Genomic DNA, 144,179 nt, shown 5'->3' with positions numbered 1-144,179 from the left:
TAAGATCATTTAGAAAGTGTAAGTTAATGATTGACAAACTATTTAGATATACATTTATGCATGCATTTATCCATATAATGATTTAGACATGCACTAATGGTTAGTGAGTGTGTTAATAGATGTTTTATAAACACTTATTAATACTGAAATTCATGATTAATTCAGGTAGTTAGAAAGCATTTACTAGTTGTTAGTTAAGTACTTTTCACAAATAGCCTATGTTACATTTTGGTAGATGTGGCTGTTCCTCACTTTACCTCTTTTTTCTCCGACATCTTCTTCTTGATGATTCTGCCGCCAAAAAAGGGGTCAGAGACGCATTATTTTTTTCCTACCCCATTTTCTGGAAGACCCGCCCCTACTCTGCCTCTGATTGGTTAGGTTTAGGCAAAGGAGATAGATGTTATCCCCGCCTCCAAAGTCTCAAAAGTCAACTTGACGAGCGAGCGAGTGTTGAGCAGTTGCGAGCGCGTAGAGCGGGTCGAGCGAGCGCTCGTCACAGCCCCATGCTCGCGGGACCGCACACCCTCGTGAGGATGCTTTTCCACTCGCGGATACTGTTCTATGCGCTTGCAGAGCAGAAATGCTCCCTCGCAAGGATGGTTTTCCGCTCGCGGATACTGTTCTGTGCGCTCGTATCACGTGCGCGAGCCTGGTTTTTATGTGCGCAGGTTGTGAGACTAATTAAACGCCATAACTTTCTAACTACAGTTACAGCAAAAGGTTGAAGACTGGGGGTGTGAGGCTGTTTCAGGGTCATCTCCAGGTTTTGACTGAACTGAATGACCATCCCATGGTGTTGCATAGTGAATGGCCGGTTCGAAGGATTTCCGGGCTCATCATAGCTCAGGCGAACTACTGGCTTCACAGTTCGTCTGGACGTGCATCTCTATGACGCCCATGTCTATAATGCATTATAAACATACTTAATGATAATAATAATGCACCTTGTGAAGTATGATGATACTTGACCTTATAAGTCATTATAAAATGCTGTTTGTTATAAAGCATTATGAATATTTATGAGTGCTTATAACTATAATTATACAGTGCTATAAGCAGATTATAACGCATTATAAGTATGTTTATAATGCATTATAGACATGGGCATCATAGAAAGTGTTACCAATATGTATATTTTCTATATCACTTTGTGTTGTGTCTGTTTCCTTTTTCTGTTGAGAAAATAATTTTGAGACTTTTGTGAGTCTTGAGGTACTGCTGGAATGGTCCTTCAGGTATTGCCAGCCTTTCAATCTCATTTGTAAATGCTTTGTAAGGCATAAATAGTCCTCACTTTAGATGAGGTCACACAAAATACTTAACTAACAACTAGTAAATGCTTTCTAACTACCTGAATTAATCATGAATTGCAGTATTAATAAGTGTTTATAAAACATCTATTAACACACTCACTAACCATGTCTAAATCATTATATGGATAAATGCATGCATAAATGTATATCTAAATAGTTTGTCAATCATTAACTTACACTTTCTAAATGATCTTATGAACCATTAACAACTCCTAAATAACTGGTTTGTAATTGATATAATACTTAATTTAGAAATGGTGAATCCATCATTTATAAAGTATGAAAATACAATCATTAAATACATTATAGATTAGCTTATTAATCAAGAATAAAACTTACTAATGTGTATTAATGTAGGAACAATGCTTTATAAATGATGAATTAAGTATACTTAAATAATGCTTCATAGCGTGCAGTTATTATAAAGTGTTACCAAGTTTTCTCAACTCCCGACAGCGAGCTGTGGTTTCAGCAGATTTTGTGATCTCAAACTCATCAGGACATTCACGTCTGAGCCGCATGTAGTTTGAAGCCCATGTGGTGCCATCAGTTCCAACGTAAGCCTTGGGGTGGATTACTGCCATGCTGGAATCCTCTGTAGAGATAAGGGCATTGCTACCGTCCACACCAACGGGCTGCTTCTTCAGTAGACGGAAAGCTGATGGAGTTAGGTACATCGAAGGCTCAGGGAAGTCATGAGTTGAAAGTCTTCTGGCTTTGCTGTCATCGGTTGGCTGCAGAATGGACTGTCTCTTGGACCCAGCAAATCCCTCTGAAGGTGTGCAAAAATGTAGGTTAGACCATATCTTGCAACTTCTTGTTTTTTCTTACTCACCTCCATCACACCAGTTGCCTTACTCACCTCCATCACAACTTTTGTTCATGACCACCTCCCACACCCTTGTTACCTTTGAACTTTTTATGCAACAGTCCATTACATTATGAAATTAGTACTGAAACAAACCTGAAGTTCCAGGACGAAGGTAGGCTTTATCGTCCATGCTGATAGCCACAGCAAAACATCTCCTCTCTCCAGCCTCAGGTCCAAAAACATATTGTTTTGCAAGAGCCACATGTTTCCTTTGATGGTGTGTACATTCACTGTCACGCTCTTCTGTTTTAGGTGGCTTCTTGGAACACCAAAGTCCCAAACCCTTCTGTGGAACACATTCATATGAACATGCTTTAAAAGGGGAACTACGCCCAATTTCAGAATTCATACATGTTATTCCTATGGTCTAAGACAGTCCAAAAATATTAGTGAACATGAACAACTCTCTCCCAAATCCAAAAACTAGAGTACTAAAACTCAAACTTGTGATGTCATCAGGTATAAAGTCTGAAGCTGCTCCAGCATAGACAATGAATTGGGTAAGATGTTATAGGTGACACTGAGAACACCCAGGGGAATGTTCTGAGTATACGGGTACATCTTCTGTTTCAGAACTGAGGACACTACTATAGAATAAAGCTCATTTGGGTGTAAAAACTCAAACAGACATTCTGTGGGTCCGCAAAATCAGTCTACCATTCATTGTCAATGGAGCAGCTCCAGACTTTATATATACCTGATGACATCACAAGTTTGATTCTTACTTCTCTGGTTTCTGGCTTTGGGAGAGAATAGCTCATGTTCACAAATATTGATTCAACTTTCCTAGGCCATGGAAATAACAGGTTGGAATTCTTAATTTGGGTGTTGTTCCTCTTTAAGAATCCATTCAGAGCAACACAGTGCTAAAGCTACTGCTGTCTACATAGACTACAACATGAATGTAGGCTAGTATTTATTTTCTACATTATTTCTAAAGATGTTTTTAATACTTACATGTCTTCTAGACTGTACTGACTTTAGGCGTGTTGGTCTTGCTCTAGACACAACAGTAGATATGGAGCGAATCAAGGGCAGTCCTCGCGTCTGCCTTTTGTAATTGGCAAGCTTTACCAGGTCCCTGCTCTTCACTCTATGATGAGTGTAGAGTACAGTCTCGTGTCTCCTGCTGTGGACTGTTGTTTTATCCTCTGAAACAGAGAAGGCATTTTTTAAAATTGGGGCTATGAAAGGATACTCTAAAGTTTCAGGGAAGAGGTTATCCAGTTCTCCTGAAAAGCAAAATCTAGCATGTTTCAAGGGAAGAAACAGGTGCTGGAAAATAAATAATTAAAATTAGATTTAGACTAGTTTCTTTGCAAAAAAACTTACCAAAAATGGTCCACAGATTCAAGGAAGTCGTATAAAATTGTTGAAAAGATACATATGTCCATTAAACATTTTGGAAAATGGGTGTGGTTCCCCTTTAACAAGAGGTGGCATTTGAACAAATAAGAATACATCTCATAACAATTTTAACATACCTATACACTTGGCCAACCACCTCTCATCCTCCTCGTCCATCATGGGTTTGGGACCTGCACCCAAAGCCCTTTTCTTCACCCTTTGCTCATCTGCAAGCTCATTTGAAGGCATTGCTTGAAGTATGGGGTATCTGCAGCCTAAAAAAAGAAAAGAATAGTATTATGGACACTAACTTTTAATGTTGCATATATCTACTCCACCAGACATCGGATGCACCTAAAAAATAATCTGCAGGGCTGTGTAGTGTAGAGAGTTTGGGTAGCATATGTTGTTAAAAATTATATATAAATACTGTGCTAAAATATTTTGGTATTCATAGTATTCTCATGACGTTTTTTGCCATACAATATGGCGCAGTGCCACAGCTCATTGGCCATGGTTGTCATTTAATGATAATCACCAACTATTTGATTAAAATCACCTGTGGTTTGCGACCATGATGTCTGTGATCGAATACTATGAATAGTGGCACTTCAAACTACCTTCAAAAGTAAAGTGTAACATTACAGCCATGATCTGTGTTCAATCTGTGTGGAAATAAGTTATATTTTAACTTTGTGTTATCCTCGACATTTTCAACAAATATGTATTTGTCGCAGTGTATGACTTTTGATATGTCAAATAAATCAAATCAAATCAAAACTATGACCCATGAACATAAAGAGTCTGTGCCTACCTTCAACTTCTTCACGTGCTCCAGGGACTCCATGAGAACGTTCTTCTTATTTTCTAAATCCCCAACTCGTTTCCAGCAACACGAATGAGTTGTTCTGTTGCTTCAGTGATCCGGGCCTCCAAACTTTCATGGCGCTCTGTTAGCCGCTGGTTCACTAGGTCTTTGGCTGCATTTTTAGTATTCTCCCATGCCAGTAGCCTCTCTTCCAAGCAGGTCAGCAGCTTTTTAGCTCTATCAGGGGCCATACCAAGCTGGTATTGTTCTGAACGTGATTTTCCACAGCAAAGCAGCATCGTTGCTACCGATCTATCATACTCATTCACCATAGAATCGAGGGCGCGATGAACAAGGTCTATGTTGATGTTTTGCTCCTCTGTTTGGTCATGGGTCTCGTCGTCCCGTTGGACAATATGGAGCAGGACACTTTGCATGGAAGCTGTGCCATCATTCAGCACTAGAAGTTGCTCACCTGTATGCCGCTTGAACAGCACCACGGGTATGCCGTATTCTTTGTCCAACAAAACATCCCGGAACCATATTCTTGGTGGAAGCACGATGAAAAAGGACGAGAATAGTTCAAAGGCATATTCATAGTCCAGCCATCCACTCGGATTCCTCTCGCCCTCTGGCCCACAGTCTGGGAGCAACAGCTCCTCTAACAATCGACTCAGAGCTAATATTTTTTGACTTATTGTCTTTTGTCGACTGCAATACAATAGCGAATTTATCTTGTGTGTCATTCGCTGATAAATGCTGCAAGGACACTCTTAAATTCTGGTGAAGCACGCTCTCTATCCTAGTTTTAGATCGTCTCTCAGAAAATGCCATGATACTTCAAAATAGATGGAGTTCAGGGGTCACCATACGGGACTCACTACTGTCATGCATGCACCGCGTCCAATGGGCGGTTAAGGTGGGGCGTGAGGTCCAATGAGGTTAAGGTAGGGGTGGGAGATACCAAGTTTAGTGAGTCCCGTCACCATACAGCGGTAAAACACGTATTTTGAAAAGAAAAAACGTATTTAAATTATATACAAAATACAACCATTTAAAGTTGTATGTCCCTCCCTTAAAGCCAAAATAAAAACATAAGTCCCTCCCCAGTCCCTCCCCTCCAAATTATTTGACGTCCCTCCCCCGTTTTGCACCCCCCCCCCCCCCCCCCCCCATAAATAACAAACAGTCCCTAAGCAAACCTGGCACCATACAATGGTATGATTATACTGTGAGCGTCGTTTTTTGCTAAATGTTTATCATAGTTTTCAAAGACTGTCGCGTGTGCCCCTAGTTTCTATTGCAGTAGAGTAGGAGGGGGCAGCCAGTTGTTACCGGACGGATGGAGCAGGTGGCTAGCGAAGTTATGGTTTCTACCAATAGGGATCATGACTGAAAACATGTTATTTGGCCCAGGGTTTTATAATACGGAACTATTCCTTTAAGGTGGTACCTTGGTTAAGTTAAGGTGGGCCAGGAATGTTTTTTTTTTATTTATTTTTTTTTATCGATGATTGTTACCCTGTAAAAAGTTATTTCATTTATGTTGTATATTTTAGCTACAAGAGCAAATTACATGTCACAGTTGATTTTCATCATAGAATTTGATGAAGTAGCTTCAATGTAGTAAGCTACTTTTAGTAGCTTGTAGTTTAGCTTGCTAGTTTCATCAAAAGGGTAGCTTGGCTGTAGCTTAACTACTTTAAATCATGAGTAGCTTAGCTTGGCAAGCTACAATTTCAAAGTAGCTTCCCCAGCACTGGTTGTTATATTGAATGAGCAGTATAGGTACCCTACCCTCAGCCGTCCTGAAAACTACAGTTCCCTATGTAAAGAACTGTTGTTGACTCCCCTGAGCACCCAAAGTGCCCTGGCTGCCAATCACTTCATCATCTACAAGAAAACCAAGTGCAGCCGTTGGTGTTAGCTAGCTAACTTTAGCTAGCTACCCACCAAGACATATTCATATCTCAGACCTCAAACTTTTACATGAGCTAAATGTTATTTTGTGGTAGACTGTCCCTTTAACAACATGGCATTTTCAAGTCCATCGATGATGTGCAATCCATCCTCCTATTTTCCTTGTTAGGTTGATATGTTGTCCAAACTAATTTACCTACTTATTGTAGGCTATAGGCCACAACCAAGGGCGTAGAATTGGGTAGGGACGGTAGGGACGTGTCCCTACCAATATCAAGCGACTCTGAAATGTCCCTAGCAATTATTTTGATTGACAATAAAGGTTGTTTTGTCCGTCAGTGTCTAGTCAATGTTAACAGATAGTGTTCTCTACTACGAGTCCCGCTGCATTGGTGTAGTGCATTGGTGTCCCGTGTCGGCATAGCAACAGACGCTGTAACGAAACTTTAGTATAACAGCTGTTTTGCGTCACCCAGATAAAAATTGGCGTGACACCGCCTCCCTAACCCCCCAAAAAAATCGCTGATTGGCTTTGCCATTTCTTGCTAACGTATGAAATGCTGTGGGCTGTGTACAAGAAGAGCCAAAACTCCGCCTACCGGCGAGCATGCGAGTGAAGACTCCATCCTATTTTATATTAGTAACAGTTGTGTTTAGCCATTAAAGTTAGTTTATTTAAGTACCGTGTCGCGTGCGTCTGTGACGGGTGACGACCGTAAGTAGCCTACATGTCACAAGTGAGATTGAACAATGCTGATGTGTGCCACACTGGACAACACTGATGTAAAACAAATATGCCAACAGTTCATTTCTGTTAATGACAGGCGTAGGCATGTGTTTGGCTCCTTCAAATAGGAGCAAGGCAGTGAACACTCAGCTGTTTGTATGTAGGGTTTGGATATAGTTTACAATATCTTATTATTATTATTATTATTATTATTTTAAATGTAAATACAGATCGTTGGTTTGAATAGGCAACAGTACTACAGTACCTGCCTTAAAACAAAATGTGCTCTTCAAAGTCCCATTCAGCTGGCAAATTTGAGTAAAGGATTCATTAATGTGCTACACCCCTGTGTCTGTGTGTCTGTTAATGAGTGTATTGGCTACCATAACTATCTAGATCAGTGGTTCTCAACGTGGGGTCCGGGGACCACCAGCGGTCCTTGAGGGGGTTCCAGGGGGTCCCCAGCAAATTGATGAATTGTTAAACTTCAGCATTATTTAATTTACAAATAGTTAACACAATTACAGAATGTAGAAGAATGACTGTTTTGATCATAGTTTCACTGTTATCTCTCTACCTGCAATACAGACAGTCATGGGATTCTGGATCAAAATCATATCTAACAATAAAAGTATTCTCAGATTTGGGTCCGAGAGACAAAATCTCATCAAATGGGGGTCCATGGCTCTAATGTGGACTAAACTAGGGGTCCTCGATATGAAAAAGGTTGAGAATCACTGATCTAGATGATATGAAATGGCGGTCAGAAGTCTATCATAAATGCAAAACGCCTCAGCTTCCAGTGGGGGTTACATCCCCTCCGGACCTCCCCCATTTGTGTCCCTACCAATGTCAAAATCAAACCTACGCCCTTGGCCACAACTAAGCAATGTGTATGTGTTCTGTAGCGTACCTTGGGGTTAAGCCATGAGGTTTACCCACCAGTTCCTTTAAGAGTGTAGCTGTGATGTCCTGTTCTTTGGTCATTCGTGGTGTCTTCTCTTGTTACATTCTGTCGGCCTCTCTGGTGCTTGGGAATGTTGCATCTCTGAGATGACTCACATACGGCTTTTAGCTGCATCCTCCGGGGGGTTATAAATGTGAGGGCCATTTTTTCCAAACACCTTGAGCTTGGCAGGATAAACTATAGCCCCTTTCACACATGCGGCCTGTTCCATAACTTTAACGGCACTAGTCGTGTGAAGAGGAGCCGGTGTCGAAATGCCAGAAAATCAGCTCTGCCAAGTTCACTCCTCAAGACCTAACATTTCTGGTTCTCGTATTGACCAAACGTGTGAACAATGCCATAACACACAGGCACGCACAATGTTAAGAGGCTCTGATGTAGGAAACTGTTGTCGAACTGTGTGAGCCAAACACAAAGTTCTCAAGGAGTTGACAAGTTTATTCCATGCTGGCTGTGCCATGTAAAGACATGTAGGAGGGAAATACAAACCACTAAACAATGGGCTGTAGCTTTTTTGATGAAGGATTGGCAAAAATTCAAATTGGACAGACGTGGAAATAAGAGAGCTCCTCAGCCTATGGGTGGACGAAGAGATGAGCCTATTCATTAGCTAATTCACCGGCCATGTTTTCAAACTGCAGTGACTCAGGTGCAAAGGTTAAACGTAATTTCTGGGAAAAGACAACAGCGGAATTGAATGGTATTGTGTTTACATTAGTTTCATAGGTCAGGTCGCCTCCTTGTGGAAGGGGCCAGTCCTATCAGTGGAATGTTCTGGCATTTTGATTGGATTATTCTTGGATGATGGCGTAATCAGTCAGCGCTAGCTCTGAAGTCCAAAGTAAGCAATGGCAGATGAAAATGTAAAAGCTTGCAAGCTTGGAATAGCTGCACTGCAGCTCGGGGTCAGTCGAGAGGACGATATTTTGAATGGACATTGTTCACTCCTGTGTGGCAGCCCTGAAGCATGCTTTTTATATAAATGGTAAATACATATTTTCTTGTTTGTGCAGTGATATTAATGACAGAAATAACTAAAAAATGTCCACAGAGACAATCATTTTGATTTGTGGTGACCATCATGTTTTGAAATACATACAGCAAGCGGCGCTTTGCAATAACATCGTCACCTTCCTTGCTTTGATTGGTCAGGAGTTACATTGGGGCAATCCAATCACTACTCATGTACTTGCCTCTATACTGATCTCAGAGAAAGCCCCTAGATGGATGATTACACCAGATATACTGGCCGCCAAAAGATTCAAATGAACAAAAACAAACAAGCGAAACCAAGAAATGACAAATGGCTGGGGCCAGGCTAATCCATTATAGGTTTATCCAATGAGTTAAAGCCCTGCCTCCTATTATGAAGGGGCCTTTGAAGTGTTGAAGTGTTGTGGGATTACAGCACAACTATCAGAAATGAAATTTGCCTGTAATGCATCGGGGGCGTACAAGCCCCCTAATATTAGCTTCTCATTTAGTATCATACCTGTGACTGTGGATATATCTTCCTGCCTGGTCCATGTGAACACCACAAGGTTTAAAGAAAAATACCTGTCCCATCTGTTCAAGTATGTCTCCTTTAATATTGCTATATCACACTGCAGATATTTCAAGTACATGAGCATAGCTTTTCACCTCATTTTGTATCCCATTTATATTCCAGCTAATTGCATTTATTTTGTTCATTTCCATAGCCATACAGTATATAACAATCAACCATTTATTTTCCTGTATTTTAAAGGATAAGTTAGGTGATTTTGGACCAATAATTGTATCTTGCATACCTGTTGATAGTCTCTTGCTGCTAACAATGAGTCCAAATGGGGTATGTCAAAATATCTCCAAAAAAGCCACTGTGAAAACTATATGGCGACCAACAGACGTATTTATATCCACAGCCCGGAAAGCAGCAGCACCGCACCATTTCCACTCAGTAGATAGTCTTCTACCAAACTAGATCACGCCGCCAGTAACTCACTTTCACCCCACAGCAATCTGTGCTGCAGCAGAGGAAAAATGTTCTGTGATTTTGTGATTAGTTAAAGTGTGCATAATGGCGAATTGTGCCATGTTTACTCTCAACTCCCCTGGGGAGCCTGCAAATGGCTTTTTCAGAAATATTTCGCAGCAAGAGGCTTAGCAACGGAGCTCGTCGTTTCAACCAACAGCACAATATTTTCTATGGGTCCAAGTACTACAGGTATGTAAGAGACAAATTATATAGAGGTCCAAAAGCCAAACATATCCTTTAAGGAGAACGTAAAAGGGAGAGTACAAGCAATTTGCTTGTTTCATGCAACTCTGTGTGGGGAAATGGGGATTCAGAAGTTCACCAAAAAACAGACATTTCACAAATAAACAAAATGCCACTTGGCGTATTAACATACTAAACTCAGTCAGATAGAAAACAAAAGTCTATCTCCTATCTGTGGGCATGTGGAGCAGCTATCCAAGTTTCCTCAGAGCACTTAAGTGAGATTAGTGTCCCTCCATTCCATTACTGTTACCACAGAGGTAGGTGGAGAGGGGCACAAATATTAAATCAACCCCAGAACATCACAGTATCCCCCACCTCTCTGAATTGGTCTAAATCATATATGCAAGGCACTTCACCATGTATAGACTATCTTCACATACACACACAGATAGACACAGACATGCATACACACACACACACACACACATTATGTCAATGAAATGCACACACGCACACACAACATTTGACTTATCTATTTGTTTCTTGAAACTATTGTAGCGTGTAGAGTCGCAATTATCAAATCTAGAATTTAGTAAAGGCATGAAAATATGAAACTTTGATAAAGATATCAATTTACACTCGTAGGGGGCACCACCTTCGTAGATGAAGGACCTTTACTTGTACTAATCAGTCATCAGTCTAAAGATCGTGAAATCTTTTCAATACAGGGATTACTTTACTCTGCAAGTAAGGAAACACATAACAACTTCTCTGTAATAAATGGGAATATTTATTTAACTATACAAGCATAACAATTTCAATGAGATAAGCAATATAGGGCACGTATATTGATCACCAGAATGAAGCACGGAAACTATAGACTAAAAATAGACATGAAATGCAATGAAACAAAATAAGAGTGAAAGGGAAATGATAATGAAATACGGGAATAAGAATTGGCAGCAGTAAATGGAGGTATGTATGGATCAATCAACCAGAGAAACGAGGCGGAAAGCTACGGGGCAACTAGACTATAAAAGCCTAACTTTTCCTGATCTATTTAAGTAATTTGAATCTAAACTTTTGCATCAACTCTCAGCAGTAAAGATGTGGATAATCAGAGCCTACTTTGTTCAGTTGAGAAGTCCTGCCGGGTCGGGTTGTCTGGTCCAGCTGAGCTCGGAGAGACGGGCTTGGCTTGGCCGGTTACCTGGCAACGGCAGACGCTGGAACAGCTGGTCTCTGAGGTATTATCGTCACGTCGAGGCAAGCAGCGCTACCGGCTTTTCACAGCTGTAGACAACAGGCCTCTCTGGATGTGGAACACTGCGGCGATGTTGCATCAGTGTTTGACTGCTGGTCTTGGAAGAGTTGACGTTTCTAGCTCTTCTAACTGTTATAAAACTAAATTATCTCGTTCCTAAATAGCTTCGAAAATGATCTTCGCCTGGCCGAGCGTTGATAACTTCTTGACTATTAGACGCGAGGTTCAAACTTCTTGTAAGAGATTCTTAAGTTCATCTGGAGAAGACGTCTCTAACTCTAGGTTCAAACTCTAAGTTTCAGCTAAGGTCGAATTGTAGCTAAATTGTTGGTCTTGGCTTCAGCAGGTTTCTTGGTGAGGGCGGAATGTTGAACTGTCTGAAAATCCAGATAAGAACATTTTATAGCTCTTTGAATTCTCAGGCGTGGTTTGCCATGCAAATCACGCTTCGCGCTCTTTTTCTGTTTACTAATTAATTTCTTTGTTTGAGAAGATTTCACCCCGAACCGAGAGGGAGGGGGGAAAGGAATGCAAGAGGAATCATTCCTCTAGTCTATTTTATTTTGGGATCTATTACTAAGTGATCTTAATAAAGATTCCTTTTAAAATAATATGTCGGTATTTTACATCTCCACCAATTACTGTTGTCAATTGATCGAAATAATAAAAACCTGTCAACTTACATTCAAACTTCTATAGCTAGCACATCAACACAAGGACATCAAATAAACCTTCCTGGTACAATCTGTGGCTATAAAGTCTTCATCAAGTTAACTCGTATATGTGACTTGGGTCTCTAACTTCGTGATCAATATGAGAAAGACAATTTAAACATTTAAGACATTTGGACGCACTGACATTTTATACGGACATGTCGTTGCTATAAATGACCACAAGGCGGCAGTGTAGGACCATGGAAATAGGAGAGTGTCTCTGGATGAATATCTGAAACAATTCAATCATTTAACCTATCATGGTCTATGCATGTAACTTCAGCTATTGAACATCTTCAACATATATATATGGGCCTATAGTTAACACATCTAGTATACTTCAAACTACAAAATAGATCCATTAAAAACATTAGGAAAATATAGTTGAGGGTAGGTTTTAAAGGAATGTGAAAAGGGAAGAGATTTATGACTGTCCTGATTTAGAGAGGGGGTAGTGATGAGGCTCTGGAAAGTGTCAATAACCGTCTTTGTTCCTTTGTATTGACACGGTGTGTATTCCGTTCTCACCCAATGGTGACTGTCCCTTTTGATTAATCAGAACAGTCTGGTACTCCAAATGAAGAAAGGAGGGTGATTCCTTATATTCAGATGTGTGAAAGGTACGGGTGTGTGATTGTAAAGTTCACTAGTATTCCTGAGTTCTTGAGTCCTTCTCCTCCTGATGGCTGAAAGATAAAGGTCGTTAATTGTGGAATGTGTGATGGCGTTTCAAACCTCTTTGCCGGGTTGGTATCCTGTCGTTAATTACCGAGCTGTCCTGTGGAGACACTCTGGCTGGCATAGACTCAACTCCTTGAGCCATGGACTGTATCAATTCGACACCTTTACAGCCCATAGGTGGGAGGCCATTTGTGCTGGCCCAAAAGGCCAAAAGAAAGGTTGTAGGGTTTCTGCAAAGTGGTGTCCTGTGTCTCGCTACACTATTATATGCTTTTTGTAACAATGAATGTCTGTAAGATCCAAAGCCTAACCAGACGAGTGTTGCAAATTAGCTTTAGCTAGAAGCAGAAACACATGATCATTCTAACAATGATTGTTCTGTCTTTTTTGTCCCTGACAAATAAACCAATGAATAAAAAAAATAAATAAATTGGGAAATCAAATGTACACGGCAACACTTGATTGCTTTAATTGATTCATCCACAACAAATCTTTGTTGGAGCCAGCCAACTCCAAAATAAGTTTCTTAGCCCAGTGGCAACTCCTCATAGAAATACTGTAAGTTTCTTAGCGCAGGTTTCAGCTTGTCATAGTCTTCATTCAAATTCTTCATTCTCTATTTGTTTGGAGGATTTTTAAAACTTTCTTGGCCATCTGAAAATATGCTGCTTTACAATGTTATATATAATGTTAATGTTAATATTAATGTTATTATATAATGTTAACAACTTTATTTAACAATATTTTTGTTATTTAACAATAACAAAAACATAAAAGCATAGAAGTTTCAAATGTATCTTTTAAGTTAATACGGTCACTTTCAAAAGTTAACAATTAGAGATCACTGATAACCTGATAGTTGTAATCATTATCATTATTATTGTAATCAATGCTTATTAACATGAAGTAATTGCTTTCAATTTCACGTTCTGTTTTCTCAATGCTTCTGCATTGAGAAACCAGTGCATTACAACGAACGTTTACGTATGTAAACACGGTTTTATGAATGAAGTGAACCTGTAACCATTGATTATCTACCCTTGGGTCAGGAGCATTATGCCAAATTAATCACACCTGTGTGGGTGCGTGCCACACACTCACTCTCTTTTTAGCCGACTCAGAAGGGAGAGCCCAGAGCCCACCTTCCACTGCCAATGAATGGTTCCAGGTTCACTTCATTCATAAAACCGTGTTTACATACGTAAACGTTCGTTTTATTTCATGTCAGTGAACCTGTAACCATTGACTACCGTATACCAAATTAGTCATGAGGAGAGTGAAGTGGCGAACACTAACCGGCCAACAGAACCATCTGCAGAATGAACGGATTAAGGAAGTGAATGACACTCAGTCTTCAGCGACCATAACAGAAAAACACAGAACCCAGTACTGGTGCATTCAATCAATTTATTGCAACCATAAGGACATGTATACAACATCAATCCTGCCTTAACAAAAAAAGGTTCTCCAAACCTGCAACATAAAAACAGTGTCTCAACACAGACATGTTCGTGCAGTATAAACAGAAGATACGGGGCTAGAACTTGAAACAGAATCAAAGGTCAAAAAAACAGCAGCCCCAGCTGCCATGAAAACATGCGCCCCACCACCATGGGTGCTACACTCTTAGGGCATAGAAAAAACTGAAATAGCCATCGCAGACGATGACATCAACCATCCCCTGCCACCCCGAGAACTGAGGATGAAACAGATGAGGAAGCCACATTAAGCCGATAGAACCTGGTAAAGGTCAAAGGGGAGGCCCAACTTGCTGCACTGCAGATGTCCTCCAACGACGCCCCCCTTAACAGGGCCCACGAAGTGGACACCCCCCTAGTTGAGTGGGCCAACAGACCAGATGGCGGAGCTAGACCGGACTGCCCGTAGGCCAAGGAGATCAGGTCAACTATCCAGTGAGCCAGCCGCTGCTTTGACACAGCCTGGCCCAATAGCCTTCCCCCATGAGAGAGGGGAGCGTCGGTGGTTATGGTCACCCTGGAGGAGCCCTGGCCCAGGGGAACCCCTTCTTTGACAGCCAAGGACCGGCTCTACCACCTGAGGACCCCTTGGCCCTTCTGAGGCAAAACCAGCAACTTGGATTTGTCCTTCCTTGGACACACCTTCTGACATATGAACCACCGCTGAAGGGGGCGGGTGTGCAACAGGCCCAACGGCACGACCTGGGCGGCTGCCGCAAAGAGGCCCAACATCCTCTGGCACCTTGCCACTGACACCAGCCTGCCGGAAACACACCCAACAATGCACTCCATAATTGCTCTCCTTCTCTCCTGCGTCAGACACGCCCTCATTGCCACAGAGTCCAGCATAAGCCCCAGATACCTGATCCTTCTTGTTGGGTTGAGGTGGCTCTTCTCTGGGTTCAGATGCAACCCAAGGGAGAGGAGATGAGCCAGCACAGCCTCTGTGTGAGCTCGAGCCTGGCTCTCTGACTGAGCACAAACCAGCCAGTCGTCCAGGTAGTTGCAGACCTGTATGCCTGCTTGACGCAGGGGGACCAGTACTGCATCCATACACTTTGTGAAGGTGCGTGGAGACAGATACAGGCCAAACGGAAGGACTATGTACTCGTAGGCTCTTCCTTGAAAGGCGAACCTGAGGAACTGCCTGTGATCTGGACAAATAGGGATGTGGAAGTATGCGTCGCAAAGGTCCACTGCTGTGAACCAGTCGCCTGTCCTGATGGACTGAAAGAGTGCTTTCAACCTGAGCATCTGAAAGGGAGGTACCTTGAGGTACTTGTTTAGCCGCTTCAAATTTAGGATGGGGCGGAACCCCCCGTCCCGTTTCGGCACCAGAAAATAACCCGAATAAAACCCCTGCCCCACCTCCCCTTGGGACAGGGGCCTTATCGCACCTTTTCTCAGTAAGGCAGAAATCTCATTGGCCAAAACAGGAGAACGAGATTTGTCTCTCACCTTGGTCTCCAGAATGCCTCGAAAACGAGGCATTCTGGAGCGCGGTATCCGCGCTCCAGGGTGCTGATCACCCACGGGCATGAAGTGCACTGACGCCAGGCAGAGAGGTGAGTAGCCGAAAAAGCCGATGCCAGAGGCTGCGCACCGTCAGGTACGCTGCTGCGGCTTGGAGGATGAACGGGTGGTTTGCTCTCTAAAGCGCGGGCGGGGGCGCTGACGGCCCTGCCCCTGCCGTGGGACAAAACTACAGAGAAATTGCCAGAACCCCGGGAAGGGCCCTGGTCTGCAAAGCTAGACTGCTGCAGGCCAGCACGCCTCCCCTGGGATCAGACGGGGGTCTGGACTGTGCCAGTTGATGGATAGACTGTGTCCTCACCCTAACCTTCTGGGCCTCATCCAACGCGGCCTCCGCTGCAGGCCCAAACACCTCACTGCGGGTTACACCAGCCTCCAACACAGCAGCCCGGTCCGCCTCTGCCAGACCAGACTGGCTCATCCAGACATGTCTCCGAGCTAGGGTCAGCTGGGCTAGAGTGTTGCCCAAGACCCTAGCCTGAGCACTCGCACCCTGTATCACCACATCAATGACCTTTGCCATCTCCGACATCAGGTCCGCTGGGTCTTTGGACTCCAAGTCTCTTATCAGACCCTCCAAGTACACCAAGAGGAGAGCATTAGTTTTAGCCAGCCTAGAGGCCATGGCCGTTGACTGAAAAGCCTTCACCACCAACCCGTCAGTGGCACGGCACCTCTTATTAGGGTGACGAGCATCCCTACTGCCAGAGGCTGTGGCCCCAGCCAACATTGCAAAGGTCGAGCCAACCCTTGTGGTTCCGTCCAAACCATACTCTGCAGCCCCACCGAGAATGGCAAGCGCAGAGCGGGGAGCTGTCACCTCCCTAGGTTTTGCCCAAGACATCTGCAGATGCTTGACAAAATCTGGAAACACCGGCAATGGAGGCTGTCTCAGCCCCCGCAGGTCTCAGTCCAGCGCAGAAGCCCTAGGAGGGGATGGTGGAGGGGGAACACCAGCAGCTACTGCAGCACGCGAGACCAAAGTCTCGACTGACAACTCACCAGCCCCCGAGGAGGAGGTCTGACCTACCCGGGAATTGGCATCGGCATCATCCATTCCATCATAATCATCCTCACCCTCAGAGGAGCCGTGGTCAGAGCCATCGGTCTTATCCAGGTTATCTGAGGCTGTAAGGGACAGGCGCGCTTAGGGGGGGAACCCCGACCCCACCCACTCTGCAGCACAAGCAATTGGTGCTGACTTGCAGCCATATTTTCTATGGTCTTACGCATTTCCTCCAACTGCCTCTGCATGAGGTCCACCCGTGGATCACAGACTGGGACGGATTCTGTCCACTTCCTCTTCCTGGAGCACTTCCTCCCCTTTGCTGAGCCACCTGCAGCAGGAGGAACTTGAACCTGGCCTGGCGGCATTACCTCGTCCGGACCACTGTCTCTTGCATCACCCTCCTGGGATGCCATCCTCCAACTGTTAATTAGCAAAACACAATTACCGCAAATATGCATATATGTGTGGGTTTTTTTTTTACTATGACTTAATATGCAGGGCAAAAATATAAACGTGAGGCAATCCCCCTTTAAATTAGATCGCCACTGGGGAAACACACACACACACGGTTGAAGAGAGAAGAGAAGAGAAGAGAAAAGAACCCTCCTCTCTCACTCACCAGCGTCGAATCCCCGCTTGAGTCAAACCCCACGCCGTTTCTTCCCTCTAAGAAGAAATCACAGCAGCAAAACAGGTAATAACAAACAATATAATTGCTCGTACAATATCCGCGCTCTTAGCGCAATCACGGGACGCCGCCGGGGTGCCCAAAGCAGCCCGAAAAAAAGCTAAACAAACCGTGAAGTAACAATTTTGTGACGACTTCTCAGCATATGCTCTTACCGACCAGGAGGATAAAAAGAGAGTGAGTGTGCGGTGTGATTAATTTGGCATAATGCTCCTGACCCAAGGGTAGATAATCAATGGTTACAGGTTCACTGACATGAAATAAAACTTCCTTTTGCCAGCTATGGCCTTCACTAAATCGCTCAACAACCTGCCCAAAATTTTTAATTTGTTACATCATGTATCTAGTGCTTGTAACCATTACAATTATGTTGTTTTTGTTGGATTGGTTTGTCAATAAGTCGCTAAAAGAAACTTGCCACAGGAAGCTGTAATGCACCAGTGTAGCTGTTACCATGACGATGTGAAAAGGGCCTATAGTATTATTAACGTAATCTACAACCACCAATCCAAAAGTGATTTATCTGTGATGTATCTGCAGTGTGTTTTTGTAATGTGTTTCATAATGAGATTACTGTTATTCTGTTGCATGTATTCTGTTCATCCGCAGCTGTTTATGTTGATGATAGCCCCATTATGCCTCTCCCCTTCACAGCAGCAGGGAACATGTAAACTATCATATAGGGAAAGGGAGTTGGAAAATGTAAATGCCACTGTGGAAAGATCAAAAACGAATTATGAGGAATTTTTAGATAAATAAATTCCGTAAATTCCATTCCCCAGTCATTGCTGTTCCAAAACAAGAAACAAAAGTTAATGAACAAACCCACTGAACATCTGTTGATGAAGAAACTAAACACACACCTAAGGTTGTGCTCTAAGGGTTACGGTTTGCTTTATGAGCAAAAAAAAAAACAGATCGATAGCAGAGAGAGTGCTGAATCACCTTAGTGATTAGTATAAGAGCAATATATACGTATTTGTCTATAGCGCACTCTTAAGACTTTTAGAAGTTTATTTTATATGGATTAAGGACCACACCATTACAGTTTGCAGTGGGATGGCAGTAATCTAAAGGTTAGAGAAGCAGCCTTGGGACCCAAACACTTCTGTTTTGAATTGCCATGCTGGTGAGAAATAACTGGGTGGGGAAAGTATAGCAGAAGCTCCTTCCTCACCCTCGATAACTAGTATCAAAATGCCTTTGAGCAAGCCATTGCACCCCCAATACGGTAATGGCTTAGGGGCCAACAATACAAGACTGGTAGGTCTAGGAAGCTGTGTGAACCCCTCTCTCCCACTGCCACTACTACCAAGGCTGTTGCTGTAAATAAGAATGGGTTCTTAGGCAACTTGCCTACTTAAGTGCTGTTCTTCGAAGTTGATAGCTTGTTTATAATCAAGGTGTAGTTGACAGTTCACAATGACATTCTTGTCCTTAGCCTATAGTAATTCAAAGTAATGTGAATACTTTCAAGATTTTAAGGCTAATGACTTGGCCATTTTGCTACATTAACTAGTTCCTAACCACCCCTTTACCTGCTAGACACCAACAGAGCTTGTGCTTCACACATTTTGCTCAACACTCCCACTTCCTTTTTTTTTTTTTTTTTTTGACTTTTTACCTGATGAGCACTGCTGTAATCATTTCTCAAATTAATCTGAATATGAACCCAGTTCAGGAAATTCTCACTGATCATTAATAGTGTCTTTGCAGCAGTGGTTTGGACAAGCAACACATTGCATGACACATTATTTTTCGGTGTTAAAACACAAAGAGTGATGTGGGCTAACAATATGAAAGAAGTATTCTCTTTCTCTTTTGATAGTTTAGGCCGGGGACATGCTTAAAAAAACAAACAAAACACAATAACAAAAAGGTTATCTAACCCAGTGGAACTCTGTGTGGGCAGGTATGGACTGGTGGGAACCCTATTCTATTGCTCCTCCCACTCAGCTTGTCTGTCTCCCTCAGTTATCAATTGTATTGCCCTAATGCACACACACACAGTGGGTAGTGCAAAAACATGATATGGAAAAACCTTAGGAAAGGATGACATTCTCAGACATATTTTGTTACAAGTGTTATGGCCACTCAGAGTACAAAGAAATTTAAGACTCCATGGCTCCATTTAAACCCTACAATTCCCACTATGTGCATTTTAATACATGCTGTTATGGGGTATTTTAGGACATGGTGTGTTACTCATCCTATTTGATTTACCCCTCATCCTGGCCACACATCCCTTATGGTCTTTTCTTACCTTGGAGGTAGGACCCTATGTGGGCTCCCATGATATTCAAATGAGATTCCTAGAGAAAATGTCAACACACATACAAAAAATTACAGAAAATACCATATTGTTATTTTGTAATACTACTACTATTAATATACTGTAAATAATAACTTCTTCTGTTTTTGGAAACCACTATGAAATGCATACTGTTTGCTTATCAGTGGACATTAATCAGTTATGAGAAAGAGCTTGATTTCTGTCACCTTGAGTAACATCGTGTTAACTAGGGGTGGAGCGACTCTTAATGCACAAAACTCAGCAAAACCCTGGTAGCAGATCTGTAGGCGTGTGTTTGCTTTTTTTTTTTTTTTTTTATTGTTTATATGATTTTTATGATCTGAACCATGTCAGATTAAGTCCTGGATGATGTGCAGTGTCTCTGTTTGAAATCAAGATATTAGAAAAAGTAGCAAATATCAGGACTATTAAATTCATTATGAAATTCATTGTGCTGAAAAGTAGATTTTGAGTCAACAGGTATGGGGTAAGTGTTATTAACACTTAAGATATTAACCTGTCATGTAGCCTACTGTTTTTGACATGCAGATTTCGTGTCAAGAGTTGTGGCGCTGGAGTTCAGGATGACCTAAAGTGTTGAAATGGAGTGTGCCTCTAGACTAACATTTATGCTGCCCAAAAGCAGCATTCAGATGCACTGTTGCCTGTGTCAATGTACCCATGTTTTGATAGTATGAGAATCAGACTCTGTACTCGACTCAGTACTTGATGTAGATGTGTCATCTGGATAGTAGCTTGCATCTAAGAGGTCGTAGGGCAAAATGCTGAAGCTGAAGCTCTCACCTTGACCATTTTTAGACACTGTTTAAAGGTCCCATATTATGCTCTTTTTAGCTGTTTAAAACATTTCTCAGTGCTCTTTAAAATAAGGTTATGAATTCTGTTGCAAAAAAACATACAAATCCAGGCTCTGTGGAGCCTCTCCATCCTCTCTGTTTCTCCCCTCATTAACTATGCGCTGTTCTGAGTGGGCGGGGATGCTCTGATAATGAGGCGCTGCTCTGATTGGCCGCCTGATCGGCTGGGTGAGGGGGGAGGGTGCAGACGCGGAAAAAACCCAACACCAACATGGCAGCTCCTTGTAGAAGAAAACTCCGTGACAGAACATGTAAAACCGTACATTTTTGAGGCGGAATCTGTCAACCGAACAAGAGGAGGCAGGTGCCGAAGTTACAGACATGGTTACAGCAGGATGTCTCTGACTGGTAGGTTGAAAGTTCAGTGTGTTGTTCGTACTTTCTCACCGTGCGTGTGTATGTGGTTGCGTCAGCTATGTCGTATTTCTGGATAGCCATAGCGGACAAATTTGTATCCCATAAAAACGATATCTAACGTTACCTGCGTCTCGCACGGTAACTATACCGTATGGTTTGCTTGATTCATTTTTAGCCTGACGTTCACCGGTGCAGGTGGTTTGAGGCTGTCTAGTAAGCTCGTCAACACAGTAGGTGTCAGTAGCTTTTAGCTGGCTACTTGAATAGCTGCTGTAATGTTATTCCATGAAGTGTCTTACAATTGCTGTTGTACTGGCTAGCGATAGGAAACAAATCTACACCAGACATTATGTAGTTATTACGCTTAAATACATCAAATTGATGTGAAGACACAAAAGAAGAACTCATCTTCAGGGGATACAAATATAGTCACGAGTCGACACCGGCAAACATATGGTTATGTCCCATGCTATCTACCATTTGGACATGTGACTGTCGTAATTTATGCCAGTGTTATTCAGCTATAACGCTAGCTCAACAGTTTTAGAACTATAGCTGAAATATTCAAATATTGCATCTCATGGAGGCCTGCTGGTCATTCCCACTGTACATAACATCTTACCTCTTTTAGAGTTGACACCTTTGTTTGTCCTGTACATTAGTTTGTACAGTACTCACATCTACTCTAAATTGTCTGTGCTAAATAATAAACATATAATATAGATAAACGTAATTGTCAGTGTAATGTTCCTATAAAGCTTGCAAAATATAATAACAGTTGATATAATAATAGTATAATAATAACAGAAGAATGAAGCAGCTTCAGGATCCACCTACATGCATGTTGATCATCCTGGTCTGGAGCCTGTATGTTTGAATGTGTTCTCACTACAGAATACAATGAACATTTATAAAGCAGACTATGGGCCCTTACAGCTTAGAGGTATAGAGCAGTAAGTTTCTTTTATGCATTCTGTGCATGAATTGATTTGAACATGTGACTTTGGATAATACTTTACATGACAATAAATTTGAGTAAAATAACTGTGTTGTTATACTTTATTACACATCCATATAGAAAAAACTTTAGCACACCTAAAAGTCTTTTAGTGACAGGGGCATAGGACAAAAGTTACTGAATAAGTAATATAATCCCACACACTGTCTACACTTGCATGGTGCTTTATTACATTTCAGTCATTGAAATGTAATAAAGCACCATATAAGTGTAGACAATGTGTGTGGGATTATATACTTTTTCCCTTTATACACCCATGTAAATTAAATGTGAAACCAATAAGTAACCACAACACTGACTGTTCATACAGAATAAAATTATTTTATTTTAGAAAAGGCATAAAAAAGGCACATGTAGAAACATAACACTGCTTATGCAGGACCATAATGGGGTGCTATTATGTTACAAAATCTACATCTGTGAGTTTACACAGGGGAGTGTTCCACTGAAGCAGCTACTGCAGTGTAGTAAAGTAGTGCAGTATCAATCACCAAAATGATTTATAATTTGATGTTTTTAGTTATCTGTTATGTATGCGTGGAACACACCCAACTACAACCTGACCTCATGCCAGATAACCAAAACAACAAAAGAAGAGACTAAGTATTCAAATGAAATATATTGACAGTATGTGTACCCTCTTCTCAGTGTCTAGCCTACAGATCCTTTGTCAGCTAGTGCTGGGGCTTTCTAGGTCACAGGGTCAGTGTAGTGATACCAGTGTGTGGTGCTGTGCAAATGCTGTGAGCTCCCTGATGCTGCCAGCTACATCGGGTTCAGACTGCCTCTTGATTGAACCGAGACACGTGGCTGCAATGACGGCCTCCTTGGCTGGCCTGTCAGACTGGGCGCACGGGTCTTCTGGGATGGGGATCTTCAAAACCTGGCTCACATAAGGTGCAGGGTCCTGGAACACGTGATCAAAGATGAGGTCCATCAACTGATCGACGTAATCTGCGGAGTAACAGAAACACAGAAGTCATCAGTTGTTCCATTACAAAAGAATATACATTGCATACTAGTGTGGCCTGACACTGGCAAGTAGCAAAATGTGCAATTTTGATTCATAAATTATTTTATACTATAGTTTATACTTTGTTATAACATTTGTATATTTATTTAATGACTGTCTGAGATGTGCTGGCCTCATAGCAGGGAATAGTAATGTTTAATGCAACCAATTATCTCAAATATTTTTTAGGATATTGCATCTTGAGTAACACCTACGCCCAGGGGCGGAAATTACGGGGGGGACAGGGGGGTCCAGACCCCCCCTTCCTGGGACTAACAGAGAGTTGTCCCCCTCAATATATCATTGTAAACATAACTATATAATTTTAAATAATATAATAATATGCATTGAAAGCACTTGTGCTAATTATAGACACAAAACAATGCGTTTTTAAGTTTCGAAAGAATGTGCCCCCCCCCTTCTCATATGCCTCACAGTGGTTTGGTCCACTGCCTACCTGCCTCCCCGAACCCTCACACACACACACACATTAGCCCTCGGTATGAGTGTCTGTGGAGGATCTCTGGAAGTGTGTCAGTGGTGGCAGACCTCCAGTAAGTAGCTGCTTCGCAAAGGTTAACTTAAAACAAAGGATGTGTCAGACATTTTTCTTTACTTCTACCACTCAATAGAATAAAACACATTCACAATTGTAACCAGACTACATTTTGTTCGCTCCATTACCTCACGGTTGAATCTTGTGCGTCAACGTGTTGGTACGGAGCAGCCGCGTCTCCTAATGCATGTATGTCTATGGAGGCAGGAGGTCTATCCACAATTAAAATCGTCATAACTCACTGAATTTTCGACCGATTTTCAAGCGGTTTGGTTTGTTATAAATGCCAGACATGTATTTATGATACAGGATACTTGGTTAAATTAAAATGCGGGTTTTCATATCAAAATTATCTTTTGTAGATGGTAACAGTAATATTTCTATAATATAATATTTAAGATTAACTTACCCTACGTAATTAGGTTCTAAGTATATTATTTTTTTCTTACTGCATAATGCTTAATTTTGTTTATAATTTTGGAAATAAATAAAGACTTAATTCATAAAAAAGACATAATTACAACAAACACTATGTTAAAATATTAAGTACGTTTCTGGCAGGCTTCATAACGTTCTGGACTTTTATACATTGACAGCAAAACAGAGATCTGCTTTTTCGGGAAAACTAAATCTAATTAGGCATATATTAGCTTTAGTTCAGTTAATGGGTGTTGCTTCTCACCTACTACTGTAAATAACCTGCATGCTGTGTGTGTGTGTGTCTATTTGTCAGCCAGCCAGGTCAGTTAAAATGGCAGAGAAAAGAAAAACAGACATCCGATCATTTTTCAGTGCACCGAAACGCCAAGTAGAAAGACCCCAGTAATATCAAAGGCAATTTGATAAAATCTTCATAAGAAAGGAATGAAGTGCTTATGGAAATGTTTCATAATGGACCTCTATATACATTTAATACAACAGTACTTTTGGCGGCACCTTTGATGTCCCCTTCAGGAATTGCTCTTGAGAATTTTTTCTGTTTATTGTCCCCCCCAACAGTGAAATGAAATATCCGCCCTTGCCTACGCCTTACAATATACTGCAATCCAGTAACATTACCACAAACTACAGCCTCAATAATTACTATGTAGAAAAATAGGACATTACAACCTCGAGAAAGGTAGCATTTATTGTAGTCTCGTTGTTCAGGTTTTCTAGTTATTTTTTGCCACAACCCCAGCTGATTACAAGACTAGAGTTACCAGACTAGATGCAAAGACAGAATGTGAAATGTTACATCTCATCTGCCAGTAACTTCCTTCCATTCATTTGACATTAGAAGTTAAATGTTTGCGGTGACCAGAGTCCCCAATAAACAAAGTACTGTTCGAGTTTTGCCACGTTACAGGTGCGGCTGTCTAGTAAGGAGATGTGTCCACAAAGTGAGCCAGAGGTGCTGGAGCTAACGCTAACGCTAGATTAGCACGCCGCTAACGGCACTGGCCCCTAACCTCGATCATAGCAGGTTTGTCCTTTCGGGACCGTTAACTACACGACTGTTAACTGTTGTCGTTGTGGCCAACAGGCTTCCTCGTATTCACAGGCCCGCATCAAACACTTTCTCATTGGGACTGGAGCTAAATCACTACCCGATGCTAATCGGACTGAAATACCATAAACTACCGTATCCATTTCACATTCTCAAGCTACGTTAGTGGACACATCTCTCCAGACAAGGCAACTGATTTAGCAACAAAGCACCATAGACTGTATTAAAAAATAAACATGAAAACAATGTCGCAAACAAGTAAATGGAACATAACTTTACACACGTTAGCAAAGCGGGACATGTTGTCAAGCCCAGCTGACTGTACCCAACTGTAATATCACAAAGTGGCGACACTTACCGATTGCACATTTGCTGTTGGGCCACATCCAGTTGGGGTAAATCCATCTTTCAGGAGCAGTTTTGATGTAAATCCTGCTTTGTATTGACACTCGTTTACGAAGCAGTCAGAGGTAAAGCGGTTAGCACAAACATGCAAATTTGGACTAAGTTTACTGTAGTCAGAACGTTATTGTAAAAACAATCTTTTTATCTTCCGATGCTGGGAGGCAATGTAGAGCTTCGTGTTCAGCCTTGAAGCCAACAACGGAACATTTAGCATGTTTTGCTCTTGCTTTTGATATCTTCTAAGCTGTAGTAGTGAAGTAAAACAATGGCGGCAGAAAGCGCACAGAGGAGCAGAGGGGAGTGGGAGTGGTTATCCACCTTGGAGGACGGCGTATGCAAATTGCTCCCCTTGGGACGTCACAAGGGGAGCCAAATCAAAACGGCTTGTAGAAGCACATGTTTTCCCAGGAAGGAGGCTGGGGCAACAATGCAGAGGCATTCACTTCTCACATTCTGTGGGTTGTTAGGTTGAAGGATGACTAAAGTATATGTGTATGGGCAAGGAAAAACATGTTTTTTCATAATATGGGACCTTTAAGGTCCTGGTCGTGGTTCTGTCAATCATCAGGTCACCAGTGACCATACAGACACCAAAATTGAATTTTGACAAACAGGGTGAATCTACAGCATCTCAATTAGGAGGGATAGGATGCTCTTCTCTGTTGCAGTATCACTTAATGCTAATAAGACAACTGTATTTTTACATGAAAATCTTACATTACACACTTAAGCCCTCTCTGGACAGCAATATTATTACTAGAGGAGGTCTGGTAATGTAGTTTTACAGTGATTCAATGATTTAAATTATATTGGAACAAAGTTGCTTGTGATTATTACAGAGTGCGTGTTCCCACGGAATAGTTACCAGGCAAAAAACCTAGTTTTTCAGCAAACTCCCACACCCTCTGTCAATTCTAGTCCTGTCCGGATTGATAGTATGTGAATCATAAATTACAAATACTACACATATTCCAGAAGCTGACAAGACATTTAATTTAAAGTGAGTTTTATCATTTAATTTATTTTATCATTTAGTTCATTTATATTTAAGATGAAAACATGTAAACACAATGCTCCTTTCTTTTGGATGCAGAGAGGCAGCCAGCTGCTTGTAGGAACAGAAAGAATCTAATTCTAAAGTTCATGACTGTCATGTGGATCAAAACCTCATGTTGGGATAGGGTGGTGGTGGAGGACTGGATAGTTGCAATATTCAAAAGAACGCATAAAAAGTCAATTTCAAACGAAAGAATCTCAATCTGATTTTACATGGGGAAGAAACAATTCCTCAGATGATCTGATCCCTTGCCATATTTGAAATGTTACAGTCATGGTCATATAAATATGGCACTAAACTGGAATTGAATGTTTGTTTCGATTTGTACAATATATCAGTCTAGACCCAATGAGTGCTGAAGAGGGCTGAAATCAAATTTATTGATAACTCTGGCAACACACCCACACTAACACACATATACACAGTCTTGGGGTACCACTTAATTTGTAGATGTGTGACTTTTGATAAATTGACCTGTGGTGCAACACCTTTGTTAAAAGTACAATATGCAACTTGTTTGTCATTAAATTAACAATAAATAAATACTATATACTATACATTTTCAGTCTGTGTCTGTCTGTCATCCTGTGTGTTCATGCCTAAATCTCTGTTTGCCTGAAATTGGCCTTTCAATGATGTTGGGGACATTTTGGGGGTGTATATGATTTGCTGTGGGTGTGTTGTATAGCTGTGGCCAGTGGTGAGCAGGGTTGTGGCTTTGGCTTTGCTAGCTCAATCTAGTTGTAACTAAAATATTCGCTGGCAAAAAAATATTTTTTTGTGACATAAATAGCCACCGCAGTTGCGAACACACATTATGATAAGGGAACTGGACGAGCGAGCATCACTCAATAAAAGGTGAGAGTGCACCGTTTCCTTGGCATTGGGCAAACAATAAATTTCACACATCCGCAAAAAACAGCATTGCCAACTCAATCTAGTTGTAACTAAAATAATCACTGGCTAAAATAGTTTTTTCATTCACAGATTAGCTATATGAGCTATGTCATATTAGATATGATGTGAGAGAGTAGTGTTTGACTGATCTACTGACTGACCTGAATTTAGCTCCTGATGAACAGGTCTTGTGCCCTGGGAAAAATAACGCCTTCTTACACAAGTTTGTCCCAGTTCCATTATTCAGTTTGCATTATGACAGTTTCACGTCATCTCTTCTGTATACATATCTGTCTTCTCTCTGAAGTCTGCAGAGTGGGGAACAAATGATGTTGTCTTTTTGCCCATACCACTAAGGGAATAAAGGGTTTGCCAACATTTCTCATTCTCCTGGTAGCAGCCTTAAAATACAGGAACACATGCACTGGACGGCACTGGAGGGATGCGTTTACTTAACTTATAGATGTGGAAAATTAGGTTGGTGAAAGATTCATAGTTGTCGGTTTTGGTAAATTTAGATATCCCGCCCAGCCCTAATTAAGAGCACAAATCAAGTCAATTGCAATGTTGCAATTAGAATACCTGAGGTACAACTGAGTGCACGTCTACCAGGTGAAATATGTGTGGCAAGCGGTTAAAACATTGCACAGGGGAGAAAGCAGACTGGTATTCCCAATTGTAGCTGAGCCAGAGGTCAGCAGATGAAGAGTTGTCACAAATTTTGTCAATGTGGGTATGGCAGGACTCTTGGCATGAACCAAGTTCCAGTTCATCAAGCAGTGATAAAATAATATGGTTATTATTATACTGTATTTTGGTGGTCTGTTCCCGGCATCAGTGCTTGAGTTCTTAGCTGAAGCTGGGAGCCACGTCAAACTGTTTTGAATCGCCACTTAACACATCTAATTTGCCTGCAGCCATTGAGAACAATAGGTGTCTTTGTTGACACTAGTGTCTGATGCTTTCTATCTGTTTTGGAATTAAGACTCTGGGAAACATATTTTCATGTTATATTTTACTAAATAAATGTTGCTCTCTAATGAATATGCTTGTTGTAATGGGTTGAGAAAAAGGACATTAAGAGAGATTCAAAAGTAAATGAAAAAAAGAACCCCCTTTTTTTTTTTTTTCATGGTTATTTTGTTAATTAAATAGTTTGTATAGTTGCATTCATTTTTATTCACGGTGCAAGTCTTACACATCCAGGTCACTAGAGGGCGTTTTGCGCCTGAGGAATGATAGCGTGACAGAGGCAAGCAGCATTGCCAGATGTACGATAATTATTGTATTTGTACGATAATTTTGCCCTCTGTACGATGTACGATCAATAATGCCAAAAGTCCCATAATGTACGATAATTTGATCATTTTGTGACACTTACTATTAGTAGTCTATGTTATCGGATAGTAAAATATGGATCCTACGTCTGTGTAATGTTTACACGTCTCTTCTCACGTGACGTCTTTCCAGCCAATCATGCTTGTTGCGATGATGAATGTGAGTCACATGATGTGAACATGAGTCACGTCACGTTCATCATCACAACAAGCATGATTGGCTGGCTCGCTCATTTGAAGAGAGTTTGCACGAGTCGAGAAAGTAACCGCCGTTAAAACAAAACAGAAGAAGAAGAAGAGTCGAGATAGCTTACTGCTGCATCCATGTGAATTGTGAAAAAAAAGTAAAGAAAATAAGTGCTGAACAGGAAGGTGAGGACAGGGGAGAGGCGAAGAGGAGGGCAGAGTCGTTGTTGGAACAGCCAAAAAGTAAGCAAACTTGCTATGTCTACTCCCTAAAAGTAGGTGGCAGCATGAGACTGGCTCATACTTTGCCTAAGGACAAAGTCATTTTAGTTCCCACCTGTCATTGTTTGATTGTTTACGGGGGGACACATTTGTGTAATGGTAACAGAGTAACATGTGATGTGCCGATGAGTAGAGGTCCGCTGTGAATCCGTACTGATGCCACAGCCCAGAGTGACTGGAGAACGCTACCCACCAAGAAATCAGAGTTACAGACACATAGAGTAGCCTATTTGAAGATTGCACAACGGTAGGCTCTTGTTCTCTTGGTTATGACTCACGTACGATAATTTTCCTCAAAATACGATAATTTTAAGCCTCTGGTACGATACTTTAACATTTCCCATCTGGCAACGCTGGAGGCAAGCACTGAAGAACAATAAAGCCTGCGGTGAAGGTGAAAAGAAGCTGATCTTCTCTGCCTCTTTATTTCAAACCACAGGTTCGTAAATATTCTTCAAAATAACAGACAAATGTGATATTCTAAGAGTTAAACATGTACTTTGACAGTGAGAAGTGGTTGTATTGGTTAAAGCAGTCCCGGTTTTGAGATATTCGGTTAGTTAGAGATCAAAGCTACATGCCGCTCTGTTAAGCTAGCGAACTGGTAATGTGTAAGTTAGCATCATGGTGACTGCCTTGTGTCCGCATCAGTTAATTCCATAAATGATAACTGGTTTAGTTCACTACATTGTTCAGCATCAGTGAAAATATATATTTTTTTACATTTGAATTCAGAACTGAGGCTTGAACTGGGTTAGCCTTATGCCTATGTTTTAAATGAAAGGCAGAACAATAAAGCCTGCGGTGAAGGTGAAAAGAAGCTGATCTTCTCTGCCTCTTTATTTCAAACCATAGGACATTACATTGCCCACCCTGACCCTCCAAGTTAGGGAGGCAACATTGTCATAGATACAACAGCTCATACAGCCAATAGAAAACCTCCAATTGTAGCCATCAGCCTAGCGAATGCAATTTGCCTGCATTATAGGTAGTAGTATTAGTATTAGTACCCCTAAACCTAGAAAACTCTCGGCTGAATGGAGAAGAGTCGCACTGCAAATGAAAGCTGGCTACTCCCCATAGACTCCAACACCTCACTGGAACAACACTTACCCCAGAACTACACAGCATGCATTCCGTTTGCGTATCCGAACTTGTTTCGGCCCAGTTGCAGCACGGCATTTTAAGCTGCTACACCAGCTCCGTTATTGTTCCGTCCACAGTCTGCCCGTTCTGTATCTAGGATTTTACCTATGGGTAAGTGAACACAGTTATCTAGTTAGTGTGCTTGCTGCAAGCGAAGCACACTATTGTTATCCTGCATACTTACTATACAGTTTTGCTGTTACATAGACATATCATACATCAAACTGTGCGTTCTACGTCGGGTGAGTGCGCGCGGATGATGGTAAACGCCCATCCAGCCTGTGACCACACCGCCGTGCGCCTTTACGCACAGGTGAGGCAGAGGCACACAGTCTGATCCACGTTCACTCATACAGTGGACTAGGAAGGCTAATATAGATATAGGCACAAATTAAATTATCGTCTGCCAAACTGAGAGTATGGTAGCGCTTCACAGGCAACATATGTAAACTATGATTTTCTCCACAGCTGTAGCCAGAACGGCAGCTGGTCTCACCTCATACATACTGCAAGTCGTTGCTCAGGGTCGATTGGCACCGCGCCATGTAAAATCCATTGCATAGGCTTTTTAACCATTGTAATATCAGTATTTTGGTGTATTTTTTTCTATTAACACTAGAAAGACCCGGGGCTGATGTTGAGATTTTAAATTAAAATTTCTGAAACACTGGAAATACTATGGTCTTATCCTTCCATGACCTTTTGAAAGATTCATTGCGCAGCACTGCACTTCTGTATTTCCATGGAATATCCACACATGAATATCAACAGCTACTCATCAGAAACACCTTTTTATACAAAGCATGCCAAGGAACCACTTCAGAGAAATCCAGTGAGAGAGTGTTGACTGTGGGTCGGAGGAATATGAGAGGAGACGAAGAGATGAAGATAACATTGTTGTGACTGCTACTTTCTATGTCCATTTTCTCTCAGATAATAAACGCGATTTTTTTTTCTGTTGGTGCGAAATTGAAACACTAGAATGCGAAAATGTCGCACCGGACTCAGTGTATTAGCTTCCCGCATGAATATTCCGCAAATCAGTCCCGCATTTTCGTATCGCACTGGTGTGAAACCAACCCGTTCTCATTCCCAACTCGTCCAATGTTGACTCTTTGTCAAATCCCTTGGCGTCGCTATAACGACGGTAAAGGTACCCTTCTGCGTCTGTATAGGACGCACCGGGTGTTCCATGGTAAAGCCTCTCGTGGCAGTACTGGACACCTGCAACTTTCTCTCCTGGACCACGGAACACACAGTCTGGCATACAATTTCTGCCCAAATAAGGCATTCCGCTTTGATGCATTTCTTTGCTTGAGCTCTTTGGTGCTAATATTAATTTAAAAAAAATGGTTAGTATGGTTGTAGATTAATTTCGAGGCCAAATGAAAAAAAAAATCACTTGCATTTACCATTTGATGTCACCTGCTAGATAAATAAATAAATTTGGCTCATAACCTATATAACAAGTTATTTCAGTGGCATCTCAATAAACTCCATAAAATATAGCACTTTATAACGACTGTATCATTACATCTACTTTACAATAAGCACAATTTAAATAGAAGAACGCAGTTGGGAGTTAACGTTTCTAAACGTTGCATAATCCGTTTCGTCATTGAACATACCTCTTTCTGCCCATGATAACATGACAATCTGACCCTGTTGGTTCAGATTGTATTGCATCTTTCTAATATTGAGCAGTTTGCCTTTTCACAACCGCAACTTTCCACCCGGAAAAACTACAGCTTGCACTGTTCAGCACTTCCTATGAGCACTTCACAATAAAAGCCCTGCTCCATTTTGTTATTTTGTTGTTGTTTTTCCCATAGTTGACGTTGTAAACATGGAATTGACATTGTTACTGGGGTATTTTAGGGTGGAAAAGAACAAATCTTTTGTCAGATTTCAGCCATCTTAATGGGAAGCAGGAGAATTTCAGAAAACATTGCATTTCAACCCAACTCAGTGCCGCCTGCCATCAGTAACCCCACTCCCATGAAAGTACAGCTCAATAGCTTTCTAGAGAAGTTGACCCCATGTCTCTAGCCCCTTGTGTTGCTGCATAATAAGCCTTCAGAAGTAGCCCGGGGTCAGAGTTCAAAGGGCAATATTGCAGTACAGGAACCACCTTCATATTGACATATGTTACTCTCCAGGTCAAGGCTTTTCCAAAAATGTCTTTAATTTTGTCCTACGACAAAGTAAAATTTTCACCTCTGTCCCGCCCCAGCCTCTTTCAGGCGTAGTTTCTGAGACCCTTTGAGAGTCCAGCCTGGATAAAATCAAGTGATAGTGTAAAACTGCATGCACTGATATTAATACAGTCAAGTCCCTGTTAACCATAACTGAGAAATCAGACTATCTGGACTACAATTTTCTCTTAGGTGCGAACAAAATGTACGAGTGGTCCAGACCTGTCGTACGAGTCACGTACAATCAACCTGCCGTTCTCCAAAGCAAAAAAAAAACTTTGTTGTTGACTAATAGATTGTATCTCTGTCACTTTGAAGAAATTTGAATATATAAATGACACTGTAAAGTAATGTATAATCATGTTGAGATTAACCAGTACAGTGGTTACAGTAATAGGAAAAATAGCAAGGGAGCACTGATGGCTTTTTCAAAAGAAGGTAGTGCGTAATTTATTTTACCAGAGCCGCATAAAATCTCATAAGTATCCATGTGGGTTAGTAGCCTATAAGTGCGCTCAATTTAAGACACAAAAAAAACCCACTAATAATTGCCAGGTTATTTGACAAACACTCAGATGAGACAAAGGCAAAGTTAGATTGTATTGGGGGAAATACATTATAGAGGGAGATAAATCTGATTTATAGGCTATTTTACTCCAGTTGATAACTTTAATGTGGGTAAGTGCAAGTGAATCTAAATTTAGGTCTTACCAGGTTGATGTGCAAGTCGCTGTCCAGGGCGACATCGCTGGACACCTGACACTGCTATATCGCCAATTATGGCAGGTATAGGCCTATTCTTTCATCTGTCTGTGTAACGGAGAATTCCTCCTGGCCCCCTCCTGTTGCAGTCATGGATCGCCTTGCTTTTTGCATCTAATTTCATGTCAAGCCATTTCTTTTTTTTATTTCTGTGACAGTGCCCTAACGACAAATCACTACAGTCCTATAATATTCCTATAATACTCGGATAGGGACTTAGAGTGTCTGTAGTACTCAATAGTGAGTTTATAGTGACCTTATCATGGTATTTTTGTCTTCTGTAGTATCACAATAATATTCCTATAGGGAATTATAGCTTTGTTGTGATATTTATTTAGTGTACATCTAAAATGTATAGAAATACTATAGTTGTTTATCGCAAGGGAACGCACAGAGTTATTTTTCCCCATTCCTTGGCTTTAGCAGGGCCTTTGATTCCACTATTGAATTACACTCACCGGCCACTTCATTAGGTACACCTTACTAATAATGGGTAGGTATCAGCTTTCAGCTCAGTGTCAACCGGCTACCAAAGTGACATCTGCCTCAAGGTTCGACGTGTTGCATTCTGAGATGCTTTTCTGCTCACCACAGTTGTAAAGAGGTTATCTGAGTTACTGTTGCCTTTCTGTCAGCTCCAACCAGTCTGGCCATTCTCCTCTGACCTCTGCCATCAACAAGGCATTTTCGCCCAGAGAACTGCCACTCACTGAATATTTTCTCTTTTTCGGACCATTCTCTGTAAACCCTAGAGATGGTTGTGCGTGAAAATCCCAGGAGATCAGCAGTTTCTGAATTACTCTGGCACCAACAACCACGCCACGTTCAAAGTCACTTAAATCACCTTTCTTCCCCATTCTGATGCTTGGTTTGAACTTCAGCAGATCGTCTTGACCATGTCTACATGCCTAAATGCATTGAGTTGCTGCCACGTGATTGGCTAATTAGATATTTGTGTTAACAAGCAGTTGAACAGATGTACCTAATGAAGTGGCCGGTGAGTGTATATTAAATATTATATGCTTTGGTTGACTTATTTCTAATAGTAACAGTCGGAGAACGACGCCTCGGAAGCTAGCAACTTTAACGAAGTCATCGAGCTAGCATTAGCTAAGCAACAAGCTAGTCTAGAGTTAGCAGTCACACGGGCCGTACAAGGCGCTATCGATGGGGTGAAAATCTCTGTTGACAACCTACAGAAGAATATGGATGCTCACATGGAAACAGTCAAGGGACTTGTCGAAAAAGTAGACTGCGTCCAGACTGATACAAGAGCCCTGAAACGTGAAGTGACCAATAACACCTCTGAACTGGATAAGATGCGGTTAAAGGTGGCCTCGCTGGAGGATCAAGACCAGAGGAACAAGGTGAGAATTACAGGGATTGCCGTCGGCAGAGAGGGGGGCGATGCAATCGCCTTTTTGCAAGACATGCTACCTAAATGGATCCCATCGCTTGGCACTGTAAAGATCCAGATGGAACGTGCTCACAGGATTTACAGCCCTAAGAACGACAGCCAGACCACCATGATCTTCAAGGTGCTCAGGTACCGGGACCGCAACGCCATCCTACAAGGGGCTCGCGAGGCAAGGAAGAAGACACCCATACAGGACGCAGGGAGGACCATTCGGTTCTACGCGGACTACAGTGCATTCACAAATGACAGAAGAAAAGTTTATGGGGACGTGATGAAGGAGCTGCACGAGAGAGGCATCCCTGCTTTCCTGATCTACCCGGCCACTTTGAAGATGACGTTTAACGGCGAGCAACACACATTCACTTCAGCACGAGAGGCTGCGCGGTACTTGAGCAGAGAGACAGGCGAGAGGTCAACACAGGCAACGCGCCGCAAACTGTTCTCTCTGGCCCCGGAGGATATGACTCACCGGGAGGATGATGACATGGATCAGAACGATGTATCAGGCCGACGTTAACAAACATTGAACTGACGAGTTGTATTTATCTAGACATTCTGAGAAAGGAGGACTTATTTTGTTCGTTTACAGACTGGATGGAAACGCAATGAGGTAAAGTTATGATGCCTAGTTGGACGGCTACATAGCGGAGTTATAGGTTATTGCTGAGTGTGTGTTTGTTTATTTGTATCCAACAGTCTGCATGTTTAATTTATCTCACGACCAACATTGGAATGTTCGACATAATGGGGTATATTTTATTTCCTGATCGGTTATATGGTTGTGAAACTCCTTTCCACTTGAATGTTTTATTATTTTGGGATAACCTGACTTAGGGAAGTTAACTATTGTATGGGAGGGATGGGCATGAGCTTGAGAGGTCTTGTAGAACTGCGTTATGTGGATGTCACGCATCGCAGAAACACTGCTCAGGCGGAGGGGGGGCGGCGGGGGGAGGAGGGAGGAACATGATCTCAGTTGTGCTTCTCATGTCATGGATAGACCTTTTGCATTTACACTTGGAATGACCAGGACCATTTTTGATATGGTTAAGCTATCCATTTTGAGCTATAATGTCCGGGGTTTGAATGCTAAAGTCAAAAGGGTGAAATGTCTAGACTTATTACGTCATAAAAAGGTGGATATTGCATTCATTCAAGAAACTCATTTACGAGTAGAGGATGTTCCCCGCTTCCAGGATAGGCTGTACAAGGTAGCTGCTTCAACTAGTGGTGGTTCTAACTCTAGAGGGACTGCCATTTTGATCAGAAGGAACTCAGCTTTAATGGTTGAGAAGATGAGTAATGACACCTCTGGTCGCATGGCATATATATGCACATCCATATATGGTAAGAAAGTAGCTTTTGTGTCAATATATGCACCGACAGTCTTTGATTCCAGCTTTTTCCCTGAGCTTACCAAGGAATTGCTATCCCTGTCGGAATATGAGTTGATTATAGGAGGGGATATGAATGCAGTTTGCGACCGCAACCTGGACAGATCCACCCTATCAGTCTCTTATGCTCAACAATCAGCATCAGTTGCTTTGAACACCATGATAGAAAACCTAAATCTTCTTGATATGTGGCGCATTCAGAACCCGGGCATTAAGGACTATACATGTTTTTATGCTTATCATAAATCCCATTCCAGAATTGATTACTTTTTGCTCTCTCGTAGTTTGAAAGAATGCACAGACCCTATTCAGGCACTACCAGCAACGCTATCCGATCATAACCCATTGATAATGAAAGTAGATTTAAGCTATAAGCTTAACAAAACCCCTAGGTGGTGCTTTAATACAACGCTGCTACAGGACCAAGTATTTGTAGCACAATTTAGAGAAAAGGCTATTGAATTCATAGATAACAATGCAGATTCAGCGGAGGATACCATGTTTACATGGATGGCCACCAAGGGGTTTATTAGGGATTTTACATCCTCCTATGCATCTCACCTTAAGAAGACGAGGAATCAAAGGATCTGTGTGTTGGAGGGAAAATGTCATTCTCTTGAGAAGCTGCTAAAGAATAAGTACTCAGAATCAGTGAACAGGGAGCTAAAAGTGACTAAGGTGGAGCTTAATGATTTGTTAAGGAGACGAGCGGAGTTCATCATGCATAGAGTCAGGCAGAATTACTACTTTAATGGAAGCAAACCAAGCAGGTTATTAGCTTTGAAACTAAAACAGAGTGAATCTCGAGCGTTGATAGATACGATCCGATCGCCCACTAAAGGACTTGTATCTGATCCAAAGGAGATAAATGCCACATTTCACTCTTTTTATCAGGATTTATATAAATCAACTCTTAATTTTGAACCAGAGAAATGTAACCATTTCTTAAATAATCTGGACTTGCCCACTCTGGACGAACAGGAAGCAGCAGACTTGGGTCGCCCTATATCCTTAAAGGAACTGGAGGCTGCCTTGAAACTAACTAAAAAAGGTAAATCGCCAGGCCTAGATGGCATTCCACCAGAGTTCTTGTTGCATTTCTGGGATCTCCTGGGACCAGTTTTACTTGCCTCAATTCTTGCCTTCAATCTGCTATTGAAAAGGGCTTTTTTCATGAACACACCAACACTGCTCTAATCTCTTTGATCCCCAAAAAAGGGAAAGACCACACTGACTCTGCCAATTTCAGACCTGTGTCCTTGATTGATTCAGACAAAAAGTTGTACTCTAAAGTGCTAGCATTACGCCTAGAGAGATACATGGGCAAATTGATACATAACGATCAGACTGGTTTCATGAAGGAGCGTCTTGCTGCAGACAACATCCGGCGACTAATGCATGTAATACATGAAACAACTAGACACCCCATGCGCTATCCTGTCACTCGATGCTGAGAAGGCCTTCGACAGGCTTGATTGGCAGTATCTGTGGGCGGTTCTGGAGAGATTTGGACTGGGGAAAGACTTGATACGTGTTTTATACGTGAACCCCACAGCCATGGTCTCTACTAATGGCCTACATTCTAGTCCTTTCCCCATTTTCCGCGGGTCTCGGCAGGGGTGTGGCCTCTCGCCGAGCCTCTTCATTCTCTCTCTAGAACCCCTAGCTCAACATCTAAGGCAGAACCGGATTGTTGCTCCTATTCAGATTAAGTCCTCGTCGCATACTATATCGGCCTTCACTGATGATGTACTTATTTACTTGACGGATATTAAAAACTCAATAATATCCCTGCTGTCTACTTTTGAGGAGTTCAGGATGTTGTCCGGCTATAAGATCAACTGGACAAAGTCAGCACTGATGCTATTGAATGAAGCTGCGAAAAAGGTGTCACTACCTTACGATATTCCTATTAAAACTGAGATCACATATCTGGGTATTCAGATTCAAACTTCCCTACACAATATAGTAAAGTCTAACTATGAAAACACTTTCAAAGAGGTTGAACGTGACATAGCCATATGGACAAAATTACCTGCTTCTTTGCAAACAAGGGTTGCTTCCATTAAAATGAATGTGCTCCCACGTATCAATTTTGTGAGCATGATGATTCCGCTTCCTCCTCCGGTGGGATATTGGAAAAAGGTTGACACATTATTACGTAAATATATTTGGAATGGCAAGCATCCAAAAATCAGGTTTTCTACCTTACAGCGACCAAAATGTGAGGGGGGGCTGGCCTTTCCAAATTTCCTGGTATATCATCTGTCTTTCCAGTTACGCCCGCTCAGGACCTGGTTTGACCAATCTCCTCCAGTTGCTTGGAAAGCCATTGAGGATACACTAATATCTCCATTTAAACTTGAAGATGTTTTATTTTCTGGTATAACCACCAATCCGTGCATGTTACGTTTTGGACCTATTATTTCAAACACAATCCAAAACTTCAGGATGGTTGAAAAATATCTGGGTGGTAACTGGAAATGGAACCTGAACACCCCCTTGTGGTGAAACAGAAATATTATGTCAGGGAATAAGCCATTTGAATCGGTAGCATGGTCCTCTAAAGGGGTAAATCATTTTGGGGATATATTCGACTCAAGGGGTCTTATCAGCTTTCAAGAATTGTGTTTCCTTTTTGATCTACCAAGGACGTCTTTCTTTTTGTACCTTCAATTACGGACAGCACTTTGTGCTTATGGAGTTCCATGGGATACAGAATTGCAAATGCATCCAGTCGTGAGTTGGGTAGCCACACTACCCACCAGAGGACTTGTGTCAGCCATATACTCACAGCTTCAGTACCGAACACAGAATTAAGGCTTGGATTAAGGACCTGGCTGTTGAGGATGAGGACATAAACTGGGAAAATGTTTGGGAGAACATATTCCATTTGTCAAAGAACCCCAATCATCAGTTGATTCATTTCAAGCTGTGTCAGAGGGCCTACCATACACCACTCGTAAGATTCCATATGAAACGTGTAGCTAGCCCTAACTGTGACTTGTGCTCCCACAATGCATCCGGAACATTTAAACACATAATATGGGAATGCCCAGAGGTCTACGACTTTTGGAGGAAAGTGGCATTAACCCTGTCTGATATGATTGGCAAGCCTGTACCCCTGGAACCAATTCCTCTTTTACTCAATGACGATTCACGCATGGAATTGAGTGAGAGACAACGCAAGTTATGGCTCGCTGGTCTAACTGCAGCCAAAAAACTTATAGTGCAGCGTTGGCTGCCACCACACAAATTGTATACTAGAAAATGGTTGGAATACTTTCAAGATGTGGTCATGCTAGAACTGTCCACGGCCCGGGTAAACAAAGCCAAGGCCACCACGTTGGAAATGTGGAAGGGGGCTGCCTCTGTAATAACAGACCTACTTAAGAAATAGACCATAAATTTGTATTAACAGTGTGATTCTAAACCGAGATGGGGGGGGGGTTTAGGCCGGGGGGGGGGGGTATGTGTATTGTGTTGTGTTTTGTTGGTTTCAATAAAAAACAGTTGTTCACAAAAAAAAAAAAGAACAGGTGGAATTCATCATGTTTACGCAGGTCATTTACTACAGTTTTCTGAAGATACAAGCGTTTGATGAATCTGACGTGGCACACTCGTACGAGTCCACCTCACGAAAAAAGTAAGATAAATTTAAGATAAGAATACGAACATGTTCTTGCATGAGGCCCAATGTTGTGTTTGATGGTATAAACACAACATGAGAGCTGGAAGGAAACAGAAGACAAAGTCAGAAGTGTGATAGCTGAGAAGCTTCATCTGGATAGTGGGAAGATGGAGATTGAGCGTGCACATAGAACTGGAAATTCATCTGCTTACTCTGGCAAGAGGCCCAGGTCAATTGTGGTTAAGTTCCTCAGACATAAAGATAAAATGTCTGTAATGAGGAATGCCAAGGAATTAAAGGGCACCAATATCTATGTTAACGAAGATTATTCTGATGCTGTGAGGCAAAAGCGCAAGGAACTCATCCCTGCCATGAAAGTTGCCAGAGAGCGTGGTGACATAGCCTACATTCGTTATGATAGGCTGATTGTCCATCCCTCCTCCCAAAAGCACAGGAATGGAGTAACCTCCTAGCTCTCTGATTACTACTTCAGCTTGATTTAGGACATAGAAATTTGAACTATTGACAGTTAACTGATATCACTTACACATTAACACATTAATTTTACTTAAAGGTCTTTATACATCATGAACCTATAGGGTTTGATACTCGCTCATTTAAATATTTGCACCTTGAGGAACAAAACACATGAACTTGCTGCACAATTAAAGGACAAAGAAATTCATATCATGGCTATAACTGAAACACATCTGGACTGTACATTTGAGGATTCAGTAATATCAATTGAATGTTCTTCCATATTTAGAAGAGACAGAAACAGATTTGGTGGGGGATAGCAATTTACATACAAGATCACATACCAGTAAAACTACGAACAGATTTGATGAATGACAGCATTGAGGCTCTGTGGTTGCAAGTGCACTTATCTCATACTAGCCCTATATTGGTTGGCTGTTGCTATAAACCACCTAATACAGAAATTGAATACCTTAATGACATTTGTACAATGATTGACAGAGTGGCTGATGAAAACTTGCTTGGTGATCTTAATGTAAATTGGTTTGCAGATAACTGCTCTATGAAGAAAAGATTACTTTTTATGACAAGCACTTGCAATTTGACTCAAATAGTGACTATGCCTACAAGGGTGGTTGTAAGTAAGGATGGTGCTGTATCCTCTTCCTGTGTAGATCATATATATACTAATGTGCCAGATATTTGTTCTGAGGCAGTGTCCTTGTCAGTAGGATTCAGTGACCATAACCTTATTGCTGTGTCCAGATATGAGGGGTGGAAGTAACAAAAATCAAATGATAAAACTAGATGTGATGAAAATGCTTGTGAACTGAAAACAAGAGTGATGGAAATGCATGTGAATTGAAAAAACGAGGGATGTATTAAGTGATTTGATGAAAATGCATGTGAATTGAAAAAATGAGTGATAAACTGGCAAGTGATTTGATTAAAATGGTGGTGATTTGATCACTTTCTATCATTCAACATTGCCATTTATCATTTAAGGCGAGCCCCAGTAGGGTGGAAGTAACAAAAATTAACTGATAAATTTAGAGGTGATGAAAATGAATGTGAATTGAAAAACACTGTGATGAAATTGCATGTGAACTCAAAAAGACAGCGATAAATTGTCAAGTGACTTGACAAATTCAGAGGAGATTGGATTAAATAGCTCAGTGATTTATCATTTACCTGAGTAATTTTTGTTACTTCCTCCCTTTTATCATTTACCTGAGTAATTTTTGTTACTTCCGCCCCAAGTAAGTAATTTTTGTTAACAATACATCACTCAGTTTTTCAATTCACATGCAATTTCATCACTCTTGTTTTCAATTCACAAGCATTTTCATCACATCTAGTTTTATCATTTAATTTTTGTTACTTCCACCTCTCATATTCTTACAGCATACTCCAAGTCTCTTGAAGCCAACAGATCCAAAAGTGACTTGAAAAGACTGACATATACACCATTATTTAGCTGAAATCTCCACTCTAGCTGTTGATTTCAAAATACGTCACGTTTGCGCACCCCGGCCTCAATAGGTAAGACTAGCTCAAAAAAAAAAAAAGGTAAGACTAGCTCGAATTAACAGAAACAAGACTTCCGGTTTGGCCGTTTAGCCTTCAAAATAAAAGAGCAAGATTTAAAAATAGGTAGAAATTCTGTTTTAAACCAATTACTTTGTATTTAATCGTCAAATTCAATAAGTGAGCACCCATATTAATGTTTGATGTCCACTTTAGTCTCCGTTCTGTATGTTTTCTGCACAGTGTAATACATGCAGCGTTTATATGACATTTTATGGCATTTGGATCAAATCCTAGTAGCTGAATCCCTTTGCAAAAACGTCAGCCCCACCTGTCCACCTAAGAATTCCTCCCTTAAAGTTCATCTCAACAGCTTTGCAATTTCCTAGCTCAACTTTACATATAGAAGTACTTATATATACTTGCTATATAATAGCAAAGTTGAGTGATATTGGAGATGATGTGTTTCTCATGGCTTTATGCTTTTATTGATTGAAGGCATGTTGCAAAACAAAAATGGCAATTCCCATCAACAGCTGATTAGATCTAACTGGCTTTTCACTGTGAAATAGTAGATTAAAAGAAATTTAGAGTTAGACTTAACTTGGCTGGAGGATAAAAGGCAGAAAGAATGAAAGAAATGTCTTAGGACGTAGTTTCTACTGTAATACAGACCCTTGCAAATGCACATCACATTTTCAGTGCTAACACTAATCTAGCATGTATCCTGTGTAGGAAGTGATAAGCTGGGCAATTTGTCACACTCAGTAGCTGAGAGACAAAAGTACAGAACATTAGCTTGAAAATGCACTTATCTGCCGAAGCTGGAAAACTCAGCATGACATGAAGAGTTCTGCTGTGGAACTCTGTGCCTTTCCCTGCATGCTGTCTCTTTTCAAGTTCAGTTTATTGTCATTCCTCTCCTTACAGGTTATGCAAAAAGCAGGAACGAAATATAGTGCCCCCGGGGCCATAGTGCAAATTTCCATGTGGACACTGCACCTTCTGTCTGGTGCTTTAACAGCTGCTGTCTTTCTGAAACACACTGTGCATCAAAGGCATTGAACTGCTAACCCTCTCACTGCTTTAATTTACAGTAACACCCATAAAAGGTGGCAAGGTGCAACACAACGCTTGATAACAGCATCCAACAAAATATATGGTCCTCCAGAGATTCTTGATTCAAGATATGGAGGCATGCAGATAATATATGATGTGGTTAATGTAGATATATTTAATGAGGAAAAGATGGTATTAAATGTTTCTTTTTTTTTCAATGTTTCAATCAAAGATTACGTTTGAAAAAATAATATATATTCGGTAACTATCCTAATAAAGGAATGGTTATGTGACATCAAAACAACATCAATCAAGACAAGTTATTGAGTAAAAACACTTCAGAAGTGCATGACCTCTGAGTGGGAGCAAATCCCACAGGATTCAGCCAAATATCAAAACAAATGTAATTCAATGTCAAAAAGTTTTTAATCATTTTACTTCCCTCACACACATATGAGCGTTACAGCACATATTCACATTGCGGAATGTATTTACATTATAATAAATGGGGAGTCAGAGCAGAGTGCAGGCACACTCACACAAAACAGATTGATTTAAATTGATTTAGGTGCACACTGAGTAGTTTGAGTGTGGCTTTCTTGTCTCTTTATGCACCTCAGCGCACATGTATGTGCATTTGTATAAGATATGCGCATATGTTTATTGCAAAAGCTCAGGTATATCTGTTATATCTGAGATAGAGAGGGAGAAAAAAACATATTTTTGTCTCAGAATTTAATTCATTGAGTCCTATGAGATGTCCTGCTAGCTCAGAGAAAAGGCCCAGAGAGAAAACATTTCTCCCATAGCTGACAGTCCTACCTTCCGCTCAACAAAGACCTCTTGATATACGATCATTTGAATCCCATGCACATTCCAGGAATTTATAAATGAAGCCTGCAAAAACAGTCACTCCCTGTGAACAACTAAAAAATAACTCATGGTGTTCCCACTGATGTTATGTTGTCTTGAAATGTTTACAGATTAGTGCTATATAGACTCAACTATTTCTCTTAGTGTACCAAAGAAAAATTTAGAAATTTTTAGAAAATTCTTTTTGGGTTTTTTTCTGAAATCTTTTTTTTCAATCTCTGTTTTAATGTTGATTGATGTAGCCACTGACGTTGAAAGTTGCAGCTGGACAAACTCTCACCATTTGTCCATATGACATGTCTGATGCTCTGAAGCTCGTAAATAGCTACAGAATCTTCCCAGAAAACCCATTTCTTCCCTTTTTGTTTCCTTTTAACAGGAAAGGGGTATACATAGGTCACAGAGGTAGCTTACACTTAGTTTGTGGAAAGGACATGAAACACACTACATTTTTAGATGGTTTTAATTTGTGGCTTGAGGTCAGTAAATTAGATAATCCCTTTTATATATTTATCTATGAACAGACTGGAAAATGGTATGTCACAACGTTTGTGACAACATTTGTGACAACAACGAGAGTGAATAAAGAGAGAACGAGTTAGCTGTACCCTGTGTATAGATACTTACTTATAGATGTACTTCCATTTGCACTGACAAGGACTAGGACAAAACCTGACATACTGTATGTTAAAGTCAGTGAAAAGCCTTGATCAAGGACAAAGTGTATCCACGGGACTGTACAAATTCTCAAAAGGTCTTAAAATAAATTATCTAAATATATAGCCGTAGGGTCCTAAAAGGTTTTCTATTAGAGGTCCTATTTTTTCACCATGTAATGACTCTGCACAGTCTGTCCACTCTTAGATTAATACAGAACAGGGTTAGTAGTACAATATGCATCCTATCTGCTTTACTAAACACAACTGGCCTTTATGTCCCTTCACTATTAATTTCCTGGTGTGCTTTTTCTTATTCTACCCATAATAATAATTTCACAACTTTCATTAGCAAAGTTTAATCAGAAATAGGCTGAGTCTTAAAACTCTTGTTGCAACAAATGATGATGGCATCAGGGCTTTAAGAGAAAAACAAAACTACTAGGCTACATATATCAAACCTTTGTTCTATTAATTAATTAGGCTAGACCTAGATTCCCATGCAGCAAAATAATCAGAAGAAGAAACTTCACAAAAAAAACAAGTGACCACTTGCTGACCACTTTTTGCTGGCAAGATGGGAATATGTGTCCCATACAGTGCACCATATAGTTGGGGTAATCCCTATTCCAAGGTGTTGTGATATGGGTGTGATTTGTGAAGTTTTATGCCTATCAGCCTGCCAGTATGTTTAGATCCTTGTCTTACAATCTGAAAAATATTAGCTATGACATGAAGTAAACAAAGGAAGCAGGTATGCTGTCTGTTACCAATTTATTATAATACCTAAGGAAACCACAACAAAATGTTAATTCAACATTCTCGGTAATTAGTACGCCAATATTGTTTTTTTTTTGTATGTTTGATGGCATTATTTCTAGCTGTTTTTATCAACTCATGCGCATTCAAGGTAACACATCTGGGGAAGCATTCATTGCACAAATAATAGGGTTAATAGGAACATTCCTGTCAGATAAGTCCATTAAGCCAATGGAAACCTGGCTGGTTGATGATAGTTTGACTCTATGATCGTTTGAGCTTTAACATCCAAATGAGCTGTGTTTTGTGGTAGTGCTGTCAGTTCTAAGCCAAACCATTCCTCTATAAATCACATGCAACACATACTATTTAGCTCCATAATTTGTACTAAGTAACAGCAGTGACTAACTGTTCAGAATGACTTGATTTGATTTGAAGAAAAATGTAGATTGCCGCTCTTTTGATGTGCACTTACACTGCTAATGTAATGAATGTTGCTATTAGTCTCGCAAATGCTGCATCCTTTGTGAAAACTCCGTCCTGATAAGCCCCCAACAGCACAACCCCCGATGCTGTAACAACTGTGGCACATTTGGTGATGTGTTGAACAGCCTGATTGTTAGTTTAAGAACACTGGTCTAGACCCCAAGCACAGGGCCCCAGAGCTCTAAGAATACCCATTAGTGTCACTAATCTTCTACCCTCCCAGCACAACTTTAAATCTGTCCTCAGGTCTTTTAACACTATAGAAAGGCCACTGAATTTGGGGTCAATGCCAACAAGCTGTCAATTGAAGGGGGTAAATACAATTACAGCTACTATTTCCTTGTGTGATTTAGATAATTAAACACTGGTTGGTAGATAAAGTGGGTATAGGAAAAGTTAAGGGACATTCTGAAAATCCAAAACAGCAGTTAAGTAACTGTGGCTTGTTCTTTCTAGTGTTTTGTTGAACTCTCACAGTCTTTCACCTTTACACCCCAGATTCTCTCCTGTACAAGCCTTTTGTTCATTTTTCTTTCCTGACAGTGTAGTGGTATGTACTAGCTGCTGACACTCATTCTATAGTTCTCTTTATTGAAACAAAGGAATCTGAGAGGCTCCAGGCATAGAGAGACCACAACAGAGAGCTGGAGCCATGAATCCAAGCCAAGCCCACGTGTCGAGATAAATTAATGGCTTTGAAGTCAACAATCTTTACCTCCCTTGCCCCTACACATCTAATTTAATCACTTCCATAGTATACAGTGCACACTGGACTTTGCGGTCATGGAAAATGCACAGAAAATTAGGAAATTGGCCTGATGACCTTATCATCACTTGTCATCATCCATCACATATTTCACTGTGTGTTAAATGCTACAGACACTGAAGTTCTCTTTAAAGGGTTTACAAACCACATTCGTAATTGACTGATTAAATTACATACATGATACACTGTCATATATCAACAATGTGTGATGTCCAATGTTCAATGTTCAGTGCATTCCAGGAGTTATCTTGTGACAAAATATTATTATTAAAAGACTGATTCTTTTTAATGATTGATTAATGAATGATTGATTTGCTTCACTTCACCTATGCGGCTGAATTGTTTGTTCAGTCCAATTCATACAGTGGCATCTGAACTGCTGAACCTACTGAACAAACTAATTACTCATGTCTGTTTCTTTCGCTTAGTCCCTTGTGCCATGAAGTAGCATGTTGTTTGGGTGCCGTTTGGTCGTAAAGATGATGACGTATGAATGAACAAGGAAGCTTGAGAATTTGTGAGTTTGATGCGACTATGGTTGATTAAGCCCATTGTGGAGAGTAGCCAGCAGGGAGTGAAGTTATTGCCAAGGTAGGCAGATAAAAATTGTCTTTGTCCTGAATGCTGGTTTTGTGTTTAAAAGCATGCTGTCTCGCTTACAACTGTTGATATTTCAATTCAGTTCTGTTGGGGAACCGATTTGACACATTCACTTTAAAGTATCCTTCAAATGAACGGTTGACTTGTGAATCGACCCATCACAAGTTGTAATTTACTTTTTTGTTGTATCCACTTTCCCTGGGCCTGCCTCGTCTTCTTCTACTTCTTATCAACACACAGACGATATACAGCAGAGGACAGCAAAGACTACACCTTCTAGGAAAACTACGCAAATTCAATGTCAACACAGTTCCACGTTACTCCTCTTTTACCAAACCTACATGGAAAACATTCTCACCTTTGGATTCCTCACCTTGTTCAGTTCCCTAACACTCGTCAATAAAAACAAGATAACAAAAATCATCAATATCTCAAGCAAAATCTGCGGAATCAAATGCCGGGACATTACATCACTGTTCAAATCACGTGTAATACACAGGCAAACCGGATCACAGGAAACGCTACTCATCCACTCAACAGCCAATATGAACTACTCCGCAGGCTTCAGACCCCACTTCACAACAAGAACAAATAAAACATTCATCACCACATCCATAGGACTAATCAACAACGAACTCTGATCACTGTTCCCCATTTCCAATCATGTATGTTTTGTGTCCTGTCATGACATTAATGTGATGTCCTGTTTGTCTTGTGATGTTTTTTTGTCGTTTGTACAAAACAAATTTCCTAACGGTATGAAGGAGAAATTGGTATCTCTGCCTCTTCTACAATGGATTTCTTCCTGTGTGATTGTTGAACATCGGTGCAAAATGGCGGCTCTAAAAAGAAGCACTTGCTCTTTGATTCTGAGGGCCTGACCCAAGGAGGTTCTATATTGCCTGACCAAGCCCCCAGGAACAGCTCTGGGTTGTGTGGCGATTTTGGTGTAGTGGCCAAGCTTGATATTGCAAGTCACGTGACGCCATGGGGCCCAAAAAGACATTTTCCCATAGAGATACATGGGAAAAGAAACGCCTGTAAAACGGCAGTAAAATTTTTCTGGGTATCACACAAAGTCAAAATGGAGTCTTTGAATTATCAATTTTTAAATAATTGGGTCCATTTTTCTTTGGAAGCCACCAAGAGCCGTATAAGGCTGTATTTTCTGGAGCTCCGTGAACGTGCCTCTAGGCCACGGGAACGCTCTGTGCGCATTCACCGCTTCTACTTCCACTGTTGACAAGCTATACAGCTAGCTGATTGTTAGCGGAGGCTTTTAGCTGTATGTGATCAAACTAGATCACATTACTTGGGCAGTGGTGGCCTAAAGGTTAGAGAAGCGAGCTTGTGACCGGAAGGTCGTCGGTTCAATCCCCCCCGGACTGGCAGGATAAATCTGGGTGGGGAAAGTGAAAAGCAGCGCTTGCCCCTCCCTCATTACCACCACTGAGGTGCCCTTGAGCAAGGCCCTTAACCCCAACCGCTCCAGTGGAGCTGCTCAGTGGCCAGCAGATCAGACTGTGGTTGTACTGATCAGCTTCCAGGTGTGAATGTGTGTGAATGTGATCAGGGCGTTCCTGAAAAATAGAGCATTGCTCTCAGTGAAACTCCCCTGAATAAATAAAGGTGAAAAAAAAAAAATTAAACTCAACCTACACGTCCGCTGACACTAACAGGCAAGACCTAAGAACAATAACGGATGGTTTCTAATTTGTTTTTGTTTCTCTCTTGATTAAATAGGTCGCTTGCAAGCTAGCTAACGTTATAACATTGCTGTAGTTAACCAGCTACATGTAGCATATGCAGTTCTATGCACCTACTTACTATTGTATATTTATTTACATCTCAAAATTCTCAGTTTATAGACTATGCCTATGTGCTTTTCTTTATCCTATTAAAGTTATGAATATATTTGGGCTTTGATTTTTCTAATTTCTTTTACTGTCTGTAAATTTATATTTAGATGTCCAATTTGAGTTAACCTGCTTGAGTTACTGATAATGTCTATTATGTAAATGGAACTGAGTCTTCTTCCAAAGGTGTGTTTCTGGGCACTGCATAGGGAGATCAAGCTTATAGAAATTTTGCTATGACAGAGTCTAGATACCGTAAATCCTCTAATAGTGGCCTGTAGTCAATTAAAAGCCGGGTCTCCGATAATGGCCGGGGGCGTGGTCGACACGAACAAATAAAGGCCGGCCTCAAATACAGGCCGGGGAAAAAAACAAAGGAAACAAGACTAGGTCAACACCTAGTATATGGCTGGACCGTGTCCGTCTCCTCTCTCCGCCGCTGTCCTCTCCACTGCGCCCACGGCCCGCATTGATCCTCCCGATCCAAGCCCCGGACCCCTGCCGAAATCTCTGCCGGATCACCGGGAACACATCGGCGCCCAGCTATCGGCACTGGCCGGAACCGTGCCCCCGGGAAACTCCGGGGGCACGCCGAAACCTCCATGCTTGTCTGTGTCTCTCTCTCCGCCGACAGAACAGAGGGCTGTCAGGTGGACTGAGCTCACGCATATGCATCGAAATAAACGCTGATATGATATAACTGTATAGATTCTATTCTTAGGTTCAGTTAGCTTCAGTTAGCTTCAGCTTACATGCAAACAACGGTGGATACCGGTAAACTCCTGGTGCCTGTTTGTAACTGTAGTTTGTAGTAACGTACAAGTGCCACAAGATGGCTCGGCCGGCGGAAGTCTCTGGAGCATGCCGTCGTCGATTACCGTAATTATCATAATGCATTGCAGCAACAAAAAAACGGCTACCTAACGTACCCCAACAGAAGCAGATCACTAAAATATGAGCAAATATACTTATCAAACAGAGGGAATTAGAAATAAAGGCCTGTCTCTAATATAAGGCTGCTTCCAATAAAGGCCTGGTACCCTCTGCAGTTGAGGTAAATAAAGACCCGGGCTAATATTAGAGGATTTACGGTAGTATAACACTTGCAAACTCAAGTAAACATTGGTGTGACACTAAACAAACCTAGAATATTCCCAATGATAATAATTTAACAGATTTTTTTTTCACTAGCAAACCTTGCATCTAAGTTGCATAATGCAAACCTATCTTCATACACTGTTTATATAGGACTGCGTTCGATCAGAGAGCACTAATATTTATGACTAAATGTTGTGAGGTGACCCACCTTTGATCCAGTGTAGTTCAGTCCCATGGATTAAATCAATACATGCAGCAGAATAATAATGGCTACAAGTAATACTATCTCTACACTGCAGCATGTTGGTTAACTTGGACTATGTGGTCTAGATGTGTGGCTTTAATATTGTCAGAAATTACTCACAAGGAAGAGACATTCAAAAAATGTATCAGTGTATATTCTGTAAGACTTGTATGAATAAAAACACTGTTAGTAACATAATACTGATATTTGTGACTAGAAAAACATAATGCTGGTAAAATGTAACCAAGGTAAGATGGAGAAAAGTAATTTGAGGGCAATGGACTACAGAGTGATGACAAATAGTTTGTGAAGGAGTTTGTGAAGAAAGGGAGAAATTAAGAAGATGGAAGACATAATGTTAATGTTTGCAAAGGTCATAATGCTAATGTTTTGCAAAGGTCAGGTTACACAGCTTATTTTTATGCAATAAATGCAGCTTATTAAGTCATCCTCTCCTTGTGATCACTTTGTTTTAAGTCTTGAATATACCAAGTCTGTTTAGGGTTTTTTCGGTGCGTACCACCAGGCCTGAAAAAAATTCTAGGGGAAACACTGAAATCCTTATGATTATCATGATATTGATTTCAACCATATCGCCCAGCCCTAGCCTGACACCAAAACTTGACGTTTACCGTTGATGTTTTACGTTGCTGAAACAGTTTTTTGCTATCAAACTCCATTGTATCTCACCATGACGTCATGTCATCTACGTTTGGCCAGTTATCCACAGGAATAAGAAAGATTCACCACCAAACAACATGGACCCAAAAGTGCAAGGTATCACCAATAGCGTTTTTTTTAACAGTGTTAAAGTGTTTAAGGTTGGATTTTTCCTTTAAGTTTTAAGACGTCAGAACCAGACCAATCCATTTTGGAAATGTTTAACAGCCAAAGTATTGCTATTGTACAAGTGCTAGAGTGCTATACATAACCTGAAAGTACCCAAGCCCTACTGTTTTCAAGTATAACACTTAGAGATGCAGAAAATACAGTCTTTCGATGATAAACTGTCACAGATAAATGTTTATTTCTTAACATGGCTTCAAACGCTAATGATCCTTAGGCTACGGTGCTACCACAGATGTCGATTGGACAAAATGTTTACACGCAAAACATTTGTGTTTAATAATAAAACCACACAGTGAAAGAACCGGATTGGAAAATTAGATTAGATAAAATGAAATTGATAATCTCTGCGGGGAAGTTCAGTCCTTGCAGCAGCAAATAGCAATAGGATAATAGAGCAAATGGAGATTATATACACATTTGTAACCAACAATTCCACTATAACATATTAAGTAGAAACGTATGAATGAAAATGTGCAAAAATTCCAGCATTAACAGGGATCCATGTACAGTGGATCAATTGAAGGAGGTGAACATAATTGCATAGGCTACTGTTTCCTTGCATGATTTTGTAAATCCGAAAACACCAGTTAGTACAGAAGGTGGGTTGAGGAAAAGTTATGGTGAGACACTTTGAAAACTGAGATATTCAATTCTAAAATTGAGAATGGTTGTCAAATGACAAATTGCCTTTTAGTTTTAATGTTTTCCAATTGTTTGAAGTATACTGATGTTTACTGGCCAACGTTTTTGTGGAAAACTATTTATATGCAAATATGCAAATTAAAAGAGACCTGGCTGGTTTATTCTGGCCAGGTTCAGACAAGTTTTACTAATAGTAGAGTGGCACAGGACTGCTGGAAAGGCTGGCCATCTGGCCATTGGAGACAAGGTTTTAAGTGTTCCTTGGGGGTACAGTTGATAGTACCACAATACTACTGTTGACAGTAACAAACTAGCACTCCAAGCAATCTACTTTTACTAATCCAGGCACTAATTAAAGGGATGATAAGGAAGAGATTGTTGAGGACATGATTGAGGCACAGGAATGGAGAGACGGTGAGTCTAAACAAGACGGAAGGTGCACTCCAGTCAGTCGTCAAGGCAACTTGCAGTGTTATTATTATTACAGCAATTAATGATAATTAATGTGTATTAATGAAATAATAATCACATTAAATTTCAAGGTATTTTCTTCAATTTTTAATTCATTTATTCAATAATTCATGTTTTGAATTGGCTGCCAATAGCCACACACTTTGAAAATATGTATATGAAGTTTGATTGTTCTAGCATGAAATATTTAGGTTTGCACATCTTCGCTGTCAACTTCATTTGTGTGTCTTGGCCAAATGGTTACATGTATCAAAATTCTCTGGAATAGCCAAGATGTAGGCAGCTGGAATATGCTGTGTGTAAAATATGGTGGAGGTTGAGTCAATTTAGGAGAAATGAAGAAACAAGTGTTATTGCAAGATTGGCCGGATGGTGGCGCTGTGGAGCACCACCATAGCTTCACCCCACATTGCGTAGTGGGGGAGATTGGAAAGTTATGCACCAAATTTGATTGCTCTAGCATAAAGCAGTTAGGAATTTTGCCTCCCTTCCTGTTTGCACATCATAGTCAAGTTTCTGCATCACAGCCAAAAGTTAAAAGTGTCAAAATTCAGTGAAAGAGGCATGATGAATTCATTTTAAATATGTTGTGTGTGAAGTGAGTCAACTTTAATAAAAAAACAAAGGTCCTGTTGCAAATTTGGCCTGATGGTGGCGCTGTGTAGCATGATCAAATGTAGTCTGGTGCACTTTAGTGCCCATCCCAAACATGCGAAGTTTGGTTGCTCTGTAGCATCAAGCGTGTAGGAATTTTGCCTCACTTCCTGTTTGTGGTTCTTCGTCATCAAGTTTGTGTACCACAGCCAAATGGTTTGGATTTTCAAAATGCTGTGTGAAAGACACGGCATAAATGAAAACTAGTATGTGCAATGGATTTGAGCCAAGGAAAAGGAAAAATATAAAATTGATTCTATGCCATATGGTTCAGGAGTTATTGGCTAAAACGTAAAGTTGCTTGTTAGAGTGCCACCACCTGGCCAACTGGGCGTATATATACCGTATATATGTTTTTCGTTTTTATTTTTGGCTGAGTGGTGGGGGAGATTTGAAACCTATCCACCAAATTTGATTGCTCATTCACAGAGCTCCAGATTGTTTTAAGGTGGAAAAAGAAGAAGCGATGAAGAAAGCAATCTAATGCTATGCTAATAATAATAATAATGATAATAATAATAATAATAATAGGGATTTGTTACATATTTAATTATATCCAAAAAGTTATGGATCAGTCTATTGGTTTTTTTTTTAATAATTATAAATTGTAATTATTTTCAAAAGTACTCTCCTTCCATTCTCAAAATCAAAAATGTCTGGTGGTCTCACAGCTCAGGCAGAAATGACCACCAGCCAGAGTCCAGGCTTCCTGCGGCGTGCTTTTTAGTCGCTTCAAAGTGTTTTTTGGCAAGTTGGGGTGGGACTCAGAAGGAGGAGGTGGTCGAGAGGAAGGACAAGTGAGGAGAGGCGGTAATACATTCACACACACACACACACACACCCTCCCACTCTCTCTCTCTCTCTCGCTCTCTCTCGATGGAGATGGCTAAGCAGCACAGCTGAGCATCAGCCACTTCACCCGTCTCAGTCGGACACATTGTGCTCTCCTCGTGTTCTCTCCAGTCTCCGGCGCTGCCAAGCATCTGGATTGTGATACAGGCTTATCTTTGCCAAAGACAACACCTCTGCGCCAATGACTCTAATAGTGGACTTTACTCTTTTCTACTTGCCCAGGTCAGCCAGATGAACACACACAAACTAGAACTTACAGCCAAGGTAAGAATCACATCACACACATCCCTCACGATGCTGCTGGTTTGTTAAGAATCGCTGTAAATGTGCCTTCACTTATTCTGAATTACCTGGCTCTTGTAAAAATACTAAGTGCTAAGTTTGAATCATACTTTCAACAGTTCATCAGTTCGTCAGCTCTCACTCACCTCATGGCACTGACTCACTTGTGATAGCGTGAATTTCAGCAATTCCTTCTGTAACAGTCTATGCAGTGATAACTGAGGCAGCATGTGAGACGCACGTCTCGACAAACAGGCATACAAACAGAAGAGAGTGATTATTGCATGTGAAGGGATGAACATGGATTACAGATGTTGTTTCTGAAAAGTCCCAACAGATTTTTGTGAGAAGGAATGTGAATAGTTGGTTGCCATCTCCCCCTCTCTAAAGCCAGAACCGGGGAGTCAGGAATTTCTAAAGCATCCTCTATCACAGACTGAAAATGCTGTTCACAGTAGAGAAGTACGTTCTTTGACTTCCTTAATCAGTTGCCTCTTTTTCACACATTTCTGTTCAGTTTGACTCACAGCTCCCTTGTGCCTTGTCTTTGCGCAGCATGCTTGAGTTCTATGAAAACCTATGAATCACACGGTCTCTATGTATGACGGGAAGGTGGGTATGAGAAATGGACTAAGATGATGTTCAGAAGAATTGAGTCACACAGAAGCTGCAAGCTCACAGCAGACAGGATTTCTTGAAGAACATGTCTACTTTGTGATTTGGGAGAAACTGAGAATGAGATTCATGTTATGTTCTATTGTCCGGCACATGTTGATCTAAGAAATGTGTGTTGTATAGCAAAATGACTTTTTTAAGAATTTGTTTTGGTTATAGATAATTATGGAAAAACTTGAACTATGTTTTAGAAAGGGCAGTTTCCATATTGCTTGCTTCATTTCTAAAGCATGGGAAAAAAGGCAGGATATTCAGTTTGTGTGATATCTGAGTTTGCTGAATCTTTTCGTTTTTTTTATGATGTACAACCATGTAACTTATTGGTAATGTCATGTAAGTCCATATGGGCTGGGAACCTTGTGTTTTTCACAAAGATTAACTTTTCATACTTCTTCCAACCAGTGGCTGTTAATTAACTGAAGAGCAATACAAGGCTTCCAATATCATGTTTGGCTTTTGGCTCTGTGTGGCGGGGCATAACGTTGTGAGTTATGCCCCCGAAATTAGTTTCCATATTACCACTCTTGGTTTTATGGTATGTCAGGGATGGCGGGGATAAGTGCTGCCATTTGGGAAGTTCTCTCAGTAATGTTTACTACAGATCTGGTGACTACTTTGTTACGTTTTTACTAGGGGGCTGGCCAGAGAACAAGATGCAAGGAGCACAAATTACACACAGTAATCTGCTTTGCTTAGGAGGCTTAGATGGCAGGATGATTCATGAACAAAAAATACGATCAGTTGCTGCTGTCTGTGTGAAAGTTGAATCATCCCACTGCCAGTAAATCACCTTTTGGCTCAAATATTTTATACATTAAAAAGATGATTTTTGATTAGACTTTTCTCTCCTCACCTTGTTTGTCCTGCTCTGTCTCTTGCCTCATTCTGCGTTAGGAATATCTAGGCAACAATTGGCCTAATTAATCTCTATTATGAGTCAGCTAAACAAATCCTTGACTCAAATTAAAGTTAAAAAGTAGGATGATTCTCATGAAAAAGCACAATGATTCTATTGCTCTTTCACCTGCTTTAGGAGAAAGGATGCTGCTGATGTGTGACAACACAGGTCTCTGGTACAGCTTAGGGTGGCCTGCAATTGACATAAATAATAAAGTCACATTGTCACAATAGAGAGGAAGTGAAGAGGTAATACAGTATATCACCATGGAAAATACTGGAATAATAATATTGCTTCGTCATTTGCTATTTTGGCTTGAGAACAAGGCTTTTTAGCCTTTGTAGCTGAAATGTGGTGTGACTTGGGGTGGGCTTGAAATGGATGGATGAGTACGGACAAGAAAGGCCTGTGAGTTTTAAAGGCAGAAATCTCACCATCTGGCCAAGTAATCATTCAATCATTGTTGAATACCGGTATGTATAATCCTTTCATGGCTGAGAGTTTTCTACAGTCATTGATCAATAACCCTATCAAACTCCTGCAGTTATTATGGTCATTTTGAGATATGGCACAGTAAAAAATCTTACTTAATGCACCTTTAACATCTTAACACCTTCTATCTTAGCAGCAGTGCTACATTACAGACAGCATACGGCAAATACCCAGGTAGTCCTCTTAAATTGTACTATTTATATGTTGGTTGTTTTAATTGCTGTGCAAGTGAAGCCTGTACTGTTGCATGGTTACTGTGGTCACTTGGATAGCTGAAGCATCCAAGTGAGGCCACAACTGTAACAGGCACTGAGAAGTTAATTATAAATTAGACCAGGCAGGAGCTTACAAACCAGTAAAGAATACCAACTGTACGTCTGTGAGAACAGGAAGGTTAAGAGAGGCCTCCACAGTGAAGTAGGGTTTCTGAGGGACATTACACTCTCATAGAACCGTTCGATTTGGCTTTCCTTGCACAAGTCTATGTTTCAATAAGATATTTTCGCCCAGATGTTTTCATTTAGTCTTTCACCATAGAGAGCATGCATGCAATGAGTGCATTCACTTGAAAGATCTCTTCATAAGTTCATAAGCTTACTAATCAAGCCAGTGAAAGTAATTTCTCCAGTGTATGAGGTATCATCCAGTGTTGAGGACATGTATGGGGACATAATTAGTCAGCTAGCAAGGACTAGTTACTAAAATCTGAACGTAATCCAACACCAATTACTATTTACTATTTAGATGAACTGTGGTTCCTTATTGCTTAGGACATCTCTTTTGTTGTTGGCCCATTGAAAAGGTGAGTACTATGCACCATGAAGAGTTTGGTATTTATTTACTTAATGCATATATTGTTTATTTAAGCTAACTTTCAAGAAATATTTCACACAACCCTCCTGAGAGAAATCCTCAATATACATGGCAAAGGCACAATTGTTATGGTTGTAATAAAGTCAGAGAAGCCATCAGATGTGAATTCAAGGCATTGCTCCTCTAATGTAGTAATTTAAGTCGTATTCACACCTACTCAGCCATAGGTCTATTTGTACAGTAGGAAAGGGACCAGATCAAGGGCCACTTTTTAATTATTTCAGCTTCTTCTATTAGTCATGAAGTAATCTGGAATGTAACTGTAATCCCTGAAAGAGTAATTTGCATCAGTGATGTAACCTGGCTATGAGATAGTGGAGCTGCAGCAACCTTCCATTTACCTCAGCTGAACCTCACCCTTACACTTCACTTATGTTGCCACGTATGTTATCTTTGAAGGAATATCACTAACATCAGCGACCACCCACATGGTTGACAAGGAATGCAATGTTAAATACTAAATGTTTAAACTGTCTATGCCTCTGCCTTTTCTCTCAATTGCCATTGTTGATCATACAAGCAAGCCTCTGTGGTAAGCAGTGGTTAAATTAGGGCTCCATAAAAATTCTGTTTCCGTGGATTGAGTTTCATCCCACAGTGGTTGGATCATCTATTTTTTGTTTTTTAAATTCAGTTGGCTTTAATACATTGGAAACGCTTACAAAAAGCAAAACAGAGGGAATTATATCCCTGTCTCTTTCCCTTCTTTTCTTTTTTTGGACTCAGAAAATCAACTTGTATCTTGTGAGGAAGTTAACTTTCGGTCTGTGGTAATATACATAGCTGGTGTAGAAGTCATCTACGGTTTCATAGTCATTCCAGTGGAAACACTAGTGGTCTGAACATTGGTTAAATCTCATTCCAGCTCTGGATGCTCAACCCACCCCCTCACTTTCCCCTTCCCACACTGTTCCCTCCCTCTCTCCTTACATGTTGCCCATTTTAAATGCTCATTTAGGGGATGGGCTTGAATATGTATGGTATGCATGATAACCCTTTTTCCTTTTGTCTTATTCAACTCCAGGCCCGGCATCTGTGCTTCCTGCTCCTCCTTTGCTTGCGCCTGGCGTGGGGTGGTGTCCCTGGTCCATGTCGACACTCGGTAACAAAGGATCAACTCCTGAGCCTCAATCGCCTGGTGAGAGCTCACCCATACAACATGCCCTTTGGGGACCCCACATAGGAAGGTCAGAGAATCATGATGCCACTGTAGCCCAAAGCATCGCATGGAGTCAGCTTACCAGTGTGCATCAGACAATAGCTCATTAGAAAACAAAGCCACAGCTAGTCAAAAGCATGGACAAAACATACATTTTGCCATTGTAATCAGGCCTGAGAGCTGGTAGACATGATCGACTTTAAAAATCTTTTTCATGACACATCATTTGACCATTCTCAAATTTGCGTTAAGGTCCAAAGATAAAGGAGTTCAATTATAGCTATTCTTTTAGTTTTGTTGGATAAGTTTCAATCACTGATCCAAGTCACTGGGCTTCTGTCAGTCTTCTGTCTTGCTCTGTATTGCTTTAAATTTGTTTTTATAAGACATTCAGTGACATAGATTTGGCTTTTTAAGAGGCTTTTTTGAAATGATAAATGAAAACATTAACGCTGGGTCGCATCATCACGGTTTCATTTATTCTAAGACCGAGGTCAAGAAAACAGACGACACCAACTCAAAGCTTGTTGGAAGAATATGAAAATGAAAGAATTACCTTTATACTCAACTGCTGAGTCTTGTGCTTGGGCTGAGTCTGTCCCTTACCTTTTTGCAAGGACCTCTCTCATTTTCCTCTATCCACCTCAAAAATGCTGCTATTATGAAAATTAAACCACTTCAACTGTTAATTTAAAGTTAATATTATCAAAGTTTATATTGGAGTTTAAGGTTTTGGAGCAACATGATCATAGTTAATTTAGGTTTAAAGTAAAAACTAGATTTAAAGGGTTTAATTTAAAATTGCTAAATCTTAAACTAGGTTTAAAGTTTGTTGCAACAAAATTGTGAGTGAGTTTAAACCTTGTTGGTGCGACCCACTCTTTAGCCTCTTTAGCAAACTGGCCTTTGACTGTGGCTTTGAACTGATCCTCTCAACTTCCTCATGTTTACTTCACAGATTGACAACCAGTTGGACAATGGCTGTTCAATAATCTATTCGTTCACAGAGCGCCAGAGTTTGGTGAGTAGATGTAGATGTCTTGATGTCTCTGTAGTGCATCTTTCACATGAGTTGCTCTATGCGGATCACAACAAGAAAATCATCCAGCAAACATAAATTAAAGCAGCCATTGTTGCCATTGAGGTTCAGTATGTGCAGACATGCTGGAACACTCATGCGTGGCAATGCACTCAGTTCAGAGGCTCAGTCCATTTTCCATCCTGCAGTCAAATCTCATGTTATGTCTTTAAGGAAACAAATTCCGACTAAAGGATGCCTGGTTGCTTTGTGGATGGCCTGGGGAATGATTCTTGAATTCTACATAAGACACACATTGCATTAAACATCATGTAACAAGATACAACAACATTAAGCCGGATATAACATGATAACATCAATTCAAAGGAATTTAATGAAAGACAGACTATACAATACCATAGGAATAAAATGTCAAGCAAGAGATGATGACAAGCAAATGACAAAGTAGTGTGCAAGGTCATACAAAGCTTTTTTTTTCACATTATAATATAGATGGCAGCCTTAAAGTGATGTTGAACTTTGGTAGTACCTTGGATTGTGTAGCTTCTTGGACATGATATAGCCCCAAAATCTGCAATTCTCTGTTATCTGTTGCTTCCGTCCCGATGTGAAAACTAAAGTGAAACTTGCACGTAACTGTAACTTGATAACACGTCTTCTGCTGCCCTACAAACTTTAACGGTAGGTAACGTTATTACCTTGTGGTATTTGAGTTAGTGGAATTAGGTAATTTAACCGATAACCGTGTCACAATGCTTCATTGAATTGAACTGAATTGAATCTGTAAGTGTAAATAGTATTTGCACTATGTTCATTCCATATCTCATGTGAAGGGAATTCGTTTTTGCATTTAGTTTCTGCATGCTCAGCAGCCCACATAAATAGAGCTGAATGGGAGGATGAACCTGACAAGACCAGGCTGCAGTAACTAACTGACTAACCAGCTGGCAGACTGGAGAAAAATAGTGACATTTTGTTTGATCCAATAAAATATTGAGCTCAACATCTTTAAATGAAACATCTGAAAAGCCAATTTGCGTTTGGAAAGTTTTTAACTGTAGCTTGTAGGCGTCTAACAATGACGCTATCGGTCAATCTAAGTCAAGTGTCAATCAAAGCCAACACTCCAGTGTCCATCTGGCCACTATGGTAGTCAGATCGCTACCACACAGCTGCCTGATTTTTGCTGTCTTTGATATGATCAATCACTCCTTTAACCAAACCTATCACATATCCTACCTTTCTTCCTCTTTTGAAAATGTGAAGAACAACCATATAACCTGTCTTGTCTTTTCCTGAGACTGTGTTTCCTGGCTCTACCTTGCCTCCTCTGACCTAGACCCAGGACTGACCGATTAAAATCATCCATAACATATTCCTTTAGTTCAACTTAAACTACATGACAGTGATTGACAGGTGATTGACAGTGGTCTAAGGCTTGTACCATGTAAACGTGATGTCCTGGGCTTGAATCTGGCTTGGGACCTTGTCACCAAGTCATCACGCTCTCTCTCCCAGTCTTTCCTGTCTCTCTCTACCTTGTACAATCCAATAAAAGGTGAAAATGTCCAAAAAATCGAATCTCTCTTTATCTTAATAAAGTAAAAATAAATAAAAACTTTTGATGACTAAAAGTTCTATATTCATACTTTGGATATACATGTATACTAAAACTATATGTAATTTATGCTAAAATGTTAGCATGCCCACTGGACAGAGCTATGTACCAGAGTGATTATTTTGATGCCAGTCCTCTTGTCAGATATTGGGTAAGGTGACCAATGGGCCAAACTACCGGAAAGTCGTAGCAGTCATTTAAGTTTAACAGGTAATGCTTTATTTTCTGGGTCCACAATTTCCTAACAATTAACTAGAAAGGAACTGTTAATTTCTTGGGAAGTTTCCTGGAAAGAACCATGAAATGATGTAGTAGTTATATGGAAAATGTAACCAGTCTCCTGGAAAGAACTGCAAAACTATAAACTATTTACTGGAAAAATAATAGGCAGAGGTCAATTGGGTAAACCAAGTCATTATTGATATAATTTTATAATATAGTTATTTGTTGAATTCCATAACTACTGCATCATTTCATGGTTCTGTCTTTGAAACTCCAAAAGAAATTACCAGGTACTTACAAACTACCAAATACCATTGAACTGTTTCTCTATTTTCCCTATAATTAGTACATAATGTAATGTTTCTTTCCAGGAAACTTTCCAGGAAAGTTTCAGAAGTCTGGAACAGTTGCAAATTTGCCAGGAAGAGGAAACATGTGGATATTGTTCCACGCACAGTGAGGAAGATGGTGAGGGAGGCAAAGAAGAACCCACAGTGTCAGAACTGCAAAGTATAGTGGAATATTGGGAATATCAAGTTTCAAAATTAACTGTTGGATAACACCTCCATGTCAACAAGCTCTTTGGAAGGGTTGCACAACCCATAAATTGAAGAGGCCAAAATTTAACTTTTTGGCCATGCACACCATTGACAAAAGACAACTGCATACAAATAAAAGCAGCTGATCCCCACAGTAAAATATGATGGTGATTGATGCTTTGGGGCTGTTTTGCTGCTAGTGGTCCAGGGGCTATTGTTAAAATCGATGACATAATGAATTCCACTAAGTACCAGGATATTCCTGGCCCAAATCCTGGTTGCCTCTGCCAGGAGGCTGAGACTTGGCCGTAGATGGACCTTTTAACAACACAATGACCCCAAACATCCATCAAAATCAACGCTGAAATGGTTGCGGGAACACAAAATCAATGTTTTGCAATGGCCATCTCAGTCTCCGGACTTGAACCCTATTGAAAGCCTGTGGTCTGAAATGAAGAGGGCAGTCCAGAAGCTCAAACCTAAGAATATCAGGGATCTTGAAATTTCCTGCATAGAGGAGTGGTCCAAAATCCCTCCAAAAGTGTTATCCAACCTTGTCAGACATTACAGGAAGAGGCTCAGTGCTGTTCTCCTCTTCAGGGGAGGCTTCACCAAATATTAATCGTAGGGGTGGCAATAATTTTGAAAACCTATTTTGCTGAAAAAAATGAAAATAAAAAAATATTGTGCTAAAATATAGTATAGTATACGGCTCCCCCATGTTTGAGCCCAAAATGTGACTCATTGTATGTGTTCATAATTCTGGAGTTGACTGTATATAACTAAGTCCAGGAGAATCATATAAAGCTGTCATTTAGAGTTAAGATATTTTAGGCAATGATGTAAAGCAATGATTCTCAACCTTTTTCATATCAAGGACCCTAATTCCAACCCGGTCTCTTCAATCTGCGTACAAATAACACGACTTTACACTTTCAAATTGCGTGCAGTGCATATGCCAAAGTCCAATTTTGCGTGCAGGTGATACGCCAATCCTTCCCATTAACTTCTGTGGAGAGCAGATGGGTCCAAATACCACGCATCACCTTGAACGGTCCAACTTGGTTAAGGTTTGGGTTAAGGTTATGGTTAGGCAGCTAAAACAACTTGGTTAAGGTTAGAGAAATGGTTTGGTCATGGTTAAATAAGGAAAACGTTCGTTAAAAATTTAGATATGATTTTGTCCAGAATTCCATGACTATCTGTATTGTAGGTAGAATGATAACAGTGAAACTATGATCAAAACAGTCATTCTTCTACATTCTCTAATTGTGATTGTGTTAACTTCTTGTAAATGAAATAATGGTGAAGTTTAACAATTCATCAGTTTGCGGGGGACCCCCTGGAACCCTCTCAAGGACTCCTGGTGGTCCCCGGACCCCACGTTGAGAACCACTAATATAAAGGATGCGGTCATAAGAGCACATTGATGGTCTCAGTAATTCATCGTTTCAGTTTGGTAGTGTACAAGGAAAAAACAGACTATTCTACACACCTTTCATGTGTGTAATACTCACTAAGAATGTGTTTTGGGTAAATACAGTTCAAACATTCCCCAAAGTCACTCCAAACAGGCTGATATGAGATCAGTTTTGCAACTTCCACCTATGTAATGCATGCCAGTTGATGGTGGCCAGAGGTGAATTCTGATAAAACCACACACACAAAAGTCAAAAGCAGAACACTTTAGTGTGAGGGTGTGATTTTTGTTTGACTCAAAAACGCAGTTTGCCTTTGAAGATAAATCACCATTTGGTAGTGTGAGTGATAAATGATGAATGGCAGTGGTGATGAATGATAAAACAGGGCTTATTTTTTAAGATGTAACTGTAATGATCCTGGTCTGAAAATCGGGTAACTTGGCTTGGTTTATCAAACCAATGCTCTTTTAATGAAATCATCTTTGAGTTTACCCCTTCATTTTTAATTTACATAGATTTTTTTTTGTGCATTTTTTATTAGTAATAACATTGTTACCTCACCTCCTACACACCAGACATCTTCCTCTTTCCTTCTTTGTTTCTCCGTGGCTTCACTCCTTTAATCCATACAGGCGCAAGCAAACACAGAAATGAATACAAATGCCAACATCCACTCAAAGAAACTGATCTGCATTTTAACATACCTATTTGTATTTTGTTAAAAAAGACTGCATAATACTTATATGCTAAGGTGCAGAGGTACTTCTAAAGCTGATCTTCAACTTTTTGTGTTATAGAGTAAAGTCTGTTACATCAAAACAGCCTTTCCACAAATCCTGGAGCTTCTGAACACACATTTCCAGTATGCCAGGAAGTCGGACAATAGAAGATATGTCAACACCCTGAAGAAGGTTATCTACAATCTCTACTCTCAAAGATGCATACCTGAGATCAATGAAGAGATTGAGGTAAGCTTACAGTTCAATAAAAATTATTTATTTAAACCTGCAATAAGCGATATCAGACTGTATAACCAATCCTGAAACTAATTTAATAGAGATTCCACTGAGACATAATGATATAAACCAATATCCACACAGCAGTTAGCTGTGTTGCTGTTTTCACATCTTTTCTAAAGCTTGTTGTCAAATTCTGCTCCTGAACGAAGCTCCTCCCGGCCCATTCAGTAGCTCTTCATTTTTTTAAAACTAGCTTTTCACCTCCCTAGCTGTTTAAAAGCGTCGCTCACCCCCTCCTATTCCTGAAAAAAGAATCTCATAATGGCGGAATTGATGAAGCGAGGGAGTAAACTTGTTAAACTACTAAACTTGCTACCTACCTCTTCACTTGTCATTGTGGGACATGTAACCTTCAGCGGGAGAAAGTTCTGGTAAAGCGAGACCGGTAACCGGCGAGACTTATGAGCAGGTACGTTTAGCTTAGCTATTAGCGTTTAGCATTCCGTTTGTCCTTCGTAGGCCTCCATAGGGTAACTTCAGGTTTCAGTGTCTTGATCAAGAGCACTTTGACAAGACACACTGGCTGTTGCAGGGATTGAACCTGCAACCTTTTGGTTGCTGGATGGTCTCTCCATCCATTAAGCCACATAGATGATCCTTTACCTGACAAACATCCTGATGGGGATTGCAACATTGTCAATTAATATAATTGTTGGGAGCAACGAGAGTCGATGCCTGTGGTGTACACAGTTTGGCTCAGCACAAAAAAAAATGATATGTGCATAAGGACTATTTAACTGTTAGATGTAACAATCCAAACAAAAACCCACATCCATACAGTACATTCATTCAACCACCCATACATAATGGGACTTCCAAAATCTTGAGTAACAGATGAACAGATAGAGGTATAGATGGATGACTGGAAAAACAATTATCTGGGTTCAATTATAAGGGATAGCACATTAAAGTACAACCCCTGCCTTAAATGGTTTTCCATGTCACAGAAACAAACCAAACATGCAAAGAAAACATTATATCACATTAAAATTCAAGAAAAAGCACAAGCCCCTTGAAAAGGAACTGAAACGAATGGATGGGAATAGAAATAGAAAAGGATAAATAACTAGAAGATACAGTTTCACATGAAACTGTGGGCTAGCTGAAATCACATGACTTGTTGTATACATAAATACAAACATACATGTAATCCCAAATTTACACACGATCACCTGTTTACATACCTCCATGAATACAAACTGACATACATGCATATACACCTAAAAATACACACACACAGTGTGCAAAGTTTCATGTCTCTAGGACCAATGGTTGCATTGACTTCTGAGCTTTTTAAATTTTAAAGTTTGACCAATTACAGCACCATCTGGAATATTGCTGGCATAATTGATTCCACACATCTATGCAAGTAGCTGCACAATTGAATGTCTGAATGGAGTTAATATCTTGAAGTATGTTGGAGTTATGCAAGTCCAAAATTTTGGGTGGAAGAATAATTAAAGAAAGAAAGAAAGAAAGAAAGAAAGAAAGAAAGAAAGAACGACCACAACATAGATCAAGTTGCCCTTGTTTCTTTATCATCATCTTCATCATCACCACTAACCACTAACAACACCACCATAATTATTTTTATAACTATGCATTTTTTAAAATAAATCTGTCATGGGTTTTACTTCCAGATTATTTTGTATTTTAGCATCGCACTTGAATGTTTTAAGTTATTCACTGAGCCTGATGTCTGAGCCTGAATGAAAGCTTTCTGCAATAGATCACAACATTCAACAACAGTGCCGTGACCTGACACCAAGTTGAAGTTCAACTTAATGTACTTATATAGCCCTTTATCACAAGCATGTCCCAAAGGACTTTATAGAGAATGAGCCTAACTAGATCTTTCTGATCGACGTTCAACCACAGAACAGAATGATATAAGACAAACATCAGGAAAAGCACAAGACACAGAAAAGCAGATTTTATCAAGACATAACAGCCTACCTGTTCTACATAGCCTACCCTACCTGACACCACCAGCCTTAGACCCTCAATGCATACAAGGAACAACTTCCAAGAAAACCTACTTGACCACAAAAAATAAAACACCACAGCTTTAACCATTGGGATCCTACAGTGTCCACTAGCCTTGTATGGTGTCTGTGCTTGGTACAGTATGAGCTATTGTAATCTATGAGCCTTACGTGGTTGAGCTTTGTTATTCATTGTCACAGTGTAACAATGCAAAAGACAAAAGACATGTTTGACATCCATAAATCTTCTCCTTTGTTCTATCCTTTCAAAGCATGTTAAAACATCTAAAGGAAGTCCTTAAAACTGAATTACTCATTCATTCCAATTGGGTAAAGACTTTTCATGAAAGGCCTTTGGATATGTCAATATCATTTACATGACTGTCTTTCGATTGTATATGACATTCTGTGTCAGGGGTGTGTAGGGGTCAACCCCCCGTTCCGAGAGCAGACTGAATGACACACACTCACATGTCCAACACAAAAGACCTCCCGCCGCGCTCAATACACATCATTCCTCCTAATAGACGCACCAGACTCTCACATCCAGGTGAGAGGAGACACTGGGACAATATAGTATCGTCCACCAGTTCACCCTGCTTTTATCTACTGATCCCATGCAACGATAGGCAAGCCTATCTTGATCTGGACTCTGGGAGCCAGGCGCCAAAGAAGCTCAATACTAAACAAGTTATGTTTCATGGGAATTCGGACACTGGACAGCAGAACCGATGTGGAACGCTCCGCATATTCAGCATTAATATAGACAGTCGGCTAACCAGCAATGGATTGAAGGAATGCACCACAGGACAAGCTGTGCTTTGCAACAAACTTGCCTCAGTGACACCCAAACACTGTCATTACGCGAAATAAGACGACAGCAAACATGTGGCTTGGACACAGACACACACACACACACACACACACACACACACACACGCATGCACGCACACACACACACACACACACACATATGACCAGGACCCCCCTGGGGTTCCCACCATAACAACAAAGGACCATGATTTAAACAGACTGCAATGCAATATTCTTGCAACTTGCAACTCCACCATAGAAACATGGTTATTTTATGTTGTCGTACTCTGTGGATGCAATAGTAGCAACTTGTCCTATTGGTAAGCTCTTAAAGTAATGATTTAGTCAGTTAATGGACAAACATGATTACCCCACCAATCGTGGGTCTACAGGTCCCGCATTTGGTATCATCGTGCTTGTTTTGATCCGAACTTTTAAATCTGCCACCAGAAATGTACCATGGCCAAGTGTACAAATTTGCTTAAAATAATAATGAAACATAAAATTTCAAATATGTGACCACCCGGTCCAAGATGGTATTGGACAGGCTAATAAGTAGGTGGGAACATCACTCAGTATGGGGAAACGTTTTGATTTTTTGATGCCATTTTTTTTGTTTTTCAATAAAAAAATTTTCAGTGCCAAGATTTTTTTTTTCAGTTAAGTTTTTGTTTTCAATGCCAATTCAATAAGATACAGGGGCAAGGCTTCCTTGCATGTAAAAACTCACTTTAATCATTTTTTGACATGTGGACACAATTACTTCTATTAGAGGTGGCACATCTTCCAAAAGTCAAGAACAAAAACCACAAAACATTCAGGTACTAACTTAGACACAACACGTTTCAGCCAAACTACTACTACTACTTCAGGCAGTGTAAAAAAGCCAATTCCAATTCAATGCCATTTTTTTCAATTCCAAATACAATGCCAACTTCTTTTTTTCAATGCCCAATACTAAAGTCACTGTTCTGGCTCCACCACTGCCCACAATCTGATTGGCTGGACGTCCCGTCCGGAGGTGGTACCGCAGTATACCATATAAGATTGTTCCCCGAGAATAGTTATTAAGTTCGCTTGTTTCAAGAGTTCTCCACTCACTTGACAGTCCGTCCAACCTGACTCCAGAAGACTACTCACTCACCGTCCACAAGTCCAGCATCATCAGACCGCAGCAGACTACAAGGCACTAGCAAACAGTGTTGAGGAAAGTTACTTTTGAAACTAACTTTACTTCATTACTTGCCCTAAACAGTAACTAGTTATGTTCCTAAGTTAGTCTTTATTAAAAGTACTTTTATGTTACCCACTTAAAATCATGCCTTTAAAATATGTCTTCTGCTGATGTCATCACTATTATTGTACAGAAATCATCACTAATCATCACGTTTGGGACACAGCCTTAAGTAACAATCTACTGTTGTCTAAAGAAAACATCAAGCTAGCTTTCATTTACCTGGTTCCACAGTAAATAGTCAGATCGCAGAGGAAGCGTTAACTGATCCTGTCTGGTCTCAAAATAAATGGCAGACAGTACTCACAAGGGCTTTCAATTCAAATCTTAGGTATAATAGTGAAAGCTAAACTTACAGTTAAAAATAATGTTCTTACCCTTTTCTTTGATCAGTTCAAAGCAATGTGAATGTTTCCAAGTTCTGCAGTTTATTTTTGTGTTCATTCTGAAAGCGAGTCATAACCTACAAGCCTCCACCGTGCTGCAGCCTGCTGCACAGTCTGCTTTTAATAACGTCATGTAGCGCAATACTTTCATTTTGCACTAACTAAACATTTAACCATTTGAAAGAAAAATAAAAGTAGCGAAATGTAACTTTGAGAAAGTAACTAATACCTGATTACATAAATTGAATAAAACTAATGCGTTAAGTTAGCACAAAAAAGTAATCTGATTACTGTAACCCTTACTGTTACCCCCAACAATGCTAGCAAGTAATACTTATCTATAGGTGCCTGGTCACCTCAGTCATTTTAGCCTCTGTTTATCAATAATGTGGTTTCCTTCTCATCCTATAACTCTTTCAATCATATGCTGTTTTGTTGGCATTCCTTCTAGTCCTCCCATATAAATTGTGTTGTGTTTTTCCTTTTGTGTTTGTCTCCTGTATTGCTGCCCTTAAGTGTTGTCCTCCCCACCTCTTAGAATAGCCGTAACAAAACAACTTACCACTTTTCCATTTGATTTCCTTTTCCTGAACTCATGTTATTTGAGGGTCACTGATGGGAATGACACTGATTTGAGTAGCGCATTGCCCTCTGTTGAACCTCTGTTGGACATTAGGGTCTAAACACTTAGTGTGAGGTTAAATAACTTACCTTTTGTAAATTATGCTTAAAAACAAACTAAACACTACAATTCAAATGATTTGCCACTGTTTCAGTTGATTTCCAAGAATGAGACTGGTGATTTGACTGCATCTGCTAGCTACTCTGGCATTGTAAATGGTAACCAGACAACGGGCCCTTTTGAATTACCCATTCCTCCCTTCTGGAACCTTTGCATCAAAACGCTGATCTACATTTTTAACACTTTATTTTTAGTTTACTGACGGGCGTTTCTAGGTAATAAAACCCTAATCCTAACAGTTATATCTTGCTGCCATTTGGGTCTGCCAACATGCAAAGTTGCCAAGTGCAGCTTTAAAGTCACACTGAAATAAAAAAAAATAGTCTTTTTAGCTCATTCTAACTATCATACCATATACCTTTTGACAATTTACGCCAAAAAACAAGAATGTATTGTATTTTTATGTCAAAATCTCATTACTTTTACTTTACAGCATTTCTTTAGTGGTGACTTCATTGTGTACCAAGAGGCATACATAACAATTCCAACTAATAAAACCATCACAGATTTTTTAACAATCCCACCTTTCTGCCCTTCCCATCAAAATAAAACTGCCTTTTTCTCCCTAACTGATATCCCATTGGTTTTGAAGTTTTTTATTTGGTTTTTGGTTTTGATTAAGAAAGCAAGATGCTCTCAAAATGTGGTTTCATTGTGACTTTAACTTCTCAGTAAAGGAGAGAAATGGTGGCCAAGTATAGATTTTATCTATTGAACCACTTATAGTAAATGCATTAGGTCTGAAGCCCCACTGTGCTAGTGGGGCTTAATGCTTCCAATTTAAAATAAACTATCTGGCAATCAAAGAAATGAAAGCAACTGCATGAAATTAATGTCCGAAAAGTTTAATATCCTCTGTAACTGTACTAAAAACTCGAGGGGCTTAAAGGCACTCCAAAAACCTTTGAGGAGGTTTCATAAGTATTAGTCCAATATGAATGGACCTTAAAGTTTGTCCAGAATGTTCCATCTGCTACATAAGGGATTAATATTTAGTTATGTTTTTGCCAGTTTCTCTTTGAACAGAGGAACACAGTGCAGAAACATGAACTGAAGGAGTCGTTTACTGCCACAGATTGAGAAGGAGTGAACCCTATCAAGAATATCAAGGAATATGCTTCACTGTCAGTTTAGTGTCCAGGTCACCTTCCCATTGGCATTTAATTATGGAAAGGGTGGGGCAATAGATGGATGATGGGATGTCATATATCTATGCGATTACTCCTTTGTTTTTTGGGTTCATGTTGATGTTATTCAGAATCAGAATCAGAATCAGGTTTATTGCCAAGTAAAGTTCACAATACAAGGAATTTGCCTTGGTATGTAGGCGCATACAATAAACATGGAGAAAAATAGGAAGTAGAAGTAAAAAAGCACAACAAGTACTGTAAGTCAAAGTCAAGAATATAAATATATATATATAAAAAAAAAAAAAGAGATATTTACAATACAGAATGTGAAAAAAAATATAATAAAAAGAAACGTGCAATATGTCTGCCATTGAAGTGAAATGGAATGGGAAAGCTGTACAGTTAGTGCAGGGATGTGCAAAATATTGGCCAGAGGAATGTTTACTGTACAGAATGTATAAATGAACGCATTGAGTCAGATGTGGAGACTGTACGTTTCTGTAGCGTGTAGTGCCTATGGGGGGAGGGGGCAAGAGTCCGTGTCAGTGGGGGTCCCGGGCCTTGTTGATGAGGCCAGCTGCAGACGGGAAGAAACTGTTCTTGTGGCGTGAGGTTTTGGTCCTGATGGACCGCACCCTCCTGCCAGAGGGGAGTTTTTCAAAGAGTTTGTGTCCAGGGTGGAAGGGGTCGTCCACAATCTTTCCTGCTCGCCTCAGGGTCCTGGAGGCGTACAGGTCCTGGAGAGATGGCAGATTGCAGCCAATCACCTTCTCAGCGGAGCGAATGGTGATGGATACCAGATGGTGATGGAGGTGGTGAGGATGGACTCAACGATGGAGGTGTAGAAGTGCGCCATCATCGTCTTTGGCAGGTTGAACTTCCTCAGCTGCCGCAGGAAGTACATCCTCTGTTGTGCTTTCTTGGTGAGGGAGCTGATGTTCAGCTCCCACTTGAGGTCCTGGTTGATGATGGTGCCCAGGAAGCGGACGGACTCCACAGTGTCGACTGGGGAGTCTCTCAGGGTGATGGGGGTGAGTGGGGCCGGGTTCTTCCTGAAGTCCAAAACCATCTCCACTGTCTTTACAGCGTTGAGCTCTAAGTTGTTCAGTCTGCACCAGGACACCAGGCAGTCGATCTCCCGCCTGTAGGCTGACTCATCCCCACCAGAGATGAGCCCAATGAGGGTGGTGTCGTCCGCGAACTTCAAGAGCTTGACAGACTGGTGACTGGAGGTGCAGCTGTTGGTGTACAGGGAGAAGAGTAGAGGGGAAAGAACGCAGCCTTGAGGGGAACCGGTGCTGATGGTCCGGGAGTCAGAGATGTGTTTTCCCAGCTTCACGTGCTGCTTCCTGTCCGACAGGAAGTCTGTGATCCACCTGCAGGTGGAGTCAGGCACACTCAGCTGGGAGAGCTTGTCCTGTAGCAGAGCCGGGATTATCGTGTTAAAGGCAGAGCTGAAGTCCACAAACAGGATCCTGGCGTAGGTTCCTGAGGAGTCCAGGTGCTGGAGGATGAAGTGGAGGGCCATGTTTACTGCATCGTCTACAGACCTGTTGGCTCTGTAGGCGAACTGCAGGGGGTCCAGGAGTGGGTCAGTGATGTTTTTGAGGTGTGACAGCACAAGGGGCTCAAATGACTTCATCACCACAGATGTCAGGGCGACGGGTCTGTAGTCATTAAGTCCTGTGGTCCTTGGCTTTTTGGGGACGGGGATGATGGTGGAGGTCTTGAAGCAGGCTGGTACGTGGCATGTCTCCAGTGAGGTGTTGAAAATGTCTGTGACAGCTGATCAGCACAGTGCTTCAGGGTGGATGGAGAGACAGAGTCTGGCCCGGCTGCTTTGCGGGGGTTCTGTCTCTTGAAAAGCCTGTTAACGTCCCTCTCCAGGATGGAGAGAGTCGTCACTGTGGTAGGGGGGGAGGGGGGCTCTGAGGTGGGCAGCTGTGGAGAGGTGTCAGGACTGTCCCATTGTCTTTCAAAGCGGCAGTAAAACTCATTCAGGTCGTTGGCCAGGCGCAAGTTGTTAGCAGAGTGGGGGGCTCTAGGTTTGTAGTTGGTGATCTGTCTGAGCCCTTTCCAGACAGAAGCAGAGTCGTTGGCTGAGAACTGGTGTTGGAGTTTCTCAGAGTACAGTCGTTTAGCTTCTCTCACCGCCTTGCTAAACCTGTACTTTGACTCTTTGAACCTGTCTCTGTCCCCACTCCTAAACGCTTCTTCCTTCTCCGACCTTAGCTGTCTGAGTTTGGCTGTGAACCAGGGTTTGTCGTTGTTGTACCTCACCGTGGTACGTGATGATACACAGCTGTCCTCACAGAAGCTGATGTATGACGTCACAGCCTCTGTGTACTCGTCCAGACTGTTGGTAGCAGTCCTGAAAACCTCCCAGTCAGTGCAGTCCAAGCACGCCTGAAGATCCTCCACAGCTTCACTGGTCCACTTTTTTGATGTCCTCACCACAGGTTTGCAGAGCTTTAATTTCTGCCTGTATGCAGGAATCAGGTGGATCATGACGTGGTCAGAGTGTCCCAATGCAGCGCGGGGGACGGCGTGACAGGCACTGCTTACTGTGGTGTAACAGTGATCCAGAATGTTCTCCTCTCTGGTCGGGCATTTTATAAACTGTCTGTATTTGGGGAGATCATGGGTGAGATTTCCTTTGTTAAAGTCACCGATGACAATAACTAAGGAATCCGGGTTTGTCCGCTCCACACACAGTATCTGGTCGGCGAGCGTGCGCTGTGCCTCCTGCACGTTGGCCTGCGGTGGAATGTAAACACCGACCAAGATGAATGAAACGAACTCACGAGGGGAGTAGAAGGGTTTACAGTTGATGAAAAATGATTCCAGATCAGGAGAACAGTGCTGTAGAATCACTGACACATCCTTACACCATCCGCTGTTTGTATAAAAACAGATACCTCCACCTTTCGTCTTGCCGGAAAGTTCCTTGTGGCGATCCGCTCTGAAGAGTTGGAATCCTGCCAGCTGCAGCGCAGAGTCCGGTATCGATCCACACAGCCACGTCTCCGTGAAGCACAGAACGGAAGATGAAGAAAAGTCTCTGTTCTTCCCCAACAGTAGCTGAAGTTCGTCCAATTTGTTTCCCAATGAACGCACGTTAGAGAGAAATATTCCCGGTAACGGTGTGCGAAGTCCGCATCGGCGGAGACGCACAAGCGCACCGGCGCGTTTTCCTCTCCTCCGGCGTTTCACTGTGTTCACAAAGGTGAGTGCACCTTTGACCAGAATGTCCAGTAATTCCACAGATGGGGTGATGAAAGTGGGAAATAAATCCTCAGAGGTTGAATCCCTGATGTTCATGAGCTCTTTTCTGGTGAAAGAGCTCCTGGTACTGTAGCAAAACACTGAATTTACGAACAAAACAAGACAAAACAATGCGCACCAACACACCGAGGCAGCCATCCGCGGTGCCATCATAGTAGTATTGAGTAGTAGTATTGAGAGTAGGTCTGGTGGGAGGGTGGAGAAATTGAGTGTAACACTATGAATAAAGCTTTTCAATTGTAAATACTGATTAAATAAGTAAGAGGAATACTAAACTGCTGTACATTTTTAAAGAGAAACAGCATGCCCCTCCTGGGCAACCCTGGGGTCTGTGCACCTCAGTGACCCTGGGAGCAATGTTGTCTGGAGCCTGGGCCCCTGGGAGGGACACCTAAAGAAAACTGGTCTCAGGTGAGGTGCCAGACAAATAGCGATCCAATAAGACCCCCATGACTGGTGCAGCAAGAACCAAAGGAACCTTGCCCGGAATAGGGACACTGGGTCCCACTCCTGGAGCAAGGCCTGGGCTCATTACCTGCAAGGGTGGATGAGAGTCATCCTGAAATGCTGACTGCTCTGGATATTGTTGGGCTGTTGTGGTTAAAGTAGAGATCTGTAGACTCCCGCACACTGTCTTCACTTACAAGAATTTATTAAAGAAGGACAAAGTAGAAGTCTGTAGACTCCCGCACACTGTCTTCACTTTTCACTTGACCAACGTTTTGGTCAAGTGACCTTCGTCAGGTATCTGACGATACCTGACGAAGGTCACTTGACCAAAACGTTGTGAACGTGAAAAGTGAAGACAGTGTGCGGGAGTCTACAGACTTCTACTTTGTCCTTCTCCTCCGATGCACCTGGCGCATACGGTTGTGCAAAGATTACCTTTTTGTTAGGCTGTCGTGGTTGACACATTTCTTCAATGTTGCATGGATTTTGGGTACAGTGCCCTTGGATTGGCAGATAAGGGTGGTGGTCCCCATTTTCAAAAAAGGGGATTGGAGGGTGTGTTCCAACTATCGTGGAATCACACTGCTCAGCCTCCTTGGGAAGGTGCTAGAAAGGAGATTCTGACTGATTTTCAATCCTCAGATTCAGGAGCAGCAATGCAGATTCCGTCCTCGTCGCAGAACAATGGACCAACTCTTTACCTTCTTGCAGATAATCAAGGGGTTCTGGGATTTTTCTAATCTTGTGGATTTGGAAAAGGCTTATGACCATGTTCCCCAGGGTATCCTGTGGGAGGTGCTGCAAGAGTATGGGGTGTACACTCTGTACACTCAGAACGAGAGTTGTGGTCACATTAAGTCAGGCATGGGGGCATTGGACATTGGATTCATGAACAGGATATCAAGGTGCAGCCGAGGTCTGGAGCGTGTACAGTTTGGTGACATTAGGCTGGCATCTCTGCTGTTTGCGGATGATGTTGTCCTTCTGGCTTCATCCGACCATAATCTCCAATGTGCTCTGGAGCTGTTTGCAGCTCAGTGTGACACAGTCGGGATGAGGATCAGCACCTCCAAGTCTGAGGCCTTGGTTCTCTCCAAGAAAAAGGTGGCCTGGCTCATCCAGGTGAGGAGGGAGCAGCCACCCCAAGTGGAGGAGGTCAGGTGTCTTGGACCTTGGTATCAAGCCACTGAGAGGAGCCAGTTGAGGTGGTTCGGGCAACTGGTAAGGATGCACCCCAGGTGCCTCCCTGTGGAGGTGTTCCTAGCACGAGGAAGTTGCTGGGGAAAAGGATGTCTGGGTTGCTGTGTTGTCACCGTGACCCTGACCCGGATAGAAAATGGATGGATGGATGGATGGATGGCATGTCTTATTCATTTTGTGGTTTGCATTTAAAAAGGTACTAGACACCTTACTTCATTCTTTCATTTGCTTCTCTTCCACTTGATTTTTTCCCCCCAGCTTTCTGTTAGAAATCAGTGACAATGACAATGGTGTCCACTCAGATAGCACATTGCCCTCTAAAGGCAATTTATGTTGTAATTTGAATTTCTGAATGTGTAATCTGAATTTAGTTTTTGTTTTCTGAATTAAGTTTGATAATGAACCAGTCATCTTTTGAGATTTAATGAAGATCACCAAATTTTTTTGTATATGAAGAAAAGGGTGGCTGTTGGCTGCTCAGGGGGTTGCCGGATGATGTTGTGTGCTAATTTGTGCGTTGATATTAGAGGTGTTAATTATGAATCACTTTGCTGATTCTAATCATTATGTTCGGTTCAGAATCACTGACTAAGTGATTCATTCAGTTCCACTTAGGTTCAGGGTCTATTGTTCATTTTGTTGATTTGGTCAGCTCAGTATGCGCATCAGCGCTCTATAGCAGCACGTTTAGTTCACCTCACTCCTAGTTTAGTATCATTCGACAGTGTTTGCGCAAACATTCCTGTCATAAATACTGCAATTGGAAGTATCTTACCTCATGTAGTCCTTTCATATTATTCCTTGTGTGTGTCATAGTGTACTGTCTACTGATATTAGTTTAGATTAAAGATTTGTTCAAAGATTACCATTGAAAACGTAATGATAGTAGACTACCCTACATTTTTTATATGTATACGGTTATACTGTTCTGTTTCACACAGGCTTCACCATGTCATCTGTGCCTTAGCACACTGAAATTTGCATATACGTACTCCAGGATGAGCGTACTCAACCCTATGGGACCTCGCCCTATATAAGGCGAGTGGCCTGTTACTCAGCATCCACTTTCTCAACCAAGCCATGCCCCTACTGACCTTGTCATGGAGGGCAGTGGCCGGCAGTTGACACACTCTGATGGGTTGACGATGCCGTCAGCGAGAAAATGGGCTTATTAAGTTAACGTATAACTGCCAATCATTTTTTGACGTCTACTCATCATCCCTTGGTCATATCAGCCACCTTAATCATTTGTGAATCCCTTGCACATTGTGTGCTCTGTTCTAGTGCAATGGAGGTGGACTGGAACACAATGAGACTGGAGTCTTTTACTGTGGTATGTTGTATACATTCATACAAGTAAGGTGGTATTTGTCATGTTCTGCCTACTCCTCTATGAGCCATTGTTTCAGCAACATCAAATCACTGCTATAAGATTTTTTTTTTCACTAGTAAGAGGAATGAGGGATTGTTTACGCTTGACGTATTGCAGGTTCATTTGGCCAGATAAGGGATTCTGAATAAAACTACAAATCCACATCTGCCCAAGCCTGAAATAGAGCTAAGGACATTAAGCCACTTCTCCAAAAATGTATGTTTTTAAATGTGTTTATTAATTTCTGGTCTTTTCTGGTCTTTCAAACCTTGGTGAATGGGTAAAATGATACTCAACCTTTACAACAGGGGACAATAAACTATTCAAATCCACTTTCCCACGTGGGTGCAGCAGGTGCTTCTTCCTAGTTTTTTTTCTGTTTATCTGTTTATATGGGCAGTATAAAATAATAACATCAAGAATATATATATTCAATCGTACCCTTTCCCCCCCCACCCCCCCACCCCACTTCCGGATCTCCCCCCCCTTCACTGTGTGACATTATATAATAATGGAAATAATAAATGAATAATTTCTTTGTTCTCTCCTCTCCTGTTTTTGGCAGGACCACCCAGTAAGGTTCATGAGGGTGCTTCGTGGCTCTCCTAAGGAGGCTTTGAAAAAGGCCAAAGGTGTGATCCAGATGTATAGGACCCTTATGACAGAGAGCACTGGCCCTGTGGATTGGAACTGTCAAGCAGAGTATGCTGCAGAGGAGGACCCAGAATCCACCAGTGTCTTTGACACTGTCGCCACAGGTAAAAACAGGGGCAACCACCAATCATTTTCATATAGACTTAGCGGGCATTTTGCTCAAGGCATAAAGAAAACAAGGTATGTATGTATAAGAAGTATATAGAGAACCATGTGCATACTGTAGACTATAGATATGAGTCCAGTTTATATTTAAAGAGTCCCATTTATATTTCTAGTTTATATATGTGTATATATACACAGTATACTACTTGTGTATATACTGTATATATTCTACTAATACTTTTATAGGCCTATTGCATCTTTATATACTACTTTTTGAGAAGAAAAAGAGAAAAAACTGACTAGCAGAGAACTAACATATAATTACTGGTATATTCCCATATTACTTCTTAATATGAGCATATATAATACATTATAATATATCATATATTATATATGCACTGTATATTACATATTCTAAATAATATATTAGCATTATAATTACCATTGGCTACCAGAGAGGTAATGAATACATAAAGGTAAATTAAACTCAGATTTCAATGTCATTCTTGATTCAACAATATGTGCTTAATCACTTAGCAGCATATTACTTGTATATGTTCTCCATCGATTCCCGTTGCTTGGTGAAAGGTGCTATTTTGGACCATTTCTTTATCCAGTGAGAGCTCTCTGACAAAAAAGGTTTTCACAATATCCTCCACATTTTAATTCTGCTTTTCTGGTACTCCTATGATTACCAGATTGTCTGTCATTGATCTTGTGAACTCTAACATTTTTTTGAGCTGATAATTGGCAGCTGTAGCAGCATTCACTGAAGACTGAGCTGTTTAAGTTTTCCTTTTAATACATCAGCCTCTGCCCGCGTCAGCAGTAGTAAAGTTGCTGTGAAGTCAGCCATAGCTTTCAAATCATTGTCATCTCTTTGTAACTGCAGCTTTTCATTTATTGAGTGAAGGATATCCATTTTAATTGCGCAAATAGGCCTACAGGTAGATACAGATGGGCTGGCAAACTGCCAGGTGAGCAGTCTAAGTCCCAAATGGCTTGTTTAGTCAGTCAGATGGTTTTAGTTGTAAATCCTCAGGGTTTTTTTTATATAATTAGTAAAAGGCTCAGCAAGTAAGTCAATATCCAACTTGTGTAAATCACCTGTTGGGGATGTATGTACAGGTAATGCAGCATCATCCATGGATGCAGAAACATGTCTGTTTTAGATCAATGCCTCAGGTGCAGTCTTTTTAAACAAAGTTTGGCTCTTCTTGTGAAGGTAATCAAAAGGACCAAAACCTCAATGTTGTTCTTATATTAAATGTTTGTAACACCCACCTTTTATAAAAAAAATTGTACCTCTCCACTTTCTGAGTTACGTGTACTATCCGCGCATGCTCAGCGTCGACTTCTCCATATCCAGACTTTCTACAGTATGTCTGTTTATTTTCATGAAGCTGAAGGGTAATTATTAAGTGAAATAGTACAGTAGCATTTACGGTCAGACATGTCCTGCACTGCAAGCATAATTTTTGATGTTTTTAAAAACCTTATAACTTTTAATGTTTAGGTTCTAAAGATTATGTGTACCAATTTGGGTATAATTTGAATGTAAAATGTGTGAGGAGTTTGAGTTAGTTAGTTTAACAGTTTATGAAAAAAAACTGATTAACTTCATAATTTCCACTAGGTAGCTTCTGTAATGGAGGTCCCGTATGTATACATACGGTATGTTGGAATATATTGGAATTGACTGGTGCATGTGTCTATATATGTGGAGTATGTTTTGGTGCTTATGCAACGCAGAAGGAGGAGTCATCTGCGGTTGTTATTGCGGTTGTTATTATTGTAGTTGCATTTGCTAATTTGTTATTGGGGATTATGTGTTTTGAGAAAAATCAAGTTGTGTGTATGGTGGAGCTCCCCGTTGGTGATTTGTCCCATCTGATTGTTCTCACCTTGTGGGCTATATAAGGGGTTGATGAATGGTTGGTTTTGTGAAGGTTGCTGTTTGTGAGGGCTGGGGTGGGTGCAGCGGAGGACACCCTACGTACATATGTGTATTGGAGTGATAAATGGAGTGATAAATGCCCAAGCAAGGGCCTACGCAAGCTGTGACTGTACCTCCTCACTAAACTCTAGGTCTCCTGACAGCTTCATAACTGACTACATGTTGCAATGAAGCAAAAGTTTCCACACCTATAGACAGATGTATTCTGAAAAATGACTTATCTAGGATTTTTTAAGAATTTTTCATGTCACCCAGGTGGTGATAAAAATGTTGTAATTTATATGCATTGAGATTGGTCAAGTATTGGAGCAACAGTTAAATATCTGTGTAAAGTACTATTTATTTTCAATTCAATTCAACTTTATTTATATAGCACTTTACACACAACACAGTTGATCCAAAGTGCTTTACAACACACACAGAGGAAAACAAAACAAAAGAAGGAGACAAACACAATAGAAGAGGAGAAAAGATCAGAGTGAATGATAAATAATGATGATAATAATAAATAGTGAAGGCACATGGTCACACAGAGCCCAAGTGACAACACAGACCTACAGAGACTCCAGGAGAAATACCTGAGCTGGTTAAGTTAAGTTAGGCACAGTTAAAAGCTAGTGAGTAGAAGTATGTTTTAAGATGACTCTTGAAGATCTCAATAGTGGGGGAGAATCGGATGGTGGGAGGAAGAGAATTCCATAGTTTTGGGGCAGCGATAGAGAAGGCCCTGTCCCCATAACACTTAGTCCTGGATCTCGGGACAGACAGAAGTCTTTGGTCAGACGATCTCAGTACTCTGACAGTGTGATATGGGGACAGGAGTTCTGTAATGTAAGAGGGGGCGAGACCATTTAACACCTTGTAAACAAACATCAGGATTTTAAAATCAATTCTGTAGCGAACAGGCAGCCAGTGTAGGGAGGCAAGAATGGGAGTAATGTGCTCCCTCTTTTTTGACCTTGTCAAAACTCTTGCTGCTGCATTTTGAACTAGTTGGAGACGGGATAAACAAGACTGAGTGATACCAAAATATAACGAGTTGCAATAATCAAGGCGGTATGATACGAAGGCATGGATGACTTTCTCCAGGTCAGAAGTACAGAGAATTGATCTGAGTTTGGAGATGATGTGGAGCTGCATGAAGCTTAATTTTACCACCTGATTGATTTGTTTGTCAAACTTCAATCCTGAATCGAATACGACTCCAAGATTTTTTGCATGTGGTTTAACAGAGGGGGCCAATGGGCCAAGATGAGGAGAAATAATGTTGGTCAAATGCTGTGGTCCAAATAAGATAACTTCAGTTTTATTCTCATTGAGCTGAAGAAAGTTTGCAGCCATCCAGGACTTGATGTCTTGAAGACAGTTATTGAGGTCAGTTAGTTTGGTGTAGTTATTAGGCTCTAGGGGGAGGTAGATCTGTGTATCATCCGCATAACAGTGAAAAGAAATGTTGTGTTTTTGAATAATGTGGCCTAGCGGAAGCAAATAGATGGAGAAGAGGATTGGACCAAGTATGGAACCTTGGGGGACACCACAGGACATGGGGGCAGAGGAAGAAGATGAGTCGCTAATAGAGACACTGAAAGATCTGTTAGATAAATATGAAGAAAACCAATTTAAGGCAGAACCGGAGACCCCCACCCAATGGTTTAACCTATGAATGAGAATGGAATGATCTACTGTATCAAAGGCTGCAGTTAGATCTAGGAGCAAGAGGACAGAGCAGTTACCTGAGTCAGCAGCTAGAATGAGGTCATTAGTTATTCTTAGTAATGCAGATTCAGTACTGTGAAGAGCTCTGAAACCAGATTGGAATTTTTCAAAAATGCAGTTTTGAGCCAGGTGGGACAACAGTTGGTTAAAAACTACTTTTTCAAGGATTTTAGAAAGAAAGGGGAGTTTGGAGATTGGTCTGTAATTATTGAGGACTGAAGGATCTAGATTCCGTTTTTTTAAAAGTGGCTGGACCACTGCATGTTTGAAATAGATTGGGGAACATGGCTGGTTTCCAGAGAGCTATTAACAATTGAAAGAATGCTGGGGCCAATGGTGCCAACAACTTCTTTGAAGAGTTTCGTTGGAATAATGTCGAGAGAACAGGTGGAGGTCTTCATAGAGGAGATAATATGATGAAGTTCTGGTAGAGTGATGGAAGTAAGTGAATTTAGAACTGCAGTGTTCTCAGAGGAGATGGATAGGCTATTTACAGGTGGACTAATACTAGCTCTGATATCAAGTACTTTGTCTCTAAAGAAGTTTAGGAAACCCTCACATTTAGAGACAGACACTTCTAAGCAGGGGGTGGGAGTGGAGGAGGTGACAGAATTTAACACACTAAAAAGTACCCTGGGATTATGGCAGTTTTTGTCAATTAGATTGGAAAAGTACTGAGCCCTGGCATTTTTGACAGCCAGCTGGTATTTATCCAAGATCCAGATCCTTTAGAATTTGAAATGAGATCTGCAATTTATCTTGCTTCCACCTCCGCTCTGCCCTTCTGCATGCTCTCCTTATTTCTTTAATATTACTGTTATTAAGCCATGGTGAGGCCAAAGGCTTACGTTTTTTAGTTTTGACCGGTGCAACAGAATCAAGGGTGGCCGAAACAGTATTGTTGAATAGTGAGACAAGTTCCTCTGTGCTCACATGAGATGGTGCAGCCTCGATACTGGTAGTGATGGAAGCCTCTCTATAGGCTTCTGCAAACCTAGTGGCAGTGGAAGAGTTTAGAATGCGGGAGCGGAGAAGAGCAGGGCGGACAGGAGAAGCGTGTGGCAAATCAAGGTCAAAAATGATTGCCCTGTGATCAGATAGGTGAAAAACTTCTATCACAGGGTTGGAGATAGAGAGACCCGAGGAGAGAACTAAATCTAGGGTATGGCCTTTAACATGGGTTGGGCCATTCACAGATTGTTGGAGACCAAAGGATTCAAGTAAATTTATAAAATCACGGGTCATGGCTTCAGAGGGACAGCAAATGTGGATGTTGAAATCTCCGAGAATGAGAATATTGTCATATTTCGGAGCAATGTGGGAGAGGAGATCAGAGAAATTTAATAGTCACTGTGGGCTCAGTTTCTGATTTTTTTTAAACGATATATGTCTTTTAAAGTTTAGGGTCTGCAGATTATTTGGATGCTGGTTTTACATTGAAAACAGTAGCTTGACTTAATTAGTTTTACAGTTTATGAAAAAACAGACTGGTTAACTTCATAATATCCACTAGGTTGCAGTGTACAAAAGATTCCTCTTATATGGGCCTACATCCTCAATGAAATGCACACTTGTAGTACATATGGCAGATTTTTAATGAATTTTTGTTTTAAACTTTGGACAGTTTTTGACAGGAGGAGGAAAGAAAGAAACAAAGCAATAAAGAACACCTACAAAAACAATAGGCTGTGGGCCTAGCCACCTAATTATAGCTGCTAGCACCAATATGGCAGGCAGTAACAGCTTGGCTGTTTAGTCATAAGGAAAACAAGTACAGATCCTGTACAGGCCCATGGCGCATGTGTCGAATTCCACTAGCTGCAGCCACCATAGAGAAATAACAGTAGAGGGGACATGTCATAGAGAATTCCTATTCTGGAATGGGACCATATGGCAGCCATCTTACCTGGGTCAACTTCTCAGCTGACTGTATTTGGAGTCAATGGTGATAGTGCCTTATGCTGCCATTATAATGCTAAGATTTTTTTATTGAAACATCACTACTACTTTTTATTTAGCTCACTGTGTGCAAGACAACTGTGACTGTCTAAAATGGTACCAAACATGAAACATTTTAGTAGTTTGTAGATCAAAATAGCTAAACTATGTGAAGTAATTATGTTTTCAATCATAAAGATTATCTTCTGGTAGTATTACTAGTACTAGTAGTAGTAAGTATTTTAATGGTGCATTTACTTTACAGAAACTATGAAACCTTTTTTCAAGAAGATTTCTTTGGTAATCTGAGTGGTCGTATTAAGAGTATATATGAAAATCTGCTTATTATTAATGTAAAACCCCCAAATGATCTGTTGTTGTAGCAATAGACAGATGTTGGCAGCAATTAAATATCACCATCACTGAAACACACCTAACAATACACCCAGATAAAATATACAATAAAAGGCAAATGTAATGCCATTAAGTGGTTAGTGTGACAGCTTAAAGCCAATTTAAGCAGGTAATAATGGACATTGGACTCACTTTTTTTTTTTTTTTTTAACTTTATTGGCATGGCATCTTAGCCTACAATTAAGATTACAATAAAAAAAAAAAATACAACAAGTACTACAGTAAAAACAAACATTTCTACACTTGAATCAGATTAAAATCCACAGTAGCCTATACAGATATGGAAATGAATGTCCTCTCTGTCCGCAACCACACGCCACTATTTGTCACTTCCATCATTAAGGCACGTCTTGAGAGAAATATATTTAAATCGGCGCATTTTCAGCAGTGGTGCTGCTACTGAGTACTATACAAATACTATAGAAAACACTATAGAACGTGTCCGGTGTCTTTGGTCCTTTTAGTGCAGCAATTAGGTACAAATCAGGACAACAGTGGTTGCTTCCCATAGGTAGCTGTAGTAGTTACAGGTAAACTGGACCCAGGTAAGATAGCGGACGATTATCCCACGCTTAATGACGTAATGTCCCCTCTACTGTTTTATCTCTATGGCGGCCACACTGATCCTTCAGAAAACAGACAGAATTATTGACGGATAGATTTCTGTCCACTGGGCTGTTTTGGAACATCAACATGGTGGAGAGGCAGAAATACAGCAGCCTAGCTTCGCTCATAACGGTGCTATTTCATAGAAACAAGTTGAATTCACTTGAACACATTGTACTCACATTGGGTTGAAAATAGTAAAGAATGTGTAGTTTCTTCTTTTTCGACATTTTCACAACACAACCTGTCAGCTCCGCGGCTCAGATTAAACTGTCTATGCCTGTCATTTGATTGTGCGTTTGTTTAATGCCGTCCGGCATCCCGGTTGAGTGGAGTTTTCCATTTTTAAGCGCTGTGATTGGCCCGAAGGTCCAAACACCACCCAGCTGGAAAACTTTGGTCATAAAATGAACCGAGTAAGTAGTTTAAGCTCCTTAAACAGGTACAACCACCGGTACTGCTCTGTATTTATTTTTTCAGAACCGGAACGCGCGTTACATCATCAAATTCACTCCCGGAATGACGTATCGGTGCGTTCCGGCCCATTCCTCTGTCAAGAGACTCGGGGTCATCTCTTAGTCAGACGCCCTCTAGAGTCCATCTCACGAAGCGACATCTCACTAAGCGTTACCTGACTGACTGACTGAGTGACTGACTGAGTGACTGACTGACTGCCTGACTGCCTGACCTGAATTTGTTGTGTGATGCCCTCGGCTGCGCCGTGTGAAAAAGGGGAAAAAGGAGGAGAAATTGAAATCTGTAAGGCAAAAAATAAGGCCTTTTAACCTTTTGAGGAACTTCACATAAACCAGCCAGCATAAAGTGATTGCACCGCCCAGGACTCAATCCCAGCCACCTACTGATGCATAGGATAGCAAGAGGCTGCCCTTTGGCTGGCTACCTAATAATAAGAATAATCCTAACAATTACAATAGGGTTCCCCTAATAATAAACCGGCAAAAAACAAAAGGTTGAACCCTTAAATAGATAAGGCTTAGGATGTTGTTGCTATGTCTGTATGTCAGCATATTTTCAGAGACATTTCGCCTCCATCTAGTGCATTTTACTCACAGAGAACTGCTGGATTGCGTCAAAATACTTTTACCAGTCCAGCTGTGATTGGCGTGTGTAAATCCCACTACACTACTTTCATTCTGCTTCTGGTCTAAACAAGCTCTAATGTTTTTGGCTGGTGCCAACATCAACATAGTAAAAACCTTGAACTTGCAATCCTTCACAGCAATGCCTAATTTTCAGTAATCAATTGCTTGTAAACTATTTGTGTTCCAAATTGTTTAATTCTAGTTTACCTTGTTGTTGTTTTTGTCTGATTACTCTTCCTTGCTATGTTCCTCTCCCTCTAGGTGGTCCTGGATGCCAATGCTCTTGCCCTACTTTCACTCAAACCACCACTGCCTCTTACCCTCCCTTCAGCTTATGGAGTCAACCCAAGCAGCCAGGTCCTAATCAGCCCAGTCCTGCCATGTCTCTCAGCTTCCCCCACCCTCCTCCTGGCACATTGCGCTACAATGCCATGATGGGGGCTCTTGAGACAGAAAGGTTCTCTGCTATTCTCTCAATGACAGCTGCTGTCCCTGACAGACATCCTCTAAAGGAGAGGGAGTTGTCATGGCAGTCCCCTCCACCCACTAGAATAGAGCATGGTCCAATGCTCCTCAAAGCAGAGTCGGACATTCCTGAAACCACATATGACACTGCACACTTAGCTCGACCAGGTTCTTTAACCCTGGGGTCCTCTGTCTTTGTGGATAAGACAGAGGATATTAGGGAGAATTTCACATACAGTCCACTGGGGAATGGGATTGAAGGCTCACCAAAAGAGCAGATTGCTGTGTCTGGGCTGGATGCTGCCGCATCAGCTCCTCATCTGTATGATATGGACCTTACTCCCAGCAGTGACCAGAGCAAAGCACATGTGTTGGCCAAGAGATCATTGGATACCAAGAACTTTGGAATACAGCACAACTCAAATTCTGTTCGTCAAGATGAGGTTGCAAGCCCTGGCCCTGAAGCCAAGGCCACCAAAGCAAGATACAGAGTTTCAGAGAGCATTATGGATAGTGGGGATCATAAGACTGAGAGGATACCAACAGTGGATGTCAAGGCATTTCAGATGAGCGACAGGCATTCGTACAAACTGAAAATTATCTTCAGGGATCTACAGGCTCAAGCAAGGGATCTCCAAACCCCAATGGCGAAGCCTGAATCCAACAAAATTACTACAGTGTACAAGGACATGATTAGAACAGGTAATATATTTTGGCTGAACTGTTCCTGTGTTGTCACACTGTCTTTTGTTGAGCTGTTTTATTTTAGGGTTAGGGATATGAGAAAACATATTGGATGTTGCGCTGAAAAGTCATTGGAAGTATAATCACTCTAGAGCAATAATGAATGCTATGAATACATTCAAATTATTTATGACTAACCAGAATTGAAATACAAGCATTTTGCAATTTGAAAGAATTTTATTCTCTGTCAATTAAGACCAGATCAGATAAATTAAGAAAAAACTGTTATCACAACCCAGCAAAATGCAAAAGGCTGTGAAGGGGAAGGCGTTGCAAAGAGAATTTGAACAAAATTGTCTTGCTTTTACCTTTGATTTAAACTTGTGCTATAACACAGTGCCAATAACTCTGGCACAGGGAAAGGCAGGATGTTGGATTTCTACAGCACAGACATTTCCTCTAATGTCCCTCTCTATTCTCAGTTTTAGACAAGCTGTCCAACAGAGAAGGTGATGATATCAACAGGGCTTCTTTACATGAGGGTCTAAACGAAGAACTGCTGGATGGAAACAGTAGCTGGCAGCTCTCCAGACAGGCTGTGTTCATCATGGCTGCAGTATCTGGTGGAATGCTGTTCATTTTTGTCTGGTGCTGTTTCACAAGCAAAAGGGTATGCAACAGACATTTTGTGAAAGAAATAAGTTCACAAATTACGTGCTAGTTTGTTTGGAGAACTGTAGGATTCATCTGGGTTCTAGACAATAAGAGGCTCTGAAGAAACCTTTTACTTTCTGAAATATTGACAGAAGAATTGATCAAATTGGGTGAGATGTGACAATGGGGCTCATTCATTAAACTTACCGGCAGGTTTAGCGTGACGTTAGGGACAGATACCATCACAGTAGGATGTTTTCTCATTCATAAACGTGAAATACCATGGCGTTATTAGCATTACCGTTTTCCCCGTACTTCCACCCCTTTTGATCATTTACATATTGTGAAAGGATTCATAAAAGTACACTGCGCTGCAAAAAATACCACCTGATCTAGTCAGACGGTATATTGTAGAAATTAATGAAAATAAATAAAAATTTAAAAAATCAATAGATTAAGTTCCTGGGCATTAATTATCATTGGAAACATGAAAATGTTTCATAAATGTGACTCACACCCTGGCTTTGCAATTATTAATTACTGCTCTGATTGGGGTTATAAAAGCCAGTTTCCGATAGCTTCTTTTTCAGTTTGCCATGACACAAAAGAGCAGATGATCATACGCACATCCCATAAACTTTTTAGCAGGTGCTGGAGTGTAGCAGAGCTGAGAAAGAGAAAGAGAACGCAGCTCACTGCTGCCAATGCTTCCATATATTTATTTATCTTACAGCATTTTGATAGGTCTTCATCAAGTCACGATCACCACCTCATATGGTCAATTTATAATTTCAGTTAGTGACATCACAAAAATTCGGTTTATCATGGTCAACATTGCAATTACAGCAGTAGGAGGGCATGAGGAGGAGGGTGACACGTCTCTGCTGCCCATTGCACTGACACACAGGCGGACAGGTGTTACATATGTAAAGCTTAATTAACATGTTGGTTTTGATTGGCTGTCACCCGGGCTACAGCTGAGGATAACAGCATTAATGTGGCTGTGTCACGATATTCACAGCTGTGGTAAATTTATGAATTATGTAGGAGCAATTACTGGGTTGCAGATATTGCGCGCCGCTATTCTGAGTTTTATGAATGAGCCCCACTGTGAGTTCCGGTCATATTCTGTTTCATTTTAAGGGACATAAAATTAGCATGATTTACGATCTCGGAGACTACTACTGCAGGGAAATTAGCTGCTAATTTGCTGACAAGTTTATCAAACCATGGACACACCATGTTGACAAAGTCCGCCACTACCACTACTGACACTTGCTGCTGCAAGGCATCCTGTGTGATTCAGCAAGCAAGTGTCCATGTGTAGTAATTCTCAGAAGTTCCTGAGATCAAACTTGGAGCTGAATAACTATAAAACTGAAATTATACTTTGTTTTTTCTTGTACATAAAGAACTTTGGTGAAACGATGCCCTACATCAAAAAGAGTGCCACATTGAACCTATCAAGGTTCTTGCACTCTAAATTAAAAGTGCAAGTCTTTTGCAGTTCTTTGGCTTATCCCTCTAGAGGAACGCTTATAAGGATTTTTTGCCTTTGAGTTCAAATAAAGGACTTCAAATGAAAAAGGTTCAGTGCCGGACCATAAAACATAAATAAGAACAATTTTTGAAAACTTATTTGTGAGCGTGGATCTGTGATAACGGCAAAATTACGAGGTAAACTACCTTGTATGCGTCCAAACTTATTCTTGTGGTCCTTGGAAGAAGAATGCTTGCTTTCGTTTAAATCTTGAAAAAGAGTATTTGTGGCTTTTTTGTTGGTTGCTTTTATTTAAATATTGAAAAACAGGCAACTAACCGAACTATTTGTTTGATCAACCTAAATGTAGTGCACTGTTGATTCAAAATTCATAGTATAATACATCAATCAAAAAAAAAAATTTAATGTAATCCCTCCAATGTTTATTTGGAAATGCAATCAAAATTTTTGCTCTTTCATTTCAGAGACTTGGAAGCCTAGTCCATCGTTCCAGCGTAATTGAGAGCCAAAGGTAAATTTTATTCAATAATATGCGCAGAGAATTCCCCTCTTAATCCAGTTAGTCAAGTAACCTGGATTTAGTTTGACGCATGTAAGCATCATAACTGGGTTAGAATGACCCAGGCCCTACATCAAAAGTTCATACTCTGATTATGAGAAAACTGGTTAAGATTAAATGGGTATTAAATGGGTTACTGCTTTCACTTTTGTTTATCTCCATTTGTGCAAACTACGGAGCCCTGGAAGTGAAATGGTGTTTTTTATTTTTTATTTGAACTCACGGGAACAAGATCTATGTCGTGGCCACAGCTTATTAACTCATGGGAAAGAGATCCTTATGTTGTGGGAATGACCTAGTAAGGTGTAGGAACAAGATCATTTTGTTTGGGACTAAGAAGTAGCTGTTGCAGCTATTAATCAGCAATATATAACGCTGTGCGCCTTTTCAGCACCATGGAGGATGGCCACGACATAGATCTCGATCAAGTTAAAAAAAAAAAAAACACCATTTAATCTCCGTAAAAAACTATTGAGATCTTAATTTCTTGCCCCTATACTAGAAGTAAGCTATTATTGCTCAGTCAAAGAGGGAGCAGGGATATTCTTTTAACTGGTTCATTCATGACTACCACCCTCCCATTTTACCCGGTATTTACAGATCAGAAACTATGGCAGGACCAACATTGAAAACATTGAAATATACAAATCCCCCAGGGAGCTTTACTTCTAGCCATCTGAGTGGGATACTAAAAATCTTGTGTCTAGGTTTGTAGATCTGTAGATCTGTGGGTACTTCATCCCTCCCACCCATCACTTTGGACAGAGTCTCTCCAGGGTATCCAATCATGTTCTATAAACTAAAGATATCAATTAATCCATTACAAAGTGATACATTGACTGCACTACTCTGAGACACAGTTTACTTTATTTTATGTATTTGTTTTTACGTGTCAAGTGTAGATCTGTCAACGGGTCCCTGGGTCACTTCTTCTGGTTTTCCCCAAAGCTCCATAGGTTTTGGTTGGAGATGTTTCAGTGTTATTCTGAGGTATACGGCATTGATCTCACTCCAGACCCAGAGACTGCGATTTTGCGCTGGTGTTCAAAAGTGTACAAACAAGTTAGAAATGATTGTTGTAATTCAGTATGGCATGGCAATAGCTAAGAAAATGATTCCAGGTGTCTGGAGTAAAGATACAGCACCTCAGTTCAAGGCCTGGCTGACTGAAATTACTAGCATGTTACATATGGAGTAAATTAGATTTAGTTTATTTAGTAGGATAAGCCCCTTGAGGTGTCGCATCTCGTTTTCGAGGGGTTCCTACAATACACAACAGTTGCACATCAATGTCTGGTCAACAATTCTGGGAGTTCAGCATCCAAAAAAAAAACATAAGAACATAAGAGAAGCATAAACAGTAAAAAAAAAAAAAAAAAAAGCCATATATGAAAAACAAAATACAAAAAAACAAAACAAAAAAAACATCAAACAAAGGAAACAACATTGAGCAAGTACAGGACCATGGTATAAAGATATGCAAAACATTAAAACCATGAGCAAGTCATTTTCAGATACGAAAGTAAAGTAGTTTTAAACAGACCAAAAGAGGTAATAGATCATAAATGAGAAGGTAAATTATTCCAATCTGATGGTGCCTTAAATGAGAATGCTTTTGTCCGGTTTCTTTAGAAACTAAGGGAACAGCAAAGAAACGTTGATCAGAATGTCTTAATGGGCAGTGTTGGGGAAAGTTACTTTTGAAACTAGTTACTTTACTTTGTTGCTTGCCTTAAATAATAACTAGTCACTTTACTAAGTACTTTACTACTTATTAAAAGTAACTCATTAGAGTACTTTAACGTTACCCACTTAAAAACATGCCTTTAAAATACATCCTCTGCTGATGTCATCACTGTTATTGTACAGAAATCATCACTAATCATCACGTTTGGGACACAGCCTTAAGTAACAATCTACTGTTGTCTAAAGAAAACATCAAGGTAGCTTTCATTTACCTGGTTCCACTGTAAATTAGTCAGATCACAGAGGAAGCCTTAACTGATCCTGTCTGGTCTCAAAATAAACACCAGACAGCGCTCACAAGCGCCTTCTATTCAAATCTTAGGTATGACAGTGAAAGCTTAACTTACAGTTAACAATAATGTTCTTACCCTTTTCTTTGATCAGTTCAAAGTAATGTGATTATTTCCAAGTTCTGCAGTTTATTGTTGTGTTCATTCATAACCTACAAGCCTGCTGTATAGTCTGCTCTGAATAACATCATGTAGCGCTGTAGTTTTTTTTGCACTAACTAAACATTTAACCATTTGAAAGAAAACTAATTACTGATTACATAAACTAGTTGTTACCACAAAAAAGTTAGTTGTTACCACAAAAATGTAATCTGATTACTGTAACACGTTACTATGTAACACGTTACATTGTGCAATTATAGATTTCTAGTAACTGTTTTAAGTAACATGGATAATTAAAATACACACATTTAAATGGAAGATTATAAAATAAGATAAGAACATATAAGATTACTGGGAAAGCTAAGACATGTGGCAAGCTTTCCTCTCATATCTGTCAGTGAGTGATCAGCTCAGGAGCAATGTATTTATAAGTTAATTAATCTTTTGTAGCCTTGAAATTTTGTAATATTTTATAGGGTCTTCATATGCTTATAGCTTATGCCAGGTGTGGCTCATTAACCACCATGAAGGACCAGAATTGAAGAACATTGGCTTATGGCTTTCCTTTGAAGAAAAGCTGTTTTTTGTTGTAGCCTACTCCAGTTTATTTTGCCTGGGCTCCCATAAGGCCAAGGGAAATTCTGGCTTGATGGGACAGCAGCAATCAAAATTTTAAATAATAAATACAGTTGCATGCGGCAATGAATGGGGTCCAAGCACAGTATGCATATTTGTCCAAAGATGAGAAACCTACGCCATTATGATTAGTTGACCATACTATTTATGATATTATTATGAGCTTGCAGGGAATAGTGCCCTCATGTGACCAAGTGACTCCAGACTTGGCAGGTCTCCTATCCTTGGGAATGAGGCTAACTTCGACACAGTGACGTTTATTTTATGGGAATATAAGCACCTTCTCACGCTCATTAGTGTTCACATAGTCATTGAAGAACCTAAGGTACAATGGAAGTGAATAACATCAGTAATTTCGCTGCACCACCTGGGATTTGAACTCATGACCCTTTCCCACAGTATGACTTTATGACTGCTTGGCTTTAAAGTAAATATATAACTGTACAGATCTTTGATGGTCTTAATGTCCAAGAATATCTTTTGCCACTGTAATCATGGAATCTGCTTGAACAAAGGAGGCCGTGGAGAAACTTTACAATTAAATTGAACTAATTTCATCAAAATGCTACTCTGCAATATAATTTATGGCTAACTCATTTGTCTACTGCAAACATGGGGAGAAAATGCAAATTCTACACAGAAAAGGCTGGGGCAGAGATTCCAACCCATAACCTTGTCACTGTGAGGAGACGGTGCTGACCACAGTATTTGAACTCACAATCTCATACATTGCAGACCTGTACCTTAACCACTAGGCCACTGGTGTGGTGTTGCAAAGTGGGGAAACAAAACAAAGGGAGTTTTGAGACAGTCACACCTATGTTGAAAGTCAACTGAATGGGACTAAGCCAGTGTGTTATGGCCATTTAAAGTTATGATGTTGCTATAGCGCCACCTAAGGGTGATATACGTCCAAATTTTGCATGTTACCTCAGAATCGATCGATGCACACGTGTTCCAAATTTGGTTAAGGTTGGTCAAGGTCATGAGTTATGGCCTTTTTTGTATATTAGGCCCCGCATACAAATTTTGAAAGCCAATCGTAAGCAAAACGGTATGGAATATCAAAAAACTGCTCAATACTGCTCTATATGGATAGATGTGGCTTGACCCAAGGAATCCAGCAATAAAGGAATTTTGTTTCTATGATTTACAGTGACCGAGTTAAGATCATTTAAAATTTTAAATGTTGCTATAGCGCCCCCTATAGACAAAATGACACAACATTCTGCATATTGGCTCAGAGTTAATACCTGCACAAATGTCCCAAATTTGGCTGAGAGAGCACAATGCATTCCTGAGTAATGGCAATTTTTGTAAAATAGATCCCGTCCACAACTTTGGATTATATCAAAACAGTATGGAATATCAAAAAACTGTGTGATAACTTTTGTGCAGGACAGTCCAGACCCCTAAAAATGTCAGTGTGGAATAGCTGTATGGTAATGCAAGGTGTATGTCACCTTTTACAGAGTGGACCCGGATCCCAAAGACATGGAGCTCAAATCCTATGAAACCAGGGAATGAGAGAACTGGTAAGATGCCCCCTTTGTTCTGTTTTTTTGACAACCATAAATATTTAACTTTCTGCCCTGAGGTAGATAAGTGTATTGTTAGTCCCGCCCTCCTCCCCCTCAGTTGGTCAAGTTCCCGCCCCTTCACTTGTCACTCACTTTGTTTTTGAAACTTAAGCTTTGCTGTTCTTTCTTTTCTTACTGCTTTCCACCATTGCTGTTGTTGTTGTGACCTCCCTGCTCTGTGGCCGCTAGCCTCACCTTGGTTGCCACAACCCAGCCCACCACTTTAATTTAAAAATGTAGCATATTGCAGCTTTAAAGGACTTTTCAGAATAATTTCTAATAAGTGAGAAAAGAGACCTGCTAGATAAGATGAAACTAGATCTCCATTCGGAAATTGGGTCATTGCCGAAGCAAAGGTAATAGGATAGGATGTATAATGAAAAAAAAAAAAAAAAAAAGAATATATTCACAAAATAGAATATTAAAAAAGCAACAGGTACAATCATAATAACAAAAATAACAATCAATGATTAAAGCCATGAAATAAAATATAAACAATTGTGGGGTTACATAAATATATAAACATATACAATCGACATTCCAACACGCTAAGTAGACCATTAATATTAAATATATGACATAAATACAAATAAATATGTAAAATAATAATATGTAATATGTAATAACTAATTTAATAATCAAAAGTTGGTATTGTTCTTTATTCTATGGCATGTACATTCATAACTAAAATCTTAACGAAGTCCATTAAAATATAATGATTGATAATGAATATAAACTACCCACTAAGATCGGATGCTGCTGGATGAGTTTGTAGCATTTGAATGAGGCCACGAAAAAACAGATCCCGCTTTTAAGACAATAAAGCAGTAACTGGTCCATCCTCATTTTGCATTTCGATTCTTTGTTTACACTAAAATTAGTATTTAAAAATAAAAGTAGATCCGGTCTCCCAAACAGGAACTATCTCTCCTAAATGGTATCCCTCCGCTATGTTCTCTTCTATCAATAAAAATGCTATTTGGCGAAATTATGTTCTAAAACACTGGACCAAAGGTCCATTGAGAACCACAGTAGCGGGATCTGTTGTTGAATCTGTTCACAAACAAAATGTCAGTTTTCAGGCTATTTTCGTGGCCTCATTCAAATGAATGGAAAGTAAAAGTCTGAACGCTACAAACTCGGTCCCACTGCATCCAATCTTGATGAGTAGTTTATACTCTGTCTGGCTACCTTTGCTCACCTCCTGTGTAAACAAAATAAATTACTCTCAATGTCTCGCAGGAATTTTAGGTCTATTTTACCAATGTACTAAACAAGCCTGGCATGTTTAGATGCATCATTAAAATTAACTAACCATCCAACCATAGAGCTGCTACAAGTTTTCATTTTCTCATTTTGAGGATAATGCTAGTCGCCAGCGATTACTTAACATACGGTATGCTACAGCACTAGTACGCACCGGACAGACCTATCTGAGACACAGAGATGATTTTGATACCAGTCTGCTTTCACATATTACGTAAGGTGACCAATGGGCCTAACAAGTCAGAGTAGTGCTTTAATCATAAGCTGCAGCTCAGAAACTACTGGCTTGGTTTGGTGAAAGTTGGGTAGACGCATTTTGCAGTTGAGATCTGGTATTTTCAAAATGATGCTTCAATTTTTTTTAAAAAGGGTAGCAAAGTGACAATAATTCACTCTGTGTGCAGAGGATAGCAGTACAGAGCAGGGAATGTAAACAGAAGGGATCAGTATGACACTGTTTGGCACTACAATATGCTGATGAATTTTAAATATTTTGGTGTGGTTGTAGTGGTGAAGAGGCAGACAGTTTCTTCATCTTTGCCTTCACTGTTTAACAGGTGTTTTAGCCAATTTGACCAATGATGAAGTCATTGGTCATTAAATAACACTTAAAACTGCCCCTTCTCCCGTATATTAATCAGTGGAAAAGCATTGTAAATACAAAATAATATGATGTAAGTACTTGTTCACTCTTGTATAAACTTTATGTACTAAAATAAGTACTTCAAATAGTTCCATCTTACAAGAGTTCCATCGCTTGACATACATGTTGCTGAACAATGTGTTAACATTTTTTTTTTACTGAAATTATGTTGTGATTGGTCTCATTGGCTACAATTAAAAGTATAGTTAAATCCGCACTGTGGGAATTTGATCCCAAAATTGCGCACGTTGGAATTCAGACCACAGACTTTGGTATAAATGCCTCTTGAACAGTTGGTTGGTGTTGAGGCATTTCCATAAAACACAGGCGTGTTTCCAGATGTTCCTGATTCAAACTTGGATGAGTGATATGCGCTCTCAAGAGGAGGTGGAAAACCTTAAATTGTTTTTAAGAGAATCACAATATTAGGTAATAATAAGCTTATGTAGTAACAGGAATAATATTAGGATTTAATGTAAACAAGCTAATATGGTTTCGGGCGACTTATCCTCCAAATACTCCACACTTAAACACATGTTTTTTTTATTTGAAACTTCAGGAACTGAAATAAAATACACAGGTGTTCCACACTGTGCTCCATAATTCTGAGGCTGAATCTGCCCTCCACACTAAAATCCCATTCAGATTTATAAGGGACCTGTCACCTGGTACAAGAAGAACCTGTCTGCTGACAACTTCACTCTGATAATAAGAGCCAAAGTTTGTCAGATTTCTATTGAGAAGACTTGGCCAAGACAGGCTGTGGGTTCAATTAACCAAGGCGTAATTATTTTCACACAGGATGATTGCATTCTGATTATGTTGAACCAAACAGAGAAGCAGGAAAGCACAAAAATTTTGCTGAAACTACTGCAAATCACAAGACGAGCTGACCAAATTCAATGTGCAAAGAGCATGAATTTTTCACAGCATTAATAATTATTATTATTATAATTATTATATAAAAATGAAACAAGCCAAGCAGGCCTGTGCATATGCCTACATCATTTATCATAAGCCCCTATAGCCCAAAGTGTAATTTTGATGGTTACATTTTACATAATAGACTTGAGTCAATTTTTAAAATCTACCCCAATTTCTAAAATCAGTCACAAGCTTAAATCAATTTCTTGGAATTAAAGGCAAATGTTTATTTAAAAGCATAACACAGGAAGCATTGACAATCCCATTCCCTGAAAGGTTTCTGATAATAAAACCCTTGGCATTTCAGCGGTCAGGTGCTGCAAACGGCTGATTTCAATATATTGAATGTACTGCCCAAAGTCATGAGTTGTTTACTTTGATTAACTCACTCGCATTCAGCAACCCCTGCTGATATTTACTAGTTATATTATGCTTCAGGAGTAATATGCTATATAATTTGCTTGTAAAAAAATAAATTGTACCAAATGCTTACAAACCATTTTGTTTCCTGTTATCTTGATATGTTCAAGTTGTGTTTTGGGCAGTAGCCAACTGACTCTCCAAAATCACTTATGATTACATCAATAAGCACAACACCTAACCGCAGACTAAATTAAATTTCCAACCCAGGGAACACAAAATGTAATCCACATTTGTGGCACAGATTACAACCTGTTTATGAGGCAAGAGAGAGGAGATCATGTCCTCTTTCTTTTTGACAGCAAAGAAAACATTTGATATAGTGGAGGATTGCACATTAACATTTTCTGTCCTTTTAACTTCACAAAATAAAACAACAAAATAATACACAATCGTCATCATCACCCTAAAATACTGTTATTACATGCTAATGCTGTTGCTTTGTTTCTAAAACACAAACATGATCAGGTTTATTTAAATGTGATCTCAGCTCTCTGGCTCCTTAAATGACAAGCTGCCCTCATCTTTTCTTTAGGCTACTTGGCTTGATGTTAGTGCCTGGAACGTTAACACTCATAGTTTACAGCATATGACATAAAGCATATAAGAACCACTTATGCAGCAATTTGCTTTAGAATAAAATGTATTGTCTTACAATCTTAAAAACATCTACCTATAAATACTGTATCTGTTACTGTTGCTGTATTCCGTCAGTCCATGCAAACAAAGAACCCAGAATGAAGTTCTCATATTGTGTGATGTTTGATCTTTTTACCAATTCTTTTTCAATTTTATTTGAATCTGTATTTATCTAGGAAAAGTCGACTGAGCTCCCTGCTCTTTACCAGCAACACCCTGATTCACATTCATACAGTCACACACATTCAGACTGGGCATTGCACATTTTAGAGTGGCCTTTTATTGTGACCAGCCCAAGGCACACCTGTGCAATAATCATGCTGTTTAATCAGCATCTTGATATGCCACACCTGTCAGGTGGATGGATTATCTTGGCAAAGGAGAAGTGCTCACTAACACAGATTTAAACAAATTTGTGAACAAAATTTGAGAGAAATAAGCCTTTTGTGTGCATAGAAAAAGTCTTAGATCTTTTATTTCAACTCATGAAAAATGGTAGCAAAACCAAAAGTGTCACAGTGTTATATTTTTGTTCAGTATAAATAAAAAAAAATAAAAAAATTAAAATAAAATGCAAATTAAAATGGGTTTAGGTCATGATAATCCAAAAGAAAGATTAAAAATGTTTAAGTGGCCAATAGTCCAAGTTTTGTCAAAGATTTCCGTGAGTCTTCAGTAGTTTGAAGAAATAAATCCTTCTTCTCGCCAGAGACTGTCCGAAAGTTGAAAAGGGAGTAGTACAGATGAGATAAGGTCCTGTCCGCGGTGATAACGTCCAAAATGAGGCGAAGTCCAAAATGGAGTATTCCAGATAAGGTCCATCCTCGGTGGTAAAGTTCCAAAAACGGGGCAACGAGGGTCTTGGAACATCAGCTTTTATAGACCCCATTACTTGACTCATTTGCCAACTTTTGCAGGTGCATATAGAACAGTACTTCATGTTTTTATCATACCTGTTTGTACTTCAGCCAAACACCTGTTTGTACTTAAGCCAAACACCCGCTGACCACATGCTTTCAGGACACGTGCAGTGTGTCAGAGAGACCATCTACTGTCACAGTGGCCAACGACTGACCATTTGTATCATATCACAGGGTACAGGGTATGTGGTCGGATATCGGAGTGCGTGCACAGCGGCCTTGGGTCTGGGATTTACCTCATGTCGAAAGAGCACCTTCTTTAATATACCTGATGACATACAGTACACATGCAACCAGTCAAATATACTTCATTGACTTCCCCTTCTCTCTTTCTTTTCTTTTTAGGATTGGACTGTCCTTGGATCACCTGTGATCTGGAACCCATGGAAACATTTAAACAAATTTGTCCTTTTGTCCTCATGATGTCATTTTATATTGTGTATATACATATGCATACACACACAGATATATGAATGTATCTATTTTTATACAGGTTAAGTTAATACAGATTATTAATGCTAATGTATTGTCAAGATGTTAAAAGAGAGGACTTTTCCTGTGCTCTTAGCCAAATGGTTTCCCCTGCATCCCTCTTTGATGCTCAGGGGACCAATATCATTTGTCTGTTCATTTGTCTGTTTGTTTTAAAAAAGGTCTTTACATTCAAGACCTCAAAACCACTTCTTTTAAGAAGTGGTTTTAATTAGGGACACTCTAATACAAGAGATGCTTTCTATGAGGGTCTTTGATGACCATACATCGTCAATGTTGTTTTCCCTGTTTGAAATGAATGACTTGGAGAAGAGTTTAAAGTCTCTGTGTATCTTTGAGCATCCTTATCAAAGCTGATACAGACACATTATGAGGGGGCCATTAAAACAGTTCTCACACAGTTCTCTACACAGTATGGTTGAATTACTAATAATGACAAAACTTTAAACCTAGGTCCAACAATATTTTGAAGATGTATAGTCACTTTTTCCGCATAAATCTCCTCTAATGAAACAATTATTTATACTGCCTTTTGTTTCCAAGTCTTTCCTAAAGGGCAAAAAATCAACTGTATTTGTTAACAATGCTTGTTCAATGCACTGGGGCTTAGATTCATTTCTCTGAAAATTGCATGCCACTCCTTCTAATTCTATTATTTATTCTTGCTCTTACTACTACTGGAATATATGTTTATATCTTAATTATATTTATACCGTATTTCCTCTAATATTGGCCCGGGCCTTTATTTACCTCAAATGCAGAGGGTACCAGGCCTTTATTGGAAGCAGCCTTATATTAGAGACAGGCCTTTATTTCTAATTCCCTCTGTTTGATAAGTATATTTGCTCATATTTTAGTACGAAGCCTCCTTGTTTTCTGATCTGCTTCTGTTGGGGTACGTTAGGTAGCCGTTTTTTTATTATTGCAATGCATTACGATAATTACGGTAATTGACGACGGCATGCTCCAGAGACTTCCGCTGGCTGAGCCATCTTGTGGCACTTGTACGTTACTACAAACTACAGTTACATGTATAACAGGCACCAGGAGTTTACCGGTATCCACCGTTGTTTGCATGTAAGCTGAAGCTAACTGAAGCTAACTGAAGCTAAAGTAGAATCTATACAATTATATCATATCGCCGTTTATTTCGATGCATATGCGCGAGCTCAGTCCACCTTACAGCCCTCTGTTCTGTCGGCGGAAAGAGAGATACAGACAAGCATGGAGGTTTCGGTGCGCCGAGGGCTTACTGCCGACGCTTCCCGTAGTTTCCCGGGGGCACGGTTCCGGCCAGTGCCGATAGCTGGGCGCCAATTTGTTCCCAGTGATCCGGCCGAGATTTCGGCGGGGGTCCCGACGCCGATGCGTCACCGGGCGTCCGGGGCTGGATCGGGAGGATCAATGCAGGCCGTGGCCGCGGTGGTGAGGACAGCAGCGGAGAGAGGAGACGGACACGGTCCAGCCATATGCTAGGTTTTGACCTAGTCTTGTTTCCTTTGTTTTTTTCCCCGGCCTGTATTTGGGGCCGACCTTTATTTGTTCGTGTCGACCACGGCCCCAGCCATTATCGGAGACCCAACTTTTAATTGACTACTGGCCACTATTAGAGGAAATACGGTATATACTTTATTGAGAAACCTACCTAGTACCGGATAAGAGACCCTTTTGCATTTCACATGGATCTTGGTCCACGCTAACTCGATAGCATCCTGCAGATTTTTTGGGAGTACGTTTATGCTGCAAACATCCTGTTCCACCTCACGCCAAAGGTCACTATTGGGTTTCCATATGACAAAGGTTAGACTGGACCTGGTCAGCAACAATGTTTAGGTATGCTGTGGTGTTCAAAGAGCCCTAATGTGACCCAAGAAAACATTCTTCACACCATTACACCACCACCAGCAGCCTGTACGATTGACACCAGGCAGGATGGATTTATGCTGTTAACCTGCCACCAGCATGTCACAACAGAAAACAGGATTTGTTGGACCAGGGAACGTTTTCCACTCTTCAATCATTTTGGTGATCATGTGACCACTGCAGCTTCATCTTGCTAGCTGGCAGGAGTGGAAGGTGGCATGATCCTGCTGCTGTAGCTTGTCCATGTCAAGGTTGGACCTGGTGTGGTCCTGAGATGCCCCTCTGCACATCACTGTTGAACTGAGCTACTATTTACTGTTAGCTTGAATGTTGGCTGTTTGTGAGATGCTGGAACTGGTGCATCTGGTACCAAGCATCATACCACACTCAAAGTGGCTTAAATCAGTGTCTTACCTATTCAAACATTTAGTCAAGCACTAACTGAACCTCTCAACCATGTCTGCATGCTTTATACTTTATTTACACATGACTCACTGTCTGGAGTGAGCTGTTTGAGGGAATAGGGAGGTGTACCCAATAAAGTGGCCACAAAAATTGCTACAGCTTATGGAACTATTTGAGAGAGATTTGTTTTTCACCAAAAACAACACATTCCCTAGTCAGTGGTGAATAATGTTGAGTTCGTAGAGTTGAGACGTGACTATTTCCAGGTTCTGGAAGCAAAAAAAAACAACACATTTTTTTTTCGCATACACATTGTCACGCCATTAGGAGTGTTCCAAAAGTTTAACCTAACCGCTACGGAATTACCCATTAGCTCAAATGAATAGGAGCTGCATCAAAAAAACTAGCGTAGATGGAAAAAAAAGGCTAGGGTAAAAGGGTGTACAAATGTACATGTACAAATGTACAGGGTGTAAAATGTGTACGGGCATTAGGGGGTAAATAAATACGAATCCCAGAGAGAATTGCACCACCACCACCCCAATTACAAAGCTAATAACTTGTGGCTCCGTTGTCTTGTCAGGTGGGAGAGACAAAGTATATCTAGAGCTAGCCATACAAAACAGACCTAACATTACAGCCATAGATTGTAAAGGGTTACAACATTAAGACAAGAAGAACATGGTCCAGTGTTTTATGCAAACATCGGTCTGGAGTGCACAATTGCACTTCATTCCTCCGCTTTCCATTGTCTCAGTCGGTGAAGGAGTGGTGGATCCAACTCATTAGGTAAGTTTAATCAATGTCTTATCACAGCAGTTATCAGAGAACTGCTGGCTAGCTCGCTGATGTGCATGTACTGCACAGCTGTCATCTATAGCAACCTATAAAACATTGGTAACTGAGGATCATTACAGCAACCTTGAGTATTGTTTTCTGATTTCAGAGACTCAAGGGGTTCTCTGTTGTGTAATGTGGCGGCTATCACTAAAATTAAAATCCCTGAGTCTGGTGGCTGGAGAATCTGCGTCAAAAGCGCTTCTGGAACCAAACGTCTCAACTCTATTGATGTTAGACTTGAATAAAAATATCATAGTTATTGTCTTCACAAAAATGTAACTATGGTAATAGTGACATGAGATCACAGCACATTCCAAACATTAGCAGATTAGCTTTTACTTTCTTTAAAGATGGTAAAACTCAATATATTGTAAAGATATTTGGTTATCAAATTGGAAAGTATATAAAAATATAAATCCCCACCCACTTTAACAATATTGGAGTACTCTTGAACACAATTAAAGTTGGAAAATTACCAGTCCAAACACATATAGGGTTACATTTGCCTGCCCCTGAGCTGCTGCTCAACCCTTCATCTTGGATCTGATGTGAAAACAGAAAATGTCTGAACTTAGCTTACTTTACTTCCTTTAGATGGACTATATTTAACTTCAGCAGGCACAAGAAGTTTAATATGAACTATCAAAGAAATTAAATAGTCATTGATTAGGTCTGTGACTGAATTCTGTATTGACTTCATATTTCCCCTCTGTGATCATAATGTTACCTGAGCCCCAACTATGGAAGACCTGCTGCCTGAACCTTCATCCTGGATCTGAAATTTACATTGATTTATCTGAGTGACTACAAACAAAAAATCATGCTTACATGAAGAGAAAATATAGTTGCGCTACCTTTCTTTGCTGGATATACATTATTAGCCTACCATTAATTTCTAATGTACTTCAACTATTACTATCACTAATTCATTATATACATCGACTGCAACTCAATAAAAATAGGATTAGTGTTTGTCTATCACTCAAACAGTACCATTAGGCCTACTTACATTCTTTTTCCCACGGCGCAGCCGAGGGAATCACGCAGCAAATTCATGTCAGGCAGTCAGTCAGTCAGTCAGTCACTCAGTCAGTCAGGTAACGCTTAGTGAGATCTCGCTTCGTGAGGTGGCCTCTAGAGGGCATCTTTGACTAAGAGATGGCCACAAGTTGACAGAAGAAACAAATCTAGGCTATATCCAGAGGTCCTTGGGCTGGAACGCACCGGTACGCTGTTCCAGGAGTGAATTTGACGCCGTAACGCGCATTCCAGTTCTGAAAAAATAAATACAGAGCAGTACCGGTGGTTGTACCTGTTTTAGGAGCTTAAACTACTGGCTCAGTTCGTTTTATAGACCAAAGTTTTCCGGCTGGGCGGTGTTTGGACCTTCGGGCCATTCACAGTGCTTCAAACTGGAAAACACACAACCGGGATGCCAGGCCACATTAAACAAACGCACAATCAAATGACATAAACAGTTTAATCTGAGCCGCGGAGCTGACGGGTTGTGTTGTGAAAATGTAGAGAGAAGAAACTACACATTCTTTCCTATTTTCAACCCAATGTGAGTGATAAAACAATGTGTTCAAGTGAATTTAACTTGTTTCTATGAAGTAGCACCGTTATGAGTGAAGCTAGGCTACTGCATTTCTGCCTCTCCCACCATGTTGACATTCCAAAACAGCTCAATGGACAGAAATCTATCCGTCAATAATTCTGTCCGTTTTCCGATGGATCAGTGTGGCCGCAGCTAGTGGAATTCAACACACGCGCCGTGGGCCTGTACAGGATCTGTACTTGCTTTGATTGCCATCCTAGAATGAAACACTATTGTTAGTTCTACTATCAAAAATACACCCACATGCTGACATGGATGCTTGACCACTACTGAGCCAGTGCACTGCTAGCTATTAGCAAAATACAATGGAAACAAAAAAAGTTATCACGCACCAGAGGAGGACCCAGATACAGACACTCAGACCAAGGACGTAAAAGTCCGGTAACTATCTTTAATGTACAGCAGGAAATCTCAGTAGACAAAACAGGCAGGTGAATCAGGCGACCAGAGGCCTGTCTCACAAAGTGAAATCAATGGGTTAACGAACTCACAAAGGTGTCTCACCATGATCACCATGGTAATCTATGCTGCATGGCCAACCTGCTCCATAGCAGGTTCAGTTCAGGCCCACCTCCTCACTAATCAGCTCTCTGGAAACAGGGAGTCACCATTTAATATAGAGTACAATAAAGAGAACAATTAGGCTACTATTGAATTAACAGACAGTAAGAAGGGTTCGTGTTAGTAGAATCACTTTGTTTTCCATTACAATTTATTATATCAGAGATATAGCAGGCCCTTAATTGACCATATTATCAATGAATTAATTTATGATATTTTTTTAATGGATTCATATTCCATTACTGCAGCCCTGAAGAACATGAGGCCGACTTTATGAATAGAAAATCTTTTTACAGCCTCAATGTGTCCACAAAATATTTTATCAATGGAAAATATGCCCAATGTGTCCTAATGACGGGACAGTTGCTCCAGTAATCCTATCTAGCTTTGGTAGCAGAAACAGTGTTACTTTTCACTATTATGTTTTGTAATGTGGCCATTTATTTATTATAAGAGTTTGTTGTTCTTGAGAGAAGAACACAAATGTTAGTAATCTATTTCTTTCCGACACCCACTTTTATAGTATAGGCTACTTCACATGTTCACTGTTTATTCAGTGGTGAAAAATCAACCAAATTAGATCTTATGGCCTACATTTTAATATTATTACTGCAGGCCACCCACAAATTCTGTTTGGCCACCTAATAATAAAATCCTGGCTATGCCACTGGCTACATGTGGAAAATGTTGACTTCACTAGACTCATGATGGGTAGGTTTAGTATAGTGAGGTGGCCTTTGTTTTCTACTGTCTTAATGTGTTAGCTGGTTACTTTTGCTGTTGGTACTTTTCCCATTCCTAAACACTAAAATACAGGAAAAAAATGAAACACGGCGGCGTCCATTTTGTTGTTAGTTGCCTAGCAACAATGTTCCCATAACGTACAACACTTGAAAGCCAAGCATATTATCATGGATGTATTCTTATGCCGCAAATATGACTTAACCAATTCAATTTGAAGGAAGTAATAGCACCATTAAAATAAAAAACTTACTTGAGGTCCTTGACTTTGGCGGTCCGTATTGGCCAGTGATCCGCAAGACTCCCGCTCCTGAGTCATGAAGGTGACGCTGTTTTCCCCTCTAGCACACCGACGGGAGGCCGGTGTGCTATACGGCTACTATTTTATGTAACTATTATAGTAAACGAAAAAGTACGGGCGCTGGTATATACATTAACTGTCCTTTTATTCCAAAAGTCGTATTTAATAAAGCCCCAGAGGGCGGGAGTGGATGAATCCGGTTAAACAGTAACCGCCCTTACAGGACGCTCTAAGAAGTAAAGCGAACGCACCCGCAACGAGGCAGGGATCATTTCATTGGTCAACACTACACCTGGCATTCTATTGGTTGGGGAATTTTGACAGGGTTGTTGCACAAAAAATCCGAGAGCAGAGCAGAAATCCGAGAGCAGAGCAGAAATCCGAGAGCAGACGTTTCACGAGCGCACAGAAGCAGCGGTGCGAGGAGAAGGGCTGAAGCTGGAGCGCAGGAAATCTGTGTGCAAGCAACATTATATCTGAGTGCAAGCATACAGTTTGAGCAGAAGCAGAGCAAATCTAAGTGCAAGCAGGAGATATTTGAGTGTGAGGGCAGGGTTTGAGGGAAAGCATTACAAAATCTGAAGGTGAAATCAATAAATCATGCTCTCAAATTGAAAGACCACGCTCTTGATTAAAGATAGGAAAAAAGCTCCATAAGATTTTGAACCCCTTGGCTTGTGGTGGGATGCTGGCAAGAGTCACATTTGGCACTGTTGCCAGCAGAACAATGCTTCCTCTACAGCTGAGGCTAGGAGGGTTTTAGGGGAGTTAGAGAGTAACATTAGAGAAATAGAGAAAAGAGCTGGTGGGTATACTACAGGAAGGAAGCTTAACATACCCACGGTTTCTTTGCATTAGCTGGTTCCACAAAACCTAACAACAGTGATCCTGTGTAACTGGTCTCACAAAGCTGGTTATCAACTGAGTCCGTCAAACCAGTATTTACTTATCCAGCTATGTGTGCATTCACATGAAAGGGCAGGGTTTGTAACAAATAGCCAGTCACATGCAACATGGACAGATCCAGAGCAGCCGTATTGCATAGGCAAAAGTAGTATAATTCAATAATAAAAGCCATTAACTATAAATAATTGTGGGATTTTGTAGGCCTTAATATATGCTTTTCAATGCAATTCCAACAGGATTGTAAAATGGGGCATGGGAAAGAAATGGATCACTAACATTTGTAAAACTATTATGATGAATAAATATAAGCATTACAAAAACATAAAAGTGAAAAGTAACATTCTTGCTGCTACTAAGGCTAGAGAGGATTGCTGGAGGAAAATTGCAGATAGTGTAAATGTATCATTAAGGCAGTTCATATTTTTCATTGATACAAAATTCTGTTATCATGTTGAGTCTGTGAAAAGATTTTCTATTCACAAAGTTGGCCTCATGTTCCCCAGGGCTGTGGTGATAGAATAGAGATCCAATCTAGAATTTCAGTGCACTTAATATGCAACAGTAAATTTCATTCTTCATTGATAAAGAAGTCCTTACTATCTGTTAATTCAATAGTATCCCCCTGTACATTTCTTTTTATTACTTGTCACATTCATTTGAATGCAATGTTTTTGTTCATATTGGGTTTTAGAGATTCAATTTTTGCAATAAAGGTTATTAAAAAAGTCCACATGATCCATTAGGAGTGGAGACGCCATTTTCTAGACAGTTGTTGATTGGTCAAAGGGCAGTGCTTTTATATGTTTCAATCCGTTTGCCTGAACATAACACGTTCTGCAGCAGGTTAGCTGTGCAGCATAATTGAAAGTATCAAGTAGTAGTAGCAGTTTTAGTAGTAGTACTAGTAGTAGTACTTTTTGAATGCCAGAAGGAAAATTACCAGCAACACAAAAAGTACTAACTCAAAAAGGGAAAACACAGACCAAAATTAGTACATACACATATACAAACATGTCTACTTCCACATGGAAGTCATAGAAAGGCAAAAATTCATAAAGACCTATTTCCTAGAATGTGGCAGCAGGCTTTGGCACAATCATTTAAATAATACAAAGTACACAGAGTTCACATCATTTTCGGTAGGAGACATTTTAAAAGGACAGTATGTCCTCAGTTCATTACTTTTTGATCTGCTCATTCCATTTGTGCTCCTCATGTTGGGCTAAGGCATATTGAAAATCTTTAAAATCATTCAGGGAGTACATCCTGTCAGTGCGAGTTAAGTGAGGCATATTTATGGTTCTAAAAAAGGATTTTATGGAATACATATAATTTTTCTTTGTAGCTGTTTGCCAGCACAGAGACCCATAAAAATACATGCTTACATAGTCTTACACATTCTGTTATCGGTCTGTTATCATGTTTCACAACCTCCACCAGCTGTTGAACATACATAGCACTGGCATTTCCAGATAGTTTTCCAGCCCATATCTCCTTGAATTGCAGCATTTGGGGTGTACTTCCCTAATCCCAGATAGTAGAGACATGCACTGACATGCATTGACACATAAGTAGCTTTTATAACACCACACCGCTGCCCCATATGTGAGGATAGGGAGAACCATAGATTCAAACAACTTTGTGTAACACTGAAAAGGTAACTCTCCCATGGCATCAAACCTGCAATAAGCGATTTCAGATGCTATAACCAATCCTGAAACTAACATGTGCTATGTGGAGATTTCCTTGAGACATAATGATATAAACCAATATCCACACACACGGACCAGCTGTGTTGCTTTTTTCACCTCTTTTCTAAAGCTTGTTGTCAAAATTCGGACCGACTCGAAGCTCCTCCTGGGCCATTCAGTAGGTTTTTTTTTTGGGGGGGGGGTTTCAACTAGCGTGTCTCCTCCCTCGCTGTAAAAGCGATGCTCACCCCCTCCCATTCCTGAAAAGAATTGTTGTAATGATGGAATCGATGAAGCGAGCGAGTAAACTTGTTAAACTAGTAAACTTGCTACCTACCTCTTCACTTGTCATTGTGGGACATGCAACCTTCAGTGGGAGAAAAATCCCATCTTCAACCAGCTGCAGCCACGGAGACCAACCGCAGTTCTAGACCAGCAGTTCTAGACCAGCAGTTCTAGACCAGCAGTTCTAGACGTTTTAGATGACGCATGCGCAGAGCTCCGTCAAGTACGGCAACGGTGGAGGGGAAATATTCGAGAAGTAGCGAGCTGCAGCCGCGGAGGGGAACTAGTTATCAAAAACGCTCCTCATTAAAAGTTGTTTTTAAAAATAAATAATTGTTCATTATTAAAAACTATGTAGAAAGTACGTAAATTATTTTTGTTTTTTTCTCCAATACATTTTGGGCTAAACTGGTGGACTGATTTGCCTAGCAAAACAAAAAATTAATCAAGCAAAGTTTTTCAAAGATGTGCTCTTGAGGGGCAACAATCTCATTAAAATCTCACCTCAAAGGCTGTTTTAAACAATAAATTTGTTGTAGGCTTTTGTAATACTTTGCATACGACTGTATACAGCTGTAGCCTACAGTCATGCTGTTCTTACACAAAAAAATAGTCTATGCCTTATATAAACACACACAATTGAAATATTCAATTAACAGTGCAAAATACTGATATTAGATTAACAGTGGGTAAATTGCCAGTAAAAGGGATCAAACAAAAGATCTTTTTCATGTTTTCCTTTAACACAAACAAAGAAATAACAAAAAACAGAAACAACATTTTCAACCATAGAATAGGAAGTCATGCTAAAAACTGAATGCAAACTTAGGTAATTGCAAATGTGACAGATAACAGATATTACTGTGTAAGCAAGTTACAGCTTTAAAAACAATTTACACATATTTACTAGCGAATGTTACAACACTGCATTCCCAAATTGATATTGAATAATGCTGCTCTTTGTCATTTTAAACTCCATCTCCATAAGTAACTTCGCTTACCATCTACTTCGACACCATTTTCACTTCTGTCTGAATCCGATAGCTTATCTAAAGCTGCCAAGGTTCTCTGGTTCTCCGCTGCTGCAGCTTGTGCACGTGCGGCGTCTAAAACTGCAGGTCTACAACTGCTGATCTAAAATTGCGTTCTCGGCAGCTGCAGCTGGTTGCTTCTCGAAAAATTTGGCAAAGCGAGACTGGTAACCGGCGACACTTCTCCAAAGGCACGTTTAGTTTAGCTATTTTTTATTAGGGCCCTCCATAGGCCATTAGTTTTGCTGTGCTTTATTTACAAATGTGTTGCGGTTTTTGTCACCCTCTAGTGGTCGGAAAATTGCTTAGTGTAACTTTAAATTTAGCAATAATCCCAGGGCTCTGTTAGCATGCAAGGCTATATGCTTAAAGTCTAAAAAATATTTCAGGATTAGGCCAAGATACTGACTATCTCTAACACAGCAAAATTTGAAAAACAGTTTCAGGAACAGATGGATTCCTGAAATAAACAATTTTAGTATTACCAACATTAATGTTTATTTTCCATTCCTCACCATTTACAGAAAAGGTGTAATATCTCTTGTAATTCATCTTCAGTTTCTGAAATGAGGGCTATAACTTCGGCATAAAGCAGGATGGATATTATTTCATCATTGATACAGACCCCCTTGACCAAGTCTTTAATAGCAAAGTGTGAGATCCTTTATGTATATTGAGAACAAAAAATGGGGACAGAATGCAACCCTGTTTAACTCCAAAATCCAAAGCTCCAAAATAGGGAACCAGCCAGTAAGGCAAACACTGACTCGTACACAACATTGGAATACATACATACATTGCAAAATCTTTCCTCTTAATCCTGCATTCTCAAGCTTATCCCATAACAAATTTTCATCGATACAATATGATCAAATTCCTTAGAAGAGTTGATAAAAGAACAATGTATAATGTACAATACACGGTTCAGTAGCACTTTACATTATGGTGTTCTGGTGAAATAATTATTAGCATGATAACAGTACTACATTAATGTAGTAAATTGTGCAATCATTTCTGAATAATTACTATGTAATACTCTGGAAACATTTGCTTACCGGCCTTTCGAATACCTATTATGAAAGCACTAGATAACACCATGGGAACTGTACTGCCAAGTAAATATTATACTTATTTTACTCAACACAGAAGCCATTTCAGTAATAGATTCATGTCTAAAATGTTTACAGAGAGGTAAACAGCATTTGTTCTCAGTGTGATGTTACCACATTATTACTCATTACCTTTTAAAACTTAGTTTTGAAAGCGTGAAATTGGTTTTGAAAGTTTGATGCTCAGTTTGGAATCTGTAGGAAGGAATTTGTACTTTGTGGGTGAAAGAAAGTTTTACAAACTTGAAATAAAAAAAATCTGTCTGTAATTCAAGTTTGATTACTTGTGTAAAAAAATGTGTATGTTTGTAACTTAATGTTTGTATTGGTCTAATTAATGGTTGCACACAATGAAATCACAACACTCTTCACAAAGTTTTAGCACTTCATTTTCAGAGCTGTGGATCCTGGGATTTCTGTCAACGTTCTCTACACTTACACATACACACATACATACACACATACACACACACACACACGATTGATCACTTAGCTCTCTCCTCCCCAGACACAAATACATTCATGAATATCTGATACTATATCATGTAAACCATATTCTCTCTTTTCCGGTCAAGATATTCATGTTTATATTAATGTAATTGTCTTGTGTTTGTATGCCTCTGCTCTATGTGCTTCTTCCCATTTGTCATCCATAACTACAATCCCTATTTATATCAACATTTAATGTACTCACTATATTTTGTTTTGTATGTAACCCTACTATTTTTTTATCTGTCAATTTTATGTTATCACTTTTCACTAATAATAAAAAAAAAAGATCGACGCATTTATGTACAACTTTATTATAATGTTCCTTTACTATTTGTGATGTGGTACCCTATTGAACCGAGGAATAAAGTATCTGCAGAGGAAAATCAATGTAATATTGAGGTATTGTAATGTTACATGCATTCATTCTGTTTAAGTGTTTCTAGCACTTTCTATAGGCCATTAAGTGAATGTCGCCTATTCCTGTTATTTTAGATGTTTGCATTCTCATTGGTTGTTAAAAGTCACATTGATTGTTAGTCACATGATCAGAGCAGCCATTTTTTCCTGTAAACAAGCTAGAGAACAGCATGATTCAAGACCTCTTTTAATCTTGCTCCATCTGCCTGTGTGATCCTTGGAGAAGCTTTGTTTGTGAGTAGATTAGTTCATCTATGTTTTTAGAAATTATTTCTGCTCATATTTCATTGTATTTCATAATATTTGTTTACATTATTTCATAGTCACTTTTGTATTGTTTACAGTTTCACACTACAACAACTTGACCACATGGAAGTGCTGTATCTTCATTAAACGGACGCACAAGTGCACGTTGATAACTTGCTTTATGCTCCTTCATCATTGAAGCTACCTAGTGCTACTTCAGTAAAGTCAGTCAAGAGTGTTTAGCTATCTGGTGATGTGTGCCTTGCTACGCGCTCAAGTGCCAGAATAGGTATCAAGCTTAACTTTACTTGGCACTACAGTTCCCATGGTGTTATCTAGTGCTTTCATAATTGGTATTGAGTAATTATGTGGTAACTAGCAAATGTTTCCAATTATTCAGTAATGATTATACAACTTACTACATGAATGTAGTAGGCTACTGTTGTCATGCTAATTACCAGTTAGTTTCTGATCATTTCTGATAAGTGCTACCATATATGGTATTGCAAATATAAAGTATGTAATTCCTCTGCTGTAGGAAGGTCAGTATTAGTGAACATTTATGACTCCGTGTTGCTAAGTTCCAGAGAGCTCCATAGTGTATCAGCTGGAAACTACAGGCAAGTTGACTGTGAGAGTATACAGGGTGAAATCACTACATTTTTTGTTTGAAAACTTATTTATCTAAAAGGAAGCTAATTTTGATATCAAAGCTTAAACACAGAATCTGAAGTATTCCAATAAGTCACTCTCCCATTTATTAACAATGACATTACAGAATAAAGATGTTTCCTGGTTCCTGGCTTTGGGGGAGAGCCGTTCATGCGACAAATAATGACATAGGAAAACCCTAATCGACTTCTTAAATTGAGTGGTATGCCCGTTTAAGATAAAACTTGAAAAGGTTACTGGAAAAATGTTTCAGATTGTTACAAGTACCAGTTTTAACCTCTTGGTCTCTTTTAATGAGTTAATTGTTGGGATTCTGACATGTTGCCATCTTTACAAGTTGTTTATCAACTCAACTGGCTGTAATGCCCTCGGAGTACAAGTTCATCCAATTACCATTTGTGCCTTTTGGACTTGTAATCATACTAAGCCAGTTAACTGCTATACCCTTACAGACTGGGTTCTATCCAGGCAGCTTGTTATTGAGTAAATCAGTTTCTTGTGATAGAGAACTTCTGCTGGGAAAATGGAAGTCAATTATTGGTCTGCCCTCGCCTGTTAGCCTTAATGAGACCAGTTTTAAACTGTGCTTCTCCAGTCTATTTTTGATGCTTCCATTTGTGTCTGCAGAGATAAGGCATTAGGGATGAAAGTGCATTTTATTTTGAAATAAAAAGGATGCAGGAACCTTCTTTTCAGCCTGCCGTATCACAAACTGATACTGAAGGATTGTATGACTTCCTAAATGGTGTAAGGCCAAGGAAATAAATTATTTTGCTCAAGCTCTGACTCACTTAACTTGTTTTGCTCAAGCTCTGACAGACTTATGTCAAGAACCTTTCAGCATGTTTGATCTTAAACTGAGTACTCCAATTCTTCTTTATAGATTCTGTTAACTCCTACTTTTGTTGTCAAGTACCCTAGTTCTTTTGTTCGATGAACTGAGAATGAAAGACTTGAATTAGAGATCTTTAGGGATAAAAGCACAAAGTGTCTTTTTACATAACCATGCAAAAAAGGGAATTCAGTTGGATGACTGCCTGGAGCGTTGTGTACTTCCTAAGAGGGCGGCCGAGTCGGACCAGAAGAAAGGAAGTCTGTTGGACTGGTCATATAGGAGGGGAGGCTTAGTTGGATTTTTAGAGGGATGAAGTTGCGACTCATCCCTCTTTCATTTAAATACTCTCGCCACAACACCCTCTCTGTATTCCTGCAATGGGCTTCTCGACTGGACCGAGCAGAGGAACTGAACCCCTTTTTTTTTTTTTTTTATTTATCTGCCCCTTATGTTTTTAGATCTTGGATTTTAGTATGCGTTTTAGGATTTAACCAGCCCAATCCATCTAACTTCCCTAAGCCATCAAGGCCTCACTACCGAATTTCCACTGCAATCTAGATTATAGTTTGAGTGCCAGACATAGACTGTAAAAAAAGATGGATGGAGTGTGACGTCAAACATAGGTTTCTGAAGGGCCGTTTTGAAGCCAAAAGTTGGGGTTTATGAGTGCCGCCATGTTGACATTTTTTGGAGCCGGAGCAGCCAGAGCGAAGCCGAGGGTCGACACAGAGCCGCAGCTCTGCCTGCTATTGGTCTTTGATCGGCATTGACAGGCGACCTGTCAATCACTCAGAAAACAACCCCGTTTTATAACCGTTATATCCCGTTAATGACGCGATTATTTTGAAAATCACCATATGGACACATATTAGAAGAAGTAAAATTAGCTACTGAGACCATAACCACTTGTCGAAAAAATGTATTGACTTTATATTTTGAGTGAGAAGTTGGGCTGTGGTCCCATTGACATGAATAGAGTTGGGCGGGATTTGGAGTCTTTTTGGAGCCGGCCTTTAGCGGACATTAGAGGAATTGCAGCTTTCAGCCACTTCTTTATTGGCTTCAAAATTCACCCGTGGTTTTGGCCGTATGGTGCCACATGATTTTAAGCAACTTGTTTAAACACCAGAGTCAGAGTCAGTTTATTTACCATTTGCAGTAGAACCACATTGGAATTGGAGTGCAAGAGCTCAAAAACACATGACAAATCACACAGACAACATATAAAACAGTATAAGTCAAAAACATAAAATAAAAACAAACAGACAAATAGCCACACAGGGATAGTCCAACAATCACCTAACTCGATTTTAAAGTGCATATGCATAGATGAGACAGTATGAAACAGCTGATACAGAAAATAAGCAAGTTAAGATGAAGTAGACAAGTGAAAGACACCAAGTACACCAAACACGGGAGAGCTCTCACTACGGCGCCATGCATCGGCGCCATCTTGTCTCCTCAAGATGAGGAGACAAAAGGATACCAAAAGGTTCTTATTCACTTGTTGGTTTGCAGTGGAGCGCTAGGGTGACGTTTGCTGTGAAGTCTTTTTTTTCGATTGCTTTATATGCTAGTCATTGGTTACATCATAACACTTTGGGCTCTATTTTTGTGAATCAACGCACAAACGCAGGCGATGGCGCAAGTTCACGGCGCTAACTCAGTTAGACATGACCAACAGATTTTTGTTAATTTTGCACTGGTGCAACGGTGGTGCACCTGCAGCACAGTTGTAAAAGGGGCTGGATTAGAAGGAATAAATTATCAGTAGGTGTGGTAGGGGCTGGCGTCAATAATGGCCAATCAAATCAGCTCTTCTTATCCCCTTTAAAGGGAGTGCATTCCCCACCACAAGGAGAGTTCAGACTGTCTTCTTCCAAGAGGAAACTGAAATCCTTATCCGGGAGGTGCAGAGTTGTAAGGTGTGAATATAGCTACTGCACCCCAAATTTCCCGGGCAGATGATGTCCCTTTTTTACGTTGAATTCACATTTTTGTAGATTGAAATCCTTGCCACCATGTTTTCAGTGCATATTTATGCACACCGACAGTTTTATGTTGGAAGACAATAATTCACACAATAACATGCAGATACAATTACAAACTGATTTTTATTGTAGTAAAAATGTAGATCCATTATATTGCCTGTAGTTTGTTTTACTTAAGTGATTAAAAAGTTTGCATTCAGTTAGTATATATATTTGGCTACATTTACATGCACAACAATGCCACCAATGAGTAATAATAATAATAATAACTTTATTTATATAGCACTTTTCTTAACAATTGTTACAAAATGCTTAGCCAAAGTAAAATGGATCATGAATAAAACAAAATAAAACAAAAGAATATAAAAACTAAAGAATATATGACATAAGTACTCACATATGAGCATCGATAAACATGAGAACATGAAGAGACAATAACACAATAAAATGTGTAAATAAAATAATAAAATAAAAGAATAAGAGTCAGTTAAAAGCAAGTTTCAAAAGGTGCGTAAAGCAGTGGTGTAGGAGTTTTTAGTGTGCTGCAAACCTAATCCCCTTCACACTAATTTGTCTTAGCTGATTTATTATATAATCATTTCAGCAAGTAAAAACAATGGAGTGAATGACACGTTTCACATCTCTGCTTCATCGGGTTCGTCTATGTCATAACCTGGCCCATAAGGCCATGACAAAAAGGGGAGACGGATGCGCAATGCTAGCAAAAGTTAAACATTTATTATAAATAATATAAACAGAACAAAGGATGCATATGGCATGAAAATCAGTAAGATCAGTAGTGTAGGTGAGTGCATGTGTGAGGGGTATGGTGTTGTAGGTGTAAAAGCAAAAAGACAGGTCAAAGTCAAACAAAACCAAACAAGCTGGATGCAGAGAGGGAAAGCAAGTGAGGCCAGAGTCTCCAGCTTATAAGCCCTTGGGAACACCGGGCCCAGGTGTTCCCAATCTAGCAAATGCCCCAGTCTACCAACCAGTTGCCTGCAGCAGATAGGCAAGGGCCGTCACACCTACTGGAATAAGGAAACAGGCTGTTTAAGCTGCTTAATGGGATAAAGTATCAGCAGAAGATATGAGCTACTGTAGATTAACATGAAAAACATACAGTTGCTAATTGATTGCTGTTGAGGAGGTCAGCCATTCTGCTGTTGCACTAGCGGGGAAGCAAGTCAGGCTGCCTTGATGTGCTCAGTGGCCATGCAGCATAGTGAGAGAATGCCTTAAACATCCAACTGTGACCAAGAACCTTTACTGAATTGAAGCTAGTTAGTTAGAATACAATTCTTTTTCACAGCCAGTGCATGCAAAACAAACCATACATCTGTTCACTAAAACAGTAACAGCCATCCACCTCAAAAAGCAACAGTAGTAAAGCAACAGACAGTAATTAGAGGAACAGTATCAACAGAAGAAACAGGATCATAAAAAAAAAAAAAATGTCAGCATGTTAAAGTTCCAGCCCAGAGGGAGAATTTGTTGTGAACAAATTGTTGTCAACACATGGTAGTCAAACGCCCAAAGCTTCAGCGTGTCAAGTGAAACCAGATGGGACTCATCTGTTCATCTGTCATTGGCTTAGTTTGCTGAGAACCGCTATCTTTGTGTTACAGATTTTGGATGACAGGAAGCTCTGCCATGCCATGCTCAGACGTGACTTCCAAGGCTATTTGGGCAGAGGAGGAGGACATGAGAGGTTGACTATTCCGTAATGCTGCATTTCATTCAAAGTCAGAAGTGAATTCCCAGCTTGTAGGTTGTAATTACAACCTTGTTGCATTCCAGTGGTCCAGCTCAGAAAAACCAGGGGAGAAACATGGGCAGCTGCAAGATTTTCTTTGCCCATCGTAAAATACTTTTTCCACATGCAGCAGCTAATGTCAGGTCAATGATATTTTGACATTTGGCAAGCTAGTTAGCATAGAACTTTAGCCACTGTAAGTGCAACTTTGCATTTCAAATTTATGTTTAACCATTTACTACACAGGTGTTTTCATAGATTTAAGCTGATTTATGCTGAAAAACACGTTAAAAGTAAAGCTATGTAGTGTTTATAGTGTGTGCCACGATGCTGATGTGGTGTCAGAAACCATCTCAGAAACCTTGAGGGTGAGAAATCTGACTGAGTTTACTGCTTGGAAATCTGATATGAATGGTTGTTCCTTTCCATTTCCATTCCAACTTTCCAACATCTCTGGTACTAGTGTGGCCACCAAAAAGGAGGACACCTAGGTGAGGCAGGTGAAGTGGGTAACCAAGACTGCACACTGCATGTGCACATGCACACACAAAGCCCAAAAACAGATAAGACGTGATTTTGACAATAAATAAAAGAAAGGGAATGGCTAAAAATATTTGAATCTACTATGAAATCCATTTTTGGTTTATGGCAGTGAAGTCTGAGGCCCGTTATTAAAGTTACTTACAGCTGCATCTTGATTGCTGCAGGTATATTCTACATACCAACAGAGGTTCCTCTAACCTGGCATCTAGGGCAGAGCGGGACAAGTTACCAAGGAAAGAGCCAGCAGGTTCTGGACTCACCTAGTTCATCCTACTTACCTATTAGAATCAACTGGTAACCCTTTAAATTACAGGCCATTATTTACACACTAATGACCAGAAATAATGAAGTAAAATAGATGTAGTAACTAGTTATAGCATTAGAATGACTTTAAGTAAAATAAGCTACTTTTACCAGTAATTGTATTAGAGAAGTGACACTACCACACTTTTGAAAACTTAGAAAGATGCTGGAGGAATGATGAAACTAGTTCAAAAAGTTAGAAACACACTGTCTCCATTGATTTATCTTCCATTCATTATAAAAAGTGATGACACGTGCAGAATCAATGTTAAGGTTTTCAAGGTTTTCATTTGCTTATAACGTAGAATACATACAATAATACAATATATATTTTAGAAAAGACATACCAGTACTGACAATGTACAATATTCACACAGGTATACAAACGTACTCCATACTAACTCTACACAAATAACAGAAAACAGAAACCCCAGAACAGGCTAGCCTGTTAAACAGCAGCTTTTTAACTTGTATATTACTCCAGTAGTTACCAGTCTTTCTTATGCTATGAAGAGTTATTACATCTATTTTACTTAGATATTACTTAGTTATTTCCAGTCATTACTACGTAATTAATGGCCTGTTATGTAAAGGGTTACCAATCAACCTAATGGATGAATCTATTATATTATCAACAATACATTAATATTTATTGTTTTTGTTTAATTATTATGACTCATCTGTTAATATTTATATTACCTGAATCTATACACTATATTCTTTTGGCAGCATAGGTTTCTGTCCTGTCACACTAATAAAGCAGATGAGAGAGAGAGAGAGAGAGAGAGAGGGAGAGGGAGGGAGAGAGAGAGAGAGAGAGAGGGAGAGGGAGAGGGAGAGAGAGAGAGGCTGCTCTGTGAGCTCGGGTGCTGCAAGTATGATTGACAGCTTGTATTTCATCTCAGATTGTCTCACTGTTTTGTTTCTGTGCATTCGGTGGCTGAACGTTTAAAAAAGCAATGACATTTTGTAAGCAAGCCCAAAAAAACGCAACCCAAATGCAACTGCCAATATTTTCAAGACTCTAAAAAAAACCAAGTTGTTTATAATAAGCGGACATGGCAACTATGCTATGAATGCGGCTCAGGTATATCATGAAGTATGGAGCCATCCGTAGGCTTGCTGCTGGCTATGTTTACATCTTTTAAACCAATGAAACACAAGATTTGTATTTGATGTATGTTTGAGCCAATAATGTACAGGAATACAATGTAGGTATTTCAACTGCCAACAAGAGGTTGTGCCAGATGGAGGACAGGCTGTTAAGAAAACGGACTGTCCAGCCTAATGCCGGACAACTGGCCACGCTATCTGGTACGCAGCATAACACAACCTCCTTTCACTGTAGCAGTCCCTTCTCCAAGCTCAGCTCAGCTACTGGCTGAATGCTTGCCAGACTAGGGCAGGCTGCTCAGACAGAGTGTGAGTCACTGGAAGAAAGATAGAACCATCCTTGCTGATCCTAGCAGCTAACACTAGAGCAGCAAATTACAACCACACCAAATATACAACACTGACAGCACTCAAAATTGGTAACCTCCCAGCAACAGAGCATAGTGGAACAGATAAATTATGCAAAAAGACAGCAACTGCTGCACCCTTTTGGTTATTTCAATTGTGTGACTCTAAAATGAGTATTTATCATTCATTGCGATGAGGGTTAGACCAATATATTGGGCTGATATTGTCCCTTTATTAAAAATTCTAATGAATTGATGAATTGTAGAATTGATGAATAATGCACTGGTTGTCTGTGGGAAGCCCTTAACTTTTGATTGGATTCCACACTCATTCAGGTATGCACAATTAGAACCCTAAAGCGTATGCATGGTTTTATAAATCAGGTTATGTCACTGACGTATCCAGAATGCTATGCCCATGGGCTCGAGGAGACTTGCGCCTGCCAAGAAAAATGGAAAAGTTAATGTTCAAAATAACTATGCTTATGTGATCACAGCCTTTAGCAGCCTATGTTAGTAGGTTATATAGGACATTTAATCTCCATTTTAACAAATATATATAAATAAATATTTGTCCCTAGACTTCATACAAAAAAAGACAAGGGACCCCCCATAAGGGGGGGCAAGGTGAACTTTTGTCAGGGGGCCCAAGATTCCTTGCGGTGCCCCTGCACATTGGTACCGTGATGAATAAACATGCAAATTCTTGTGTGACAGACTACTTCTCTGCACAAGATGACTAGTACAACTCCCCATTTGGTGTGTGTGAATAACTTTAGTAAGTACTTTTATCATAAAAATGTCCACTTTGTGCTGGTGTCTTCAATGATTTACATTTTTTCCTTGGAGCTCTTCTAACAGTAGCTAGCTAGCTACCTAACCTAACTGTTATACACTAACTGGGTTACAATAGCCAATGTTTGCTAGGTCTAGCTAGCTAGCTAACTACGCTAATTGGAAAGGCTAAATATAAGCTACACTCACCAGCCACTTTATCAGGTACACCTAGCTATCTAGTACCGGCTGGTCATCTGTTGCTATAGCCCATTATCATAAGAGCCAATTGTGTGTTGTGAGATGCCCTTCTGCACACCACTATTGTAAAGAGATGTTATTGGAGCATTTGTGGCCTTTCTGTTAGCTTGAACCAGTCTGCCCATTCTCCTCTGATCATTCTCGGTAAACTCTAGAGACTGTAGTGTGCAAATCCTAGGAGGGCAGCTGTTTCTGAGATGCTAGAACCAACAATCAGACCACGCTCAAAGTCACTTAGGTTATTTTCACACTTGGTATGTTTGCTTGAGACCGAAACCAAGTTTAATTGTTTGCGGTGGAGAACACCCTCTCAGAGGGGGTGGAGGAAGCCTGGGCACAAAGGTACGTTTGGGAAAGTCCTGATAGCAGGGGCAGAGTGTCTCACTTCTTACACCACCAGCAGACAGGGTCTTTAGACATCGGGATAGGAGGCAGGCCTCTGTAGAGCTGGTCTTCTTGTTCAACTCTCTCAGCAATGGATAAGGTGTTCTGTGGGTGTTCTGGGGTCTGAAATGAAAAAGACAATTGAGCAATGATGTACTTGAATCTTATCATCATTGTTTAATCTGTCATCATCAAACTGAGTTTACATCCTCTTCCTCCTCTTCTTCATCTCCCTCCTCCTTATTGGTGTTGTCCCCCTTCCTTTTTGCAGTGTCAGTGTGAAAAGGCTCCCTGTGATGTAACAGACTAGAAAAAGACTGTAAGTTGGGAGGGCTTTCATTTTTAAGTTTGGGCTTTATTTTGGTAACTTCCTGTTGGACGGCAGGTGTAGCCATTTTGTTGCTGAAGGACTCATGTTAGGGAAGTTGGCAATCCTAATCCATCCGTCTTCTGTTTTCTTCTTGTGGCACTGCCAGTAAGTATGTTTTTGTTTAGGAACCTGAGGAATAAATTAATATTAATATTAGACTTAAATAACCTTATTTTATATTATATTTGTTTATTTTAGGGTTAGGGTTAAAACATGGTCCTTCGAGCCGGAATGAGGGTGAACCAAAGGCAGAGGAGAGGGAGGAAGAGAAACCCAGGAGACAACGAAGGAGAGTAAAGAAAGGTGCTTCCCTTCCCTTAACCTCACGGAAATTGAGGAGTCACAGTCACCGAGAGCAGCTGGAAGCCCTAGTACCATCAACCAGCCGAGCTGAACATCAATTAGGCACACATGATCCCTCCGCTTCGTGCCAGACTACGGCGGGTAAAGTAAGGAAAGAAACAGGACCTGATGGGGCATGTACAGGAGTTGTTGATCCCCTTGATCAGAATCCCATGTTCAAGGGAGGAGGTTCATATACATCTGCACATAGCTCCAGGAAGGAATCCAGACCCCCCACTGAAAGGACTGGAACCGGCAGTAGTAGTGGGTATACCTATACCTATGGCAGTGAGAGCAGTATTAGTGGAGTAAGTAAACAATCCTCCATTGTTCTCAATGAAGCTCAAACTGCAGCCTTGCAGGAGAAAAGGAAACAACTGGAGTTTGAGGAGATGCAACATCAAGTGGAGGAAGATGCTGAGGTGGATAGAAAATGTCAGTTATTGGATGACCAGGCCCGTCAAGCACTAAATGAGCGAAAGCAAATAACCAAAGAATTGATAAGAAATAGACGCTTACGTGAGAAGCAGAAGGATTTACTGGAGGCGCAATTAGTATCCTACTTGCTAGAGAATAAACCGACTGGATCTTTGCCGCCGCAGGCTCCTCCTACCAACTCCCAGCCTGGCGAGTGGCCTTCTCATTCCCTCAGCCATGGACAAAAATTGACCCCCCAGTCTCTTGGTGCCTCATCTCCTTTATTATTCCACCCACTACCGGGCACTGTGGCTCGGCCTAGCCATGGGCCTGGACAGAAGTACTGTGATGAGTGGCCAGTTTCAGGCATTTCAGGGGCCCAGTGCTGATGGCAAGCTAGAGGGACCAACTGATTTCCAGAAAACTGGAACAGGGGATACGGGAAGTGGCATGATGGAGTTGCTTGTGGCCTCAGCTTATGGAATTCCCAAACTCAAGCTGCCATATTTTGAGAGTGGTAGAGAAAGTGATTTTCTGTTGTTAGATATGGCCTTAGAAAGTCTGCTTAGTATCCATAGCCATCTGTCTGAGCGTTATAAATATCAATTCAACCATTTTGATTGATCATTTGAAGCTGCCTAGTGCATATAAGCTAGCAAAATCCTTCATGCACTCAGCAACCAGTCCAGAGTGAGATTAATGCAATTTTGAACTCCGCCCCTATTAGACCTGGTGATAACATGGCCTTCCAAGAATTCTGTCTTTCTGTCCATTCTTTGATAGGGATGCTACAGTCTATGGAGGGAGAGGATGGAGTTGAACTGAAATGCAGCTCTCATGTGGATAGGTTGCTGGAAAAGCTGCCACCTTACCAGTGGGATGGTTTTATGGAACACTGCATCTCACATGGAATCCTCAAAGACGGGTCCAATTGCACATACAGCCTTCAAGACTTCTCATCATGGTTGCAGGTGAAGGCCCAGGCAAGGAACATTGCATTTCAGGCCTCCCTCTCAGTCATAGCCTCTCCAGATAAGAGAACCACTGACTTACCAGGGGGTCGAAGGAAAGTAGCTCCCACCTCTGTGTATCTCAACAACAGTGAGACTAGCACAGTAGCCAGTCAGCAGAATGAGAAGGTGAAGAAAGCACCTCCGAAGGACAAACCAAAGTTTTATCCTTATTGCCATTATTGTAACAACAAGGAGCATTTCCTTGGCTCATGCCCCAAAATAAAGCAGTTTACTGCCTCCCATCTTAAAGAATGGCTGACCTCCAATGACAGGTGTTACAGATGTGCCCGTTGCCACACTCCAGACACATGCACCCTGAAAAAGCCCTGCAATATATGTAAGCAGCTCCACCTTACCGTATTACATGATGTCATCCCCAAAGAAGCAGGAACTGTGTTTATGATCCAAGCCCCTGAGAAGCAGAGCCCAATCGGTCCCCCCGGGTCATGTTAAAGGTTGTTAAGGTCACACTGCAAAGTGGAAAGACAAGTCTGGACACTTTTGCAATTTCAGATGATGGCTCACAAAGAACTATCATCCTCCCTACTGCTACTCAGCACCTTGGCCTCGAGGGAAGCCCAGAGACCCTCAGCCTCCAAACTGTGCGGCAGGAAGTGGTAGCCATAGAGGGTTCAGCTGTATCCCTTAGTATTTTCCCAGTTGGCCAGTTGGATGTAAAATATCCAATAACCAATGCCTTCACTGCAAAGGGTCTTAACCTGTCTGAGCACTCCTGTCCTGTGAATGCCCTCCAGAGACAGTATCCACATCTCCGTGGCCTTTTACTTCTCAATTTCACTAGGGCCTCCCCCCTCATCCTCATTGGTTCAGACCATCCACACCTGGTTGTTCCTACCAAGCCAGCACGTATAGGGCCCGTCGGAAGCCCTGTGGCTGTACACAGTATTTGGTTGGACTGTGCAGGGGCCCTCTTCTCCACTTCCCCGTAGTGGAATTGGACAGTCTTATCAGATTCTCCATACATGTAATTCCGCAACTTCTCCTTCCCTAGCCACCTCTGAGCTCCTCCGGAATGTGGAAATGCTATGGAAAATGAATACTTTCCCTCACCAGAAACCAAAGGAGGTTATGCAGTCTAAACAGGACTTATACTCCCTTGATCTCCTAGAAAAGCAGACCATCACAATAGAGATGGGTGGAATGCGAAGATATGCAACGCCCCTGCTGCGGTTACCTAATCATCCTCCTCTCGCAACAAACCCAGAGGCCGTGCTCCCACTGCTCCGTGGCATAGAGTGGCGGCTGGCAAAGAAACCAGAGCTTGCAGAAGTTCACAAAAGGGAAATTCAGAACTTAGTGGAGGCTGGATATGTAACCAAGGTGGATCCTGCTTTTGAAGTGAAGCCTCTAACCGAATCTTGGTATATCCCCCATCATGTCATCCGTCAACATAGTGGTAAGAACCGACTTGTTTTTAACTGTTCATTCCAAGTCAGTGGTCAAAGTCTAAATGACTGTCTCCTGCCAGGACCAACCCTGCCAGGACCATCACTCCTTGGCGTCCTCCTCCGGTTCCGACAACACTCTGTGGCAATCAGTGGGGATATAAAAGCAATGTTCCGCCAAATCCGCCTCCTATCTACTGACACTGCACTGCTAAAATGTATATGGAGAGATGGATCAGGAGGTTAAGCCCACTATATATGAATGGCAGGTTCTACCCTTCGGCACAACCTGCAGCCCCTGCTGTGCTTTCCATGCCCTCCAACGACATGTCCGTGACCACACAGACAGTGACCCGGAAGTCGTACATACAGTACAGAATGCATTCTATGTGGATAACTGCTTGCATAGCCTCCCATCTCCTCCCAAAGCGAAAGCTCTCCTGGACAAGATTCGGAGCCTCCTTGCTAAGGGAGGGTTTGAAGTGAGACAGTGGGCCAGTAATGCCGCTGAAGTGATCAAGCACCTTCCACCACAGGCCAGGTCCATCAGCACTGAGCTGTGGCTGTCTCAAACTGGTACTGATCCTCAAGAGCCAACTTTAGGCCTCAAATGGAGCTGCTTACCTGACACTCTTGGATATAAGTACCACTTGTCTCCCAGTGATGATGCTCCCACCTTACGTTCCATCTACTGGACTCTTGCACGTCAGTATGACCCATTGGGGTATCTCCTCCCATTCACTACCAGAGCCAAAGTCTTAGTTCAGGATTTATGGCAGACAAAAAGGGATTGGGATGAACCAATCCATCCAGCTGACCTCCTTGACCGATGGCTCACTTGGGAGAAAAAATTAGCTGAACTATCCAACATCCAGCTTCCTAGGTGTTCTGTTCCAGTTTGTGCTGATAATACCACAGCAAACCGAGAAATCCACATCTTCTGTGATGCTTCAGAGCGGTGGGGCAGTATCCTACCTCAGAGTGGAGGATGAGGTAGGCCACATTCATGTTTCCTTCATTCTGGCCAGATCACGAGTGGCCCCAAAACGGCAGTTGTCTATGCCCCGACTTGAACTCAGCGCGGCCATGTGTGGTGCCCAATTAGCTGCTAGCCTACAAGCAGAGCTCATCTTAACAATTCACAGAATCACATACTGGAGTGACTCGACCGTTGTGTTAAGCTGGCTGAAGTCTGAATCTTGCCGGTATAAAGTATTTGTCGTCACCTGGATTGCAAAAATTCAGGATCTCACTGACATTAACAGCTGGAGGTATGTCGATAGTTTGAATAACCCAGCTGATGACATAACTCGAGGCAAAACTCTCCAGGATCTGGCTCAACCACAACGGTGGAGGATGGGACCTCCCTTCCTGTCACAGACCGAAAATGAGTGGCCAGCCACCTTCCAGTCTCCAGCAATTTCACCATCTGTAGATATGAATGAGTTGGAAAAAGTCTGCTCAGTGTTTTACTGTTTCTATCTCCTCAGCCAGAGTCCTTCCTGATCCTGCGCAGTTTCAAACCCTGCATGAGTTAATCACTGCCATTAACAGGGGTTGGGATGGGGCGGCCTCAAACCCAATTACTGCTGAAACTCTTCTCCTCCAGCAGGCACAAGTCAACAGTTTTCCAGAGGAGGTGAGGGCCTTGAGAGCCAGAAAAGTTGTAACAAAACACAGTCGCCTCCTTACACTCTCCCCAGAGTATGATAAAGAACTGATGCTCATTAGAGTTGGAGGGAGGCTTCACCATGTGGACGCTTTAGGACCTGATGCCATTCATCCGAGCCCCTTTTTGGAGAATCAAGGCGGAGATACTGGATTTTAGGAGGACTGGGGGCTATCCGTAGACACCAATATGCTTGTGTTGAATGCCGTAAATGGTGAGCTGCTCCTGATGTTCCTAAAATGGTAGATCTGCCCCCTGTGTCAGGGTGCAGAAATTAGGACCCAAATGCAGACAGTCAGAGGCAGAGAGCTTTTCTGAAGCCAGCAGCTTTAATACAGAACTGAGGCAGGACAAGGGCGGAGCAGAAAACCTCAGGCGGACGGCCTGGGGGCCGGACAAGGGCGGAACAGGAAACCTCAGGCGGACGGCCTGGGGGCCGGACAGCGGCCGAACAGGAAGCCTCAGGCGGACGGCCTGGAGGCAGGACAGAGGCTGAACAGGAAGCCTCAGGCGGACGGCCTGGAGGCAGGACAGAAGGGCAGTGCAGGTCTGGATGATGGTCTGGATGATGGCCTGGATACTGGTGACGAAGACGGAACAGCTCCGGAAATCGACCTGGAAGCTGGCGACGTAGGAGAAGCAGCTCCGGAGGACGGGCAGGCTGACAACCAGACCGGCAGAGCCGGTCTGGAGGAAGACCTGGAGACCGGTGACGCAGGTGGGACCACACAGGAGGCCGGAGACGTAGGCTGGACCACACAGGAGGTCGGCGACGTAGGTGGGACCACCCAGGAGGTTGGTGACGTGGGCGGGACCGCTCAGGAGGTCGACGACAATGGCTGGGCCACTCAGGAGGTCAGCGAAGAGGCTGGAGGTCAGGAAATGCAGCAAGCACCAGAAGATTAGGCTGCAGGTTGGGGCAGGCTGCGAGATCAGCTTCCGGCATCAGGAGTTCAGGACCGGAGTCCGGCGGCGGGAGTGCAGGACCGGAGGCCGGAGACTGGAATGCTGGACTGGAGGCCGGAGACTGGAAAGCGGGACCGGAGGCCGGAGACTGGAGTGCGGGACTGGAGGCCGGAGACTGGAATGCAGGGCTGGCAACCGGCGGCTGGAGAGCAGGACCGGCACCGGTGTTACAGGAGTCACTGGAGACATAGGAATTGTCGTGTCACTGGAGTCAACGGTGTCATCGGAGTCACTAGAGGCACTGGAATCACTGGAGCTGACCAGAGACTGGAATGCAGGACCGGAGGAGTCCTGCAGTGGCCGATGGGGAATAGTAGGGCGTCGGCAAATGCGGCCGACTGTTGGGAATCTGGCCGGATGACGACAGGAGACCGCCGCAGCTCGGGGACCGGGAGCTTCCGCGGCGCAGGAACAGGGGACTGCTGCAGCTCCACAGGAACAGGGGACTGCTGCAGCTCAGCAGGAACAGAAGATTGCTGCAACTCAGCAGGGACAGGAGATTGCTGCAACCCAGCAGGGACAGGAGATTGCGGCAGCTCAGCAGGGACTGTCTGGACTTCAGTAGTGGCGCTGGGGAACGGAGACTCTGTAGCGCTGGGCAGCAGAGACTCTGTAGCGCTGGGCAGCGGAGACTCTGTGGCGCTGGATTGCTGAGAGAGCCAGTGGCGTCGGGAGCCATGGGGACCTTGCCTCCTTCTGAAGACTCCGCGGTTCCCTGTGAAAATGGCAAGGTGAGTACCTACATAGGGTGACCGCTGGACGTCAGGGTGGCTCCACAGCTGATCCAAATCAGTCTCATGGGGTTCAGGGAAAGCAGGATGCGAGCTAGCCGGCTCAGGACGGCCAGGCTCACGAACCCGAGCCTAACTGACTGGAGTGCAGGCTGGTTGTGAGCAGTCCAAGGTGCAGGCTGAAGGCTAGCAGGCCCAAGGCTAGCAGACTGGGACTTGGGCTGGTAGCTCGGCTGCTGCTGGGGCCTGGGCTGGTAGCTAGGCTGCTGCGGCTTGGGCTGGTAGCTAGGCTGCTGCTGTGGCCTAGGCTTGGGCTGGTGGCTAGCTGGCCGGTTGCTAGCAGACAAGGCTGCTTGACGGGCAAAGTAAGCAGGCAGGGAAAGGGGCTGACACCCCCCGGAGCTTTCTTCCACTGCCAGGACACGAGAGGGTTGGGGCTTGAGTGCGCTGGGGATTGAGAGCACAGGCGAGACGGACAAGCGGGCAGGGAAAGGGGCTGAAACCCCCCGGAGCTTTCTTCCTCTGCTGGGACACGAGAGGGTAGGGGCTTGAGTACGCTGAGGAGCAGGCTGAGACACAGGGCGAGATGCAGGCTGGGAGCTAGCAGACTGGAAGCTAGCTGGCCGGGAAGCAGGCAGAGATGCAGGGGTGTCGAGGAAGCTCTTTATCCACTCAGGTAGTGAGCTCCTCAGCCAGGGCTTCGAGGACACTTCCCTGCGTGCCATAGTCAGGGCTGCATGCTTGTGCTCCATAGTAGGTGCCCTCCTCCAACTGCCAAAAAGGTCCTGGAGGGTAAAAAGTAGCTCATAGAGTTCTTCCTCAAAATTACCGGCTGCTGGGTCCATTATGGTCAGTTCGTACTGTCAGGGTGCAGAAATTAGGACCCAAATGCAGACAGTCAGAGGCAGAGAGCTTTTCTGAAGCCAGCAGCTTTAATACAGAACTGAGGCAGGTACAAAACATGAAAAACCGTAACAGGCTGGCAAACAAAAGAAAGACAAAACCAAACCTGGCCGGTAACTAGGTGAAAAGGTATCCACAAGAAACACAGGGAACACAGCACAAGGCGAAGCAGGTAACATGGGGAAAACACAACAGACGAACTGACAACACTCCAGGGAGAAACAGACTACTTATATACACACAGACTAACGGGAAAATGAGGAACAGCTGGCAGGAAGGAAATGAGTCCAGGAGCTGATAAGTGGAAGGCAGGCTGGTGAAGGGGGAACAAGGCAACAGGGCAAATGAGGGTGATGCAGGTCAGGTGTGGAGGGAAGGAGAATCCAAGGGCATCTTGTGGCTGGCAGGGGGATGGCAGGACTGGGGAGTGAAAGGAGTGGTGACCAGGACACAGGGGAAGACAGGAGCAGACCATGGCAGACACAAGGGCTAGGGCTAAGAGGGCAGACACAAGGGCTAGAGCTGAGAGGGGCAGATCATGGCAGACGGGCAGACCATGACACCCTGCACGTTTGCAGCTTTTCAAACCACCCTTTTGGTCAATGGGTTGATTGTTTCGGGCCCTTTTCTGTGAAAGTGGGCTGCCGAGTGGAGAAACGATGGGGCATCCTGTTTAAATGTTTGACTACTCGTTGCATCCACCTGGACTTGCTGGAAGGTCTTGATGCAGGGGCCTTCTTGATGTCCCTCCGCCGTTTCATCTCTCGCAGGGGGGAACCTTTTTAACTATTAGCTGACAGAGGTACAAATTTTAAAGCAGGAGATGTAAGATTGCGAGAGGACTTCCTGGCAATGGAGCCTTCACTCAGAGAGATATTAGCCGAACAGCAAATATCCTTCAATTTTAACCCTCCAAATGCTCCTCATTTTGGAGGGGCCTGGGAACGGGAGATCAAATCAATGAAGGCTGCTCTACAAGTTGTCCTTCGAGATCAGACGGTCACAGAGACCGTCCTAAACACAGTGTTGATAGAGGTTGAGGGGATTATGAATTCCAAGCCTCTTGGTTATTTATCATCCGATTTAGCCGACCCTGACCCTGTCACACCTAATCTCCTCCTGATGGGGCGGCATGATGCCTCTCTCCCCCAAGCCTTGTATGCCAACAGTACCCTCATAAGCAGACAGCGATGGCGGCATAGCCAGATTTTGGCTGATGACTTCTGGGCTAGGTTTATGAGGGACTATCTACCCAGTTTGCAGCCGGGGTGGATGCAAGAGACACCCAACCTCTGTATTGGTCAAGTCGTAATGGTAATGGACTCCCAGCTACCTCGAGCCAGTGCTTAATTTGTGCCGGATCCTGCTGGAACAGGATCCGGCACCTTGCGGTTTTGGACTACCTGCATTCCAGTACTTATTTGCATGGACCCGGCACCTCTGGTGGCATGAAAGTTTTTTGGGTTTTTTTGTCTGCCATGTAATAATCCCAATAGTTGACTCTTCCTTTCCCCTTCCTTCCAAAAACCGAATTGGCTCATTTCCATATGAAGACAGGTGATTAGAAAGTAGCAACAAGTGCATAGTAATCACGTCACATGAGTGAGCTGCTCTGCAGAGTATGTTATGGTAAACTTCAGACATCGTCATGGCTAAAAGACAGTTGAATTTGCTGTCCATATGTCCGCTGTGTGGACTATTTTTGGAAAATTAGACAAGGTAAGCATGTTTATTTTTTTTTTTTGTAAATGTGTTACAGTTCTCTGCTGGGACAATAACATCTAAATTCATATTTGCATAGATGAAAACAGGAATTATTTGGAGTGCGGACCTGTAAGTCCCATAGTTAAATATGTGGGCAATTGCGCATGTTATGTTGAGTGTCCAGAGATAATTGGCAATATATAATTAGTTGACGTGAAGGGCTGTAAGCCCCACATCAATGTGGGCATTTCAAAACCAGCGCGGTCCAGCTGAGTGTCGCATTTAGGTCTACTTCTAGCTGCATGGCATGACCATGATATGTTTTATTGCTGTCATTTCATTATTTGCTGACATTGTTTCCTACGTTCAAAATAGATATCCTATGAAAGTATTTGTGTTGAATATTAATGCGTAACTACTAGAGCCAGAATTTGTCTGGTAAATGGTTGAAGCCATTGCAATTTCCTTGATGTGTTTATGTATGATTAGGATATTTCACAGCCAAGTATGTGGGCATTTTTATGTTGTGCACAGCGCAGTTATATCTTTAGTCCACTACTTTGAAGGGCAGGTTTGTAAAAACCATCGTTTTAGACAAAATGAGCATTATGTAATCTATGCAATAATCAAATATTGTTATAGGTCCCCAGTAGTCGGAGCTCTAAGGTCATATAGTCAGTCATTTAGTAATGTTTAGGCTGTTGGTCTACAGTATATATACAGCTATATGGCTGCAATGAGCACCACCGTGCCTCCAATGCTCTTGTTGTCTTGATATGTTCTGGAACCTTTTCCCTCCAGACAGACTCGCGGGAACACTGACCACTTGGTGTTCCGGGACCTCATAATTTACAAATTAGCTATCTACGCTGAATCTGTCAATCAAGTCGCTATCCACCCACACAGATATCTTACAGGCGGAGGTTCGCAATCACGCCAACACAATCCATACACATAAGGGGAATCTTGATAATGCTGTGAAACATATCACTGAACTTGAAGACTATACTCGGCGATCCAACCTAAGACTGGTTTTCCTACTTGAGGGGGAAGAGGGGAACGATGCCGCGTCATTCCTTCAATGCCATCTCCCACCAAACTCTCATCCCGAGGGGTTATTGAGATAGAAAGAGCCCATCGGATCTACCCCGGCACAAGACCTGCCAAACCGATCTCCCACAGGACGCGTTATGGAGATCGCCAGGCCATTATGGATGCCTACCGCGCCAACGGATCCAGTATCACCCACGGCACCCACAAGTTACGGCTTTTTGCCGACTACCCCCGGTCATGCAAGCGTGCAAGGGTGTTGAGAACTTCCTACTTTATCCTGCCAAATTGAGGGTCATTCGTGGCAAAGAGAAACACTTATTCGAAACCCCGGCTGCTTCAGAAGATTTTTTGGCTGGCTTACAATGACCCCCAAGAGCTGATTCTGGACTGACCTCCTGTTCTACCTGGCGGTGAGCTCATCCCCTCCCGAACACACACACACACACACACACCTATACGGGTTTATGTGTACTAGCAGGACACTGCTGCCCAAACTGATTTTTTGCTACATTACATGGACACCCCTTTCCACTTGCTTCACAAAGATGTGGTGAATATCAAAAAATCTATTTTGAGCCATACAACACAAATTTCACTTCAAATATTGAATACACAAAACACAACTCAAAATGTAACAACCTGACAACATGCCTAATTAGGAGGACAGTAGATAATTAGGTGCATAAGCCCATGACAAAAATGGAAATTATAAGGACTAACTCAATTGTGAGGACAGTAGCTATACAACACACAAAAATGTCACTGAAGTGCATTAAAGGGTCAAACATGATTAAATGGAACATGGCTAAACACAAACACTAAAGTGAAGGCATTGTGCATTAAAGGGTCAAACATGATTAAATGGAACATGGCTAAACACAAACACTAAAGTGAAGGCATTGTGCATTAAAAGGACACACCTAATATATGAGGACAATTTGTTTTACACAACACACAATACAACAGCACTGTGCATTGCAAAGACATACCTGATCTGTGAGGACATATTTTAACAAACAATATAGCCCACTATATAAGAGCCCCTATATACAGTATATAGTAGTTTAGTATTGCGTGTTTTACATAGTTATTGCCTGTTTCATGTTTGCAATCTATTTGTTGTTTTCATGCAAATGTGAAACCACACTTTCGTACCATCCACTCAGGGATTTCCTGTATTTTGTCTGTGTTACGTCTTTTTGCCCCTTTGCTCCGCTGTTCATGTATATATAAGCACATGAATGAGTGATTAATTAAACTTCAAAGTCATTGCTAATACAAGTGGTATATAACACAGTACACATGCAGCACTGTTCATTGCAATGACATCACCGATACACAGTAGGAGGACCATTTTAAAGTGCAGTGGTGTATCACTGAAATACACAATGCTATTTGTGTGATATGACTGTTTATCTACATCCAGTATGGCCTTGTAAAAGACAGCTGATACAGAAGGACATATACACCAGTCAGTGAACAAGGAGACAAATTTATTACTGTTTACATTCAGACAGCGAGCAGTTGCTCCAAATGCAGTGGCAAAGAGCTGTAAACATTCACCGCGCGTTCTCAAACTTGGAGGATTAACTAGACAAGAACAGAGTCTGTACAGACAGTGCTATGGCACATTCATGGTGATCCATATAGACCTAATTATCATTCATTTCGACTGTGATCTGACTCTCAGCTGCCCTAATCTCTTGTATGGAGAACATAGTAACTTGAGGCTACGTAGCTTGCTAGTGAACATTAGCAACTGAACAGTTTACATTGAACAACAATGGAGGCAGCAGCGGCAACCAGCACCTTTAAAAGCTTCAACAACAAAGCTAACAACAAAGCTAACAACAAAGATAATTGCATAACGCATAATTTGACTGGTAGCTGTTCAGTGACTGCTTTTTTTTTTCAGAGTTATGCCCCGATTCCTGACAAAGTCTCTTATGTTTTGAAGAGAGCGACTAGCCAGAGCAGGATGCTCAGCAGTCTTGTACTGTTGGCATTCTCCAATAGTGGCTAGTTTCCCCTTGGCAATGTGCCGTCTAAAATGTCGCATCACTGCTGAGACCTCTTTTGGAGACCACTGCCGTTTCTGTTTCCTCCTAGGATCATCCCTTTCCACGGCATTTTCAAGAGACACTACAAAAGAGGAAAACAGATTGTCAATGGTAACCCACACCCTAGGGTTAACACTTAATTTTCTTTACATTTGTTATGTCACTTACTAAATCTACAACTTCAAAACAATGTAAACTAGGGATGCATTGATCTGACTTTTTCTCTTCTGGTACTGATTCTGATATTCCATCTCACGGTACTGGACGAGACCATGTAGTGATCAAATGCTAATGCTCTTTCTTCCCCATATTTAAAATGTGTAAAACTAACTGCGTAGAGCTCATTAGGATCATTCTTCTATGTGTAAGGTAACATGGTGCGTTTTTTACTCTAGCTGCTAAAAGTTAGTTAATGAGATGTAACATTAGTCCTAGTTTACTGAGCTGCTCTCTTCTGTCAAACTTTGTGAGACATGTAAAATGTATTTCATCCTCACAATGTTTCTAAATGACTTCCTAACACACGCACACACAAAAAAGAGCATGTGAAAATCTAGTTTTAGGATGGATATTCAGTCAGGTTAGGTTAAGATAAGCTGACCCCAAATCACATGATCAAAATTTCTAGTTTCACAATAAAATCCTACCACTGCCTTTACACTATAATGATTCTATTGTGAAGCACATGCAGGAAGGAATGAATTACTATCAGCAATAGCTTTACGCTTCAACATTAGCTCACCGCAGAAAATGAACAGAGCAGAATGGGAGCCACCTGCTATGAAAAAGCCATTTGAGTAACAGAATGACTGGCAGCATATTATGGTAATACAACAATATTATGTACCACCGATTGCTGTGGCACTAAAAACTGAGGTGGTCGCTAACCATGATTCCGTGAACTGATAGTAAAACACAAAATTTTAAGCTTTTTCGCTTTTTTCGCTTCACTTTCACATATGTCTCTCAGTGTATGATACGTACAGATTGTAAACAAACTTCAATTTGTATGAGAGAAGTTGTTGTAACTCTTCTGTGTGTGCACAGTCAGTCCCTAACGTTCCCAAGAACAAGAAGAGCGACAAATACAACTAATCAACTAATGGATGGCAAGCATTTTAGTGGACATGCCTCATGCAAGGACTGCCTGCACACAGCTCCTATCCAGCCTGCAAGGAGTCCAGCCTCCACTCTCAAAAAAGTGACTCAGTAGTAGAATCTTTTGTGTAGCCTATGTGTTTGTGTGCATTTACCAGGTTGTTCATGCTCTTCCCTTGTCCTGCCGGACACTTTGTCCCCCCCGTCTGTGTTTTTGTTAAACGCTGCAAACGAGAAAAAATACTTATCAATGTCAACCAAAACACTAGTGTTAATATTTAATCATCATTTCAACTGTTGTGTCATTTACAGGATATTATAAATCTACAACTTTAAAGCAATGTAAACTGGAAAGGGAGATCAACTTGGCAATTTCAACTTGAATTTATATGTAAAGGACAATTATCTGACCAAATATCAGTCTAAAGAGAAAAAGGCGAGTGCTTGAGTGAGAGAGACAAAGCAAAGAGGAGAGTGAGAGACACCAAACTGACTTATGGTTTATTTTGGGGACAAGCAGCAAGCAGAGCCTCATTAATTTGGTATCAGGGCTTGCATATGCTGTATTGTCCAAACAAAGACTACTAAAAGCACTAATTTTATCTTCAGTTTGGTGTTGTTGACACTGACTAGCATTAAAATAGCTTTAAAAGTGGCTTGCTACATAAAAACCTATATTCCTGTCATACCTGTAGATGTGCCTTCTAGGGAGGAGTCAATATCTGTGAATGGAAAATAAAAAAATGATTAAGAATACATCATAACATACAGTAGCATTGCTAGCCTACATGCAATGAATCAAACATCAATGAGCATGCTGGTGGACTGAGGTAGGGGGTCATACCGTCTGAGGTGCCTGGAGGTTCCTCGACAGGTCGCCTGGCTCTCTTCATCCCTGCAGAATATATAGTAAAGCTCAATATAGGTCATGTGTTATATGCAGGTTCGTGCCAATTTAAATATTTCATAAACAAAAACAAACAGTTCTATAGACAGGTGCGCTTGGAGACGCCCACACAGTCTGTGCCCCAAATGTTTTAGTTCCGAACACAATGACCATACTGTATCAGTAACAGCTGTATATCTGAACTATCTTATAAATCTGGAGTGTATCATACCCTACACTCCTTATGTGGACTTAAATATTGTGTTTGTACGCTTAGGTGCACTTACCCGTTTTTGTCTGTGGATATGTGGGGGAACCTCTTCCTCAGTCTCACTGTCTTCACTTGGCCCAAAATTAGTCAAGCCTATGTTATCTAACAAAAAATAAATATCAAAGCAAATAAAAACATCAAAGAAGTTTAGCATTGCAAATGTTAGTTGAGTTACAACCGTAATACATAACGATCAATCTGAAATCTGAAGTTTGATGAATATTACCTTCGCTAAGCTAAAGATTCTATAGGTAAGTTATATTTTGCTACACTAAAAATGTCTATTAGCAATGCTTATAATCTTAACCTTGATACTAACCTACAAAATACAACTAACAACAACTTTAAATAGCAATACCTTCAATTTCAATCTCTTCAAGTGTTTTGCCTTGAAGATTTGTAAGGGACCCATTCTCCATGGCAAGAAGTAGTTTTGATATTTTGGCCAGCTGGGTTGTAGCCTCTGGAAGCCTGTAATATTCTCTATGGACACGAATATCATGGCCTAGGAAGTCAGCAACTTGGTCCAACTCGTGGTTTTTGAGGTTCAGGACCTGTGACAAAGTTGCAACATGTTTGCGTAACTGCGTCGACCTGAGGAGTTCAGGGTTCTGAGCGCCACACTCATTTGCATAAATCCTCAGACAGTCCTGTCCTCTGTAAGGAGACAAACAATGAGGTCTTGCGAACAGGAATTTGTTTTCTTCTGGAACTCCACATTCTCTTCTTTTGCTTATGAGGTGTGTTAAGGCATCAACCATGTCTGGTGATAGCAGCACAGCAACTTTGCGCCCTCTTTTACCCCTAATTTCCACGCGACTGAAGTGTTTACAAAGTTTTTGTTCAAACTTTGTAAGGCCAACGGCAACATCCTTATGTAGGGCAGTTGTGTCCCTCTCGAGGAAGCCTTTTAGTTGCATTTTTGCAACTTCTCCTCCACGTCTTCGGTTGAATAGTATTATTTTTGCGAGAGTTGCTTTGCAAAGTTCAGCATAGACTTGTGGTGTTGGCGTCTTTCCCAAGTTCTCAGATGCTAAACCTGCAGTCTTTTCAAGATGTTGGTGAAGACGTTGCACGTCCTCTGTGAAAGGCAGAGTAGATGGCTTGTTAAAGTGCGCCTCATTCAAGGTGGTCAAAGCTGTGTGTGAGACAAGTTCAGACCACTTTTTGGTATACAGTGTTTTGAAAGTCTGGGTTGACTTTATCAGCTCACTGTCTTCTGCCATTAGAGCTCTGCAGTGTATGATGTCACATATCTTTTGCAACGAGTGACCCAACTTAAGTGCGAGGCTTGGAGTTTGGTAGCAGTGCTTTTCTTCATCAAACCCAGACACTTTCTTGACAGCTTGGATAACCACATGGAAATTTGCAGGTCTTACAGCATCCTCAAGGGTATATATTGAACATTATTTGCGCAGTGTCAGCAGAAGTCTTCCAACTTCGCGGAGCTTCTGACGAATATAGTCATATTTGGTGGGATCCTGTCCATGTTTATTGAAAAATGACTGGGCCAGCTGAAGAATGCAGAAGTCACTGCGCACAGCAGCAGAAATGTCATCGTCTTTCATCACAGTTAACAGCTTCCAAACACCTTGGGATATCTGTTGACACAACGCTGACTCCGACATTATGGCCAAAGACAAGACCCTAGTTTTTCCCGACCCTGCATTGGCTTCCACTGGTTTCGAAAGACATTTTCGAACATGTCGCCACAGATCCCTCCGAAGATACATAGCCTGGCAATACATGCAGTGCACATAATCTTTTGGATCATACTTTTTCTTTGGTTGGCGTCTAAGTTTTAGCAATCCAGTCCCACTCGTTAAAACCTCTGTATTGTGTTTGTAGTTCCCTTTGTTCCGTAGTTTGTTCAGTATTTTCTTGCGTTCTTTGGAGTCCTTTGGGAGTGCCAAAACTTGAGCAACTTCCAGACTTGTCTTCTCATGGGTTTTTAAGTGACGCGCAAGTTTTGACTGTGGTTTTCCACAAATGTAGCAGTAAGTTTTATTACTTACTGAAGATGATGTGTTTGAAGACTGTATGCACTGATCTCCCCCAGTTTCTGTGCTATCCTTAAAAGTGTATTCAGTATTGCCATTCCTAACTTCAGCCTGAACTCCTGATACTTGTACTTGTTTTCCTTCCCTACAAGTCTTTTCAAGCTGCACTGTGCTGACTGCAGACTCACTGCAGGACACTTCAATATTCTGTACTTCTGAGAGTTGTTCAACATGCACGTATTTTGAAGGCCCTGTTGCGTTTTCCCATGAACTGTCTGAATCACTGTGAGGATCAGGTACATATTCCTCCTCTGATAATGTCTCTTCACTTGAACTTGGTTCTTCAGAAACCTGATATGAAAAAAAAAGGAATTACTACATTGTGCCTTTCAGGTACATAACTTTAAGAATAATTCCACAAATACACTTACCAATGGTAGGGGTTCAAGGTCGGTCTTCACGTTTTTAGCATAACAGGATTTGTGCCAGTAGCAGAAGCAAACTAGACAGAGGATATTAAGAACTTAAGAAGAAAGTCGGTGCATGTACTTCACTCTAAATTAATAAAAGTATTTACCTGCATCCAAAGGATTAAATTATGCATTTGAGGAGAAGGAAAATGACAGATTTTGAACATTTCATTAAAAAATTAACACGAAGTCATTACCATTGAGTCTTAAAAATGGTTTCACAAATATGTAAAGTGATGCATATTAAGATTCACCATTTTTACTCTAAGAGGCAGTTAACACCACAAGGAAGTCGTTGCCCTCTGTAAATATAATATTTGTAGAAAACTGCTTTGCACGTATGAAGTTTCCTTTATATTTTTTTGGAGAAGAAGTTCCAATAGTGGATATTGGTGAACCAAAAAATTTGGTGAACCAAAAAATTTAAAAAAGGTGAGTCAAATTGAAACACTAAATATGAAATATTATTCAGACAGAAGAAAAAAAGACCACAGTAATAATTATGATGTTTATGGTAAAGCATTCATGGATCGTTTATTTATCAAAACAAAATGCTCACCTTTACATCTCACACCAAGCCACTGAAGAGGTACAAAAGGTCCACGACAGCTTGCACATTTTTCCAAGCTTGGTACTGCTGTGGCGACCAAGTCATGTTTACAGTTCTGTTGACAAAAACAGTGATTATGAGAAAACACTGTCTTTACTGTCTGAATGAAAAATAATTACAGAAATATTTATTTACGGTGTAGAAAATCAAAGACAAATGTATGTATTTTGCTATTGTTTGTAAATGAGTAAACAAGAGCATGAGAGCCTTTCCATTGTTATCCCTTCTAAACTGAAAGAAAATCTAACTAAAGGTTTAGAGGTTAACTAGAGACTTTAAGTAATCAAACATTTTAAGTAATCAAACAATTTTTTATAGTTCCATGAGAGCCAACTAAATGTGTCACTAATGTGTTGCACTGTAAAGCATACAAACATTCAGGGTACAAACATGCAAACTGTACCCACACCTACACATCAACACTGAGCCCTGTTCATCCCCCACAATACACAGTATGACAGCAGCAGTAACTAGGGGGACGTACAATACACAAACTGATCCAACCTTAACATGGACGACAAAACACTGCCCATCCCCCACAATACACAGTATGACACCAGCAGTAACTAGGGGGACGTACAATACACAAACTGATCCAACCTTAACATGGACGACAAAACACTGCCCATCCCCCACAATACACAGTGAGAAACTAACAGTATCTTTACAGATATTCAACACTAAAACTATCTTAAGTTCAAAAAACCGGGAAAGGCAGTCATACCAATTGCTTTTCCAGTTTAATATGGGCAAGCTAAAGAAATTAAATTATTAACAACTTGCCTGATTAATGTTGTCCATGTGACTGTCAGCCATCACAGGTGTCATGTCTGTGACAGGAGAATCCATCTCATCTGATAGCTATGAAAAATAATAAATACATAAAATAAAATGAAGTTACACACACACTCTGAATAGTTAAAGACACGGTGAAATAAAAAATACCTTTTCCAAGCTCTAATCCTGTGTCCCTGCGTTAAGTGTTAAGTTATCTTTTGTAATATCCCAAAAATATGCCCAAAAAATAGTATTTGAGTATTTTGATAGCAAAATCACACTCCTTTCTCTTCCTGTTGTTGGGCTTTGATAGGGGCAGGTTTGGTTATTAGCAATTAATAATTAATAATTGTGAGATTATTAATATTCATAAAATTATTGACGGGAGTCAATATAAACGGGGCACCACCCTGGAATCAGGGACCAATAACCGAACCTTCAATACAGTCTCAGAATGGCTGTTCACCCCCAAATGACAGTGGTTGAGTACCACTGTACATTTATGAGTGAACAGTGAAGGGTGAATTCGTACACAGGCCCTCACAACCAGCAGTTATTGCAACACATATGCACAAGGAATCACAGACAACTTCTCTTTAAAAGTATAATGGAGTTTTATTTAACTTTAGCAATATCAATCAATAATCAATAACACTGCAGTTAATCAACAACTTATTATACAACTATAACTATCAGTCTAACTAACAAGCATAAAGGCACAAACAGCATATGGCACGTATGGATGCGTGCGTGTGTGTGTGTGTGTGTGTGAGAGAGAGAGAGAGAGCAAGATGGCGGACGTGACCACGTGAGTGGGACGTCTCGCGAGAGTTCAAGATGGCGGCTATGACCGCGCAGTTTGAACAAAGGGGGTTTTGGAACCAAGATGGAGTTGGAGTTAGGCAGCTAAACCAACACCATCTAATTCTAAAGTAGCAATGAATGTGTAATGAGATGTGGGTGGGTGTGTGTGTGTGTGTGTGTGGGTTAGTAAGGGAGAGAGAGAGAGAGAGAGAGAAAGGGGGAAACACTCAGGGTAAACCTAGAGGTTCTACTCGCCATCTAGAGACACAACAATAGTCTTTTACCACACAGGAACTCGGGGTACGACTTGGAAATAGTACGCCGGGTTACTGGTCTTTGAACTGGTAAAAGGCAGTATATTGGCTTTATACGGTGGCTACTAACATGGATGCAAGCTCAGCGGCATGCAATTTAACACAAATCAGCTTCACATTAACACAATCAAATTAAGCAGCAAGCATAATGATTGAGGTATTATTCATACAGCATAATATGGACGCGGCGGTCCGATGCGCTTCCCAATACGCACAAATACAGCTTCTGATCAGTAAGCTTAATTAACACACCTATTCTAGTCTCTGCCCAGAACCAAAGCCTCTTACTTGGGAGTCACTCTCGAGTGATTGGTGTGTGGTGGAGTCCGTCTTATCGATCCGGGGTTTTCCCAGGATATCTGCGGGACCGTTATCTCTCCGTGCACGGAACAACGGCCAGCTGGCTTTCCTCGTAGGCAGCGAAGATGTCGGCCAGGAGTCGACTTGGTTGAAGAAACGTATCCTTACGTTGTCTTCTTGGAGGGAAGGAGTGTCCTTAGCTGTATTCTCTTCCAGTCCACTTCTGCAGGTCTGCTACCCACGGCAGTGTGTGTAAGGAGTTAGAATGCCGGATGCACAAACAGCTAATCTAATCCTTCTGGATCCAACAGTGTTATGGTTAACACTAAACAGTCTGGTCTCGTCCCGCGAGTTGAAGACTGCGCCTCGGCTACACAAAAGAATAGTTCGAACGTTTCAGGTACCACCTTGTTCAGCAACGGGGTCGCAATAAGGGGCGATGAGGAAAGGTATCTCTGGAATTTATACTCTTGGTGACGTCATGGGGACATCCCGGGGTTCTCCCGAGTCTCGTCCAATGAGAGACCAGAGGTTGGGTTTCAGCCAGTTCGCACCTAGGTGTGAACTTCAGGGCCTGTTGGAATTTTGGCGCTGCTTTCCTTTGTTTAAGGTCCTAGCCCAGCGGGTGGGCTAGAGTTCAGGTTTCTGATTCCCTTGTTAGGCCGGTGTTTTAGGCTTTCAATCTTACATGTAGGCCTTTCCTTTGTTTGACCACATGGCCTGGCCCAACATCCCCCCTTTGGTCTGAAGAGTGGGGTGCTGGCCGCAGTCTTTAGAGCAACTCAAGGGCCGGACAGTTCATATAGGTGTAATCCTGAGGGTTACGCAATCCATATGTTCCTGAGGATAGGAGAAAATGGGAACAGTCCATACAGTTCATAGAGTTCACAAGTTCACAGAGGGCTCTGGTGTCTGGGCAGACAGTGAGGCAAGGTCTGGGCAGAGTTTTTACTTTTCTAACTACAATGAACAAACACATCAAACACAGGCATCCACATCCTAAGTAAGCAATATATATTAACCCCAACACAATCCGCGAATTGTGGTGACACGAACAGTCCAGTCTGGCTTGTAGCTTCCGGATGTATTTATACATGAAGTGTGCGACAATAGCAGTGATGATTCAACCACTAAGGAGGATGTGGTAGTGAGTCCAGTCGGTTTGAGACTGAACTGCACCAATTTAGTCCCTTCAGCCAGAAGCTGCTGCTGAAGGGTGTTGTTGATTGTCGTTGAAGTTCCTATGGCCTATGAAAAATAGGAAATTGCACTGCCAAGACTATATGCCAGATGTACCTGTGAGGGTTGCACAACAGTGGTAGTAGCTGATTTTAAGATTTGTTCAACAAGGTCTAGGGAGACCAGATAGGATGGAATCCTTCCACCACTCAGACTGTTGGCTGAGGAGCTTACTTCCCTAGTGAGGTCCTGCATCAAATCTCTAACTACCCATAGGTTATGTCTTCCTGGACAACTTTTGACAGAGTCTCTAAGGCATGCAAGGTGTTGTTGAGGAGAGCGGAGTGGAGGTTCGCCGCGACTATGGTACCCTGCAGGGTTTTACCAAAGATTATTACCAGGGGGAGGGGGATAAGGTTAGGAGCTAGTGCATGCCGGCGGAGTGAGTTGGGGCATGCGACTCCCCCTTGTGGTCCTACTGGGGTGCGTCCTCCTCCTATTGGAGTGGAGCCAGCTCCCCCCTTTCGGGTGTAGAGCCTGCCCCTCCTCCTGGGAGTAAGAACGGCTTGTAGGGTTTGACCAGGATCTGGACCAGAAGGTAGGTTGAACGACTGTTCAACTCAAGAAGGGGCGTGCCGCAGACTGTCAAGTGGAGTTCCCAGAAATGGGGCAAAGGTTGAAAGAATGCCTGTGTGCCAGGCATCTTCTGCCCTTTAAGAGTCACGAGGCGGGTGGGGACACCTGCTGTTCGCGCGGGGATCATCACATCAAGCTCGCTGGCAACTTGACACACCTGGGGAATGGTCTGCCCTGATGTTATATGTTCTGGTTCAGTGGTCAGGGGATAGCTTACAGCGTCAGCTTGGGACCACAGGACCTGGTTGACTGTGTCCAGCTGGGCGCCGAACCTGACAAGAGGGTCTGCCCCTAAGAAGAATGGGGGACAGAGCTGAGGAACCATGCTCACAAAGCATTCGACCTGTTTTCTCCCAATCTGGATAGAGAGGGCGCATACTCCAATCGCCTTACAGAGAGTCTGTGGTGACTCTGCTGAAAGGAGGCGGTGGCTTCGCTGTGCGAAGGCTGGCGGAGGGTTCGGTCGGCACAGGTCGTTGTGCAGGTCCTGACTGATGGCGGATTTCTCGGACCAGGGCGCTAGGAGCGCGTCCGGGGTCGTGAGACCGTTGAGGTGTACACCTTCGACCACACGGGGGCTGTACAGTGCTGCGTTAGTGTTCTTCAACGAGCACAAGAAATACCTGTGATTGTGAAACAGGTTCAGGCTGCCAGCCTGCGGCGGACGTGGGCTCACGGGCGGCCTAGAAGACTCGGAGCCAGGATCAGGCTCCGAAAGAGGCATAAGCATCGGCAAGGGTCCTCTTGACCCCTGGATGACAGCGACATGTCTGTCTGAACCTGGTAGACTGCTTGTGGGACCAAGTGGTTTCGGGGAGTCAACCTGAGCCCAAATGTGTCCATGGTGGCAGTCGATGAGTGGTGCTAGTCGGTCCAGAAGGTCCTGGCCGATGAGCAGCGGTTCTGTGTCGAGAAGACAGATGTGGATGGGATGCACAAGCTTCATCCCTTGAAAGGTGATGTCGACCCAGGCGCGTTTGGTGATGGGCGACTTGTCCTGAGTGTAGCTGGTGATGCTAACGTTGCAGGACTCGACTTGGAGTGGTTTACCGAGGGAACGCATCGCTCTGGCGACCTTTACAAAGGTGTTGGGACACATCAAGCTGATCTCGGAACCGGAATCGAGCAAGGCGAGGGTGCTTACACAACCCCCTATTTCCACGGAGGTGTATATGCGTCGGGCGTTGCCCTTGCGGACAAGGTCGCCCAAGAAGGTTAAGGAAGGTGGATGCGGGACGTTTGGAGTGGTGGCGCCGGGGAGAGCCCTGGGCTCTCTTGGTTCCCTACCCCAACCTACAAGGTAAACCTTGGCGTCAGGAGGGAGGGGCGCTCGGCCTAGTCATGCCGAATGAGGACTGTTGTCGGGCCCCGTGGAGGGGTCCGGCAGCGCTGGCGGTTGACGGGACGTCTCAAGCTGTCTCACCGTCTCTGTTACGCATCTCCTGAGCAGACTCTCCAATCTCTCCATCGAGTTCTCTCTTTTGGGGGATTGGGGTTTTCTACCTTCATTCTTACCTTGGTACTTACCTTCTTGTTTGGAGTGCTTCTCAAAGCTAACCTTTTGGTTTTGCTGAAAGGAGTTTCGTTGTCTATGTCCAAACTGTCTTTGTGGTCGTCGTTGGTTCCCTTCCCATTTGTCCTGTCGCTCACCCTGTTGGCGAGGCGAATGACGCCTCTGGGGGCCGGTTTTCGTGGTTCCCTTAGGGCGAGGCACTTCGTTGCCTTCAAGCGCTAAGTAGGGGACTTCTGAGGTCTGGACCCCCAGGACTCGGGCATCGTCATCGTACTTCCTGACAGGACGCACACGTGTCTCCCATGACAATTGTGCATACCTCCGGATCGCCTGCATGGTGAGGTCGTTCACCCTGCAGTGCATGGTGACATCATGGCGCACGCTTTCATGGAGGTTATGTAGGAACAAGGACTTAAAAGCCGGATCCTCTTCCATTCCTGGAGCACTGTGCCCTTGGAAATACGCGGCTCTCAGGCGCCGGTAGTATTCCTTAGGGGGTTCCTGCTTCTTCTGTATGATGTTGAAGGCACCAAGGGTGGCGGAGGCTGGGTCAGTGTACGGTGAGTATTCCTCCCGTAGGGCCCAACAGATGGTCGAGTAGTGGTCTTGAGTCCTGGGCGGGAGTGTTTCCATGAATGCATGGACGCT

The 144,179-nt window shown here is 41.3% G+C and overlaps 1 protein-coding gene across 1 annotated transcript; it reads left to right on the top strand.

Moving 5' to 3' along the window:
• The first annotated feature begins 53,895 nt into the window (after positions 1 to 53,895).
• On the top strand, positions 53,896 to 98,943 carry csf1a (colony stimulating factor 1a (macrophage)). The gene is made up of 10 exons (XM_078283488.1): positions 53,896 to 53,970; positions 57,951 to 58,064; positions 59,044 to 59,106; positions 63,722 to 63,892; positions 77,106 to 77,298; positions 85,295 to 86,200; positions 86,665 to 86,852; positions 88,802 to 88,848; positions 93,143 to 93,205; positions 98,408 to 98,943. Exons 1-9 carry the CDS (start codon positions 53,938 to 53,940, stop codon positions 93,195 to 93,197), a joined length of 1,770 nt encoding a protein of 589 aa, XP_078139614.1. The 5' UTR covers positions 53,896 to 53,937; the 3' UTR covers positions 93,198 to 93,205; positions 98,408 to 98,943.
• The last annotated feature ends 45,236 nt before the right edge of the window (positions 98,944 to 144,179 follow it).

This window comes from Centroberyx gerrardi, chromosome 5 (assembly GCF_048128805.1).
Source record: "Centroberyx gerrardi isolate f3 chromosome 5, fCenGer3.hap1.cur.20231027, whole genome shotgun sequence".
In the NCBI taxonomy this organism is placed as follows: Eukaryota; Metazoa; Chordata; class Actinopteri; order Beryciformes; family Berycidae; genus Centroberyx; species Centroberyx gerrardi.
The sequence above is the reverse complement of the archived record's forward strand: the minus strand, read 5'-3'. Positions and strand labels throughout refer to the sequence as shown.

Bases quoted from the DNA above. Each gene is read 5' to 3' on its own strand.
- csf1a (XM_078283488.1), top strand. From the start codon at position 53,938: ATGAACACACACAAACTAGAACTTACAGCCAAG. The intron at 59,107-63,721 runs GTGAGTAGATGT...TTTGTGTTATAG, and splicing joins TCACAGAGCGCCAGAGTTTG to AGTAAAGTCTGTTACATCAA. The intron at 86,853-88,801 runs GTATGCAACAGA...CTTTCATTTCAG, and splicing joins GCTGTTTCACAAGCAAAAGG to AGACTTGGAAGCCTAGTCCA.